This window comes from Procambarus clarkii, chromosome 44, assembly GCF_040958095.1.
Source record: "Procambarus clarkii isolate CNS0578487 chromosome 44, FALCON_Pclarkii_2.0, whole genome shotgun sequence".
NCBI classification, from domain to species: Eukaryota; Metazoa; Arthropoda; class Malacostraca; order Decapoda; family Cambaridae; genus Procambarus; species Procambarus clarkii.
This window is the reverse complement of record NC_091193.1, coordinates 23008863-23151221: the sequence shown is the minus strand read 5'-3', so window position 1 is coordinate 23151221 and position 142359 is coordinate 23008863. Positions and strand designations below refer to the sequence as shown.

Below are 142359 nucleotides of genomic sequence, written 5' to 3'. Positions count from 1 at the left end.
TAAGCAACTGACATATGTGGAGAGCTAGTGTCAAAATTTATATGTTTGTCCTGCACACCGCCCCCCACCCTGTGGGTAGCGGTGGATAGGTTACAATCACTTAGTTACTACCTACAGTTAGCAAACTGGGGATATTTGGCTAAAATTTCTGGTAGCAGATCATTTTGAATGAAATATTGACACATCGCTGGAACATTGGTTATAGAATTGTCTCTAAATTCACGTATCTTTTCGCACTCCATCACATAGTGACGGAGGGTGTGCGAATAATTTTGTTGACACAGTTTACATTTGGTCAGGTCTACATCAGCAGATAATGAGAATTCCCAGAGATACTTGTAACCGAGTCTAAGCCGAGCAGTAGTAACATCTAGAAGTCTGCTGATTTTATTGGATGATCCATAGATGTGTGGCTCCTCTTGCATGATAGTATGATGATAGATGGAATTACTGGTGTCAATTTCACTTTGCCTCAGATCTACAAGATCTTGTTGAAGTTCTCGGTGTACAGCTGCTCTCAGATTGCTCATTGACAATCCAAGGTTACACTCAACGGCTCCTTTAAAGGCAGATTCTTTGGCTAACTTATCAGCTCTATCATGCATTCGGAGGCCAACATGAGATGGAGACCACATGAAATGGACTCTGTTACCATCCTTAATAATTTTGTTGTATTTGTGTCTAGCTTCGGACACGAGCATGTTACAGTTATGTCTTAAAGAGTTGAGAGCATTTAAGGATGATAAGGAGTCACTTACAATTAATGTATCAAGTTTTGAGACTTGTACACATTTCAGTGCAAGGATCAAGGCAAATAGTTCAGTCTGAAGGGTAGAGGCCCAGTTGTTTATACGGACTCCCCACTCAAAGTATAGGCCATCGCCCATTGTCAGGACAACTGCACTTCCAGCTGCACCCGTGGTGCGGTGTAGGGAACCATCAGTGTATATAATTTGAGAGAGCTAAATGCTCCACCAGCGACCCAAGGACGCAGCAATTGTGCACATTCTTCTCTCCTGCTACACAGAGCTTGTCCACACACTGCCTACATCTTTTGGTACCAGACTACAATTTTCACAGTCAACAATGTAGTACTCGGCGTGTACAGTCCTAATCAACCCAAGACGCTACAGCTTCGACACAGAGCAGACAGCAGACTACGACCGCATCGAGCCGCCACGCTCTCGCTCCCCGAGTTTAGACACTCACAATTCTCAATCGAGCCGCCACGCTCTCCCACATAGAGCTCCACGACTCCGGCCTCACTCAGCTCTCTGCTCTGCTCCAGGCTTCGTCTCAACGTCTGCAACACTGCTAAATCCAGAGACACATCCGCCGACTACGCAGTGCACTTTTCGACCACAGTTACCAGCAGCACCGCCACCTACGACAACGGATGATCCTGTACGACCTCCCACCCTACAACCCCAGTTACCAGCCGCACCACAACCTGATCCTACGACGACGGACGATCCTGTGCGACCTCCCACCCTACGACCCCAGTTAGATGACATCAGCGAAGAGGAGGAAGTTAACTTTGATGGTTATGTAACGCGAGCAGGGCGTACAATTCACCGACCAGCTAAGTTCCTTGATCAAGTATTTTTCCTTTCATCCCCTGGGAGGGGGAGTTCTGTAGCGAGTAGATTATCCCAATAGATTGATGAAGATTAAGCCACCCAAGAGGTGGCACGGGCATGAATAGCCCGTAAGTGGTGGCCCTTTCGAGCCATTACCAGTATCAAAAGATGATACTGGAGATCTGTGGAGGCGCAACTGCACCCTGCGTGACGGGAGATGTCTCCCGGACCAAGTGGTGACCAAATGGTGTCTATCCCAATAATATACTCGCTCCAAATATAGTGTTAATATTCCTGTCAACCTTTGGAGATGAATGAGGTGAGGCGTTGCCCGGGCAACACAGTGAGGTGTTGCCCGAGCAATATAAGCAGCGGTGTAGCGAACATTAACTAGTCTACTTTCAAGTGTGGTCTAGAGCAGACACTTGCGAGATACTGTACCAACGCTCAGTGCGCTCAACTCACACCAAAGTATCACCTGTGTACTTCTGTATATTCGACCAAATATATATATAGTATCTTAGTGTCTGTGTTTATTTGTCACCATACTTTACGTACCAATAGAACCGTTACAGTTGTTTGAAGATATGATTGCACTGTACTTGCTTGATGTCCCCTATGTTCCCTAATTCGGATTCCCAGTTGATATTAGCAGCAACAGCTATAAAATTGCCTATAACAGTTTCATTGTGTAGTCTAAAGCTTATCTCCCTTGTCTCTAGAGGTGGTTTGTTAATGTTAGTTAGGAGAAATGTAGGGTAATGGTCTGTGGTGCTATTGATGATTATCCCTGATGTAAGCAGAGAGGTTATGTTGGTCCAGACGTGATCAAGAGCCGTGGCAGTACTATCAGTGATTCTAGTAGGTCTAGTGATTAAGGGTATGAGGAAGCAGGAATTCATACAGTTGAGGAAACTAGCAGCAGGAGGGTTATCAGGCTCGCAGAGGTCAATGTTAAAGTCCCCAGAAATAATTAAGTGGTTTTTGTTCAGTCTGTTCTCTAGTATAAGATTTCTAAGGTTAGAGTTAAATTCAGTCACATCAGTGTTAGGAACCCTGTAGACTGCTCCCACAGTCAGGACAGCCTCGTTACCCTTGACTCTGAAACAGGCAAATATATACTCTCCATAAGGGTCTCTAGATTTAATTACTTTTAAGGAAGTCAGTGCATGGTGGTAGTAAAGAGAAGTACCACCACCTCTTTGTATAGGACGACAGTTGGGAATAGTTGAGTAGTTAGGTATGTTGAAGAGTTGAGTAGTATCCTCTTTTAACCACGTTTCAGTAAATACAATAAAAGAGAATTTGTTGTCAACTGTTTGAATCAGGGCATTAACATCATCAAAGTGTTTGCTTAGATATCTTACATTCAAGTTAATTACAGAAACATTGTGATTACACGCTAAAACATTGTTTACATTATGTGCTGTGTAATATCTGCAATTTTGATCATTAAAGTTATTTTTTTTCTTTCAACGCAATTTATACTTGAAATTGAAATAAGTTTATTGAGGTAAAATACACACAAAGGGATGAGTTAGCTCAAGCTATTCTCACCCCGTTCAGTACAACGTGTTCATACATATATAGACACACTACTTTAAGCTCAATTATTAGTTTTAGTTTAAGTGTTTTTTTCCCCACCTCACCTTGCCCATGAATATTTCATGTGTTAGTGATCGTATCACTGAAATTAATGCTTTAATTGGTATCAAGATGCTTAGGCTAACCCACCCTAACCACTGCACTGAAGCCCTCCAAGCCTTCTTCCTTGAAGATCAGCATCCCTCCAAATGGATTACCGTAACTGCCAATGTGCTCAGAATGTATAACTTTCCTCACCCCTACCAAGAGAGACAACAACACTTTCCTGCCCCATGGGAGATCACTCCTTTCCAAATTACTGTCCCCCTTTCCCACCCAAGAAGCTGATTAAAGAACAAGCCTTGTTTCGACAAGAAGCAAAGTACATGCAATGCCTTAAGCCAAATTGATGCTTTAGTCAGAGAGCGCTCCCTTTCCCAGATTATTTACACTGATGGATCCTTGCATCAGTCCTATGGTGCAGCTGGAAGTGCAGTTGTGACAGGGAGAGATGGTTCCATCTCCCATGAGTGTGGAGCGCGTCTCAGTAATTGGGCCTCCACTCTTCAAACAGAATTGGTTGCCATAATCCTTGCACTCGAGCGCGTATATGAATCCAAAGTTGACACGCTAATTGTAAGTGACTCCTTGTCATCCTTGACTGCCCTCAGCTCCCCAAGGCATAACTGTGACGTGCTTATCTCTGAAGCTAGACACAGATATAGTGAAATAATCAATGATGGAGTCAGAGTTTGTCTCTTGTGGATTCCTTCCCATATTGGTCTCCGAATGCATGATAGAACAGATGAGTTGGCCAAGACTTTTGCTCGTAAAGAGGGAATTGATTACCAACTTGGACTGCCTTTGAGCAGCCTGAGGGCAGCAATATCCCAGGAACATCAACTAAATTTCGGAGACTTGAGGCAAAGTGAAATTCACACCAGTTACTCCTTCTATCATCATTCTATTATGCATGAAGAATCGCACGTCTATGGGTCATTCAATAATGTTAGCAGACTTCTAGATGTTACCACTGCTAGGCTTAGGCTCGACTACAAGTACCTCTGGGAGTTTGTATAACATCTGCTGATGTAGATTTGACTAAATGTAAACTCTGTCAGCAGAACTATTCGCATACTTTGCGTCATTATATAATGGAATGTGAAAAAATTGCGGAATTTAGAGATAACACCATCAATAGTGTCCAAGAAATGTGTAAGTACTTCATTCATAATGATGTGCTGCCCGAAATCTTAGCGAAGTATCCAAAATTTGCTTACTGTAGGTAATGCATGCACATGGCTGTAAAGCTGCCGCCCAGTTGCGTGGGTGTGCAGCAAGACTAGTAACTGTGTGACTCATTATAGATGTAAAGTGCCTTGTATAGTGACTGTTGTGAGCCTCTTGTAATGTCACTTGTGACACTTGTGTCACGTGTGACACAAAGATTATTGATGTGTGTATTTGTGTGGGTGATTCGATATGTATGTGTATGTATATGTGTATACATATACATACATACATATATATATATATATATATATATATATATATATATATATATATATATATATATATATATATATATATATATATATATATATATATATATATATATATATATACACATACATGTATGTATGAGAGTATGTACATGTGTATACAACATTAATAATTTTGTAACTAGCGTCAAACATTGTTATTTGGTTAGCTAAACGAACTAGAGGGTTCAGTTCCTGAACCGATTATGTGCCTCTGTAATCCTTTACACAACCGCCCACGGGATGGGTATGGGGTGCATAATAAAGAAATAAATTGAATTCACCCACGGGATGGGTATGGGGTGCATAATAAATGAACTAAACTAACTAACTAACTAAACCTTGCCCGAAACGCTATGCGTACTATGTGGCTTTAAGTACTGTATGTACTAACTCTATCTATAAATCCAACATTACGTTTGTAACTAATCTTTTATGTATAAACTTTTACTTGAATAAACATTTGATTTGATATTTTTACCGTTTATTTTCAATATAATAGGCCTCCGACTTGTACATTCCAACTTAGTTTTGTCTTCATAAACCACCAGTCCCATATGGTGACACAGATGAAAACAATGTTGTGTATGAAGCTTGATAATAAAAACCCATAACAGTTCTGTACGTGAATATAATAACAAAAAACATCAGGTATGTATATATGCCGTCTGCAAAAATTAATCTCATTAAATATCAATGCAATATAGTCATTATTAATATATGATATTATGCTAGTGTTATTAAGTTTGTACGACTACTGGAAGAGAGGCCAAAGGCCAAGATATATTGTAATAATATTAGTGAGGAGGAGGAGGAAGATGAGGAGGGTGATGGCGACACTTGGCAGCAGGCGAGGCAAGGGGGCGGCCGCTCCTTCACTACTGCGTTGTTACCTCTCTCTCTCTCTCCTTCACCCTCCGTCTGCTTCCGTCTCATCTACACCCACACACTGGTGGCACGCCCGTCCTCCTCCTCCTCCTCAACTGTGCCACCTCCTGCAGCAGGTAGACGGAGCTGGGGATCACCAGGAGAAAACTTTGTAACGGGTCTCTAAGGAGGTCGAATAATTTAACGTCTGAGTCATTTCCTAGTGACTGTTCTTGGGTATTGTGGCCAGGTGGGTATTGTGGTCGGGTGCGTATTGTGGCCAGGTGGGTATTGTGGCCAGGTGGGTATTGTGGTCGGGTTGGTGCTGGCCAGGTGGGTATTGTGGTCAGGTGGGTATTGTGGCCAGGTGGGTATTGTGGTCAGGTGCGTATTGTGGCCAGGTGGGTATTGTGGTCGGGTTGGTGCTGGCCAGGTGGGTATTGTGGTCAGGTGGGTATTGTGGTCGAGTTGGTGCTGGCCAGGTGGGTATTGTGGTGAGTGGTGGTCAGGTGGGTGCTGGCCAGGTGGGTATTGTGGTGAGTGGTGGTCAGGTGGGTGCTGGCCAGGTGGGTATTGTGGTGAGTGGTGGTCAGGTGGGTGCTGGCCAGGTGGGTATTGTGGTGAGTGGTGGTCAGGTGGGTATTGTGGTGAGTGGTGGTCAGGTGGGTGCTGGCCAGGTGGGTATTGTGGTGAGTGGTGGTCAGGTGGGTGCTGGCCAGGTGGGTATTGTGGTGAGTGGTGGTCAGGTGGGTGCTGGCCAGGTGGGTATTGTGGTGAGTGGTGGCCAGGTGGGTATTGTGGTGAGTGGTGGTCAGGTGGGTGCTGGCCAGGTGGGTATTGTGGTGAGTGGTGGTCAGGTGGGTGCTGGCCAGGTGGGTATTGTGGTGAGTGGTGGTCAGGTGGGTGCTGGCCAGGTGGGTATTGTGGTGAGTGGTGGTCAGGTGGGTGCTGGCCAGGTGGGTATTGTGGTGAGTGGTGGTCAGGTGGGTGCTGGCCAGGTGGGTATTGTGGTGAGTGGTGGTCAGGTGGGTGCTGGCCAGGTGGGTATTGTGGTGAGTGGTGGTCAGGTGGGTGCTGGCCAGGTGGGTATTGTGGTGAGTGGTGGTCAGGTGGGTGCTGGCCAGGTGGGTATTGTGGCTAGGTGAATCTTAGTCAGGTGGTGATGTTGTTGTGATGCCGGGAACCATAATGTACAAAATGAGATTTGTTAGTTGAGAGGCTGGGTTGTCAGTGGTCCAATACTGTAGTTGGTGTTTATGGTTGATTTGGCTAGTCTTACTGTTTGGTATGTATGGTTTTATGTTGTATTACTAATGCTAAATTAACGAGTTACTGGTTTAGCAAAAACTAAAGCACAAATTTGGTTTCCTTTAAGCCTAATGGCCAATATTTATTAGCTAATTTGCACACAAATGTGGCAAGTATTGAAATATTGTCTTGTCTAACTTGGGCCATAGGCTTAGTGTTAGTTCACTTCATTCTGTATTACATGTATAAATACAGATATTGTAACATTTACAAAGCCCAATTTCTGTATTCATAAATTTGGTATATTAACTTTAATATACTGTAATTCTGTAAATTTGTTGTTAATTTATAAGCTATAAGTAAAAAATTCTGTAGCAGGCACCAGTAAATAAATTTTGACTTGAGCTTCCGAGGGCCATACTTCACTGTGCTGTTCCCCAGGCTGAGGCCATTTGTTTTGTGGCACAACGAAGCGAGATGCGGAGGCAGCCAGAAATTTGCTTCCCTCCCCCCAAGATCACAAATACCATAATTATAATAAAACAGAAAATGTGCATCCAGGTCTAGAAATATCTCTGACCAGAAGGCCTGGTCAGAGACCGGGCTACGGGGACCTTGACCCCCAGAATCAACGCAAGGTAACCACTTAATCGATATGGGAAATATCGATTTTAATCATTGTGAAATGCACAATGATTTATAAAATGTGTATGAAAACATTCCTGGTGAAACAATGCCCTTGCTTTACCTAGTGTAGATGGTATACTCTACTTCTATTTTAGAATTTTAAAATCTTGTCAAGTTGTTTTATTGGCAATATCTTTTGTATGATAAGGCTTATGTAAAGGTATTGTGTACTTTGTGCGATAATTGCTTTGGTCTTTCTAGATTTTGAAGTTTAAATTTATTGTAAAATCAAAATGTTGTACTGTATATTGTTACTTATTTGTAAAATAGTCTCAAGTAATTTTGCACATTGGCAAAATCTGTTTGCTCAAATTATTTGATGTCTTGATTATTTTGTATTTTTTTAACAATTTAAAAAAATATTAATTCTTCCAGAAACCCCTTAAATCATCATGGCACGACGTAGTAGAATTGACAAATATGAGCCAATTAATTGGCATGAAATCTTCCAGAAGGTATGTTTCTTAGCAGTGTGTGTGTGTTTGAAGATTTAACAATGTTAATAAATTGAAGTAATAGCAAGTTATTGACTGGAATACTTCAAGCAAAGTTAATGTTTCTTTATATAGTGTATGTGTATGTGTGTATGTGTGTGTATGTACAGTATATATATATATATATATATACTGTATATATATAAAAATGTAAATGTTCATTTGTTCAAAGTTGCTAATCTCCAGAAGTTCTTCACCGATTGCTTTGAAATTTTCATACAAAGTTCCATTCGTATTCGAGCGGGTTTCTATATACATAGTATATAGATGGACATCTATATACTATATACATAGTATATAGATGGACATCTATATACTATATACATAGTATATAGATGATGGACATCTATATACTATATACATAGTATATAGATGTCACATCTGTGATGGGGAAAAAACATGTTTTTTTTTTTAAACTGTCTTTCATGTGTGTTTCATGTGAGGGAAATCTTTGAAACCTCATTGCCGATTGCTTTGAAATTTTGACACAACGTTACGTTCGAATAGGTGCGTGTTTTTATATTACTACTATATACATGTCTCGCCTGTGACAGAAAAAAACATGCTTTTTTGAAAAAGCGGCGCCATCTGTTGGACGTAAGAGCAACACATGCTGTAATCTCTGAAAGTTCTTCACCGATTGCTTTGAAATTTTGACACAACGTTCCATTCGATTACACGCGTGTTTTTATACTGTATATCTACTATATAAATGCCACACCTGTCACAGGTATAAACATGCTTTTCTTTAAAAAAAAAAAAAAAAATAAAAAAAAAAAAATAAATAAATAATGGCGCCATCTGTTGCACGTAATAGCAACACACGCTATACAGTGGCACCTCGTATTAAGATTGCCCCGACTTGCGATAATTTCGAGTTACGATGTAAATTTGATCGAGAAATGCGACTCAACTTACGATAGTGTCGTCAACTAACGATATTTGTTGGTACACATTTGGGTCGACAGAGTGCGTGGTTCCCAGTCACGCGGGCTGACCTGCCTCAGTTTACTAGAGCTGCCTGCTTAGTGACGATCACGCCTATAAGAAATTCCATTTTTGTTGTGATTTTTTGCTTTTTGAACATAAAACTATAATATATAATGCCATGGGTTCCAAGAAAGTCAGTGGTAAGGTTCAACCTAAGAAAATAGTTGTTTAGAGGCAGTAGAGGATCTCCCTTCCTCATTAAGAAAATGTGTGAAGTATGGGAAGAACTGCAAAGGTTTGTTGAAAAAACTCACCCAGATAAAGCTGTAGCAGGCCATTGCATTGATCTTTAAATGACAAAGTGATGTCTTGCTACAGACAAGTGTTAAAATGAAGGGAAAAACAAGTGTCTTTAGACAGATTCTTAGTAAGACAAGCAAGCAGTGAGCCACAAGCAGGTCCTAGTGGTATGCAGGCAAAACATGCAAGAGAGTGTATCCCAGAAAAGTCATCACTGCCTGATGTTATAATGGAAGGGGACTCCCCTTCCAAACAGTAACACCTCTCCTCCCCCCTCATCACCATCTTCCATATGCCATCAAGAGTCCTCCATAAAGGTAAGATAAACATGTATACTGTATTGTAATTAGAGAAAAAAATTGTATTCAGTATAAAATGTATTTGTAAGTTAATATTTTGGAGGCTGGGGAACGGATTACCATCGTAAATAGAGGCCCCACTGTACTAAATGTTATGATTCCATTTCATTGTTTCCGATTGCATTGATAAATAGAATTTTCATAGATTTTGATTTATTTTCATTTTGATTTATTTATTGTGTGACATTGTATTGGAATTGAGCAGTGTTATTTACCATACCGTTCATTTCATAAGTATAAGTATAGATTCCACACTTGTGACAGGTAAAAACACTTTTTTTTTATTTTAAACAAATCCAGCCAGCCTGTGGTCTATCCCTGTGCCCATGATGTCCATAAGTTCGCAGCTCTTGCTGCCGTCTTTGGGAATATGTCTTGGTCTGATATTTGGGCGTGGGATTTTTGGCAGTCGAACAGTGTCCTGGCTGCTCGTTACCTCGTGAATGTCCCTGGGCCCCGTCGAGCCTGTGTCGCTTTGGGTTGGCGGTTGCAGCCAGTTGTCTCGACTTTGCGTTGAATGAGCAGCGATTTCCTCCCGGGTATGTCCCTATGGTTTTTATTTGCGGGTAGGTAACTCCGGGAACCCGACGGGGCTTCCCTCAGAAAACCAGCGTTGAATGTAATGAAACGCCATTTTTGGGGCGAGTCCCGGAGGCTCCCCGGCAACCTTCCCTCCCCCTGGTCGGCGGTTTTCACGTGTTTATTGATGTCCAGCCTCAGCTGAGAGGTGGATGGCTGGCATGTAGGTCTGGGGCTCCCCCTCCCGGGGAGGGAAGAGCTGCACAGACTGTGGCGCGGCGACGTGTGCCGTCATACTCGTTTGCTCGTTTCTGTTTGGGAGTTCTATCCACTTGTTTGGCTTTTTGTAGCAATTTTTACCAGAATAGTTTTTTTTGGGACACCTACCTTTCTGGGTGCCTAACCCGGTCGATGGCAGACATAGAATGCTTCCATCCACACAGGGGTTTCAATAGGACATTGCTCCTCGTGCTTCTGTGAGGGGGCCAGGTTCTGGCTCGTGGTCCCCAGTAGACCCACAGAACTCCATACACATGACTGATGCCACGGTCTGACATTAGCATATCAGCCTGGATATGTTAATATGCTAATTTTCTGGGCGAGCCTCCAGGACTCGCCCAGAAAATGGTGTTTCATTATATTCAACGCTGGTTTTTTCTAATGTATATGCAAAAAAGTGAAAAATTGAGACATACTGCACAATTTAATGATTCACAAGAAATATTAATAACATTGTTGTCTTCTTTTTATCTTCTAGTGTGTAGTTTGGTCAACATTACTAACATTACATATCAATATGAGATCTTAATGATCCATGGTTAACATTCATGATTTAATAAGGATAATACTGGTAATAATAATAAAAGCTATAATTTAAACCTTTATTACTTATTTCTTTTTATTAGCAAGCTTAGGTATACACAGCAATGTGCTGCTACCCTATTCTATATGAAAGATTACAGTGTAGATCATAAACTAGCTACAAGCTCATCCAACATCTCCACCTCACAAGATGGCCAGTCATACATGGAATTAGGAGAGAATAAGAAATGTTAGGCTGATCTATTAGCCCCCTCTAGCAAAATCTGGGTACAGCACAAGAATATCTTCCAATATTTCTGAGTGTATGAAGTAATTACAGAGCTCAAAGTACCTCATACCATTTGGTCTGAAGTCACTGATAACAGGGCAATCACAGATATAGTGTTGGAGAATATGTTCTCTAAAGTAGGACTGAAAACCGATGTTTTTACCAGGAGGGTTATAAACCCATGGAACCGCCTACCCGCTGAAGCCGTAAATGCCAAAATCCAGCTAGAAAATATCATAGGACAATTGGTGGGCCTTAAGAAGCCCCCAGGTTTTTGTCCTCGTCGAGGCCACTAGATACCTGGTTGATGGTTGATGGGGTTCTGGGAGTTCTTCTACTCCCCAAGCCCGGCCCGAGGCCAGGCTCGACAAAGTTAGTGGCTCTTGGGTAAATTTAGGTAAATATATACATAAATTAATTCCATTGCTTCTCAAATCTTCGGAGCGACAAGGAAAGCTACACACTATCTCTTAGAATTACATAGGTAAATAAAAATTGTAACATACCAGTATTTGTTTACTACAATGTCAGTGCTGACTGTAGAAGTTGAAAAAACATTGTTTTACTTTGAAATATACTAATTTTATAAGAAAATTTGACGTAAATAAGTCTGTTTAGTTAAAATTGTTCTGCACATTTTAATTTTATATATCACTGGTAGTGATATTAGCCCATGTAATTTTTTTAATATCAAGTAATTAGCATTTTAGCTTCACCAATTTAGCTTATAAAATTTTAACAAAATTTGTTTTGTTCTGTAGATTGATAGTGATGGAGATGGATACATTCTTCGGTCTGAGCTTAAGAAATACTTGCTGAACACCCCAGTAAGTGAAGTTCCCCTCTCAGATGATATGGTGGATAGTATGCTTTATCATGTGGACTACAACAATGATGGCTACATTAATCTACAGGAATTTTATGGCCTGGTAAGTGTTTTATTACTTTTTGTTGTGCATCTGTGCCTATCTATTAGTACTGGTATTTGTGGGGAAGACATCTTTAAAAGCTTCGGTAGAAGTTGTCTTGAAAACTCGCCTGATTTATGACGAATTTGTGATTGTATGTATTTACAAACAAACTCATCAGACATATACAAAAGCTTGTACTGTATGTGTTTATCATTTCCACTCTTGTCCTTTTGTTCTCCAATGTTAGATTAAACTTTCAGATCTATTCTTAGTTCTGGGACCAACCCTGTGGCAAATATCTGAATTTATATTTATTATTCTTTATGAGGAATGTGTTCTATATGGAAGCTTCATATGCTAGGACTGTTTACATTAGATGTCCATATAGTACTGACTACCTTATCTTGGTTTTTAATGGTCATTTCTGAGGGGAGCCCCCTCGGCTCCCTGGAGCTATCGGGCTAATATGCAATACATTAGATCAGGGCATTAGTCAATATGGAGTTCAGCCTACCAGGGACCACGAGCCAGAACCTGCCCCCCCTCCCCCCCCATCAGATAGGCACAGGTAGCAATGACCCTGGAAAACACCCCTTTTGGTTGGGGTTTTTATTTATCTGCCATCGACTGGCAGTTAGGCCTGACAGCTGAGTGGACAACTCTTCGGATTCGTAGTCCTGAGGTTCCGGGTTCGATCCCTGGTGGAGGCAGAAACGAGTGGGCAGAGTTTCTTTCATCCAGATGCCCCAGTTACCTAGCAGTAAACATGTACCTGGGAGTTAGACAGCTGCTACGGGCTGCTTCCTGGGGGTGTGTAACAAAAAGGAAGCCTGGTCGAGGACCGGGAGGCGGGGACGCTAAGCACCGAAATCATCTCAAGATAACCTCAAGACAGGCACTTAGAAAGGTAGGCATACCAAAACAGACCCCACGTGGTAAGAAAATTGCAACCAAAAACTGAAGAGAAGCAGAATGCCCTGAATTCCCAAAGAAACACGCAACCCCCCCCCCCCCCCCCCCCACCCCCACCCCCCCTAGGGAGAGCCCAGACTCTCTGCACCAGCTAGCTACCCAACCCCGGTTAGCTGGCTAATGCAATCTGGGGCAGTCGTCGACTCTGGCCTCAGTTTCCTTTGTAGTGTCCTCTGCTGTTCGTGGTGTGGTAACCAGGTGTACCTGAAGTGTAGCGGGGCTGCATGTGCTTAGTGCAGCCTTCCCTAAGTGTCCTGTGAGTACTATCATTGGGTGTCAGGGTTATCTTCCCTTGTGCTTTTGGGATGCCATTTCTGTAGGGGGTTTTGCTGCTCTGCATTTACCCCACACTTGGGGCCAGCTGGGGTTTCATGGCCCTTGTTTGGTATTGTGCTGGTTGGAGCGTCAAGGTGTTCTGCAGCCTGCCTACTGACGCGGCAGCAGCTTCCCATTTCCATGGGGACATTGTACTTTTGAGGGGGTTTTCTTTTGCTTTCTGTTTTGTCTGCTTGCTGGTGGGGGTTTGTCTGGTGTGGCTATAGGACCACTTGTAAAATTTTGGTGGCCCTCTGCTAGCTCCCTATGATTGTACACATTGCAGGGGTTTCAGTGTTGATCTCCCCCTTGTTAGCTTTGGGTCTAACCAGTTAGCAACCCCTTGCCCGGGCTTCCCGTAGCAGGCAGCCTATGGGCCCTGGAAAACTCTGTCGGGGCTCTGTAGACCTATGGATACGTCTTCCGAATTCCAGCTCGCCTCTTGCGAGTTTGAAGGTTACTGTGTGTCCTTATTTCAGGGTAACAGTCACCGCTTTTGCCTCAGTCGTGCCGCCTGTTGGGTCACCAACACGTTTGACCCGGAGTCTTGTGAGACATGCTCTTTGCTTGTTCTCCAATTTACCAATTCTGATGACATTGAGATTAGGGTACAGGCGGCGTTCGTGTTGCATGCTAGGTTTGGCATGCATCAATGCTAGGTTGGTTGCCCACCTGGATGCCCAGAGGCTGCTCCGTTTTGGTTATAGGGACCCGGACTATGGGGATGTTAGTCGCTTCCTTCGACTTTGGTTCAGTTTGCACTCCCTGGTTCTTCCCCTGTTGTTGGTCACCCCTCCCTTCCCCCCCCCCCCTTTCCGGCTCTTAAAGGGCTGTCAGATTCAAATATCCCAAAAATGAAAACTGGTTCAATTTCAATCAAAGTTTTCTGTGGGGAGCCCCGTTGGCTCCCTGGAGCTATCCCAGGCTGATATGCTAATGTCAGACTTTGGCATCAGTCATGTGTATGGAGTTCTTAGGCCTACCGGGGACTACGACCAGAACTGGGCCCCCTCAGAGAGGCAAGGGGAGCAATGGCCTATAGAAACCCCCGTGTGGTTGGAAGCATTCTGTCTGCCATCGACCGGATCAGACACCCAGAAAGGTAAGCGCCCCAAAACAAACCCCTATTCTGGTTAAAATTGCTACCAAAAGCCGAACTAGTGGATAGAACTCCCCAACAGAAAACATGCAAACTAGTGTTACGTCACACGTCGCTGTGCCACAGTCTGTGCAGCTCCCCCCTCCCCAGGAGGGGGAAGGGGGAGCCCCAGACCCTTCATGCTGGCTACCCACACCACAGTTCTTAGGCTGGATGTCAAAAACACAAAAAAAAACGCTGACTGGATGGAGGGAGGGAGGGATGCCAGGGAACCTCTGGGACTCGCCCAGAAAATGGCGTTTCATTACATTCAACGCTGGTTTTCTGGGGGAGCCGTGTCGGCTCCCCGGAGCTAACTACCCACAGACGGAAAAAAGAGGGACTCGCCCGGGAGGCAGTCATCGCTCACTCCTCAAGTTGAAGTCGAGACAACTGGCTGCAACCGCCGACCCAAAGCGACACAGGCCCGACGGGGCCCAGGGACATTCACGAGGTAACGAGCAGCCAGGACCCTGTTCGACCGCCAAAAACCCTGCGCCCGAATATCAGACACACATATTTCCAAAGACGGCAGCAAGAGCCGCAAACTTACAGACGTCATGGGCACGGGGATAGACTGCAGGCTGGCTGGATTTGATAACCCTGCAGACGACCTGGGAGATCCGAACCTGCGAACAGGGAAGAAGGAAAACTGGTATAACCCAAAGCGCGTCCCCGGGCACAGAAGCTGTGGCGCGCAAATAACGGCGAAGTGCCGCAACCGGACACAAAGCATGATGCACCCCCGGCCGTACCAACCAAGCATCAACCACCCACGGACCCCTCCGGAATGCAGCAGTCTCATTCTTCGCCAGAAAAGGAGGAGATGGCTGCAAGCGAACAAAACAATCTCCAAGATCAAAAGAGCAGAAACCCCTGCGCCGGAGAAGAGCATGAAGGTCCCCGACCTGACCCCCAGAGGCTAATGCCACCAAGAAGAAAGCCTAGGAGAAACAATCTCGGACCGAAGGGGCCACAACAAAACGAGGAGGCGAAAGGTAAGCGAGCACTCTGTCCAAAGACCAGGACGGCTCAGGCGGCGCATGAGCAGGCCGGAGGTGAAACAAAGCACGAGACAGCTTGCGAAACGGTGCAGACGTAACATCGATACCGAAGGCAAGCTGAAGCGGCTCCGCCAGTGCCGCACGATAAGAGGCGACAGTGTTAGGCATATGACGGTCCTGAAACAACCAAGAGAGAAAGGACAAGACCACCCTAACAGACAACGAATTAACACGACGAAGACGCAAAAAGAAACGGAAGGACCACCAGGAAACTTCATACTGCCACCGAGAAGAAGCCCTTATGTGGGACACCAACAAGGAGGCCACCTGATAACCATAGAGATGATGATAGACTCGAGTCAAAAAACCCATACGCGAAGACTCTAGGAGAAGATCGAACCAGCCACGTGACGTACCGGCCCGATCTGCTGAAAGAGGCGGAGCCGCGGGAAAACCTTCGGGTTCGGACACCGAGTAAGCAGCGCCTAAAACCAAGGCTGGGCCAGCCACCAAGTGGTCAGAAGGACAACCCTCCCCTGGTAAGTCTCCAAGCCAGTCAGGACCTGGAGCAACAGCCGAACCGGGGGGAAAGAGGTACAGGAACCCCCACCTCGACCAGTCCAGTTGAAAGGCATCGACCCCGACGGCTTCGCGATCGGGGAAGGCGCCTCGGCCACGCCGACGCGAAGAGGTCCACCTCGGGGCGCCAGAACGTCTGGCAAAGCCAACGGAAGGAAGCGTCGTCGACCGTCCACTCAGTGGAGAGGGGAACAAAGCGAGACAGGCCATCGGCCAAGACGTTGGACACCCTGTACGTGAACCGCCAGGAGAGCTAAACCCCGAGAACTCAGCAGAAAAGTCACCCGAAGCGACCAACCCCAAAGATTCAAGGACCACATTGAACCCCCTGCTGTTCAGGCAATGAACCACCGGAGAGCAGTCCGAATGGAACCAAATCGTCGATCTGCGGGCGACCCGAATCCTCTGAAGAGAAAACAACACCGCCGCGAACTCCCGCACCGTGATGTGAGCTCGACGGAAGGACAAACCCCAACGCCCCTGGCCGGCCTGGTGAGCACTGGTCACAAGGCCCCAGCCGAGAGACGACACATCTGTGTGCACATTGAGCGAGGGCTCGGGTAGGCGCCAAGGCACTGAACCGTGAAAAACCAGAAGAGGAAGCCAGCGACACAGCAGCCGACGCAAGACCCCCAGGGGTCGAACCCAGCGTTCGCGAGAGAGGCGGTGCCAGGTTGAATGTAATGAAACGCCATTGACTGGGTGAGACCTGGAGGCTCCCAGGCATCCCTCCCTCCCTCCCTCCCTCAGGTCAGGGGTGTTTTCGTGTGTTTATGATATCCAACCTTAGAACTACTGGTTGGATCGCCAGCGTGAGGGTCTGGGGCTCTCCCCCTTCCCCCTCCCAGGGAGGGGGGAGGGGTTGCGCAGACAGTGGTGCGGCAACGTGATGACGTCATGCTAGTTTGCTAATTTTCGTTTGGGGAGTTCTGTCCACTTGTTCAGCTTTCAGTAGCAATATTTTCACCAGAATAGGGGTTTGTTTTGGAGCCCCTATCTTTCTGGGTGCCAGATCCGGTCGATGGCAGACATAGAATGCTTCCAACCACATGGGGGTTTCTATAGGCCATTGCTTCTTGTGGCTCTCTGAGGGGGGCCAGGTTCTGGCTTGTGGTCCCCAGTAGGCAAGAACTCCATGCACTTTGACTCATGCCAGAAAGCTAATAGATACATTTCAGCCTGGATAGCTCCAGGAAGCCTCCGGGTCTCGCCCAGAAAATGGCATTTTATTACATTCAATGCTGGTTTGTTGTAAATATAAATGTAAACAAATTTGATTGGTTAAAAACTTGGAAAAAATACAAAAGACTTTTAGTTTGGTCACATAATATGATGAGTGGAAAGTTAATAAGACTGCTTAGGGCATATTGGACAAAATTACAAATGAAAACAAAGTGCTAAATACAGTCAAGGTGCCTCGTGGTGAGAAGGTAATGTGAAGGATCTAAAAGTACAGTGTATAGTTTATTATGCATCATTAATTATTTTTGTTTCCATAGTTCAAGGCACTTATTTGTTTATGGATTATTATTTGGTAAAAGTAAAATAAGAATTATTGTTATTGAGAAGACATTCATCGAGGTAGATTTGATTATGCACATGAAACACATTGACATAAACATACATAAACAAATTAGCTACCGACAGATCTGGATATGAAAGAGTTTACAACATTTCAGTCTTTCCTGGATCGTGTAATGGAAAAAGCGTGGTGGAGAAAGTCAGTATAAAGTAATAGTTGATGGGGAACAAGGTTGAAGAATTGGAGTAAAGTAAAAAGTATAGGAGTAGGTTTGAAGTGTAGGAATAGAGTTGAAGTATGGGAATAAGGTAAGGTATATAGTACTTTCATTTTCAGAGTTGTGGGTTGGATGTCTTAATTTTTCAACCATGTTATTGTGACTTATTGTCACAGTAACATGGTTGAAAATAATCTTATGTTGAACAACATATGTGTATGTGAATGAGTGTTTATGACTGGCAAACAATAAGAAAGGATATAGTTAAAACCATGATCAATGATGATATTTCATATGCGACCTGAATATTTCCGTACTATGGCTAGTAATGGTAAAAAACACTAATTAGTACCGAAGTTCCAGCAAAAATCAAACAGTTCAAACAGCAAGAATGTTTGTCATCTGGGCTGCCATGAATCTGTTGATTTAAGAATTTTACACAATAGCCTCAGCAGCAGCCTGGCTTAAGGAGCCTCCCCTTCTTTTTATTTTAAATTCTAGAATTGAAATGCAGTACATATACCATACTGTATTATGACGAAGCTGACTTTACCCTTTCTGTAATTTGATTGTTTATGGCTGGTAATTTTCCATGCAAAGAATTAAAGAAAAGATTTATAGTAGTAACAGTGCACCACTTTCTATTCTTTTCCAGGTTAATGTTCCAGTGGATGCAGGGACTCGATCTATTGTGCAGAGAACCCTTGTTGCTACGGCTTTCTCCATTGCTCCGCGCTCTCAAGTATCTCACGGGGACCGTCATTACATTGCTCAATACTCCTGCTGCCCACCTCCCCTTCTTATTCCGCTGTTGTGTACTGCTGAGGTAAGAATTATAGAACTGCTAACACTTAGATTTGTAAGGAAATTCATTATAAGTTTACCTTGATATTTTTTTTCCTTTAATCTGCCTACTCCTTTTTCTTAATGTCTTGCAATAAAGAATTACATACAGTAATTGAGGTGAATGGGGGAGAGAGGAAATGATTGGCATGTGAGGTGGTTTCAAGCCAGTCATAAAGATAAGGTAATTATCGGGAAACAGCACTAAAACAGTATGACTGTATAGCACTTGGAAGGAATATGAAGATGGAGTGAAGGAATGGTGCCCAACTACTTGGACCATTGGGGATTGAATGCTGACCTGCGAGAAGTGAGGCTGTCGTTGTGCCGACCAATCTTGGTGGATGGACAGTCTGGTGGTAAGAAAAGGGAATTAGAATTCTACATGATGGTGTAGTATGTGCTGTGGAAGAATTGGTAAATGGTGAGGTGTCTGCTCTAGGTATTTGAACCTTGTATCAATAGTTTTCTAATTCTTCCAGGTTGGTAACTTCCCACCCCCATGAAAGAGGAAACTGTTATAATATATAATTCCTCTGGCTACATACTTTTCACTTAAATTCTACCAAACGTCCATATTGTCTTTCCAGTGACTGCTATATTTCTTTTGTCATTTTTAACATTTTCTTTGCAAATGGTATCAGCTTTACATACACGATTGCTGTATCTTGTATAATTCGTTGTCATTTACATTTGGTGCCCTTCAGAGTCTGCCTCAGAAATAAGATTTTATGAGGTCAACCATTACCATTGGTAAGTTCTCGGACTATAATGCGTATCCATTTAGAAAATAAATAGGTAGAGATAGTTTAATCAGTTGAATTAAACCTTTACTTATATAAAATTACTAGATTTTGAATATTAATGAAATGGGTATGTTTCATCTAAAGCATGGATTGGAATTTCATCATTACCCCATTTCAGTGAAGTGGTGTATTCTTGAAAAGCCTCCCTAAAATTAAGTTCATGGAAAATTAACTTGTGAGGAAAATTTTTTAATGCATTCCAAAAACTCCAAAATACTTTTTTTTTCTGTGGGGAGCCCGCTTCGTCTCCCTGGAGCTTTTGAGCTAAATGTGTGATATATTAGACCTGGGCATTAGTCTGTAGAGTTTGACCTACCGGGGATCACAAGCCAGAACTTTGCCCACTCAGAAGTTGCAGGAAGCAATGGTCCTGAAAAACCCTCCCTGTGGTTGGGGGTTTTCCCTTATCTGCCATCAACCAAGGTTAGGCACCCAGAAAGGTAGGCATAACAAAACAAACTCCACATGGTAAGAAAAGTACAAAGAAAACCAAACAGAGGCAGAACTCCCTCCAATCCCAAGGAAACAAGCAAACGTCACATTCTACTGCTGCGCCACTCATCCGCACAGCCCTTCCCCCTCCCCTCCCCTCTTCTTCCCTCCCCTTTCCTCTTCTTCCCTCCCCTCCCCCTCCCTCTCCCCTCACCCTCCCCGCGCCAGCTACCCAGCACTCCAGTTTGTTAGCTAATGTGGTCCAAGACGGACGTCTTCTCTGGCCTCGATTTCCAAGGTGGTGCTTTGCCTTCGTGGCAACCTCTGCAGTGTTGTTGTGTGTGATGACCAGGTGTCATCAGTGCCGGGGCTGCATGCACTTAGGAGCATCCTTCCCTAGGTACCCTGTGAGTACTGCCCTTGCGTGTTAGTCTTCCCTTCCCTTCCCTGGTGCATTCGGGAAACCATTTCCATAGGGGTTTTTGCTGCTTGGCATTTACCCCCCCCCCATCCTTGGGGCCATCTGGGATTTTGTGGCCCTTGTTTGGCCTTGGGTAGAGAGTGGTATTGTGCTGGTTGGGGCATCAAGGTGTTGTACAGCCTGCCTACCTGTGCGGCAGCCAGTTCCTGTTTCCTCGGGGACCTCTTTTTTTTTTTTTTTTTTTTCCCCCCCTTCTGGTGGAGAGTCTGCCTGGTTAGGGAATCTTCCTGGTGGGAAGTCTGCCTGGTGTGGCTTTAGTTCCACGTCTATTATTTTGGTAGCCCTCTGCTAGGCCCCCGTGATTGTACACGTTGCAGGGATTCAGTGTTTTGATCTCCCCCCTTGTTATGCAGGCGATGAGTCACAATAACGTGGCTGAAGTATGTTGACCAGACCACACACTAGAAGTACTGTTAGCTTTGTCCCCCCTTGTTAGCTTTGGATCTTAACTGGTTAGCAACACCTTGCCCGGGCTTTCTGTAGCAGTCAGCCTATGGACCCTGGAAAACCCTGTTGGGGCTCGGTGGACCTATGGATACATTTTCAGAGTTCCAGCACACCTCGTGCGACCTCAAAGAGTGCTGTGCGCCCTTGTCTCAGGGTGACTGTCACCTCTTTTACCTCCATTATGCTGCCTGTTGGGTCAATGACACCTATGACCCGGAGTCTTCAGAGTCTTGTTCTCTGCTTGTTCTCCAGTACTATTCTGATGACATTGCTGTTAGGGTACGGGCAGCATTCTTGTTGCATGCTAGGTTTAAGTTGGTTACCCACCCGTATGTCCCACTTTGGTTATAGGGACCCAGAACTGGGGGCGTTAGTCGCTTTGATTATGGTTCAGTCCACGTTCTCTATTCCTTCCCCTGTTGTTCACTCTGCTCCCCTCCCCCTGCTTCCGGCTCCCAAACGTCTTGAAGGTTTGGAAGTCGGGGCAGGGTTTAGTTGGTAATGAAGCTCGGGCAGCTTTGGAGGCTGCCCCATTCATCGTATTAGGTATGTTTGGAGATTCTGGAGTCTTCCTGGCTGGCAGACTGCCCATTCTTTTTATTGGGGACATGGCATGGGTTCCGTTGGTCCCACATACTTTGAGTGGCAAGAAATGTCATCTACTGTTCTGCAGGTTTATTTGGGGGGAAGAGATGGAGTGTCTTAATTCTTGCTTGTTCGCCCCTGTGCTTTCTCAGAATGTTTGCCTTGTGCTGCTACATGTGCAGGTTCCTACCCTTTCGGCATTTTTGGTTACTGAGGCTTTGCATGCCCGTGGGCATTTGGCTTCGGTCTTGTGCTTCTTTTTTCTAATAGAGCTGTCATTGACCTGGCTTGAGGATGTGGAGGTGTTGAGTGCCAGGCGTTAGTCTGGTGTGCTGTCCTCTGTGGCTCCGGCATCGGCCACATTGTTGAAGCTGTTTGCACCTATCCTGAATGAGGCGATGTCTGTTCTTTGCTTCTTGCCTCGCGTGTCGACAGGCTGTGTGCTCTCTGTATTTGGCGGCTGTTCCCTGGCTCTTAGGTTTTCATCTCCATTTTGTGCGTTGCCATTTGCGGAGTCTTCTTTCACGTAGTTTCTGCAAGTGGCTTTGTCTAGTTGTCGTCCTACGTCGGACTTGTTGGTTCTCCGGAGTGGCCATTCTCGGTCTTCTCGTATGGGTCATGCCAGGGCTCGAGGTTCCACTGGTTAAGGTGGGCCTTTGGTGTCAGTTTCTGAGCCGATGTTGCTTTCACTGCTGGCGTCGTCTAATTGGCGTGATAATTGCTCTGATCGTTGGCCGGCTTCTCATAAGGGGCATCGGCCCTTTCGCAGTTCGCCCCGTTGACGAGGCAATGGGGGGGGAGGGAGGCTTGCTCTGTTTGCACATGCTTGGTCCCACAATTTGTGGGGGTTTTCAGTCGTGTCATCCGGCCTGTGGTGGTGTTGGATGGCTCCTCCTGGGGGGGAGGGGGAGGGGCTGACGGGGCTAGTTTCTTCCCCTGCACTTCGTCAGGTCATTTTGGGGTGGGTGCTCTTGGGCATGGTCGAAACGACTGTCCCTCAAGTGGGTTTCTCGCCTGTTCCCAGTGCCGAAATGGGAATGTGCAACAGTTCATTCTGGACTTGTCCCGTTTGAACCCCCCTGGATTCCTTGCCCCTCCTTTCAGATGACTAGTCTATCTCGGGTCTGACTATTTTTAGAGACGGGTGCTTTTTATGGTATCCCTGGACCTCAAGGACACGTATTGGCACATCACTATTCATCTGGGGTTCAGGGACTGGCTAGATTTCATGGTGGGGTGTCAGGCTTACCACTTTCATTGCCTTCCTTTTGGCTTGAATCTGGCACCTCGCATATTCACGTGTCTTACCCGGGTCACGGTGACCCATCTGTGTCTGCTAGGGGTTCAGGTCCTGGCCTACCTCAACGACTGGCTGGTGTGGGCTTCCAGCCAGTCCCCTTATCTGCTCACCAGGAGTGTGGTTCTTTCCCAGCTTTCACGGCACGGCAAGTTTCCTGCCGTGGCTGCCGTGTTTGGCAACATGTCCTGGGCTGATATTTGGGGGTGGGAATTTTAGGTACGAACAGGGTACTGGCCACCCGTTATTTGGTTAACATTCCTGCTCCTGGGCATTCCTGTTTTGCTTTCGGTAGCAGGTTGCATCCAGTTGTCTCGACTTTGCATTGAGGAGTGTGTGGCGGCCGCCTCCCGGGTAAGTCCCTCTTTTCCTTATCTTTGGTTATCTAGCTCAAGGGGAACCAAAGGGGCTTCCCCTCAGAAAACCAGCGTTGAATGTAATGAAATTGCATTTTCTGGGTGAGCCCTAGGGGCTCCCTGGCAACCCTCCCTCCCTTCGGGCGGCGATTTTTCGAGTTGTTTGATGCTTGGCTTCCAAACTGGAGTGCTGGGTAGTCGGTGTGGGGAGGGGTGGGCTGTGCGGACGAGCGGCATAGCAGTGGAGTGTGATATTTGCTTGTTTCCTTGGGATTGAAGGGAGTTCTGCCTCTGTTTGGTTTTTGTTTGTACTTTTCTTACGATGTAGGGTTTTTGTTATTCCTACCTTTCTTGGTGCCTAACATCACAGAGTAGCGGCACTTTGACACTCCAGAAAATCATCTATAGTTGCACTCTACTGCCTCATAGGGCTAGTTGTATAGTTTCTTGTGAGTTGTAAATAAAAAAATAGATTTAATCTAATACTGTACAGTGGTATCTCGGATTACGAGCGTCCCTGCTTACGAGTTTTTCGGGTTATGAGCAAGATTTGCTCGGAAAATTTGGATCAGGATATGAACGTTGCCTCGGGATTCGAGGGTGTTGATACGCGTACTGGTCGACCTAGCGCGTGGCACGGCGATCACCCATTGGCAAATGGAATTTAATGTTAATAAATGCCATGTTATGGAATGTGGAATAGGAGAACATAGACCCCACACAACCTATATATTATGTGAGAAATCTTTAAAGAATTCTGATAAAGAAAGAGATCTAGGGGTGGTTCTAGATAGAAAACTATCACCTGAGGACCACATAAAGAATATTGCGCGAGGAGCCTATGCCACGCTTTCTAACTTCAGAATTGCTTTTAAATACATGGATGGCGATATACTCAAGAAATTGTTCACGACTTTTGTTAGGCCAAAGCTAGAATATGCAGCAGTTGTGTGGTGCCCATATCTTAAGGAGCACATCAACAAACTGGAAAAGGTGCAAAGACATGCTACTAAGTGGCTCCCAGAACTGAAGGGCAAGAGCTACGAGGAGAGGTTAGAGGCATTAAATATGCCAAAACTAGAAGACAGAAGAAAAAGAGGTGATATGATCACTACATACAAAATAGTAACAGGAATTGATAAAATCGATAGGGAAGATTTCCCGAGACCTGGAACTTTAAGAACAAGAGGTCATAGATATAAACTAGCTAAACACAGATGCCGAAGAAATATAAGAAAATTCACTTTTGCAAACAGAGTGGTAGACGGTTGGAACAAGTTAGGGGAGAAGGTGGTGGAGGCCAAGACCGTCAGTAGTTTCAAAGCATTATATGACAGAGTGCTGGGAAGACGGGACACCACAAGCGTAGCTCTCATCCTGTAACTACACTTAGGTAATTATCCCTCAGTTTACCAGAACCTCGTGCCCAGTGACTATCCCACCTGAATTCTTCACAAGGATTTACAGTTTTTTGTTGGAATTTTGGCCATTTGAGCATAAAAGTTGTTATATATCACGCCATGAGTACCAAGAAAGCCAGTGGTAAGGTTCAACCTAAGAAAATAGTTGTGAGTAGAGGCAGTAGAGGATGTCCCTTCCTCGTTAAGAAAATGTGTGAAGTATGGGAAGAACTGCAGTTTTTTTTTTTTTTAATAACTCACCCAGATAAAGCTGTAGCAGGCCGTTGCATTGACCTTTTAAATGACAATGTGATGTCTTGCTACAAACAAGTGTTGCAAAGAAGGGAAAAACAATGTTCAGTGGATCGTTTCGTTGTGAGAAAATGAAGCAGTGAGCCACAACCAAGACCTAGTGGTATGCAGGCAAAATGTGCCAGAGAGTGCACTCCAGAAAAATCTTTACTGCCTGATGTTATAATGGAAGGGGACTCCCCTTCCAAACAGTAACACTTCCCCCCCCCCCTCCTCACCATCTTCCATACACCAACAGGAGTCATCAGCAAGGGTAAGTAATAACTTGAACATACTTTTGCAGTGTAGATTTGGATGAATTGGGTATAAAATTTAGCTTGAAGTGAGGTTTTTGCATAGTTAGGAATGGATTAATTCATTTCCCATTATTTCTTATGGAGAAATTAGCTTCGGTTTACAAGTTTTCGGGTTATGAGCTGTCTCCAGGGACGGATTAAACTCTTAAACTGAGGTACCCCTGTACATTCATAATAATATTGATACAATAGATCTTTAATCAAAAAGTGAAGTATTCCTTGTGGAGATATCCCAGTTGCTTCTCTGGAATTCATCTTTTGTTTTGTTTTCCTAATAGCAGTTTTAGGCCCAATATTAGTGTGTAGATTACCAGATTAATTTGTAGATAACCATTTAAATAATTACCATTTAAAACATACAGATTTATGGAAACATAGTAATTATGTAATGTGTTAAATTAAATGTCCAATCCAACAAGATTTCAAAATGTTTAAATGATTTATGTTATTGCATACATTACATTATAATTAATCAGTTTCCAACTTTCTTGGGGTTGGGAGGCATCAACCTGGATAAATGGCATAAAACACCATTGAAAGGGGAGGATATTAAAACTGTACTCTGATTACACACAGAAATCACAATAGCGTGATGCGTGTAATGAAGTAAGGGCGGAGAGGTAGAACGGCCTATTGACATAGCTCGAGTGCATAGGGGAGTTGTGTAAAACCCTGGTTTGTGTCTCGGAGAGGCTGCAGGATCCAAGTAAGTTCAATAGAACTTCTGGTTTCAACTCTTTTGACCATGTCGTAGCTCAGTCAATTAAGGCAGCGTAATGGGATGCTCTCGGACGTAGGCTCAAATCCTCGTCACGGCCCTTGTGGATCTGTACTCCGATTCAATATACTGTATATAAAAAGTTAAAGTTTGGAGCATTCATCCATAGCAACCCTCCACAATAGTACATCATAGAACCAGGTGTACCGTGTTTTTTGCAAGTTATTTACAATATAAATAAATTCCTCCTTAAATTGCTGCCACCCATATACTATGCAGTAATTGCTCAATCCCACCTCCTTACACACTTCCTCTTCTCTTGTTATGCCATTCAGTTGAATGTTCTCTTCACCAGTCTACCATAATTCATTTGTTCAACATACCCAGACCATCTTGATATGCACTTTTCAATCTTGGGAGTTGTAGCCACTCATGTGCCTTCTGGTACATGAGTGGCACATGGTACATTTCTTCCTGTCATGTTTCTTGTAATCAGAACTATTGATGCTCCAGTCACTTTTCCTTCCCTGACTCGGCCTTCTCTCAATTTGATTAATCAAACTTCTTTTCTTAGTCTTATGGCCCAGATATTTAATGTGATCAACACAATCCTGGTGTGCACCTACACTAATATTTAATGTCACTCATTATACCACTGAAGAAGCAAGAGAATAAGCATATGATTGAATAAGCTTTTGCAGATTTAATCTACTTGGTTCCCTACATATCTGAAATAACATAAATCAAAGGTATAAGGAAGGAATTACAAATCATAATACAGAAATCTACAAGAAGAAATGAATATTATCCAATGAATAGGATATTTCTAAATATCACAACCGTTAACTGTTATACATGCACCAACTCCTACCTAAAAACAATTGTTTCATACCATTAGTAGAACATGACCAATGTGATCATTCTTTCAAGTTTTTGTCTGCTTTGTCAGTCTTTTTTTTTTTTATGTATGAAGGTGATGTGAACTTAAAATCATAATATCGTGCCTTTCAGCAAATATCTACTGCAGGACCTACCTTATTCATTACTGACCAATTTCTCAGTACTAGTAATTAACTGTACTCTTGCAATTGCTATCTTACCATATTCTCTGCCTACTACAATACATTTAGGAAGTTATTGCCTCTTTAATTTTTGTTTGCAACATCATCATTTATTTCCATATAATGGTATAATCACTGCTTGCTTCCAGATGCTTAAATGCTTGTTTAATTTGATTTTTCTGTGAAATTTGTTATTCCGAAATACCCTTTGTGTTTAGGCATTTTTTCCTAAAGCAAATACTGTACTATTACTCCAAAGCTATAAAAGCGTGTTGAATTTTCTTTGAGTGTTGCTGTTGGCTTTTTCTTGTATGTGTGCAAGGAGTTAATTGGTTATTGAAATGTAAAATTACTGTATTGTTCTGGTTTTCTAAAGTGTTTTGGGTAGTGTGGCATGTCTTAAGTAGGTGGATGGAGCAATAAAAAATAAGTTTTTCTGTTGTAGGTTGGTATATTTGTGTACTATGCAGTGACCATGGGTGATATAGGCCCTTATTCTCCCATTCCATGGTCCTCCCCACTCATTTATGATCCTTATCGCCGTCTGGAACTTTGGAGATTCATCTCCTATATGTTTCTTCATGCTGGGTATGTATGCTCATTAAGTGTTCATTTATTTGTTAAAGCTACATATGTCATTAGTGAGGATATTTGTTTTATTTGCATAAATTCATAGCAATCGCCATTACTGCATGTTATATTTAATAACGTTCTTCAAAATGAAGTACTGTATGAGCTCAATTATCCAGATTATATGGTAAGGACCCCCCACCTGGACAAGCAGGATTCATACAAGGGAAGTCTAAAAATGACCATATTCCAAAAATTTTGTACCCCAACCAACATAATTTGAACTTCAACACACACTGTAAATCAAAAATGTAATTTAAAAGAGAACCTAAGGCTTACCTTGTTACCTATAGTTCATCTTCTTGTTTGATAATGTGGATCTTGAAATGTGTAATTCTTTAAAATTTACGTAACCTAATCTCCGGTTATCTGGATCATTATCCGGATATTGCAAAGTTTTGCCAGAAAATTATCTGGATGTGATTTGGCCAGATAACCCAAATATCCAATTTAGTGGAATCCGGGTAAGCGAGCTCATACAGTAATGTTACATAAATTTTTTGTTAAATTTTGTCAGCCGATACATTTTGCCTTATTGAGAATATCTAAAATTAATATGGCATTTACAATACTGGTACAGCCTTCACTGGTATGATAGATTGGTTCATTCATACATTATTCTTATCACATGGCTCACCTGCAGTGTAAAGTGTTGAATGCCTTTCCTCAGAAGTTGCATATTTGAGTTGTATTGTACTTTTTAACACTGCCTGGCCGATAACTCATATTGCATTTTTATATGAATATACTCAGTCTGGGCGAGGACACCCTTGTGTCTTAAATTAAAATATTTGTTAAAAATACATTTCTGGGGGGGGGGGCATTGGCTTCCCGTAACTATCCAGGATGAATATATGGATATGTATATCTTTCTGGCATCAGTCAATGCATGGAGTTCTTGCCTAGTGGGGACCACAAGCCAGAACCTGACCCCCCTTTTGAGAGGCACGAGGAGCAATGGCCTATAGAGACCCCCCCCCCCCCCTCTGTGGTTGGGAGCATTTTATGTCTGCCATCGGCCAAGATAGGCACCCAGAAAGGTAGGCGCCCCAAAACAAACCCCTATTCTGGTAAAAGTATTGCAACTGGAAGCTGAACAGGTGGACAGAACTCCCCAAACGAAAATTAGCAAACTAGCATGACATCACATCGCCACGCTGCTGCCTGCGCAACCCCCCTCTCCCCGGGAGGGGGAAGGGGGAACTCCAGACCCATCCGCTGGCGACCCAATCTTCAGTTCTTAGGCTGATGGGAGTCTGGTGCGGTTGTGCCTCTGGTTCCAGTTCCAGCCAAGAACGGCTGCATTTCGGAGGGGGCCTTGGGTTGTTGATGCTTGTTTGGTCAGGCCGGGGGTGCATCATGTGGGGTGTCCGGTTGCGGCTCTCCGCCGTTATTTACGCGCCACGGTTTTGGTGACCGGGGATGCGCTTTGGGTTGACCCAGTTTCCCTTCTTCCCTGTTCCCGGGTCTCTCAGGTTGTCCGCTGGGTTATTAAGTCTAACCAGCCTGTGGTTTATCCTTGTCCGCAACGAGCATAAGTTTGCTGCTTTGACTGCCATCTTTGGCAACATGTCTTGGGTTGACATTCGGGCGTGGGGTTTTTGGAGGTTGAACAGGGTCCTGGCTGCTCACTACCTGGTGAATATTCTGGGGCCAGGTAGGGCCTGCGTTGCCTTGGGTTGGCGGTTGCAGCCAGTTGTCTCGACTTCATGTTGAGGAGTGAGGACGAAACGCCTCCTGGGTAAGTCCCTGTTTTTCCTTTTCTTTGAGTAGTTAGCTCTGGGGAGCCCACGGGGCTCCCCCCAGAAAACCAGCGTTGAATGTAATGAAATGCCATTTTCTGGGCGAGTCCCAGAGGCTCCCCGGCATCCCTCCCTCCCTCCCCGGCCGGGGGGTGTTTTTCACGTTTTTTGGACATCCAGCCTAAGAACTGTAGGTTGGGTCGCTGGCAGATGGGTCTGGGGCTCCCTCTTCCCCCTCCCGGGAAGGGGGAGTTGCACAGACAGGGGCGCGGCGACGTGATGGTGTCATGCAAGTTTGCTAATTTTTGTTTGGGGAGTTCTGTCTACCTGTTTGGCTTTTGGTTGGTCGCAATACTTTTACCAGAATTTGGGGGGCCTACCTTTCTGAGTGCCTATCCCGGTCGATGGCAGACATAGAATGCTCCCAACCACAGGGGAGTGTCTATAGGCCATTGCTCCTCGTGCCTCTCTAGAAGGGGCCAGGTTTTGGCTTGTGGTCTCCGGTAAGCAAGAACTCCATGCATTGACTGATGCCAGAAAGATATACATATCCATTCAGCTTGGATAGCTCCAGAGAGCCTCCGGAACTCACCCAGAAAATGGTGTTTCATTACATTCAACGCTGGGTTTTCTCCCCCGATCATTATGGGACTGGTTTTAAAAAATGCGCCAACGTCTTCTGATTTTCTGTGATGACCCATGTGGCATCATGGCACCACCACCCACACAGTAAGTAGGCCTGTTGTTATTGTGTTCACACCCATGACCACTGCGGCCTTCCCTCGCGCAAAAACGTGTGCCCGTTCTGGTTATTTTTTCTCGGCTATATTTGTTAGTGCCTTTATAAACAGACTACATATACTCGAAGATGGATAGTGATAAAAAACAGAGCCAGTCCATGATGAAAGCAGGGAAAGAAACTCGTCTGAGTGAAAAGCAAAAATGTAATATCTGCACAAATGCAAAAACTGTACATTCCTTAGAAAAATCTGTGGTTAGATGAAGGCACAATGTCATGGAGGGGCCATCTGTCTTTCAAGGTTTATAATCCAAATAAACCTGATATATGGAGTAAAGTTGTACATGCTAGTTGAATTGCGTACTGGTTACATCTATGATTTTGAAGTATATTCAGGAATTGGGAAGACAACAATTCAAACGGTTATGGGCTTGATTGAACCACTGAAGAACAAAGGTTACCATTTATATATACTGTATATGGATAACTACTATAACTCAGTTCAACTTAGTGAGAAGCTGCTTGAACAAGGTGTATACACCTGTGGTACTTGCAGATTGCAGCATGGTGCACCAAAAGATCTTCGGCTACAAGTAAAGGGTAAACTGCCAATAGATAAAACTGTATTCAGATGGAAGGACAGTACTTTTGTAATCCTATTGAAAGATAAGCGAGTTCTTTCACTCATCACAACTTGTCACAATGCAGATACACTAGAAGTGGAACGAAGGAAACGCGTACGCAAACCTGACGGAACATCATTGCAACAGGTCATTGTGAACGAACCAAAGGCAATCTGTGACTACAATAACCACATGAAAGGTGTTGATCACTTCGATCAAATGGTCAAATATTATCATTTCACACGAAAATGTCACAAGTGGACGAATCACATTCTACTTTCTGCAAATCGCTATCCATAATGCTTTTGTGTTATTCAAGTACTACACAACTGATACAAAGAAACTTTCATTGCTCCAGTTCCACAAAGTAATAACTTGGTCACTGTTGAACTTTGAGTACAGTATAAGAATTGGCCTCTCCAAAATGACATCATACATGCATTACCTTGTGTCCAGTTTCATTGTCCTAAATTATTTGTACACTTCTCATATTTCATCTCTTATAATATTTCATAATTTGTTTGTTTTTTAACTTTGGAATCTAATATTGGTATTAATTTGGACCAGATTGTTCAAAAGATTTGATGAATCTTTGATTGAGAGTGAATCTCACTATTTTCATTGAATTTTGCCATTTCTTTGCATTTTTTGCATCCAAATTTCATGAGTTGTTAGAGCTAATAATAAATCATCTTTGTATGTGTTTGTTTATAAAATGCAACATTTTTGTTGCATTGAAGATAATATAACTACATTTTCTGGGGGGAGCCCCTTCGATTCCCTGGAGCTTATCCAGGCTGATATACTAATGTCAGACTTTGGCATCAGTCATGTGTATGGAGTTCTATGGGCCTACCGGGAACCATGAGCCAGAACCTGGCCCCTTCAGAGAGACAAGGGGAGCAATGGCTTATAGAAACCCCCGTGTGGTTGGAAGCATTCTATGTCTGCCATCGACCGGGTCAGGCACCCAGAAAGGTAAACGTCCCGAAACAAACCATTGTTCTAGTGAAAATTGCTACCACAAACCGAACAAGTGGATAGAAGTCCTCTAAAAGAAACGAGCAAATGATCATGACGTCACATGTTGCCGCGCCGTTGTCTGCACAGCTCCCCCTTCCCCGGGAGGGGAAAGGGGGAAGCCCCAGATCTACCATGCCGGCTATCCACCATCAGTTCTTCGGCTGATGCTAGAGACTGAGGTCGTGTGCTCCGGCTCCTGTGGTTGTTTCAGCACTGTACCTAGAGTGTGGTGACTGTCTTCTAGGTGGTGCGTGAGCCAGGAGGGATTCTCCAGTACTCGGGCTGCATGTGCCTAGGGTTTCCTTCCCTAGGTGCCCTGTAAGTACTGCCCTTGGGGCCACGTTTCACAAGTTCCTTGGGTTTTTCCCCTGCTAGGCTGTTTACTGCTTGGTTTTCGGCCACCCTTTGTGTGCTCGGGTGTTCTGTCTCCCTTGTTCGCCTTAGGGTAAGGGGCAGTTTGCACTGGTGGGGCGCAGGGTACTGCGCAGCTTGTTTTCACCAATCATGGCGGCTGGCTCAGTTCCGCCTGGGTACACTGTCCTCTTGCGGGGTTTTCTTTTTTCTTTTTGTTTGTCTGCCTGGTGGGGGGGGGGGGTCTGCCTTTGTTCTTGCCTCCTGTGTCCCCTGTGTACTGAGTATTCTTCCTTCTTCCGGTGGTTCCCCCTGCTAGGTCCCCACAAGTGTCTCACCCACGTCCCGAGGGTTCATTTCTTAGAAGGTTGTTTGGTAGACTTGGGCGCCGGTTAGCAATACCCTGCCTGGGATTACCTGAGTGCGAGTCCTATTACAGTAAACGCTCAGGACTTGTTCCCCCTTCCTACCTGCATCCGGATCCTTACCGTCTGTGGGTTCGAGGTTGGAGCGGGGCTTCGTTGGTTTCGAGGACTGGCGATCTCGGGGAATTCGCGCTGCCTGAGCCGTCCTGGTCTTCGGACAGCGTGCTCTTTCTTCTCCTCCTCGGTTTGTTGTGTCCCCTTCGGTTCAGGTTTGTTTCTCAAAGGCTCTTTTCCTGTTGGCATTTGCCTCTAGGAGTCAGTTTGGTGAGCTTCTTGCTCTCCTTCGGTCGTGGCGATAGGTTTGTTCGGTTGCAGCCGTCGACCTCTTTTCTTGCACAGAATGAGACTGCTGCTTTCTGGAGGGGTCCTTGGTTGGTTGGGCCAGGGGTGCATCGTGTTTTGTGTCCGGTTGTGGCCCTTCTCTGTTATTTGCACGCCACGGCTTCTGTGTCCGGGACACGCTTTGGGTTGATCCGGTTCCCTTCTTTCCTGTTCGCAGGTGAGGGTCTCCTAGGTTGTCCGCTGTGTTATTGAGGCTAGCCGGCCTGCATTCTATTCCCGTGCCCATGATGATCGTAGATTTGCTGCTCTTGCTGCCGTCTTGGCAGCATATCCTGGCTGACATTCGGGCACGGAGCTTTTGGCAGTCATACCTGGCTGCTCGATATCTCGTGGTCGTTCCCGGGCCCATTCGAGCCTGTGTTGCTTTGGGTTGTCGGTTGCAGCCAGTTGTCTCGACTTTGAGTTGGGGAGTGTGCGGCGATCGCCTCCCTTTTATTTCCTGTGTGGGTATTTAGCTCCGGGGAGCCGAAGGGGCTCCCCACAGAAAGCCAGCGTTGAATGTAATGAAACGCTATTTTTCTGGATGAGACCCAGAGGCTCCCCGGCATCCCTCCCTCCCTCCAGTCGGCGCTTTTTCGCAGTTTTTGACATCCAGCCTCAGAACTGATGGTGGATAGCCGGTGCAGTAGGTCTGGGGCTCCCCATTCCCCATCCCGGGGAAGGGGGAGCTGCGCAGACAGGGGTGCGGCGACATGTGACGTCATGATCATTTGCTCGTTTCTTTTAGGGAAGTTCTATCCACTTGTTCGATTTGTGGTAGCAATTTTCACCAGAGTAGGGGTTTGTTTTGGGACGGTTACCTTTCTGGGTGCCTTACGCGGTTGATGGCAGACATAGAATGCTTCCAACCACATGGGGGTTTCTATAGGGCTTTGCTCCTCTTGCCTCTCTGAGGGGGCCAGGTTCTGGCTCGTGGTCCCCGGTAGGCCCATAGAATTCCATACACATGACTGATGCCAAAGTCTGACATTTGCAAATCAGCCTGGATAAGCTCCGGAGAGCCTCAGGGTCTCACCCAGAAAATGCAGTTTCATTACATTCAATGCTGAATGTAATGATTGGTGAGGGCAGGTTTTTTATATTACTGTGTACTATAAGTTGAAATGGAGTCCCAGAGTCCTGAAAGTGTAATCTTGGGTACAATAGTTTATATTTGTACATTCTACCAACAGTTTTTATAAGTACTGTGCTATCATTTTTGGAGGAAAGGGTTGGTAAAATGTGGTAAGCAGGCTATCTTGAGGTTATCTTAAGATGATTTCGGGGCTTAGCGTCCCCGCGGCCTGCTCCTCGACCAGTCCTCCTTTTTGCTACACACCCCCCAGTAAGCAGCCCGTAGCAGCTGTCTAACGCCCAGGTACCTGTTTACTGCTAGGTAACAGGGGTATCAGGGTGAAAGAAACATTTTGCCCATTTGTCTCCGCCTCCACCGGGGATCGAACCTGGGACCTCAGGACTACGAATCCGAAGTGCTGTCCACCCAGCTGTCAGGCTAAATCACTTTTCTTCTGGACACTGGTAAGTGTAAACAAAGACACACATGACGAATGAACAAATCTACATGGGCCGTGATGAGGGTTCGAACCATGTCACACCGCGCAATTGACGACGCGCCCTAGTCAATTGCACCATGACATGGTCAAAAGAATTACCAAAAGGTAACATAATCAAAAGAAGAGGTAGAACAGCTTGTTGACTGTTGGTAGAACAGCTTGATTCCCCAGGTGCATGGGGGGAATTGTGTAAACCCCAGGTTTGTGTCTCAGAGAGGCTGCGGGATCCATGTGAAGGCAGAAGCACTCCCAGTTGCAATTCTTTTGACCATGTTGTGGCACAATCGACTAAGGTGTTTTCTGGGATCATCCCGGACGTAGCTTCGAATCCTCATCATGGCCCTTGTGGATTTGTTCATTAGATGTATCACGCTAGTGTGATTTTTGTGTGTACACACATGACTAGTTACAATAATACTCAATATCATACTTTACCTTAACAGGTATGTGCATCTGCTGTCTAATGTGATGGTTGCCTTGTTCGTTGGGATTCCACTGGAGATGGTTCATCGGTGGTGGCGGCTTTTGATACTGTATGTGGCAGGTGTTCTTGCTGGTTCTCTTGCTGCTTCTATGTTTGATCCTCATGTAAGTATCCATATTGGCATGTTCATTTAGCCACTTATACACCCTCACTATTGTTGATAAATTTTCAACAAGCTTAATGCAATTAATGTATAATCTTAGATATATTCAGCAGCTTAAAAGATGTGTGTGGTGAGCTCTCAAATTTCTGCCAAGACAAATTTAACCATCAATGGGAAGGAGTGATGATAAGAAGGGAAGGTGTTGTACAGATCAGATATTTACTCTGAGAATCATTTTTGAAAAGTTTCTAGCAATGGATGCAAAAATTTAATTTAGCATTTTATTTGTTTAATATTTGCTGTTGCATGTGCTGAAAACAATTCAAAATGTGTTTAGTGTGGTGGCTCATATAAGTTTCCTCTCCCCAGTCATATCTGGTGGGTGCATCTGGGGGATGCTATGCACTCATTGCAGCTCACTTGGCAAACATAATCATCAACTGGTCAGAAATGCCATTTAACTGGGCTCGACTGTTGGTGCTTGTGACGATGATGGCTACAGATATTGGAGTCTTTACATACATGACCCTTACTAAAGCCGATTCACGAGTGAGTATTTTGTTTATCTTGTGATGACTTTGTGTTAGTTTGCATTGTGAGTGCATTGGCAAAGCTATTTGTGTAATGAACTATACAGTACTCTTGCATTAAGTGTAAACCTTATATTTTCAAGTATTGAATATACATATTTCTCGTTAATTATGATAATGTTAGAAAATCCACAGGAGCCGTGATGAGGATTCGAACTTGTGCGCTGGGTGTTCCCAGATGTACGCTCTAGTCGACTACGCCATGACATGATAAAATAATTGCAAACTGGAGTACTACTGCACCTTCAAGGATTCCTGAGGCTTCCACTGACGCCAAACTGGGGTTTCACACAATTCTCTGATGCCCTCTGGCTCTGTCGTCCAGTAATTTTACCTCTGACAGTTGCAATTCTTTTACCATGTCATGGCGTTGTTGACTAGAGCGTGCATCTGGGAACACCCAGCGCATAGATTTGAATCCTCATCACGGCTCCTGTGGATCTTCTCATTGATATATCACAATAATGTAATTTCTTTGCATATAATACTATTATTCGGTACTGTATTGTAAAGGGTTAGCTAGGGGGAATTTTGATAGTGAGTATATCAGGATAGTGCTGTTATTAGTACATACAAAGTAGCTTGTTGCACATGCCATGTAATGTAGGTTGTTCTTGTTTGTCAATACAAGACAGTAGTTTACTTATGTACTATTAAACAAGCTTAAGATTCAAAATAAATTTAAAGTTATTAGAGGGATAACAAATAATAATCCTTCTGCTGATGTGGGGTTATTGCTTAAATATTTTAGATCATGGAATGGTTAGTGTTATATTTGTGCTTATTTAGGAGGACTGAGCTATAGATACAGAAATTACAATAGTGTGATGCATCAAATGAACAATTCATTTGTTCAAATGAACAATTCAAACAAATTATTCATTTGATGCATCATGCTATTGTGATTTGTGTGTGTATTGAAGTAAAGGCGAAGAGAGAGAACAGCCTATTGACATTGCTCGAGTGCAGGGGGAAGTTGTGTAAAACCCTGGTTTGTGCCTCAGAGAGGCTGCAGGATCCAGTATTTTCAGTAGAACTTCGGTTTCAACTCTCTTACCATGTCGGAGCTCAGTCGATTAAGGCAGTGTCTGGAATGCTCCCGGACGTAGGTTCGAAACCTCGTCACGGCCCTTGTGGATTTGTTCACCGAGCTATAGATTCATTGTCAGTTCAAAAGGTTGAGTATTGTGGCAATTGTTTCGTATATTGGTGCCACAGTGCTTTAAATTAAAGAACAGTTGAAAGGTGCTCGTCTTGAAGATAAATAGAATTTTATATTATTGTACAATAGAGATGTGTACTTTTTATATAATTTTGGTAGATGTAGTTTTCATAGTATAACAAAGTTGTAAGTACAGTATTAATCAGTCTTGTATGTCATAACAGGTTAGTTATGTGGCTCATCTTGCTGGATTCTGTGCTGGGCTTTTGGTGGGCATGGTGACGCTGCGTAATCTTCGTGAACACCGCTGGGAAATAATTTTGAAGTGGACTGGCCTGGCAGTTTTCCTGTGCCTTATTACTGCAGCTATTGTTATTCAAATTGTATTTCCTGACTTGGTAGGGTTGTATCCACCCATGCCTAAGAAACTAATAGTTGAAAATATTACTGGAGTTGGAATGTAGTAATTTGTTTACTTCTTTTTTAAGTAAGTGCTGAATGATTCAAAAAGCTGCTTTAAAGTACAATTACACTTATCACTCAGGCTAATGCTTCTCTTAATTTTTTGTTCTTGCTTTTCTTTACTTAAGATTTTTATATACAATATTTATATATGAAGGAACAAATGTAGTAATGTGTGGTTACCAATGAAAATATTTTGATAAAAGAGCCAAAGCCAAAATCTCATTTAAAAAAAAAAACAAAGCTAACATTGTGTAATAATAATAATCCATTGAATATCACAAGTTACAATCCATGTATGAGGATTTTGTTTATATATTGAATTACGATAAAAAGTTTTGGCACTTGATTATATATGTATAGGCTTGTATGTTCAAATGCAACTGTATACATGATACATATGCATTTATACATACACCATTATTTACACACATAAACTCTCATACACTTGGGAATGAAATAGTAAAGGTTGTGCTTTTAAATGTAAAATGTTGATGACTTATTGAGAATCTCGAGTGTGATTTGTAGGATTATATTGATCCCGTGTTTAGTGAGTATGTACTTGTACCTTAATAAGGAAATGTTCTCCTCTTTACCTCTTTTTTAAGTATTTAAATATTGTGTAGCTGAAATACAGTGTACTGTATGTATGTAGTTACTGCCCTGGAGCTTGATGTTCTTTTATTTATATAACTAACTTTTATATTTTAAATGTACTCATCTCTATAAATATATTTATATTTTATTTGACCCTTGTGGTGGGGTTGAATAAATATTTGACCCCTTATATATATATACATATTAGACCCCCACCTTCTTTTGCCATTAGTATCCTTAAAATAAAAATAATATATGTGAACTTTGAACCATTTATATGTATTGATGTATAAGCATAGTCTTGAATTTATTGCAAGGAAGGAAGGGGGGGGGGGGCAGGGATCACCTTTATAGGGGAGTTTACTGTGTGGAAATTTACTAGGGGCTCTACTCTGCCAGGGGAGGGATTTCTACGACAGCCAAATTAGTTTTTAGCACACGTGTAATTTTAAGTTTCAAGGAAAATTACATTAAAGTAATACAACATAAAATATTTAATAATAAATGTACACAGCAGAATAGTTAGTTGCATTACAAGTGCGCATTTTTTGCTTTATTGCACCAGATTTTGAGCAAAAATTGTTTTGGCAATATCACTTTTAAAATCCAAAGTAATATCATATAGCAGATATTAGTTTTATCCAGGAGTCTGTTACTATATTTAATTTTAGCTTTAATGTGATAAAAAATGGTTATTTAATGTCTTGTAAATTTAAAAATGCCGTTTTATTAGCCAGGTTTTTGTCCAGATATTTTTATACATTTAATATTTATTATAATAAAGGATTCTATTTACTATTTATAAAATACTGTGTATGCATTTCCTTTTGCTTTATCTTGCATTGACTTTTCCCACACATTTGATGGTGCTACATAACCTTCCCGGTTTGGTGCCTTCTCTTTGATAATTACTTGCATTGACTTTTAATGTTATTTTTCTTTGTGTGAGGATGTGAAGGGTAGTTGGAAGTTAGTTTACACATCACATTTTTGTAGATGTACTTATGGAATTGAAAGAAGTTTATCAGAAAGTTTCCATCAGAAACTTAGCTCTTGAAATTAATTTGTCAGTGTTAAGACTGGTAATTAATTTCAGTAACAGATGTAATGTTTGTAAAGTAGTTCAATTGTATGAAATGTAAATAGACAATTAGAATTTTGCAGCAAGTTAATCCTACCTGACCTCTTCGTGGTGTCCCTTCATTAATGCTAACAATGGAGGCGCGCGCGTGCACACCCATTAATAATACTCCAAGAGGATTGATAAGTTATTAAGAGCTGAGCATATTATTATTCAAACTAACTAGTCAACCAAAAAAATTAAGATTTGGTTATGCAAATCTCAAAACTAAGTTTGTTGATCTGAAACACTAGCTCAAGTTGTTTTTTTTTCTTCAGAAGTAGCAGCCCATTCTCACCACAATAAACAAAACTAGTTAAGCAAGTAGCTTCTCCAATGGTTTTAATTAAAAAATTTGTATGTATGACTCAAATGATTGCATTCAGGCTTTTTAAAAATTATTCACTTACTTTCCATGTACAAATTGCATTTCTAACTGTACTGCAAATTCAAATAATTGCCAACAGACCCAAAACACCTAATCTGACCATATTAATTATGCATACAAATTAGTGTATAATATTAGTTTCATATTTGAGAAAAATAGTTATTGATTACACAGAACCGCACATCAAACTATAAATTAATCTATAGGCAGTCGTAGCTTTGATGAGCATGACTCGAAGATGGTCTGGGAATAGCTATGTTTGGTGCCAGGCACGTGCACACATGAGAAGACAGTCGGGTTGGACCCCAGCATCAGATCTGCCACCTGTTGGTACTCTTGGGTACTAAGTGCATGATTTGCAGAGATAGGGAACCTTCCATTTATTTTCTTTGCTTTGTTTCCAACTCTTTATCTTTCTGGTTTGGTGCCTTCTTTTGATAAATTTTACTTTTAGTACTTCCAACTTACTTTTTAATTAACATGTGTTTTGCTTTCTTTGTATTTTTTGGCCAATTTAGTATGGTTTTGGTAGCTATGTCTGGTACCAGAGCCAGTGTACTGCAGAGCTACTACTGGAGGTGCCCAGGAGAGGGGCACTTTTATTACATTAAATTTTGTATTGTACTGTAACAATTCACGATATATAAGCACTAAACCTGATCTTATGAAGTGGTTTAGTGCTGCAGTATTGCTCTGACTTAAAGGAAATTGCGATGCTGTTTAAATGACGAATAATATTTTGAATTTTTAACCTGTAATCTTCCATTGTATATCTTGAGCTGATATCTCCACACCCTGTGAAGCTGGGAAGCAGGTTAATAATAATGATGCTATATATTGGTACATTGGTTATCAACCCTTTCTTTTATGATGCACTTGTACACGACAAGAATGGAAATGGGAATTTGTATATTGTTATACCAAAGATAAACCGAGAGCTATTTGATTTGATTTTGTTAATTTATTATGAACAAAATACTCATCCCTTGGGCAGTAATAGAAAAAGATTACAGAAGCACATAATGGGGTCAGAAACTAAAACCCAAAGTTCATTTAGCTAAACAAGTAACAATCTTGTGAAGCTTCGTTTAGCCATTTAGCTTTGTTACAATCTAACTTAGCTAAGCAAGTAACATTCTTGTGATGCTAGTTACATATTATATACATCATCATAGCAGTAAATAAATACCTGGGAGTTAGTCAGCTGTCACGGGCTGCTTCCTGAGGGTGGAGGCCTGGTCGAGGCCCGGGCCGCAGGGACACTAAAGCCCCGAAATCATCTCAAGATAACCTAATCACTAGTCTTTTGTATCAGTGGTTCATAATAGTCTTGAAATATGCAGTTGCTGAAGATTTAGAAGTGGAAACACATTACAGGATTTGATGGACAGTACTGTATCTAACACACTGGCAGGTTCAGACCTTAGTGCCAGACACTGAGCTTAGAAGTGGGTGGAGTCCGGAAGAAATGGTTTGTCAACAAAAGTAGGACAGTTGATATTGCGAATGTCAACATTAATCTTTTGAGCATAGTGGATGATTGCAAGTACAGTACCTAGGTATACTAGGTGGGCAAGGAATTTTATACACAAAGATGAACCGAGAATTAAGCGGAGTAAATAACCCAGTGGAAGGCTAAATAGTATCTAGAGTGAAGGATGTCCTTAATAAAATATATACATGCAAACAGAAGTGATGTTTGATTCCCACATCCTTTGATGTGGCCCTATAAGTAGGTGTACTTTATAAGTTGAAATGATATATACATGTAGACAGTACAGGACTTCATAAATAGTGGTGCAAGGGGAAAGTATACTGAACGGAATGACAGCTTTAGAAGTGAAGTTCTCACTTCTCACAGTTTTAAGATATGCTAGTAAAGTGGTGGTGATGTTTTTGTAAAGATAACTGCTTAACAGCGTCTGTTAAGGTTCTGTTGTTTAGGTTTTTCATGGACCTAAGTGAAGACACAAATGTAGCTTGTTTAACAAAAGCATCTTCTGTAGAAATGCGCCAAATGGGAATATAGGAAGGTTTGAAGAATTTATAGGGAGAGGCAGGGACCCCCACAAGCCAGAGTGACCCTCCCCAGGACTGTGGCAACTCCACACTACCCTTGTGCATTCCCTGAGTGGAATAGGGCCATGCACCTACACATTCTGCCAACAGTGCCCATTCAAGTGAATTTTTGGGATTGTCTAAGAAAAAATAAAACACAAAATCCATTGATTCATTATTTTGAGGAGATCTTAGGAAGCCTGGAGCACATGGGTTCCTGGTGATGACTGAGGCTCTGGACAACCTGGACCAAATACGAACCTCATATGTCTCTCTTGTTAGGGCAGACACAGGAGGAAGCAACACAGATGATCCATTATGTAGTGGTCGCTCTAAAAAGTAGAAATGGTGCAAATCAGGCAGGGTATTTACTCCTATGCCATAGTGCCTTGAACGACTCAAAACTGGATATATACACTCGCGATCCCGACCTACTGTTATATAGAGGAAGGTGTCATACAAAATAGATTGTGAGGAGGTATTTGGCCATATTGCAACAGCTGCCCTTGCTTCTTCTCTCAACACCAAAAATCCCCAACCAGGCTGCCTAGATCCACGCATCATCATATGAGGGTCGGAATGCATATTAATATGAGCAGCACTAATACCAGACACACACCAGAGGGAATCATCCACCTCCAGAGCTGGAGCATAATGTAATAACAACTGCATCCAGTCATGGGATATCTCCACGTCTTCGTCAAGAAAGGCTAAATATCGTGCATTTGGAAAAGCTTTTACTCCTGCTTTCCAAGCTTCACGGTAAAACTGAAAGAGCCGATGGTTGATAGAAGATACATTGGGTTGAATATTAATAATCTGATAATTCAAATTAGAGAGATCCAATAGTGATTGTATGTTAGAATCAAGAATACCATTGTGGTCGGTACCAAGAGCAACTAAGACCTTATACGGTGATACTTTACGTGCCTCCAGCAGGCGAATTAGGCTATGAACTAAATATTGCAGCCGCCCCCCAGCACAAACTACCACCCCCACTGTAGCTTCATCATGCATACTGCTGATCTTTTCTGCTGTTGATGGTACAATGGGCATCACCATTGGCCTAAAAGGGTCACAGAGAGGACCCATTGCTGCATTACTATCACAAAAATGTAACTGAGAACTGTGTATTTGTTTGTTCAAAAATTGGGTCTTCCTGTAAGGAAGAGCTATAAGAGCATGTGCATGTAAAGCAGCCAGTGACTTATCAAGTGGATGTGGGTTTGGCATTACAGTCTCGAGAAGTGTCTGTCCACCGACGACAAAGGCCCACACCCAAAGTGCCAAAGGAGGTGCAAAAGGGGCGAGGAGGGAGCCAAGACGAGTAAGAGTTAGCAGGGCTGCCCCAAGTCCATAGGTCCCTGCTCGTCTCACCACCAGAACCACTACACGACCCGCCTGCACTTTTTCCATCCACCATGTGAGGTCGTGAGCAAATGCATAAGCATTCCATGTGTTGAACGTTTTACGTAGGAGAATGGATCCAGTAGTGTCGTGAAGTACCGTCATGATAACTCCGTCATGTACACCCAATGACCACCAGTTGGTTTTTCCAGGTGATGCCGTGATAGTGCTGTTCCATTCTTGGTGACATTGTTGTGTCAAGCATGAATAGCTTAATGCTGCACCCCTTGCTGATGACACAGCATCTACTGAGAGCAACCTGTGAAAACATGTATATAATGCTTATGTGACATATACTGTACACACACAAAAATAAAATTACAGTACGTTCACTAAAACCCAAAGTTAACAATACTAGTAAAATAAAAACCATTGTATAAAAAAAAATTATAGTTCCTGTGCAAGCTATTCTTTAACTTTTCAAGAGATCTCTTGAATCTTATACTGTCCCTAATAAAAAAAAATATAAAGTATGAACAAATCCACAAGGGCCGTGACGAGGGTTCAAACCTACGTCTGAGAGCATCCCAGACGCTGCCTTAATCGACTGAGCTACGACATGGTTAAAAGAATTGCAACCAGAAGTTCTACTGAACTTACTTAGATCCTGCAGCCTCTCTGCGAGACAAACCAGGATTTTAAACAATTCCCCCCATGCACTCGAGCTATGTCAATGGGCCATTCTACCTCTTCGCCCTTCATTATAAACGAAGTAATGGTCATTTCCCAATGTCATTTCCTATTATTCCCTCATGACTTGACACCCAGTTGATAAGTACCCGTCGGCCTTGCCAATCTCCCAATCTTTATGTACTTAATCCAAACAACTGTATCATTGTGTTCATTGCTGTCTTCTTTTATATGCTAGCTATATGCTGTATTGTGCCTATTAATTTTTGTTAAACTACCATTCAAGCTGTCAATGCAATCAATCTGAGCTACCTATGTGCTTTAATATACCTACAAATTTCTCTCATCTTCCATTTTTTTTCTTGCTATGTACTTGTTATCATTTTTATAAATTTTGCTAGTATTTACCTACTTAAAATTTTCTTAGATTAAGGATCTGCCTGAAACGCTGCGCGTACTAGTGGCTTTACAAGACTGTATTTACTATGCTATGTATCCTCACAATCCCAATGTGCCTTCTTGTATATAAATAAATAAATAAATAAATAAATAAATAAATAAATTTACAGTTTCCTGCTTTAACTGCAGCTCCGGTTTCTTGTCCCTGCTGGTCTACTGATCCATCTGTGAAGTAAGTGAAGCTGTTGGATGCCAAGTTTGCTTCTATATGCATCTGTGCAATATTATGTAGCAGATGAGGATTTATCTGGTTCTTTTTTCCTTCAATAACCATACCTCTCCTCTTTCTCGTCTACATTAATGACCTTCCAAATGCCTCCCAACATCTCAAACCAATTCTATTTGCTGACGACACGACCTTCATTTACTTCAGTCCTGACCCTCTTGCTCTAAATGTCACAGTGAATACTGAGCTAAATAAAGTCCATCACTGGCTAACTGCCAACAAACTCACCCTCAATATTGACAAAACTTTCTATATTTTGTTTGGCAATAAATCCTCAAATCAAATAAATCTCAGGATTAACAATACCCAAATTTGTAACAAAGCGGATGGCAAATTCCTTGGCGTTCTCATTGACCACAAGCTGAATTTCCAGGGACACATTCTAAATATATCAAATAAAAATTCAAAAACTGTTGGCATTCTTTTTATGATCAGATATTATGTACCTCGCCCGGCCCTGGTGACGATCTATTACTCCCTCATCTATCCTTATCTCAACTATTGTATTTGTGCTTGGGGTTCTACTACCCAAAATCACTTACGTCCTCTAATTACTCAACACAAGGCTACTATTAGGACAATATCCAACTCTGGCCCCAGACAACACTTGGTACCCCTACTCAAATCTCTGAATATGTTAGATATTAAGTCCCTGCACATCCTCTCATGTGCAGGGACTGAATTCATATATATATATATATATATATATATATATATATATATATATATATATATATATATATATATATATATATATATATATATATATATATATATATATATATATAAATATATATATATATATATAGATAGATAGATAAATATATATATATATATATATATATATATATATATATATATATATATATATATATATATATATATTTATATATATATATATATATATATATATATATATATATATATATATATATATATATATATATATATATATATATATATATATAAATATATATATATATATATAGATAGATAGATAAATATATATATATATATATATATATATATATATATATATATATATATATATATATATATATTTATATATATATATATATATATATATATATATATATATATATATATATATATATATATATATATATATATATATAAAACGCTGAACTGTAATGTCAATACTGACCTTCAACGCTTCCTAGAAGGTTGTAACAGATCCCATGAGCACCACACCAGAAACAAATACCCATTTGATATTTCAAGAGTACGACTTAGTCAAACTAGAAATGCTTTACAAATCAAGGGACCCAGAATGTGGAATGACCTTCCCAACCATGTTAAAGACTGTACCTCTCTCAACCAGTTTAAGATAAAAACTAAGTACCACCTAATTAACTCAATGTAACCTACCTCACCCCTAAAATGTCAACCCATGTCTACTATTTTAAACAATGTTGTTTGTCGACCAAATTATATTTTTGCTTTTTTTCTGCCATGTTCCCCCCCCCCTTTTTTTCCATTCTTTTCTTATTTTTTCTCAACACAATTTATACTTTAATCTCAATTAGTATTAAGTTTTAGTCTTAGTGTTTTTCCTGCCTGAAACGCTTTGCGTAATAGTGGCTTTAGGCATTATATGTACTAGCTCTATCTATAAATCCATCAACTTTTGTATCTTACCTTGTATGTATGTCCTTTACCTGAATAAATATTTGTTTGTTTGTTTGTATGAGTGGGCTCACCAGAATTCAGAAAAGATAGAGAAGAAGCGAGGACGAACGGTTCGAGAAGGCGACCTCGGGTGTTTGTCAGAACATCACCCCAGAGGGAATGTCGACAGTTGAAATCACTCAACAGGAGCACCGGCTCTGGCAAGGAGTCCAGGAGGTGCTTAAGATCAGGAAGGGAAAGAGGGACATTTGGGGGGAGATAAATGGAACAGACTGTATACCATTTACCCACAAAAACACGGGCAGCAGAACAATGGATAGGGGACGGAAGAAGTAGGGGAACGAAGGGAATATCAGAACGAATTAAGAGAGCAGTAGAGTTACGGGCTCCAGCAAGAGCTGCGGGGGGGGGGAGAAAGGAATAACCAGGAAAGTGACCAGGACGAGCACCAAGCATTGGTTCCTGGAGACAAACACAAAGTGGTGAAAACTGTGTAATTAGAAGTTGGAGTTCATGGAAGTTGGCATAAAATCCACGAATATTCCACTGAAGAATAGACATTATCAAAGAGAAAGGACAGTAACAGAGAACAAGAAAGAAATAAAGGTATAGAGGAACACAGTTTATTAAAGAATCTCAGGATCAGGGTCAGGATCAGGAGCAGGGTCGGCAAAATCAGGGTTAGGGGGCATGGGTAAACTTAGTAAGGATAGAGGGAAGGGAGCGAGAGGACAGACCAGAGGCGGACTGACGGGGTCTGGAGGAGGAGGCAACTGAGAGGGGCAGGCAAGGACAGCTGAAGGAGGGGGGGGGGGGGGCAGAAGTCAGGGAGTGCAGCTCAGCAAGGGCAGTAACCGAGAGGGAATCGGGGGCAAAAGGAACCTCCATATCTGGGACAGGGGGCCCGACCACTGAAATGGGAGGGGACGTAGTGACAGAGTCAGAGGGAGGTGGTGAGGACGAAAGAGATACCTTCTTACCCGCTGGGGAGGAAGAAGGAGAGGAGCCAGGCTTATGTTTCTGACTCGAAGAGACAGGCGTTCCAGTAACAACGTACTGGGTGACAGACTCAATGGTCTCAGCAGGAGAAGAGGAACGGGAGCGAACAACACGAAGATTGCTGGGAGGATGATGGATATCAGCCTGGACAGACAGGTGGCGTGGAGGGTCAAGAGACTGGGGGGAGGGTTGGGAAGAAAGAGTGGGGGGAGATGGGGAAGATGACATAGGAGACATGGTGGACTGGGCAGGAAGGGGGAAAACCTCCAAGTGGAGAACCAGGAGGGAGACTTTTCGGGACAGGACGCAAAGGAATAGGGGAGGAGGTGGAGGGCGTGTTCGGGTCTAAGGCCTGGAAACGGTTGTAAGACTGAGTAAGGTGGGAAGGACGAGGAGAGATAGAACGCAACACGCGAGCATAGGAGACACCCGCGAAAGGGATGAGACGACGAACTTGGCGTCTCGCTTCAGGAAAAGACAGACGATCACGGTGCTTCAAGTTGAGGACGGCTTCCTCGAGTTTGTAGTGCATACACGAGCGTGAGAAGGTAGGGTGGGCTTCACCGCAATTGAGGCAGCGAGCCTGGGGAGAAGTGCACTCGGACTTAGAATGATCATCGGCCCCACACATGGGGCATAGATACACAGTACTGGTGCACTAGAGGACACCGTGCACAAACTTCCAACACTTATTGCAAAGTCTAGGAGAGGGAATGTACTCCTGAACGGAGCATCTGGCACCGGCAAGAATAATAAAAGGCGGAAGGGCCTTACTATCAAAGGTCATTTTTACAACTCGAAGGGGCTGACGGCGACGACCACGAAGGGGTCGAGTAAACGTGTCCACCTGGAGGACAGAATGTCCTTGGGCTTCGAGAATATGTTTAAAATCCTCATGGCAGTCTTTGAGGTCCCGAACACCAGTTGCAACATGGTGTTGGAGGAGAACAGTGTCAACACTGGCATTTAACCGAGCATTTTTGGAGACCCGAACAAGGGTCTCCCCAATGCAGGACAAAGCGGCTAAGCGAGTAGCTGCATCCTGAGAAGGAGCAGCAACGACACGCGTACCGTAATTGGTGGGGTTAAAAGTAACAGAGGCATCTACTGAATGAACAAGATGTTTATGGAGGGAGAAATCGTCAGGAGTAGAATCCAGATGATGGCGATCAAAGTATTTAGCCCATGTAGCGGGACCAAATAAGGCGTTGTAAGTGTTAGTATGGGAAGGGATCGTGCGAGTGCGGCCTTGTAAGGGACGACGTTGAGAACCCCCAGAGTGAGAGGGAGGTAAAAGGCGCAGTAGTCACAATGAGAGACCGAGCCGTGCCAGGGGACGAGGTAGTCACCACTGGAGGCTGGGAACTCGACCCTACCGTAGAGGAGAGAGGGGAGCTGAGGGGAGTAGTCAGGAGGGTCAAAGGGGGTGCAAGGTCGGGGCCCAATGCAGCAGGGGCTACAGGGCCTGGTCTTCCAACACAGTCCGACTCGGGGGCTTGGTCGCCCACCCCACGAGCCTGAGAAGGTACAAGGGAAACATTATCTGCCGTAAAAACGAGGAAAGACTTTCATTCACGAATGTGCCCCCACACCCACCATGGAGGCAGGACACCAACAAGAAGCTATCGCCGATCATGCCGGGGTCCCCCAGGGGTGCGTCGTGAGTATACACCCCACAAACGCCACCTTAAGAACCGTCAGTCCGTCGAGATCGGGTTCAGTGACGAAAGAAGGATTGACAATAAAAGGGTCCCCCTCGTTCGAGACGTTGGGTACTACAGTTCTACGGGTGCAAGACTATGCCTCCCCAAACACCCGAACGTCAAAATAAAAGAAGGCCGAAAGAAGAATCAAAACAGGCAAAATGTCGGCGGGGAATGACAATGAGAAAGGAGAAGAGGGGGGAGAAAAACGAAACAGAAGGAAAAGGAAAAGGCGTCCAGCAAAATTTGTGAGGACAGCAGCAGGAGCACAAGGCTACATAGAGACAGGGGACCGCCTCAAGGAGCATCACACTCCGGCAGCCGCCCACCAAGCTCCCTCAGGGCAGCAACGAGCTGAACAGGGAGGGGGGATTCTCATGCAAGTGGTAGTCCGACACATGTCCTTGCACCTTTACTCTGACATACCTGTGACTTGGGTAATCTTGAATCCATGCTAGCATAGTTCTCTTTACACCTTTTTTTAACTAAGGTGTGTAAAATTGCTTGCGGGCTTGCAAGTTCGAATGCTTTTTCTAGATCAAGGAAGATCACTATAGCTGGACCTGAGTTAACTGTTCCTAGTAATGTTGCTATGCAGTTGGCAGTACCTACTCCTCTAGTGAAGCCAAATATGTGTTTATGCGGGTCTCCAGTCTTCCACAGTAGCCTATTTAAGATCATCCGTTGACACTCCAAGGTTACACTCAACGTCTCCTTGAAAGGCAGATTCTTTGGCTAACTTATCAGCTCTACCATACATTCGGAGGCCAACATGAGATGGAGACCACATGAAATGAACTCTGTTACCATCATTAATAATACTCAATATAAACGCATCCTCAACATTAACGGGTCTCCCCACATGTGCTGGTGCAGTCATCCGGAGGACAAAGCCTTCACGCAAACTGCACCTACTATCAAGAAGAAGAAGATCGGGCAACATTTTCTTTCACTTGATACACGTATTCATCTATAGCAATAAATAAGTACCTGGGAGTGAGGCAGTTGTTGTGTTGTACAGTCTGATGTGAGCATTATAATACTCCCAGGTACCTATTTACCTGGGAGTTTAATTTACCTATTTAATAATTGGTACGTATAAAGATATGATAGAGAAAATAGGTCGGGAGTTATTACATGAGACTACCGACGGTTGGAAAAGCGGGGTCCAAGAGCTAACAGCGCCCTTCTGCAGAGACAAATAGGTGAATACAACAAGAGTTATGTAAATAAGCTTACCTTGGTTGGTGTTGAGCAGCCGGGACCAGGCAGGAGCAGAGTTGCCAGGTCACGGCCACCATAATCAGGACTAGTTTCTTCCTTGTCTCCGTCACTGTTCTGGCAACACAGGTGTAAGGGGTGCCTAGTAGCCTAGTACACATCTGTATTAAAGATAAAAAAAATACAAAATGTACTACATATGTTGTGGTTTTTTTCTTGACAAAATATTTCATCAATTAAATTGAAAGCTAATGTTTGTTAATTTGTCTAAAAGGTAAAGTTTGTTTGACACTGTTGTTCTTTGATTCATTTATAAATAATTTATAAATTCATTCATAAATAAATTTAAATATATAAACTATTGATTCCTTTATAAATAACTTACGGTCTCACGAGCACTATGCCTACCCTGATGGGTCTGTACAAATGTCAACAGGTCGCACTCAGCAGCCTGTAGAATATACAAAGACAACATATGTACACAGATATTCTAAAAAAAAAGCGAGAGTAACTCCTGTCCACAAATGTGGTGATCTCATAGATGTCAACAACTTCAGACCTATATCAATCCTGCCAAACTTATCAAAAATATTTGAAAAACTAATCTACAAGCAGCTTTACTCTTATCTAGCCAAACACAATATACTTAGCTTTTGCCAATATGGCTTCAGGCCCAAAAAAGCACTAACGATGCACTTATTAGTATGATTAACTTGATACATGCAGCTCTTGATAAAAATGAGTTCCTTGTTACTCAATTGATAACAATTGATAAAAATGAGTTCCCTGTTGGGATATTTGTGGACCTACGTAAGGCTTTTGACACTCAACCACCAAAACCTTCTTCTTAAATTACATCATTATGGAGTCAGAGGTCACTCCCTGCAATACCTTCAGTCCTACCTTACTGACAGGCTCCAGTATGTTTCTGTGAATAATTCCATTTCTCCGACACTACCTATAAACATCGGTGTTCCACAGGGCAGCATACTTGGCCCTCTCCTCTTTCTCATCTACATTAATGACCTTCCAAATGCCTCTCAACACCTCAAACCAATCTTATTTGCTGATGACACAACTTTCATTTTCTCCAGTCCTGACCCTCTTGCTCTAAATGTCACTGTGAATACTGAACTAAATAAAGTCCATCTTTGGCTAACTGCTAACAAACTCACCCTTAACATTGACAAAACTTTCTATATTTTGTTTGGTAATTAAACCTCAAATGAAATTAATTTAAGAATAAACAATATACAAATCAGTAGTAAAGTTGATGGTAAATTCCTTGGTGTCCTCATCGATAACAAGCTGAATTTCCAGGGACACATTCTAAATATAGCAAAAAAGGTTCCTAAAACTGTTGGCATTCTTTCTAAGATCAGTTATTATGTTCCTCGCCCTGCCCTGGTGACGCTCTATTACTCTCTCATCTATCCATATCTCAACTATGGTATTTGTGCTTGAGTTTCTACTACCCGGTCGGTCAGGGGAGCCGGTCGGCCGAGCGGACAGCACGCTGGACTTGTGATCCTGTGGTCCCGAGTTCGATCCCGGGCGCTGGCGAGAAACAATGGGCAGAGTTTCTTTCACCCTATGCCCCTGTTACCTAGCAGTAATATAGGTACCTGGGTGTTAGTCAGCTGTCACGGGCAGCTTCCTGGGGGTGGAGGCCTGGTCGAGGACCGGGCCGCGGGGACACTAAAGCCCCGAAATCATCTCAAGATAACCCAAAATCATTTACGTCCTCTAATTACCCAACACAAAGCTGCTATCAGAACAGTATCTAACTGGCCCCAGACAGCACTTACTGCTGCTGTACCCTTACTCAAATCTCTGAATATGTTAGATATTAAATCTTTCTGCACACTGCACATCCTCTCTTGTGTACTCTACATATTTAAAACTCTGCTGAATTGTAATGTCAATCCTGACCTTCAACGCTTCCTAGAAGGTTGTAACAGAACTCATGTGCACCACACCAGAAACAAATACCTATTTGATATTTCAAGAGTTAGACTTAATCAAACTAGAAATGCTCTACAAATCAAGGGACCCAGAATGTGGAATGACCTTCCCAATTATGTCAAAGATTGTTCCTCTCTCATCCAGTTTAAGATGAAAACTAAGTACTACCTAATTAACTCCATGTGACCTACCTTACTTCTAAATGTCAACCCATGTCTTACTATTTAAAATAAAATGCTGTTTGTTGACTAACTTGTATATTGGCTATTTTCTACCATGTTCCCCCATTTTTATTTTATGTTTTTTTATTTTTTTTCATTCAACACAATTTATACTTTAAGCTCAATTACTATTAAGTTTTAGTCTAAGTGAACAAATCCACAAGGTCCATGACGAGGATTCGAACCTGCGTCCGGGAGCATCCCAGACACTGCCTTAATCGACTGAGCTACGACATCATCATCACGTTATTGTGATCTCTGTGTGTGATGATGTAAGGGCGAAGAGGGAGAACGGCCTATTGACATAGCTCGGGTGCAGGGGGGGGGGGGGGTTGTGTAAAAGCCTGGTTTGTGCCTCGGAGAGGCTACGGGATCCAGTAAGTTCAGTAGAACTTCGGTTTTAACCCTTTTACCCTGTCGTAGCTCAGTCGATTAAGGCAGTGTCTGGGATGCTCCCGGACGCAGGTTCGAATCCTCGTCACGGCCCTTGTGGATTTGTTCATTTGATGCATCACGTTATTGTGATCTCTGTGTGTGATTTAGTCTAAGTGTTTCTTCCCCACCTCTCCTTGCCCGAAACGCTATGCGTACTAGTGGCTTTAGGTATTGTATGTACTACCTCTATCTTTAAATCTAACAATGTTTGTACTGTAACTCTGCAACTATGTATGTACTTTCCGAAATAAATTATTATTATTATTATTATTATTATTATTATTATTATTATTATTATTATTATTATTATTATTATTATTATTATTATTATTATTATTATTATTATTATTAACCCACCAGTGAGCCTCGAGCTGCAGGCGAGTAAGCGGATGGGTAGCAGGGAGATGCACTATTCGTTGGAGCCGACGAAGGATGGCGAGAAAGCGTTCAAACCTCAGAGGCCAAACCCCTGACTCAGCTTGGAGAGAACCAATGAGGAGGACATAGCCCTTAATGCGGAGCGCAGGGCACCATTTTAAACAGGCTCCAGCCGTGCCAAGGAGAGTGACGCCTCCAGGAGAGTGGCACTCTCTGCCACAAAGGCTACATCATCGGCGTAGACTAAAACCTGGGCACCACGAAAGAGCGGGAGATCAGACAGAAGAATGGAGAATAAGAGCAGTCTGAATATTGCTTCCTGGGGAACACCACACGGTGTTCCCCAAGGACGTGGAGACAATTCCAACCATTGTCACTCTGAATGAGTGGCCTTGCAGATAGTTTAAACCCACCCCAATGCCGAACCTGAAAGACCTAGTCAAGCCAAACCCTAAATGACAGGCAAATGGGATGCAGAGTCAAACGCACTCTGCTGTAAGAAGCATCCTCCTCAGGAGATACATGTCCATTATTCGATGTTCCACGGAAAGAAGGCAGTCAGTCATGCTTCTCCCTGGCCGAAACCCACTGAATCCCTCAGGAAAGAGACCTAAAGTTTCCACCATCCCACTGCAGCCGGAGGTGGACTAGGCGTCCCATCAATTTCCCGAGACACTGAACAAACTGATGGGCCGATATTAACTCGGGATAGGCTCATCCCTCTTCGACTTGGGAAACGGTAGAAGAATGGTGCATTCCCACGGGTCAGGGAAGGGACCAGAAGGCATTGCAGAAGTGAAGGTGGAACTGCAAGACCCTGGGCGCCCTCTGAATGAATTCATACGGTATGCTGTTTATCCCCGCAAAGTACCCACCATAGAGAGTGACAGGGCCTCCTCGAGCTCACCAGATGTAAATGGAAGATCCAGGTCACGAGCTAAGCCTATACTCTGCTGGGTGCCCCAAACGTTTCCCGCAGGAAGGAGCGGGAAACGGGAAACCTTAAAGTGGTCAGCCAAAAGCTCAGCCGTCTGTACCTTCCCCAGGCTCGTATTCCCACTAGGATCTCTGAGTGGGATGGAAGGCCGGGAGTATCTCCCAGACATCTTACGAAAAAAGTCCCTGGCTCCCGCGGAGGAGTTGAATCGAACAATAATCTTCCCAGGAAGAGAGGAACAATAATCTTCCCAGGAAGAGAGGAACAATAATCTTACCAGGAAGAGAGGAACAATAATCTTCCCAGGAAGAGAGGAACAATAATCTTCCCAGGAAGAGAGGAACAATAATCTTCCCAGGAAGAGAGGAACAATAATCTTCCCAGGAAGAGAGGAACAATAATCTTCGCAGGCCTTGCGTTTGGCAAGGAGGACTACTCGCCTACACTTTGCGTCCGCCCTCTGGAAAATCTGCCGCTGCAACGGGGTGGGGTGCAGTCACCACGAATGCCATGTACGGTACCAGTCTAGGACTTCCTGCCGGCATTCAGGAGTCCACCATGGTGCACCATGGCAGGACCGGGTGGAGGTCTGGCCACTAGTCATCTTAATGTGACAAGAGCGTTTACTGAAGAGGGAGTCAGAGAGGGCATCCAGTGACCCATGCAAATCCGCGGTACTTGGGAAATGGTCAACCAGTCATCAGCCTCATAGTCAAGCCACCTTTCCTATGAGAAGAACCATCTGGATCTCTACACGGTCAGTGTGAAACGAACAGTGTCCCCGAAGGAAACGACCACGGACAGGTGATCAATGCCCAGGTACGGTCTGGTTCATATCTGTGCCATCGTAAAAGGGCCTCACTCAATACAGAGATCGAGCGTTGAACTATGCCCATTGAGCGGGTCTATCCAGGTTCCTAAACCTGGCGGTGTCAGTAAGGAGAGGTTTTGGGAGTCGAGGAGAACTGAAACAGGGCTCGGACGGCTGTGTTGTGGAAGTGACTTATTAATGTCGGTTGCCATGATGAGTACTGGTCGTTGGTCACTCATGACGAGGCAAATGTCCGTGATCTGGCCAAAATAATGGGCAAGCTCCCTCGCCGTTACCGTTAGACATGGGTTATAAAGAACTCCAAAAGTGCCCCACACATGGGAGTGGGCCGCCATCACCGCCATGAACTCCAGGCGCCCACCCGGAAAGGAGCAGAGCCAGAGCAAGAAACTCTGTACAGAGTCTCTAACAAAGAGGGCAAGCTCCCTTCCACCCCACACTGACCGATCCTCTCTGTAAACCGAGTACCCCGGCACCATGAGGGAAAGATTGCCAGAAAGCTAAGTCTCATAGTCCCACGACCAACAATGGTGAGCTGGCAAGAAAATTGAGAAGGAATTGTTTCTTCTTAAATGGGAACGGGCATTCCAGACGTCACCAAAGTACCACCTGAAAACGCCTTAAAACCATCATACAAGGTAAACAGAATGCGGGGTGTCAGTGATAGCCAGTCCAAATGCTGTTAAGCAGAGCTTTCCTCTGACTGCCGAGAGCGGTGGTCCGCTTGTGAACCTTCCAGCCGGGGCCTGCGAATGACTGGTGCTGTGCATTGGGCCACGTATTATACTGATGTCTCAATCCCCGGAAAAACACCCGAGGGGCCAGACGATCGTCAGGGATATCCGATGAAGCGGAACCTCCCGATCGACGGGTGTGTCGACGACATCGGCGTTGTCTCCTCTGAGAAGAGTCTGGAAGGTAGTGAGTACCAGGCTCCGGCCGGGACTGGGCGTTTAAATCTGAATTGGTGGTAAAGTTCTCATCGATGTCGATGCGACCCAGAGGAGAAAATCGATTAGCGGCCTAGGCATATGACATGCGGATGGAACAGGTAAAGACGTCTAGAGCCTACCTGAGGAAGTACCCTACTAGAGGGAGCTAGTAGTTGAGAAGAAACGTTAAGCTGATTGAGGGCACGTCGTTTCTGGAACAGCTCTTGCCGAGTGGTCCCCGCCACTTTAAGGTCGATGTTCAACTGGAAAACCTCAGGGTTACTCTTGAACGTGACCTTGTGAGGGCCATGGCATAAAAGGCACTCAGGGGCGCAGAGCACCCACCATTATCTCGATCTGTATGACCTGTGCTGTCGCAGTTTGCGAAGCGAGCAGCATTATGGCACGTGAGGCGACTATGGCCCAATAGTTTGCAAGCCAGCCCGTACTCCCATGGTTTCATAACTTCAAGAAAACGATCAAAATAAAGTGTCCTCTCCTATAAGAGGACCCAAAACAGAAAACGGGACAGTACGTCACTTTCGCGAGCTGCTTCCCTTTTCAAGTACGACAGTTTTTTACTTTATGTAACGCATACGGTTGAAATGCGACGTTCTTTGTAATAAGACAAGTTGGACAAATATAGCATCGTAACACTGGAAATTTATTTTATTTATTTTATTTTATTTTTATTTATTTATATAAACAAGAGTTGTTACATTCTTGTACAGCCAGTAGTACGCGGAGCGTTTTAGGTAAGTCCTTAATCCTATGTTCCCTGGAATATTAACCCGCAAAAAATCGTTTAACCACCAAGTACCCATTTTACTGGCGAGTTAAACAGCGGCTACAGTTAAGGATTTGCGCCCAGTAAATTCCCCCCGGCCAGGATACGAACCTAGGACAAAGCCCTCGCGAAACGCCAGGGGAGCGAAACGCCACTACACCACAAGGACTGCTATAGGAGCGGACCTGATACGAGGTCCTGTGTAATGCCATCTGTTGGATAACATGCGCTGGGAAAATGTATCCCATGTACTCACCTAGTTGTGCTTGCGGGGGTTAAACTTTAGGTCTTTGGTCCCGCCTCTCAACTGTCAAAGCATCTTGTGAACAGATTCCTGAGCCTACTGGGCTCTATCATATCTACATTTGAAGCTGTATATGGAGTCAGCCTCCACCAAATCACGTCCTATTGCATTCCATTTGTTAACTACTCTGACACTGAAAAAATTCTTTCTAACGTCCCTATAGCTCATTTCGATATTAAGTTTCCACCTGTGTCCCCTTGTTCGCGTACCACCCGTGCTGAACAGTTTATCTTTATCTACCCTGTCCTATCTACTTCCTTTGAGAATTTTATAGGCAGTGATCATGTCTTCCCTAACTCTTCTGTCTTTTAGTGTCGCGAGGTTTATTTCCAGTAATCTTTCCTCGTAGCTCATACCCCTCAGCTCGGGGGACTAGCCCGGTGGCATACACTTGAACCTTTTCTAATTTCGTTTTGTGTTTGACTAGATATGGACTCCACGCTGGAGCCGCATATTCCAGTATTGGTCTGACATATGAGATATAAAAAGTTCTGAATGATTTCTTACACAAGTTTCTGAAGGCAGTTCTTATGTTTGTCAGCCTTGCATACGCCGTTGATGTTATCCTTTTGATGTGAGCTTCAGGGGACAGGTCTGGTGTGATATCAACCCCCAGATCTTTCTCTCTTCCTGAACTGAATATATATCCTCTCCCAGGTGGTACCTTGTGTTTGGCCTCCTGCTCCCTATGCCTATCTTCATCACTTTGCACTTGCTCGAGTTAAACTCTAGTAGCCGTTCGTTGGACCATTCCTTCCGTCTGTCCAGGTCATCCTGTAGCCTCTTGCTGCCCTCCTCTGTTTTAATCCTTTCATAATTTTAGCATCACCAGCAAGCATTGGGAGGAATGTGATGAATAGCACTTGCACAAGGCGAGATTACGTGCGTGAATGTAGCAGTACTCACCGTGGGCTGCTTCAGAGACCAGCTGCGGCAGAACTCACCACCACAACACAACAGGAAAGATCAACTTTAAATTCCTTGGCAGCTGCCAGGAGAATATGAGGCTGCAAGATCGACCCAGTCGCCGATATATAAATTTGTAGTTATTCCTAAAAATATTGACTGGTTTACTGCACGTATTTTTAATGCCCAAGTAAACCGGTAATTTGCTCGTAGATGATTACAAGAATGAGGTTTCTTACGGGGTCTGGTTAGGTATATATATTCCTGAGCGACGTGTCATACCAGGAAAACCAATGAAAACAATCCAAATATTATCTTTCTAATGTTTGTGTGTTAGTGTGTTTATAATCTGATTATTCCGCTGGTTTACCAGACATGAATAATTTGTGATCAAGTTTCAAGGGTAGTAGTGCGATTACAGTACTCTATGGCAGGAGGTATTTTACCGTGGACCCCACACTCATACGGTGCTTGTGAAATTTGACTGATATTATATATATATATATATATATATATATATATATATATATATATATATATATATATATATATATATATATATGTATATATATATATATATATATATATATATATATATATATATATATATATATATATATATATATATATCAGCTGGTGTACAGATTCCTGAGCCTACTGGGCTCTATCATATCTACTTTTGAAACTGTGTATGGAGTCAGCCTCCACCACATCACTGCCTAATACATTCCATTTGTTAACTACTCTGACACTGAAAAAGTTCTTTTTAACGTCCCTGTGGCTCGTTTGGGTACTCAGTTTCCACCTGTGTTCCCTTGTTCGCGTACCACCAGTGTTAAAAAGTTTATCTTCATCTACCCTGTCGATTCCTTTTAGAATTTTGTAGGTAGTGATCATACCTCCCCGGGCACTCCTATCTTCCAGCGACGTTAGGTGCAGTTCACGCAGCCTTTCCATGTAACTCATGCCTCTTAGTTCTGGGACTAGCTTAGTGGCATACCTCTTTACTTTTTCCAGCTTAGTCCTGTGCTTGACAAGATACGGGCTCCATGCTTGAGCCGCATACTCCAGGATTGGTCTTACACATGCGGTATACAAGGTTCTGAATGATTCCTTACACAGGTTCCTGAAGGCAGTTCTGATGTTAGCCAGCCTCGCATACTCCGCCGATGTTATTATTTTTATGTGGGCTCAGGAAACAGGTTTGGCGTGATATCAACTCATAGATTTTTTCTCTGTCCGTTTTATGAAGGACATCATCTCCCATTCTGTATCCTGTGTCTGGCCTCCTGTTTCCACCGCCTAGTTTCATTATCTTACATTTACTCGAGTTAAACTTTAGTAGCCATTTGTTGGACCATTCATTCAGTTTGTCTAGGTCATCTTGTAGCCTCATACTATCTTCCCGTTTTAATTCTCCTCATAATTTTTGCATCATCAGCAAACATTGAGAGGAACGAGTCTATTCCCTCTGGGAGATCATTTACATATATCAGAAATAGTGTAGGTCCAAGGACTGAACCCTGTGGGACTCCACTGGTGACACTTCGCCAATCTGAGACCTCATCCCTCACAGTGACTCGCTGTCTTCTGTTGCTTAGGTACTCCCTTATCCAAAGGAGTATCTTCCCTTTCACTCCTGCCTGCATCTCCAGCTTGTACACTAGTCTCTTGTGTGGTACTGTGTCAAAGGCTCTCTTGCAGTTTAAAAATACACAGTCTGCCCATCCCTCTCTTTCTTGTCTGATTTTTGTTGCCTGGTCGTAGAATTCAATTAATCCTGTGAGGTACGACTTGCCATCCCTGAACTCATACTGATGCTAAGCTACAAAGTTCTTTCGCTCCAGATGTTCCACTAACTTTTTTCGCACAATCTTCTCCATTAACTTGCATGGTATGCAAGTTAGGGACACTGGCCTGGAGTTTAGTGCCTCCTGCCAAATCAGAGTCAGGATTTTGTACATCGGAACTACATTAGCAGTCTTCCAAATTTTTGGCAGCTCTCCTGTTATTAATGTGACGAGAATCTGGAATAGAGCAGTGGCTATTCTGGCAGGTCTTGTGTCAACCGCACATTAATTTAAAAAAAAAAAAAGTAAAAAAAAAAAAAAACTGCGTATGTCCTCTACTGCGTGAGAGCTGCGGGTAAAACCCCACGGGAATAAAAACTTCAAAAATTTAATATAACAAAAATGACTTTATAACATTAGAACATAAGATACTGTCACGGGGGGTGGGCCGGGGCTCTGCTAACACTCAGCTGCTAGGGGCTCAAAAGGCCGAATACTCAGCCCCTCCGACTCCCGGGATCCACCGGAGTCTCCTTGGTCACACAGGAGAGGACCAACAATGCCCACCTCCGCAGGTCTTTGCTTCCACCACAAAAGGGGGTGCCACTGATTCACCCTGGAAGCCTTTCAGTCAAACACGGGGAAACTGCTGTTAACAGTTCCGGCCTAGACCCGTGAAGGAGTGAAGGAAGACTCAGGCTTACCTTATAACCATAACCTCCCTGAGTATTGCCTGCCAGACAAAAAGGTTGCAGGAAGTTCTTTCCCGCCTGTCTTCTCTATCTTCCTCTTAACAAGGTCGCCAGCTGGGTTATTATATCTGCACCCCAGCGATGCAGTTCAGTGGGTGTATTATATATTGTTCGTTGCCAGAAGGTTGCTACTTCCATAGATCTGCTATTAGACTGTCGGCCCAGGGTACTCTCCCAGGAAGGTCTGTGTGGCTTTACCTCTCTCTAGCCACTACGTTACTAGTTGCCACCATTCAGGCACTGATACTGATCGGATTGATTGATTGATTGATAAAGATTAAGCCACCAAAAGGTGGCACGGGCATGAATAGCTCGTAAGTGGTGGCCCTTTTGAGCCATCACCAGTATCAATAGATGATACTGGAGATCTGTGGAGGTGCGACTGCACCCTGCGTGACGGGAGATGTCTCTCGGACCAAGTGGTGACCAGATGGTGACTGATCGGATGGCTAAGGGTACACTTTTATATAAGTCTGTGCTGTTTTTACCACTCTCCAGGCAATAAGAACCTCTATAGAGAACGCGTGGTGTTCCCTAGGTGGTACTATGATAACCTTTGTGTATGCTCATAGAGAAATATTATAATGGAGGCACACTTAAACACAATGATAAAATGTGTGAATTTACTTACACAAACTACATGATCACACATACAATCACAAGTAATACATGAATATGAAAATAAGGATAATAAATCTGGAGATCGTCAGCCTCTTCTTTCACGACCTCCAACACTCCTTCAACTGGGCAGAAAGACAGGAGTCCCACACTCTCTCACGGGAGGGCCTCTTCACCACGTCGGCACCTCTTCTTCACTGTCCTGCCATCCATACACACTGTCCCCTCTGACAGTCCTGGACACAAGCTGCCTTGCAGCCTATTCTACTACTAAAGTATTAATGTCCTATTGCCACATACATAAGTAAATATTGTGGCCTAACTAGCCTACTCACACAAGGGGTAATGGGAGGGAAAATGATCTACCTTACATTCCTGGCTCACGACGCCTGTCCCTCGATGGTGTGAGGTTCCCACGCTTCCTGAGTCGATCCTTGACGATCCAGGAACGTTCCACAGGTCCTCAGGTGTCGTGGAGCCTTCGCGTCGTCGCCGTTCCAATCCCTGAGATTCAGCTACCCCAATCCTGGTTCATCAACGGGCACTGAGCTAATCACTATTTTCCCACACTCGCCCCTTCCACAAGGCGTTGCTCCTTGTCCTAGGCACGGTGTCGTCCTTCCAAAACCCTCAGTGGATGTGACCCGGTCACAGCTAGGCCTGCCCGCCACACCTTCCCAGGCCCTCAACGTCCAGCGTCGTCGCCGAATATTTTCCAAGTTTGGCACTCTTTTTCTCTTGTAATGTATCTTTCATTTATCAATTCTGATTGAAATTACCTACTTAAAATTATCTGCTAGATTAAGGACCTGCCCGAAACGCTGCATGTACTAGTGGCTTTACAAGAATATAATTACTGTACTATCCAATGTATTCTCACAAACCCAATGTACCTTCTTGTATATATATAAATAAAATAAAATAAAATAAAATAAAATAAACTTGGTCCCTTTTTGCTTCCCAGAAGCGCGGGGTCTCCATTATATGAGATGGGCTGCAATGGCTAGCTCTAATCCACTGAGAAAGGCTTGTAGAGCCTCAAATCCTTGAGAGCTGACCGAGGTGCGTCCTCTCGCCTCCACGGTCAGGTCAACTCTGACGTTGGCGCCGCCCGGGGCACTCGGTGACGTCACGGCGGGCCCTGATTGATCGCCTGCGACCTAAGTCGGCCAATCCGCGATCGGCTAGTGTCCCTTCCAAAACGTCATATCTGCAGTAGGGGATACTCTTTCAATTCATATCAGGGCGCCAATTTCCCCTTACTTACAACTTATAATGTAACTTTCTCCCTTAACTGGCGGCCGACCTGGTTGCCACACATACCAACAGACTTCCCTGTACCTCAGAGAAACAGTAGGGAGAGTTGATATGACTCTTAAAGCAGGCAAACGAAAGAGATTGGAGAGGGCACCGTAACAATACTCATATATGCTCTCTTTTTTATCATACTTCCCATTACCATAGTTCATTATCCATAGTTCATAGAACCATTATCATAGTTCATTACTTCCCACCTTTTGAACCGAGAGGATTAATTCATTAGCTCCCCCACCTCTCATTAATCTAATGGCAGAGGCTACATTTATCTCTGAAATTCTATCCCCAATACTATGCAGATTCAACTCCATCCTCATTATCTCAATCATAGCATTTCTTGGGCATCCTAAGATAATTCTCAGGGCTTCATTTTGTACCTTCTCCAACTTGCCCATCCTACCTTTACCAAAACAAGAAATGACAGGTGCAGCATAATCAATAAGAGATCTTACAGTACTTAAGTATATCATTCGTAGCACAGGGACTCCCACTCCCTTTCCACAGCATGCCAAGGCCTTCAGAGGTTGTAATCTCTTCCGACATTGACCCAACAGTCTGTTCATCTCAGCTTCCAAACTCTCATGGGTATATCCAACATATATGCCTAAATATTTATATATATTAACTCTCTCTATATTTTTACCGTTTATTTTCAATATAATGGGCCTCCGACTTCTACATTCAAACTTAGTTTTGTTTTCATTAACCACCAGTCCCATATGGTGACACAGGTTTCCGAAATTATCCAACACTGTTTGAACCTTTGAAATATCCTTGCCCTGAAACAAAATATCATCGGCATATATGATCGGAGTTACCCCATTTGAGTATCTCTCAGATGCTATCTTATTCATTAGTACATTAAACAGAGTGGGATTCAACACTCCTCCCTGAGGTGTGCCGAGTTCAAAAGATCTCACACCTGACATACAACCTTGATACCACACCTGAGCCTTCCTTTCGTAAAGATAATCCCCTATCCAGCGCAATAATCTCCCTTTAACATCAAGACCAGCTAATTCATATAACATAACCTCTTTGTTGGCTTTATCAAGAGCTCCTTGTAAATCAATAAAAATTCTATAATAATTATTATCATTTGCTAGACATTTAATAATACAGTCAGAAGTACTTTTTTCTCTGAGGAACCCGAACAAATTACTAGACAGCTGATCACCTATTATATATAAAAGTCTATTTAAAATGATCCTCTCCATCATTTTACAAAAACACGAGGTTAAAGACACAGGTCTGTACTCTCTATTGGCTTTAGGGATAGGGATGATCATAGCTTTTTTCCATTTACTGGGAATACTGCCCTCTTTATAACTAATATTAGTTATAAAGAGGGCAGTATAAAGGTGTTATAAAGGCTGAGAGTTTTTTGAAGAAAGGATTGCACTGCTAGGTTAATGTCCCCTATGTTACCTAATCCGGACTCCCAGTTGACATTAGCAGCAGCAGCTATAAAATTGCCAATAGCAGTTTCATTGTGCAGCCGGGCATAACTGGCCGACCCCTCACAGTGTTCAAGAGAGAACTGGATAAGCACCTCCAAAGGATACCTGATCAACCAGGCTGTGACCTGATACGTGAGGCTGCGAGCAGCCGCGTCCAACAGCCTGGTTGATCAGTCCGGCAACAAGGAGGCCTGGTCGACGACCGGGCCGCGGGGACGCTAAGCCCCGGAAGCACCTCAAGGTAACCTCAAGGTACAGCTTATCTCTCTTGTCACTAGAGGTGATTTGTTAATGTTAGTTAGGAGAAATGTGGGGTAATGGTCTGTAGTGCTATCGGTGATTATCCCTGAAGTAAGCAGAGAGGTTATGTTGGTCCAGATGTGATCAAGAGCCGTGGCAGTACTGTCAGTGATTCTAGTAGGTCTAGTGATTAAGGGTATGAGGAAGCAGGAATTCATACAGTTGAGGAAATTAGCAGCAGGAGGGTTATGAGGCTAGCAAAGGACAATGTTAAAGTCACCAGAAATAATTAAGTGGTTTTTGTTCAGTCTGTTCTCTAGTATAAGATTTCTAAGGTTAGAGTTAAATTCGGTCACATCAGTGTTAGGAACCCTGTAGACTGCTCCCACAGTCAGGACAGCCTCGTTACCCTTGACTCTGAAACAGGCAAATATATACTCTCCACAAGGGTCTCTAGATTTAATTACTTTTAAGGAAGTCAGTTCTTGGTGGTAGTAAAGAGAAGTACCACCACCTCTTTGTATAGGACGACAGTTGGGAATAACTGAGTAGTTAGGCATGTTGAAGAGTTGAGTAGTGTCCTCTTTTAACCACGTTTTAGTAAACACAATAAAATAAAATTTGTTGTCAACTGTTTGAATCAGGGCATTAACATCATCAAAGTGTTTGCTTAGAGATCTTACATTCAAGTTAATTACAGAAACATTGTGATTACATGTTAAAACATTGTTTACATTATGTGCTGTGTAATACCTGCAATTTTGATCATTAAAGTGATGATTGTCATAGATATAGAGTAATAATAGTGTACATCCACCGCTCTAGTTTTTAATCCATTAACGTTCCAAGATAATATCCTCTATCTACTTTCATCCATAATTAATAATAAAACTACCTTTGCCCTGTCCGTCACATTCCATGAGATACGAGAGTACCTTAGAGACTTCTTCCCAACACCGTAACATTTTTGCTGTCTCCTCACTTGCACAACTACTACTAACATCGAAAGTAATATTATTCATATCTATTTTCATATTGATTTCTGTATACCGTTTAACTTCAACCTTTGTTTCAACATTTGTCACAACAGGAGGTTGAACACAGCTAACACTACTAGAAAGTGTATTTTCCTGACTATCCTCTATCATCGTTAGGTCATGCTCTGTTACCACTGCTAGGCTTAGGCTCGGCTACAAGTACCTCTGGGAGTTTGTAACATCTGCTGATGTATATTTGACTAAATGTAAACTCTGTCAGCAGAACTATTCGCATACTTTGCATCATTATATAATGGAATGTGAAAAAATCGCGGAATTTAGAGATAACACCATCAACAGTGTCCAAGAAATGTGTAAGTACTTCATTCATAATGATGTGCTGCCCGAAATCTTAGCAAAGTATCCAAAATTTGCTTACTGTAGGTAATGCATGCACATGACTGTAAAGCTGCCGCCCAGTTGGGTGGGTGTGGAGCACATGACTGTAAAGCTGCCGCCCAGTTGGGTGGGTGTGGAGCACATGACTGTAAAGCTGCCGCCCAGTTGGGTGGGTGTGGAGCAAGACTAGTAACTGTGTGACTCACTATAGATGTAAAGTGCCTTGTATAGTGACTGTTGTGAGTCTCTTGTTGATCACTTGTGATACAAAGATTATTGATGTGTGTATTTGTGTGAGTGATTAGATATGTATGTGTATGTATATATCTATACGTATATATATATATATATATATATATATATATATATATATATATATATATATATATATATATATATATATATATATACATATATATATATATATGTATATATATATATATATATATATATATATATATATATATATATATATATATATATATATATATATATATATATATATATATATATATACGTATACATATATATATATATATATATATATATATATATATATATATATATATATATATATATATATATATATATATATATATATATATATATATGTGTGTGTGTGTGTACATGTATGTATGAGAGTGTGTACAAGTGTTTACAACATTAATAATTTTGTAATTAGCGTCAAACATTGTTATTTGCTTAGCTAAACGAACTAGAGGGTTCAGTTCCTGAACCGATTATGTGCCTCTGTAATTCTTTACACCACCGCCCACGGGATGGGTATGGGGTGCATAATAAAGAAAGAAATTGAATTGTCATGCTCTTCCTTACTTTCTTCTACGCACGTTTACTTTTTTTTTATTTAAAATATCATAAAATATAAAATATTTTAAACGTCATATTTCCAGATCATGTTATTTATAATTTTCCAAGCTTGGACATGACATTATTGTGTATTCCATACGACGCCGTAGTGAGTGAGTGAGGTGAGTGAAGTGGCTACTGTGGCTCAGAAAGAGGGTCATAATAATATGGTCAAGGAAGTGTGGGCTGAACTTAAAAAAGTTGGTGAGTTCCTCCAAAATCTGGGGCAGAGAATCGAGTCCATCGAGGCTAAATTAAACGTTCAGGAGGTCAAGGAAAATCACAAAACGGTGAAGGATAGTCAGGATATAGTGGTTGAGGACAAAAATGAAATATTGAGTGATGAAATGAAGGAAAGTGAAGTGTGTGTGAATGATGATAGTCGTAGGGAAAGGAAGAACCCTATAATTACACATAAAATGAAAGAATCATTTGGGCCAATAATGGACGTCACAGGACTGAAAAAATCTCTTGAGAATCGCAATGTCGCTTTTACCGGTGAACTTGGGAGGAGGTGGGAGATCTTATACAAGGTATGGCTATCATTTAGTGAACTTATTGGGGATGACTTAGGCAGTGAATTGATTAATAATGGATCACCCTAGACTGAAAGTGTTGTCATGGAATGTTAATGGTTTGAGAAACAGGGTTACAGATGTTCATTGTTATGTGATGGGAAATGATATTGATGTTGTAGCTCTCCAAGAGACAGGGGATAGGAATGAAGGATTATTGAAATTAAATGGCTATAAAGGGTTTCACCTCTTCGCTGCAAATAACATCAGAGGCACGTCGATTTATGTTAAGAACTCCATACCAGCAGAGTTAGTAGAACCGCCATCAAAAACGCAAGGTATAGAGAGTGTCTGTGTTCAATTATCATTAAGGGAAGGGGAATTTATTGTAGTTAATTTGTATGTATCCAGGAACTGCTTCGACGCTAACTATTTACCTGACTGCATTTATACTGATCCTTCACTGGTCATTGGGGACCTTAATGCTCGGCACACAAGCCTTGGGACAGTAGGTAGTATTAATACTAATGGGGTCAAGTGGTTACAGTTTCTACAAGATCATCCAGATACCTGTCTCTTGGGAAACAATGAACCAACTCACAACAGGGGAGGACGGCTTGACTATGCCTGCGTTTTAAACTCTCAGGGGATTATGGGGGAGGCTCGGGTTGTTCGGGAACTACTTAGTGACCACTTTGCCTTGAACGTTGAATTACCACTGGGGAAAAAACAAGTCCACTTTCAAAGGAAAAGGCTAAATATTAATAAAGATATGAAAAATTACTTTATTCAAAATATGGGAGATTGGTATCAACATTACACGCCGCTCTGCGTTGATAGTTTTTACGAGGACATGGTCGAGAACATAGAGAAATTAGTACAGAGGGAAAATAACGGGGGCAGGGGAAGCAAGACGCACGGACCTAAGAAATTTAAATATTCCAATGATCAGCAAGTCAAGGGATGGGAGAGAATGCTACGGAGTGCGCATAAAGCATGGTTAAAAAATGGAATGAGGGATGAAGAGAAAAATACAATGTTGGAAGTGGCTAGGGAATGCAGTCAGGTGAGGAAGGAGGCGCGGGACAGATACTGGCAAGAATTTGCTCAGTCCATTGGTAATACTAAGAACCTTAAAGACATATGGAGAGCAGTAAATAAAGTCAGGGGTTGTAAGACCAAATTCATTGCTCACTCAGATCCAGGGAAAGTTGCTAATGAGTTAGTAGATAAATGGGCTAGTGCTGCTGGTATGGAGTCCTTACCTGCAGACACGAGAGTCACCATTGAGTCATGGGAAAATATTAGAAATGGAGTAACTTTATGTGCCTTAAATACAAGATCTATAACATGCACTGAGATAACCCACGATGAGCTACTGGATGCTATAAAAAGTGGCAGTTCCACTGCTCCGGGAAAAGATGGAGTAACGTATGACATACTTAATTATTTAGCCGGTATGAAACCTAGTCCCTTACTTGATTTGTTTAATATGAGTTATAGAGAGGGAAAGTTACCAAGAAAATGGAAAGAGGCTGTCATCATTCCTATCCCTAAGTCAAACGGAGGCTACAGACCTGTCTCCTTAATATCCTGCTTTTGTAAAATGATGGAAAGGATTTTGTTAAATAGGCTACTCTACCTTGTAGGTGATAACATGTCCAGTAATCTCTTTGGTTTTATCAAAGGCAAAAGTACTGCGGATTGTCTCTTAAAGTGCTTGTCTAATGTGGATGACAATTGTAGAGTTTTTGTTGATCTACAAGGAGCGTTTGATAAAGCCAATGGGGAAGTAATCTTATACGAATTAGCCAATCTGGGAATAACAGGGAGATTGCTACACTGGATAAGGGATTATCTACAAGGCAGAAAAGGTCAGGTGTATTACCAGGGATACATGTCTGAGGAACGGAGGTTTCAGTTAGGTACCCCACAAGGGGGAGTATTAAGTCCCACCTTATTCAATGTATTAATGAACAGATTAGCATCAGAGATGTATCCTTCAGGGGTCACGACGATCATATATGCTGATGACATTCTTATACAAGGCACTTCTGGGAACAAAATTCAAGATGCTCTTAACATACTTGGTACAACCTGTCACAAGTTAGGCTTAGTTATAAATGCAGATAAAACCAAATACGAGTATAGGAAACGAAGAAATATAACACTTACTCTAAATGGTGTGGAACTGAGCCGTGTACAGAAGTACAAGTATCTGGGCATGTATGTTGGATACACATGTGAGAGTAAAAATGCTGAAATAAATCATATCAGCACCTTATGTAAAGCCCGTCTGCATCCTCTGAAAGCACTGGCTTTTTCTGGTAAAGGTGTTGGGGTACCTATCTTGCGGATGTTATACATAAGTACTGTTCGGTCCCTGATAGACTACGCAGCACCCGTATTGTCTTACACAGGCCAAGGCAGAATTCAAAAAATAGAGCTGATACAGAACGAGGCTATGAGGATTATTCTTGGATGTCAAAGAAATGCAATGATTGAAATAATGAGAATGGAATTAAATTTACAGAGTGTGTGTGATAGAGTCCGTGACATTAACACTAGAGTATCTATTCGTTTCATGCGGAGAAAAGGAGGGGATAAGCTGTTTGAGAGCGTTCAGACCTGCTTGAGTGACGTACACACTTCCAGGAAACTGAGGGAGACACGCTATACGAGAGGATTAGCTCATGACCTCAGGGAATACGACGTACTTGACTGCTGTAAACCCTCTCGACAGTGTAATATGTCTGCTCCCTGGAAAGTACAGAAAATAGACGTCGAAATTGTACCCCTCAAGGTGAAAAAGATTCATCATGAACCGGGACAATTACGGTGTTTGTATGGAAGCATGATATCTCGGTTACCAAGAGGCAACAGTTTACATGTATATTGCGACGGGTCGGTGGCGGAAGATGGCAGGGCAGGGTGTGGTGTCCTAATAAGGGATTATACGGAGTTTGGGACTGTGGACAGGATAATTGAACTCCGGCTTAGTAATTATATATCATCCACACAAGCTGAACTGCAGGCCATTCTGGCGTGTTTGGAGGAAGTACGTCATGACGACAAAAATGTTTTTGTATTTGTCGATAGCCGAGGAGCACTGGAGTCCTTAAACAGTCGAAACCCAGTCTTCATGTTTATAGTGGAGGACTGTAAGAGAAGAATAACTGAGATACAGCTGAAAGGTTATAGTGTGAAATTCATGTGGATTCCGTCTCATGTTGGAATAGTGCTCAACGAGGTGGCGGATGACTTGGCCAAACGTGCCACATCAAAACCACAAGTTGACATTGAATGTGAATTCACAATGAGACAAATAAGAAGCAAAATCGGAAATATTCAGGCACAGGCGGGAGTGGAGAGGAGAGAGATAATGTATGAGAGAAGTCAAACCATGCAACACCACATGTATGTGAGTCAAAACACCCATTTCACTTATGGTAAAAGGAGAAATGCTTGGAGTGACTCTGTGTACATGCGGCTCAGGCTTGGGTACAAATATTACTGGGAATATGGGATCGATGTTCATGATAATGACACGAAGTGTAAACTATGTGGTATGTTAAGGTCTCACACCCTTGCCCATTATATTCTTGATTGTCCGTTGATTAATGTATATAGAAACACTGAGATAAGGAATGTTCCTGAACAAATAGCCTGGATGTGTCACAACGGAAAGGTTGATGACATTCTTGAGAGATATAAAAATTTTGCACCAAGACTGTAATCTTTTGTTGAATGTCTCTTGCAAATTGTCTATACAGTATACCTAGGTCATAAAAGTATGTGTGTACGTCTGGTACCATACTACTTGTGTAAAGGTGGAAATGTAGATGTTTATCTCTCAGAATGTTTGGTAATATGTTTATTGTTTGTGATGTGTTTATTTGTATATATTAACACGTTGTACTGAATGGGGTGAGAATAGCTTGAGCTACCTCATCCCTTTGTGTGTATTTTACCTCAATAAACTTATTTCAATTTCAATTTCAATTTCAATTATGTGCCTCTGTAATTCTTTACACCACCGCCCACGGGATGGGTATGGGGTGCATAATAAAGAAAGAAATTGAATTGTCATGCTCTTCCTTACTTTCTTCTACGCACGTTTACTTTTTTTTTATTTAAAATATCATAAAATATAAAATATTTTAAACTTCATATTTCCAGATCATGTTATTTATAATTTTCCAAGCTTGGACATGACATTATTGTGTATTCCATTTAAAATATAATAAATAATTCACAATATAATATATTCAGTAAATAAATTATTATAAAATAATTTTAATTTTTCATGAAATTATATAAGAGAAAGCAGTAGAATATAAATTGTAAACAAATTGTTTGAGTGGCACCTCTATCTCTAAGCAGCCGTAGTTCAGAGTGCAGCCCGGATACGTCCTAACGGCGACCCCATTTTTCTAATGCAAAATGTATGAGGCTGATCGACTATATTTTCGTATAATTATTGGGGCTCAATTATCGTAATTTTGTTTATCGCCTCGGCTACATGAGGATATATTTGGTAAATGTATATATTGTTTTTGACCTATGTGTATTAGCAACATGTAACAACAGCAATATTGATTATATGTTCTTAATCGATGTCGGGTACCAGGAAACTTTAATTGTGTATACATATATGTTTTTTAGGCTTGAATCGAGATGCCCCGAGGTTGCCTCCAGGTGCCCCGAGGTTGCCTCGAGGTGCCCCGAGGTTGCCTCGAGGTGCCCCGAGGTTGCCTCGAGGTGCCCCGAGGTTGCCTCCAGGTGCCCCGAGGTTACCTTACCTTGAGGTTACCTTGAGGTGCTTCCGGGGCTTAGCGTCCCCGCGGCCGGTCGTTGACCAGGCCTCCTGGTTGCTGGACTGATCAACCAGGCTGTTGGACGCGGCTGCTCGCAGCCTGACGTGTGAGTCACAGCCTGGTTGATCAGGTATCCTTTGGAGGTGCTTATCCAGTTCTCTCTTGAACACTGTGAGGGGTCGGCCAGTTATGTTCCTTATGTGTAGTTAAAGCGTGTTGAACAGTCTCGGGCCTCTGATGTTGATAGAGTTCTCTCTCAGAGTACCTGTTGCACCTCCGCTTTTCAACGGGGGTATTCTGCACATCCTGCCATGCCTCCTGGTCTCATGTGGTGTTATTTCTGTGTGCAGGTTTGGGACCAGCCCCTCTAATATTTTCCACGTGTAAATTATTATGTATCTCTCCCGCCTGCGCTCAAGGGAGTACAGATTTAGGCTCTTTAGTCGGTCCCAATAGTTTAAATGTTTTACTGAGTGGATTCTAGCAGTAAAGGATCTCTGCACACTCTCCAGGTCAGCAATTTCTCCAGCTTTGAAAGGGGCTGTCATTGTGCAGCAGTACTCCACTCTAGAGAGCACAAGCGTTTTGAAAAGTGTCATCATCGGTATAGCATCTCTAGTGTGAAAAGTTATCGTTATCCAACCTGTCATTTTTCTTGCAGTTGTGACGGCTACTTTATTGTGTTCTTTAAAGGTAAGGTCTTCCGACATGAGTACACCCAGATCCTTTACATTGCCTTTTCGTTCTATGTTATGATTTGCCTGTGTTTTGTACGTGATTTCCGTTTTTATATTTTCATATAAAGCACCTGGAGGTTGCCTCCAGGTGCCCCGAGGTTGCCTCCAGGTGCCCCGAGGTTGCCTCGAGGTGCCCCGAGGTTGTCTCCAGGTGCCCCGAGGTTGCCTCCAGGTGCCCCGAGGTTGCCTCGAGGTGCCCCGAGGTTGAACAAGTGACCTCCAGGATGCAACCCCACAACAGTTGCCAGCTCCCGGGGTACCTATTTAAATGCTGCTATTTTCTGTTATACTTATAAGGTGCAGGGAAAACTGTTGTTGGTCGTTTATCACTAAGGTAATCATGATTATGTTACTAGTAAATGGTTACCTTACTGGTACATCATGATAAGATGTACATAGAAACATTAACAATTTGTTTGTTATGCAAACCCCAGCTTGGGAATCTCCGCCAGCAGATTTTAAGATTATGGTTATTGAAGGAAAAAAGAACCAGACAAATCCTCCTCTGCTACGTAACATTACACAGATGCATATAGAAGCAAACTTGGCATCCGACAGCTTCACTTACTTCACAGATGGATCAGTAGACCAGCAGGGACAAGAAACCAGAGCTGCAGTTAAAGCAGGAAACTCTGTAAATAGTTGGAGGCTCTCAAATGGGTGTTCGACTTTACAAACAGAGATGCCAGCCATTCAAAAGGCTTTGGAACATGCTCTTGCTGAACACCGACAACATGTTATCATACATACAGATTTGAGAACCGCCATTGAAACCTTGCAACAAGAACACATGTGATAACATACATCTGATCACAAATGTCGTATCATTAATGCTAACACTCAAACGACAAGGCCGACGGGTACTTATCAACTGGGTGCCAAGTCATGTGGGAATAATAGGAAATGACATTGCACACGAAGCTGCAAAACTTGCAACTAAGAGAAGAAATGTTGACATTTACATACCACAGAGTCTATCACAGTTTAAGAAAGTAATTAGAAACAGAGCAATGCAAAAGATGTACAGTGACCACAACACAGTAGTTGCAACATCAGGATCTGCGGGTTGGTACAAGAATTCAACCAACTACGAACCACTTAGTTTGATGAAAGGGAGCAGTAGAGCAACAGAAATACATTTACATCGCATCAGGCTTGGATACCCAAGTGCATGGGAAATAGGCTTACAGGTTCCGGAAGATGAGAGGAAATGTCAGCACTGTGGAGAAATGCCCGACAGACCACTGGAACATTATCTAACACAGTGCACAGTTACAAACCCATTAAGATTTCAACTTAGATTCAACAGAGCAGAAGAAGTTGTTAAACACATATGGCAAAATCTTACTGAAGCGATCTTACGAGTCATAAATACTCATACTCCGCCCAAGTAAAACAGAAACAAGCAACACTTAGTGGGCAAGCCAGAGGCTTAGGGCCCGCGCAGGAATATCCCTGCAAAAAAAAATAACAATTATGTCAAATAAGCAATATACCTATAGTAATTATTATAAAACTGAACTACAATATGCAGACGTCTGATTAAGACCTTTAATTAATGTGCCTTTTGTTAGTCTTTTTGCACTAGACCTCACAGAATGAGTATGAGATGAAATAATTATAAAAAAGTTGTATGCAATAACAAAAGAAATGATAGAATAGTAAGTTTTTAATTAATAATACTGACAAGCTGTATAATTATGTGTTTGAGGTAGTTTTGCGTGGCAAATCTCCACCCACATTTTATCCGTCGTCCATTATGACAACACAGTTCAGCCGGCAACTTTTGAGTTAATATTAACAAATGAGTTAGTATTTTGTATAGGTTTATAGTTTAGTGTGGGAGATTGAAGGATTATGTGTCCGCCGGCAGATGAGGCGCGGCGAGGCCGAGGGTCCGCTGTTAGGGAGAGGTCGCTCTCTAGCCGTTGCCGCCTCTGGCTCATTCAAAGAGTCGCGGGAGAGACGAGGGAGTAGACGCTCTTCACACGCCACTCCAGGGTAACCCTTCTGCTGAGTTATTGTTGCACGGGATAACGTGGGGCCCTGTGCGGATTTGAGTGCCTTACCGTACGTAACAATAGCTGCAGTAGTTTACGGAGACTAAGTAACTTTGGTAAGTTTTGGTGGGTACCTTTGTTATGGCCTCCATACCCGTCCTGTGGCAAGGTTCGGGAACTGGACCTCACTGTTCCTTCAACTAGGCAGTTAGAAAGTATTACTCGAGTTGAACGTGTATATTGGCAGTGTTACTTAGGTTGTAGTTTCTTGAAAGCTCTAGATCTGCTGTGGAATATGACAAGTTAGTCACACTAAGAGTTCAGGAAGGACCCCCGAAGTTGATTTCAGCCAAGTAATTTGCTTCTTTGCCGAGCTGTGTGCACCTAACTTTGACATTAACTTGACTCATGCTCTGGACTGGTGTTAGGGCTATAGTCCCACAGTGGACTCTGGCACCAAAGCTGCGTGTTTAGCATTAGGTCCCGGTAGTGCAGTCCGGTTTGTCCTCGACTCTCAATCTAGAATTCTGGGTTCGAATTCCGGGCGGGACAGAAATGGGCGTATTTCTAATGGCACTGTTTACTTAGAAGTAAGTAGGTACTCAGGAGTTAGCTTGTTGTGGTGTTGCATCCTGGTCAGGGTCAGTAATTCGAACTGGGGGGGTGGGGGTGGACCTCGATATAAGCCTAGCTTGGATGAATACCCGAAATGCTATGCGTACTAGTGGCTTTATGTATTGTATGTACTACCTCTATCTTTAAATCTAACAGAATGTTTGTACTGTAACTCTGCAACTATGTATGTACTGTTCCTAAATAAATTATTATTATTATTATTATAATAATAATACTCTGGCTGCCTGTCCTCCGGCACAATTAATTATTGTAATTAACGTGAGTTATGCCGGTAACGGCTGAATTTCAGTACATAACTAGATGTGGCTATGAAGCAAATAATTTACCACAAAATTAGTTGAATTTCATAGTGGGATTCGTTAAATTTTATAGGAGTCCTAAATTTATCTATACATGGTGAGCCTACTGGTATGATGCTTTCTCATAAATACCTTAACTGTACAAGGTTAGGAACTTGCCTTTATTGGTTTGTGACATGACTGACCCTGTCTCTCTCGTTACTGTTAGCATCCCCAAATATGAGCTTATTTTTCAACTGCTGCCATAATCTTGATCTTGAGGTTATCTTGAGATGATTTCGGGGCTTTAGTGTCCCCGCGGCCCGGTCCTCGACCAGGCCTCCACCCCCAGGAAGCAGCCCGTGACAGCTGACTAACACCCAGGTACCTATTTTACTGCTAGGTAACAGGGGCATAGGGTGAAAGAAACTCTGCCCATTGTTTCTCGCCGGCGCCCGGGATCGACCCCGGGACCACAGGATCACGAGTCCAGCGTGCTGTCCGCTCGGCCGACCGGCTCGACCGGTAAAGCCACTCGGTAATGTACCCGAGTCTGAGGGCCACCATCCATCTAATGGGAATAATGGAAACGGGAAGCTGGTGGCTTGTTATATGCACCCCCCCCACCCCCACATTTTCTGATAATTTTTTCCAACTGAATTTTTAACTGCAATATAATGCCTTGGCAGTTAGTTTTAGCGGGTAGGCAGTTCCATGGGTGGCCTGTGGGTGAAAAATCATCTCCCATTGTCTGTCCTGCATTGTGGCTTGTTGAGCTTGAAGCTGTTTCCCCGTGTATGTGATATGTGATCTTTTAAACAAGTGGTCTGGATCTTCCATTTTATTTATTTTAAATTTGTGTAAAATCTGCCGTGTCATGTCTGGTTTGTAGTGTTAGTCCTGTAGCTCTCAATCTTTCCTGGTATGAGTTGACTTGGAATGATTTTAGCACTGCATTATACAATACTTTCTCTCAAGAAAGGTATATTGTCTTGAAGATGAGGGCTCTGCTTGGATACACTAATCCAAATAGGGGGGGCACAAGATTTGTATTGAAGAACCACATTATTTTTCTATGTCAAAGTCTCATTTAATTAATGTTAGTTTTTTATATATGCAGGTTGCAACATAATCTGTTGCCTTCACTGAAATACTCCCACTTATCAGATTACTGTATTTGAATTTTGAGCCAGTGTAGCTCAATTTTTAGCTACATTGGACAGACAGATGCCCAATTTTTTTTTCTTTATATATATAAATAATATATACAACAGTTCTTATATTTTTATACAGCCACTAGCATGCATAGTGTTTCAGGCAAGTCTTAATCCTATGTTCCCCGGAATATGACCCGCCAAATCATTTAACAATCGGGTACCCATTTTACTGAAGGGTAAACAGAGGCAACAGTTAAGGATTGGCACCCTTTAGTTAATTTGTCATTGTTGATTATAGTAAAGTTCTCTTGTGCATTATGCATCCTGCTCTTGATTTGACCCTTAGTGCCAGTAGCCCACCAACTTATTAATGAATGTCACTGGGAACAGTCATATTTTTTCCTATGGCTCGAATATGTGACCATGAGTATTTTTGTGCTGTTTTATAAAGTGCTGCAGTATATACTGTAGTGGTGTATTGGAACCATCAACTGGGCATTATTTGGATAAAGAGACAAGTTTGCTGTGCTACTTTGGTACAGGATAAATTAATTGCTTTATTTCTAATTATTCTTGAACAGTTGTATATTTAACAGAAGTAGTACTAAATGGTCTGATGAACTTGTGGCTCATGGCCACATACTTGACTCATATTTCACAATGATAAACTTTCTAGAATGATAGTGAACAATTCTTTAGAAATTGTAGAAAATTAAATGGTAGAAATAGGAAGATACAATTTTTTTCTTGGCTCATTTGGTCCTGCTAGGCTGATTTTGCCTTCTCATGTGGCAGTGCTTTTGTATGGATACTTTTAAACTTTAAATATTAATATTCCAAGGACTTGTCTATTCCTTGACAAACATTTCTTGCCAGTGATAGAAATGTTCTTTACTCTTTAATGTCATTCAAAATAGGAACAGCTTCACTGCACTAAAATCTTGCAAGTGTCTCACAGATGTTTATAAAAGACACTTTAAATAAACTATGGCATAATAAACTATTATTTCAGTAGCTGGTAAAACCCTGGAAACAATTTGAGATCAAATAATACTGTATTACACATTTAATTTAAAAAAAAAAATTGAGTAAATATTACTGTACCGATGATCATTATTTCCCGAGGCTTTTTTATTCAATATGTACAGTATTGTATTTATATTTATGTAATATATTTTGTATTTTTAATGTGTACTGAAAGTAGGTAAGACTTAATATTTAATAGACATAACGTTGTACCTTTTTAATTATTCCCCAGATTCTATATCTTGCTTTAACAGTTCAAGTTCTTTTTACATTATTACTACTACTACAAAATTTTAATATTTTCAGAGTGCGCTGTTCACACAATGGGGGTCGAGTGCGAGCAGAACCTCGACCGTTTCAGAGGTCTGTTGAAGCAAGAGACACTCACACTCTCAGATTATTGTTTGAAGTGGAAGAATATACTGAAGTCAACCACAGATATTCCTGAAGCTATTGAGGGGGATGTCATGGTTGCTGTTGGTATGTATATCTTTTTTTTTTTTTTTTGGTAAAGGCAAGTACTGTACAGTATATAGGTTGGTAAACACTGCTTGTGAAATCTTGTGCAACAATCAAATTAAAAATCAATAGTATAATGTTTTGTGGTTTACAAATACTTGGGCTTGATACGTATGTAGTTCTATGAGGGAAGCACAATACAGTAATATCTCAATTTTTGGGGGCTCAGTATGTGCTCAGTTGCTCTGTCTTTTTTGTAATGCCAAATTTTCTTTTATTCATGTAATTAAAATAATGTATACAGTATAAAGAAGCTAGTTAAAAATACAAATTAAATACTACAAAAAACAAAAGTGCCTCTTAAAATATATACTGTACTGGCAATGAATAGGAAAATGAGATGAAAGTGAAATAACAAGAGGATGTTAGACAGAAAGCTAGAAAAGAATCAAAGTGTAAAATGCAAGGGGACCTAGAAAATGACACTATTATGGTGCAAGTAAAAATGCCAGATAGGCAGAGGAGCCAGAACCACAGAAAAATATGCAACATTTGTGCATATTTTGAAACTGCATTCACAGCAGAATGGGGGGGGTGAGGATGAGCACACTACCCCTACTCTGCCTTCCCCCCCCCCCACCATTTCCTCCCCCACCATTTCCTCCATATAGCTTGGACCAAGTGTAACTTCTGCCCCAGGGATATAGTGTTACCCATTTGTGTGTAGTATGTTCATGAATACAAATTGAATTAGACAAGGAGGTAGATCTACAAAAATGGCAGAACTATAACCACGTATAACATTAATGATTATAATAGGAAACTTGTATGGATACTGATATTTAGAAAAGTGATTGAACTTTTCTAATGAGATGGATTAGGGTTAGCTATATTGCTAAAGCTACCAATGGCATTTTGAGGTACAATACAGGCCGTTCCAACTTATAATGGCTTTCATAAGTCATCTGTTTATAACTAGGAACCAGATTTCCCCTATGAACAATGTTTTTGTGTTGATTTAGGGGCGACGACAATCGTGGGATCGGATGCGCCCCGGCTGCCCGATACCGGGAAATAGCAGAGGGATGAGGTCCCTATAGTCTCTTCAGGCCATAGACCCTGCAATCTCCTCAGGCCACATATTTTACTCTTTAGGCCACGGACATGACAGTTGAAGCGGAAGGTGTGGCGAAGGATGTCATGATGGACATCTTCGTCTCTCGCACCTGCCCCGTCAAGGAGAACGGGAACTGTGAGGCGAGGAATATTCAGCCTACAAACAGCACTCTGTAGTCTGATGCGAGCACTATGAAATCGAGGGCAGTGAAGGTGTTCCACTGTATCCTCCTGGGTCGGACACCACTGGTCACAATAAACGGTGGTGCACTGGCGATAAAATCTCTGTCTGTATGGACTGTTTTGCCGCAATTTGCACAGCGTGCTGCATTACGGTAGGTGAGGCGACTGTGGCCCAATAGATAAGCTTCCCTGTGTAACATCGTAACACAGGGAAGTTGTAGGGCTGAACCTGATACGAAGTCCTGTGTAGTGCCACCCAGTCAGGGAGGGGCCCATTGAACTTTACACGGACCATGGATGTCGGCCCTGCTGCTCCGCGAATCCTTGTAACTTATAATAATCCCGCTGATGCACCCCCTAACACCTGCAGAGCAGCCTGGATGTCATCCACATCAACATCAACACTGGTCATTTGGGGCAATCTTCCCATACCGGGCCCAAGACTCCTCCTGTGACAATACCTGTCGGCACCTGACAGGCCAGTCCCCCAGCTTAATAATGTCGGATACACGGAGCCTCCTTTCTGATGTGTAGCTTCAGTGCTGCACCCCTACCCAGGGTATGTATGGTCTCAGGCAGGCAATGTGGCCACAATACCAAAGCCTCAATTGCTGCACCTAAGGTACGAGGATTTGCAAACACGCACTGACCTGATTCTGACTGGATTAGGACAACCACAAAAGAGGTATGGGGTACCACAAGACTGAGGTCTTCTGAAGGCGAAGACATTCTCTTAGCATCTCGCTCTGGGGCAGCATCAGCCGACTCAATTTCAAGCAGACGTTTTCCTCTCTGGGACTTGTCAACATCCATGGCGCCCCTGCTCGGGGAGGTGTCCATTAGGGAGGCTCCGGCCTCCCCTGGTGCCACGGGCCCCTTGGGTAGCTGCAATGAGCACACACTGGCCCAAAGAAGCCAGCTGAATTCAAAGATGAGCTCCAGGTAAGGTGTGGAAACAAAGTCCTGCCAGGAGCATTCAATCCGGGTGCCACGATGGCCGACCTTCGGTCGGGAATCAATAAACTTATTACACCATACAATACACCATGTTTTGTCATATGAACAATGGTGTACCTGTACTGGTATTATGAATGGGGTGATAAATCTCGGCCACCAAAAATCAACATATCCAAATTTTTGGGACACACACTAACCTTTATTTACCTTAAATGATGGAATTGTTGTTGTCCTTTGATTTGATGCTTTTTGAACAAAAAGTTAAAATAGGATGAGGTAGCAAACGGTGATGGTGATTGGGCACTCGGGCCCAATCACCACTCTTCCTTCCAGGTCATTAGTGAGGAACTTTTCTTCTATAACAACTAAAGTATTGCATTAGTAGCACTATTCATGGTATGTATAGAGGATATGGGGCTAGGATGGGAGCTTTGAGGCTGTAAGATTATTTGTAAGTTGCAAACCTCCATATGTAGTATGACAGCAAGTAGACTAAGAAGGTAAAGGTAATAGTCATTTACAGCCCCTATTGAACACAAGGCCTAGGAAGAAATGATAAATTCAACCGAAACCTGTCTACAGGTAATGGAATGACTAGAAAAGCAACGTTAACAATTCAAGCAGGTAGTGCATGGAAGAGAACAGAACCAGAAAGCTATGGGAAAAGTAGAGAGTCTGGGCATGGAGGCTTAACAGAAGCACTAGATCATTATTGAGTATAAATAAACAGGAGTAATTAGAGTGGCTACAGTTGTACAAAACCACTAATGGTATCCATTGGTGGCAAATGACACAGTAGAACCAGCATAAAGCAATACAGTAGTGAAGAGGAAGTAGAAGAAGCAAGATAACAGTAGAGCCAGACCAGGGATCACCAGGGCTGCTGAAGGATGCTGCTGGGGTATTTGCCTGCTAAGATTTTCAATTAGTTTATGGAGACTGAAGAGCTTTTGGAAATCTGGAAAACTACAAAAACATTCTGATATTAGAAGTTAGGGGGGACAAGATGAGGCACTAAGCTATGGACCAGGGACCCTGACAAGCATTCCGAGCCACGTACTGGCTTGAGTAATCTGGCAAAAAATAATGGAGCTCGTGTGGCACAATTTAAAAGCAAAAGATTAAAAACAGTCGGTTACAAATACTGAAATCGGGATGTATATTGCTACCCTGTAGTTGCCAACGTTAAGCGTGTACTAACTTGATCAGTAGCTGGTCCTAGGCTGAAATTCCAATATAACATAATGCTTGTAAGGTATAGATAAATAGCGCACAGCTATATTCCTTGGATCTAGCAATATAATGCCTTGTACATATGCCAACAGATTCGGCCTGTTTGTAAATTTTTACGTGGGTTGCAGAACACATTTTATTATTAATAATGATTGCTTTATGTTAAGAATGGTTGTTAAAGTTCTAAGTTTGTACAATTTTGGTAAGGAAGTATAATTTCTACAGGTCAAGCTGAACTCCTGATGAAAGAACGGTTTTCTCAGTTCAATGGTCTGATTGATGATTGTGAATTTAAACGTGGAGAAAAGGAGATCAAATACCTAGACCTTCAAGGGTTTTGGGATATTATTTACTTTGAGGTAAGTTTTGGTAATTTGTGATAAATTGTTTATTAGTTACCGTAGTAAGGATACATTATGGTTTGTTTACTTTTATTCATTAGTTCTGTCTCAAGATCATTGACTTAACCATGACTTTATGATAAAAAAGTGTTTCCTTTATAAACACTTGTGGAATATAAACTTTAAAATAAAAATATCATTGCAATAAACTATTTTTACAACTCTTTCTCTGCATGTTGTCGACACTTTGATCTTTATTTGACCAACTATGGTTCTGTTAAGATTGCCAAGTGTAGCACAGATATATCCCCCTTCCCTGGTGATTTAGTGAAGGTATTTAGATAATTGTATTGACCTGAAACTTATATTTGACCATAAAACTAGGGTTTCCACAGTATCGACATTGGATCATGTAACCCCTTTGATTGCATTTTTAGTCTTCAATTATTATACCAAAGAGCCCATCCCTCTAACAGCCTGGATAACTAGTTAGACTGAAGAGGGTAAGGGAGTACAGTACCTGACTTAGGAAATAGGGTTGCATTCTGAGAAGTCAGACTGGAGGGATATTTGCAGATAACAAAATTAATGAGGAAAGTAGACAGGAAAACTGTAGTGCTGTAGGAAGAACTTGCCAAAACTCCAGTACACAGAAAGAAATTTTGGAAATGGTGAAAGACCAAAATCTATAATACTGGAATCAGAAAGAATGATTTGGGAGTGGACATAAGCTCATAATACTGAATTTTAATTCAGTATTTAGTGTACATTTAGTGTACATTTGACCAGCATTAGAACATGCAGTACTGGCATGGGATATGACCCCAGGATGCCCGCAAAAAATACTTTAGAAATTATGGTGTTTGCTACTAAGCTTAATACCTGATTTAAGGTGGTTACATTGAGGTTAAGAGAACTCAATTTAAACCCTAAAGGATAGTAGTACTGGGGATATTATCACAACGCAAAATTAAAGCAGGTTGCGGGGTACTTGATGCCAGGGCACAAGTGTTCCCAACTGTATAAATATCATGACTACCTTAAGCATAAATAGTAAGGGATTGTATGTATTTTAGTTTACAAATACTAAAATGAACATTGATTTGGTGCTCACTTGATCTATTTCATCTTGATATTTCTAATTAAAAAAAATTGACTTCATGTTTACATCAATAATAAACCTTACGTGAAAAAAAAATTGCAGAAGGCCTATTGGCCCATATGAAGCTGCTCCTATTTATAACCACCCAATGATACTCGTGCTCATGTCCAACCCACGCTTGAAGCAATCAAGGGATCCCACCTCCACGTTATGCAGTAATTGGTTCCACAAATCAACAACCCTGTTACTGAACCAGTATTTACCAAGGTCTTTCCTAAATCTAAACTTATCCAATTTATACCCATTGTTTTGTGTTTTCTTGTGTTGATACTTTTAACACTATCGCGCGCTGTAGAAATGACATCGTGAGCCATTCGGTGCAGGCAAGCGTGCAGCGACACCGAAAAGTGTATACTCATTTCAGTTTTCTCACCTTAATTCTCGTGCTATATCGTTCGTTTTGGTATCATTGTGTTCACAATAGAATTCCCTACAGGGGTACAGTATATGCATATAAGGTCTAAAAGCCCGGCGTGACTCCCCACAAAGCCTAAAGTCGGCCAAGTTACCCGTGAACCAGCACCAATTGGCACACCAGCAGACTAATGTATATACTCGTTCAGTTTGATAACAAATTTTTGTGTTACGTGTTTCATATTGGTATCAAATTGTTCGCAAAATGAAGGTGTGTTTTAAAACTAGTACCATAATAATAGAACAATAAATGGAATTTTAACAAATATTTTAAAATTTGGACGCTCGTCACCACATAATTATTTATATATTTCCAGTGTTCTGACACCAATTTTCATGTTATGTCTTTCATTTTGGTATCAAATTGTTCGAAAGGCGCTAGTCCCATAGTAATAGAACAATAAATGGAATTTTAGCAAATATATTTTTGCTAAAGTGCATACTCATTTCAGTTTTCTCGCCCTAATGCTCGTGCTACATCGTTTGTTTTGGTATCATTGTGTTTGCAATAGAATTCCCTACAGGTGTATATGTATATAATGTCCAAAAGCCCGGTGTGACTCCCCACAGCAAAACCTAAAGTTACCTGTGAACGAGCACCAATTTGCACACACCTGCCTGATGTGTATACTCGTTCAGTTTGATAACATCAATTTTCGTTTTGTGTCTTTAATTTTGGCATCAAATTGTTCACAATATAAAGGCACATATTTTAAAACTAGTCCCATAATAATAGAGCAATAACTGGAATTTTAACAAATAATTCAAGTTTGGATGCTCATCATCACAAAATTATTTATATCTTTCCAGTGTTCTAACATGAATTTTCATGTTACATCTTTCATTTTGGTATCAAATTGTTCGCAATCAAAATGTGCACATTTTAAAACTAGTCCCATAATAATAGCACAATAAATAGAATTCTAATTTTTTTTTAAATTTTGCCAAAAATGTATTTATAATCGTTAAAGTGTTCTGACATCGTTTCATGTTACATCTTTCATTTTGATATCAAATTGTGCACAATTTATAGGTGCTCATTTTGAAACTATCCCAAAGTCGATCGGATAAAAAAGGAATTTTATGTAAATATTTTATTGTTGGACTCAAATAGTGTCAAGAGATAGGACTCTGGAGAAAAATTTAACAAATTTTAACTTTTGGACTCTCTTGGGTGCTCATCACCACAAAATTATTTATATCTTTCCAGTGTTCTGACATCAATTTTTGCATCACGTCTTTCATTTTGGTATCAAATTGTTCACAATATAAAGGCGCGTATTTTAAAACAAGTACATAATAATAGAACAATAAATGGAATTTTAATATTTTAACTTTTGGACACTTTTGGATGCTCATCACCACAAAATTATTTATATCTTTGGGAAACTTTGGGAAGAGACCTTTATTGCTTAGTACAGTCTTTATGAAATGAGGGGTATCCAACATTGGATTCATTAGGGGTAAAAATGTCTTAGGTTTTTAGCAGATCACATCTCTTTAGAATGTAAGAAAATTGGATACTATTTGATCTAAGCCATCATTAGATACACGCAGAAATGAATGAAAAATTTGTGTATGAGTACATCGTACTTCCTAATGTGATATATTTTTAATTATACTATATATAGAAAATTTATGCATAACAAGTGTGTGCAGTGTACAGCTCGTTTACATTGTTCATTTTAATAACTTTTAGGACAGTATGTGAATGACGTAGCTGTAAACTATATTAAACATTTCGCCTTTCTATTTTTTTTTTTTTTTTTTTTAATGCAGGTAGAAGATGTCGTTAAGAAGTTTGGTGGGCTTGAGAAGACCAAAAGTAATGGTTGGAAAGAAATAAGATGTTCACCACAAACAAATTTAGCCCCTAAGGTAAGTTTAACAATTTGAAAGTATTAAATTTTTTCTTTGGCTATTATAATGTTAACCCCTGGGCTGCTCTGGGCCTTTCTGCCCTCAACACCGCCACATGCAAAGGGGAAAAAATTCTACATTTTTTTATGGTTTTATAAGTTAATTTGTGTTCCCTGAGTACAAGGAAAAAAAATTTGTTTACCAATGATGTAAATGAGTCGACAAGTTCGCCGATGACGACACGTAACATGATCGTTCGTGTAAGGTGGTTGCACCCCGAGGCGTCGCACTTGGCACTCAAACTGCCAAAGTTGCTACAAATTTATTTTCACAGCATTATTTACAGTATCTATGGCATCTTTACAACCATTTTTTCACTTATAATCTTAACTATATTGTTACTTGATGTTGTATTGTAATACAACTCATAAATTCAATACACACTCGCATATTAGTGTCACAAGTATGTGCACAAAAATATTGTATTTTTCAAGAAATATAAAATGTATTATTTGTTTTCAATATATACTCACACAATATGTACTGTACATGGTTTTTGCACCATTATTGGACATTTAGTTGTCCTGGAGAGTGTGGTGCTTGTTGAAACAGAGGGACTTCACAAGCTTCGCTCCATGTTAACATCATTTTACGTTTGTGTGGTTTTGCACAATACACTCACTTTCCATTTGGTGGTAAATTCCTGATTTTGTGTGTCAGAAAGGCCTCCCTGAGAGTGAGCCTGGGTGTGGGAGCATGGTACAATACTTTTCACAATGAGCCTTTGTATGCCAGGAACTACTTTGCCAAACTTTTCCAGTAATTGTCACTACAATAAAATTGAATGCATGGAAGAAAAACATCTTGGTCCACCTCACTGTTTTCTGTACACACTTAACTGTCCCTACCATCATGTCACACTTATCCACCTAACGCATGTTTGTTGTAGTCCAAAACACAATCTGGCTTGTATATTATTTGTCTGGTAGTTCAGTTCACCTTGCTGCTGTCCACCATTGTACCACTATATGTGGGTATGTGGCCCTGCGGGCTGCTCCAAGCAACAGCCTGGTGGACCAAACTCTCATAAGTCGAGCCTGGCCTCGGGCCGGGCTTGGGGGTAGAACAACTCCCAGAACCCCAATAAAGCAGGTATCAAGCACTGTGAATGGTGGTCAACAAGTTCACTTCACACCTGTCTTTCCACTGCACTGAAAGCATTCCACCAGTTTTTCTTAGCTCACAATCACCTAGCTGCATAGTAGTGTCAAATACTGGCATTTCCCTTCGTTTTGGCTTTACTATGCCCCACACTCCAGTTCTATTGTCAAGCAAGAACCTAGTTATCAAGGGACTGGTATAATAGTTGTGTGTATAATATGTGGCCCTTGTTGAGCCATGGTGCAAGCAGTGTCTTCACCACACTACCTGAAAAACCATGTTGGTTATTAGCAGGAATGTCTACATTGGTAACAGAATACGGAATCATATGTAACCCAATTCTTGTTTGTCACAAAGAATTTCAATCCAAATCTGTGTCGTTTGGAGGGAATATACTGCTTGAAGGTAACACGTCCTTTGAAAAGCACAAGGGATTCATCAATCTCCAGCTTCTGAGCTGGTACGTAGAAATCTCTGAACTTCCCAACAAGTTAATTCAGAACGTGCCTCATCCTCCAAAGCCTATCATCTAGTCTTCATCACTTGTAAAATGAAGACACCTGAGGAGTATCACTAATCTGTCTAGACATTTATTTGTTGAACAATGGTATTGGAACAGTCTGGTCTGGTATTTGCTTCAATAAGCTATGAGGACGTGTTTGACACAATGTTTCGTCAACAAACACAGTGCAAAAAATACATACATTTCACCTACAGTTGTATCTTTCCAATGCTGCATTCGTCAAAAATCTGATAATTCCTCAGCAATGATATGAGCCGCATATTTGTTTCCTGAACAATATGTTTCATGAGCGGCTCGTCAAAATATAAGACGAAATGTGCGAAATGGACTTCTTTGTAACCATTATCAGGGAAAAGGCTTGTAATTCCAACATCTTTAACATCAAAGGCGGGAATTTCTGGAATAAAATCTTCCCCGTCACTCCACAAAAATACACCTGCTGTCTTCCGACCAGCAACAGCAGCAACACAGCGACGAATCTGTGGACCAGGAGCTGAAGCCCATCTATGCACAGGGGTGGGAAGGAAAGATGAGGAGGGGCTTTGTTCATCATTAGCTCCATGCGGTGCCATACAGCGGCGCTTGGGTAGTTGAGATGCTGCCGGCGCAACAAAAGTTTGCTTGGCATCACAACTGGCACTAATGACAGTAGTAAAACTCTTCTCAGATTCTAAATCTATGATTCTAAAATCACTAAAATCAGAAAATGATTCACCTTCCTCAGACTCGTCGAGCAAATCCTCATAATCTGGCAAAGTAACACATGAACTATGTGGTTGGGCACGAAATGGTGTTGTATTGGCGAGGAGGCAAGGGTGAGGGGATAGGCAGCCTGACCCTCATGGCACCCACATGTTAATTCTCACTGTTGGTCATTTCATGATCTGGCTGTGTGTAGTCCTGATCTATGTCTACATCGTCAATATCAGGTTCATCACCCTCCTGGAACAATTCTGATTAATTTCATTGTCAGTCAACGATTGTGTTGCATGCTGCGTTAGGCGCAGTCGGCCACTGGTACACGGTGCGCTCGGCACGGTTGCTGCCAGGTAACTAAGGCCTCCCTACAATGGTGGCCTAGGCTGGGTTTTTTCCAACATGGCATGTGTTTACTATCGGCTGTGACTGTACTATAGTTGCCCCTATCCCTAGCGTAGCATTTAAAATGGGGTGTGAGACCCTCAAATATACTTGTATGTAATGCGCTGTTTTGTGACAGTTCCTCCCACACATGTTTGTTTTGCGCCCTTTAAGGGTTAAACTTGAATACAATATATTTGAAAAATCACTTGACAAGATGAACAAAGAAAAGGATCTTGTAGTTGTATTAAATACAAAGTAATGTCTAGCTACAAGTAGTAAGGTCAACAGAAGGCAGGATTTCTTGGCAGGAAAAGCTTTAGAATAAAAAACTTGGACACCATCTAATTATGGTTTGATCAGATATAACATTTTAATACTGTACAATTTTAATTTCATAATAGCAAGAGAAGCATAAACTTGGGTTAATGTAAATTGGTGACCAAACTAAAGCCATCATTAAAAAAAATTGAGGTAGTTTAAAAAAATTTATGAACCTTTAAGAAATGGCTGCATAGTTACTAATTTGTTTTAATTTGTAACAACTTTCAAGTACTGTATTGCAAAATGTGGCGGTAGTAATGGGTTGGCTATTGCGTTAATTTTGATATTTCTATACCACCCACCTACCAATAGCAACAAGACCCCATCATATACCAATATCCTACAAACACCCACAACACATCTTGCATAACCAACCTAATCTGCTGATCAAAGGCTGGGCTGTGACGGAAGAAAACTCTTGAAATAGAACATTGTAAAAACTCACCCATCCCAAACACTTGCCCACAGCTCACCCTGCCAATCAACCCCCACTACCTATTCTCTTCCATATGCCTATGCCCCTTTTATTCTCTCTACCATTTCTCCTATTCTTCCTCTCCACAATATGGTTTACTTTTTATTATTTATTTATTTTTTAATTTCAGAAAAAAATTGCACCTTGTAAGGCATTACCTGTAAAGCCTAAAACAGGTGGGGCATCCACCACCACCACCACCAACAGCAGCAGCAGCAGCAGTATTAGGGCTCACATTTTGGCGGCACGAAAAAGAATGCTTGCCCTGAAAATTGAGAATGAAGAGGAATCCATTCAAGAATCAGAGGTAATGTAATAGATTAATGATCTTGGAAGTTGGTGGATAATTCTTATCATTGCTATTAGATTGTTTAGCCAATATTATCTGTACAAAGAACACCACATTACGTGGAGTGCAAAATGATTTTAGCGAGTAAAGTTGTAAGTATTTGTAATTACATCATTTAATGCACTAGCTGCCATAAGGTATTATAAACACACAATTGGTTTAGATTAGGAATTTATTAGATCTTTCTTTTAATGGGGTTGAAATACTTTATTTAGATTACATTACCAGTGTTTACATAGTTTTATTTCTGCATGGTAGCTTGAACTGGGAACAAGCAGCTGTGCTGAAAGTAAAATGTGAATGAACAGCTTCATTTCAAAATTGTTTTAAATCAGTTTGAAGCCTTTTTTTTTTTATACATTTTAAATGAATACAGGTATGTGTAACTTTGTAGATAACTTATGGTATTGTAATATTTCCTTTTTCTTTAAACAGGTTTTTTAGTATTGCATGTGCCTCATTATATTTAATTTATGCAAACACATTTTTACTGTTATTAAAATTTTGAAATGTTGCCCCATTGCAGATTTTTTCTTGCAGTATCTTGAGCTTTATTATATTGAATTAAAATAATGTATGTATGATAAAAAAAACATTAAGGTTAATTTTACTAGGTAATGTAGTTCACTTGGTTAAAAAGCCCTGTTTGATAAAACGAATGGTTCACCACAAGCATAGGTTTGCATTTGGCAAGGGACTCTCACTAATCCTGACAGGTTTCCTGTTTGTTACAAGTGTACAAAGGATAACTGTGCTCAAATGAATCTCAATACTTTGGACTACAGCGGTACATCCATTTACGAATTTAATCCGTTCTCGAAGACAGGTCGTAACCGAAACAAATTTTTCAATGAGTAATAATGTAAATTGAATTAATCCATTTCATACTCCCAAAAATATTAGCTTCAAAATACATTTCATACATAATACACATTTTTTGTACTATAGTATGTACAAGTTATAGCTTACCTTTATTGATGTTATGGAAGACGGTGAGGAAACTTGGGGGGGGGGGGGGGGGAGAGGTGTTACTGTTTGGAAGGGGAGTCCCCTTCCATTATAACATGGGTAGTGATGACCTCCCTCTCCTACATTTTGCCTGCATACCACTAGGATCTGGTTGTGGCTCACTGCTTGTTTGGCTTACTAAGAATCTGTCTTGAGACTTGTTTTTCCTAACGTTTTAACACTTCAGTGAGTGAGCCATCATTTATTCCCTAGGAATAATCTCTTGTTTTTCCTTTATGGTCATCCTCACGTGTTTTCTTAGGTTGAACCTTACCACTAACTTTCTTGAGGACCCATGGCATGATATATAATAATTACTTAAATGTTAAAAAAAAGGGGGGGGGCACAAAAACAATGAAATTCTTTACAAAGAAATCATGCGCAATTGTCACGAAGGACGGACAGTCCGGTAAACTAAAGCGGGGTTGACTGTGCCATCAGGAACCACGCTCTCCGTCAACTCATACATGTGTCAACAAAGTCACAATTCGAGGCAAAGGTCATGAGTCGAGTCAAATTTTCTGATGAAATTGGGGTCGTAACTCAAAAAAATTCTAAGTAGGGGAATTCGTAAGTCTAAGTTCCACTGTAAATAGATTAAAGTATTGGTGGACCAAAATATGTCTGCTCCATTGTCATGGTATAGTTTCAACTTTTTTTTTCTACTTCTAGCATTAAATGTTAAAAAAAAAATTGCATTTGTCCTGCAATGTTTAATTGACTTGAAATATATATTATAAATTGTGTAATAGTTTTGTCCGTGAGCCATTCATAACAGTGAATCTCGGTCATGTGCTTTTCCTTCTACCGTATCTTGTTGGTGTGACCTATTGTTACTCAAGTTTTTTTTTTTTTATCTATAATGTTTCATAGTAAGAAAAATGTTGACCAGCAGGAGTAATCAGGTTAAACAAGGCAAGAAGAGAGGGTAGATACTGTACATGCAAGCCATAAGGATGAGTGTGCCCCATTAACTTAGGAAATGTACAAAAAAAAAAAAAAACTAGAGAAAGTAGAAGCCAACTTCATCTACAGTTTAAAAAACAGATAAGATAGACATGTACTGTAGATCCAGGAGTCGTTATGCGGGCAGTTCCCCAATTATGAAATTTACTTTACAAGACTATTTGTAAAGCATTTGTTCGGAATGCGGATCAAGATTTTCCATAAGTGCAGTGCTATAAGTGGGGAATGCATTCCCAAGCCACCAAAAATCCACACCATACCAATATTTTTGGGAGATGTAAGAAAACCACTGCATTATTTACTTTAACCATTACACTACACAATGTGCCTTGAGGCGCTCGATCAGTGGTGCACAAGGTGCCTCGGAGCACTCGTAGCATTTAAAACTCTTGCAGCTTCACAGGGTTCACATCAGCTTCCTCAGGACTCTCATAAACAGACACTTTTTTTTTTTTTTTTTTTTTTATTGGGGGGCAACATTCCTGGGTGTGAGAGCCTCAGTACCGAGTAAGCAACTAAGGATGGCGCATGCAGCATGAACCAACAGCACTGCTGTTTAGCTTAACAGCATTGCCTAAAAACGTGAAAATACATGTTACTGGTATTATTTAGCCATGATAGTATTACAGAAGAGCCTGACTGTGATAAGGAGTGTACAATGTTCAGATATCAGTGAATCAATGCTGTTCAAGAAGTGTGCTAGCCACAGCACACTGCCATTATTTCGTCCAGCTTGGAATCTTGAAACAATTTCTCATGTTCCTTTACAAAAAAAATTGTGGAAAATTATTCATTTACAGGATTTAGGGACCAGGGTTCTGATATAGGAATGTGGTGAGAACTAGCAGTGTGCATAGTATGGTAGGTGGAGTAATCTTTGTGAGGGAGGGAGGTAGTGTCGTCTGGTAGCTGCTGTGTGACTTGTCATGCAGTTTTTTTTTTTTTTTTTCATAATGTTGTTTGACACTATACCAGCTTAGTTGTTCAGTTATGGTGAATAAAACATGTAGATACTTATATATAATGTGTGTGTGTGTGTATTGGTTAATAAAACCACGTACAGTATTGTGGGAGTAATGTTGGCGAGTTAGGTGTTGAAGGAGTGAGGGATTGTGGCAGCCCACTCTTGTTTTTGGGCTCATCATACCAACTTAGTGCTTTATGGTGAACACACATGTAGATAGGTATATACAATATGTGTATATAGTGTAATAACAGCAAAAACACTGTAGAATATAATACAGTATGTCACATGAGTCCCGTAATTTTGAGTATAGCGATGTTCCACACATTGAACTATATAAATCCCGCAAATTACACACTTTTGGATAATATTACAGCAAGAACCAGAGAAGAAATGAATGGAATGTCAAATTGTGAAACTTTATATTCCCGGCATCTACCACCCCCACTTGGTCGAGTGACCTTGAGCACTCCATCGCTCGGTGCCCATTATTTGCTCAACTTCCCAGCTCCATCATTGCTAAAGTATCACATGAAATTTTTTTTTTTTAGTTTCCCGTGATCAGACTGCATTTTACAATATAAGAGAAAGCAAATTTTTGGAAAGAATTTATTTTTGGCACACCATGGGTTTTGTCATATTTTAATGCAGAGCAGTGCAGTGGTTAAATGGAGTTATGCTGCTTGTCAAAGTTAGCGGTTTAGAGTGAAGTGGTATAATTGCATGAATAAATGAAAATACATGTACACTGCAGGTTATCCACCATTTTGTAATTTGCCTCATGAGTAAACGATTCCCTACCTTCCTGTTTCCAGCCCCACCCCACCAACAGAGTAAACATGATCAAATCATATGAGTGTGGGTCATTGAGGACCTGAAGCCACTGGGTATTGGGAGTGCATCTCGCACTCTCAGCCACCCACTCATGCAAACCAACACTTCCACATCACCACCACCCGTACAATACTGTGCCACCATGTGGCTGCCGCACATGTGTGCACTTTGTGCATTGTACCAATAAGGGTTTTGTCTGATAAGTACCTACTTGCTAACCAATATACTACTGTGATAATTCAAAGAGGCGCTCCAGTGAGTTAGAATGGTTTTATGGATGAAAGGGGGACCTGGGAGTGTTTGTATGGACAAATGTTCGTAAAGTTGGGAACTCGCTGTATTCAAAAGCTAGAAAGGCTGGGTTCAGTTTGCTATTGGTGCTTGCAGGATTAATGTACGGACAAGTGCTGTACCCTTGCTAGCCCCAATCCCACCACCACACACAGGGAATGGTACCAGTAAGAAACCCCAGAGCATAGGTTTGAATGCGCCTCATGGTTTCTATTGATTTTCTCATTGATAAGTCATGTTAATGTAATTTCTTTGTGCATTGTACAGATACATATGTTTTGTCTAATATGTACCTACTTGCTAACCAATATACCACTGTGATACCAATACTTATTAATATTTGTTAGATGTTAGAACTTGACAAAAATGCTTCTTATGATCTTAAAAAGATATGTATAAATGTTATACACTTGATAAATTTTACTTGCAGTACATTTAAAGTGCATTGTTTGTGGTACATTATATTTTATATATTCGTAAGCAACAGTGTGTCCTATCATTTGAAGTAAGGAGCTGCCCCCAAAAATTGATGAATAGCATAAATAGGGGTTCATCCCAATTAAATTCAGGTTTTGTATAACAACATTGTGGAAGGTTAAAAAAAATTATACAGTAAGGGTTAGGTTACTGTAGCATAGTATATGCTGGTGTTGATTTATAGTAAAAAAAATGTAGCATATACCATGTAGTGAAATATTTTCCTGGTACCATATTAAATCTAATTTTTCCCAGGGCTCTGATCTCAACAAGGGTTCCTCTGCCATTGAAAATGGAAACAAATTTACAAATGGATGTAATACATCAGATGGTAAGTTATGTTCTTTTTGCCAGTTTGCTGTGTGGTGCCGTTACCCCCGTTTACATGCTCTTCTGGCATCAGTGCTGGTATTACATCTATTTGAGTCATTCTTATTCTGATGCCTGTATTGCCTTGTGTAGTAGCTTCTTCCTGATCTCCTCTCCCCACTTTTCATCATTACCTTACATTTGTTGCCATTGAAATCTACCAGCCATTTATCTACCTTTTTCTGTAATCTGCCAAGGACTTCCTACAGTGCACTAGTCTTCTGTAGTCTGCTCTTGCATTTATTTTGCATTCTTTGCGAATGTTAACATGTACTAGCTAACCCTCTTCTAAATGTAAGTACAGTAGTGTACATTGTACTTGTGCATAAAAATAATACAGTAATTATCATAAATGTGTATATATATTTGTATTACAGCATACAGTGCAACTCTACTCGAAAGATTTTAATTTTATGAATTCCCTGGTGGATCTAAATGGATTTCATTTTATTGAGAACTGTACATGGTATTAAATAAAAGCTACATCAGGAATGTAGAATAAAAATCAAATTAATCTTTTCCATATAATTTTGGTATCAATGTGCAGAGATGTTTCTATCTTAATTAAATCTAAATATCAGTAGCCAAATTTGCATAACAAAGTTGTTACTGTGTGTAATCAGTCAAAAATTAGTTGTAATTTTTCCTACTACATCAATGGGGTCCAGTGCAAATTAATCAATTGAAGTAGAGTTGCATTGTGCAACTTTGTTTTAATTCTGTTCTGGACAAATGGGAAAAGACAAGTCAAACAAAAGTAGTTCAATTATTAATTACATTAAAGATTAACAGGAAAATTGTATTAATTTGGATTACATTGTCATCTACCTTTATTTGGGCACCAGGGATATTTTGTTTTATTTTTGTATCAATACCAAAAGGTTAAATAATAGCTAGTTGGTAGTTGAAATAATAATAGTCACTTTGTTTATAAATTACTTGCTCGTTACTTACAAACATGGTATGGTGGTTTATATATACAGTAGTTCATTTTGGGAATGAAAAATGCCAAATTTGTGATTCCATTCACTTTCCCTCTCCCACCTCCTCCTTCCTCTCCCACTTCCTCCTTCCTCTCCCACCTCCTCTCCCACTTCCTCCTTCCTCTCCCACCTCCTCTCCCACTTCCTCCTTCCTCTCCCACCTCCTCTCCCACTTCCTCCTTCCTCTCCCACCTCCTCTCCCACTTCCTCCTTCCTCTCCCACCTCCTCTCCCACTTCCTCCTTCCTCTCCCACCTCCTCTCCCACTTCCTCCTTCCTCTCCCACCTCCTCTCCCACTTCCTCCTTCCTCTCCCACCTCCTCTCCCACTTCCTCCTTCCTCTCCCACCTCCTCTCCCACTTCCTCCTTCCTCTCCCACCTCCTCTCCCACTTCCTCCTTCCTCTCCCACCTCCTCTCCCACTTCCTCCTTCCTCTCCCACCTCCTCTCCCACTTCCTCCTTCCTCTCCCACCTCCTCTCCCACTTCCTCCTTCCTCTCCCACCTCCTCTCCCACTTCCTCCTTCCTCTCCCACCTCCTCTCCCACTTCCTCCTTCCTCTCCCACCTCCTCTCCCACTTCCTCCTTCCTCTCCCACCTCCTCTCCCACTTCCTCCTTCCTCTCCCACCTCCTCTCCCACTTCCTCCTTCCTCTCCCACCTCCTCTCCCACTTCCTCCTTCCTCTCCCACCTCCTCTCCCACTTCCTCCTTCCTCTCCCACCTCCTCTCCCACTTCCTCCTTCCTCTCCCACCTCCTCTCCCACTTCCTCCTTCCTCTCCCACCTCCTCTCCCATTTCCTCCTTCCTCTCCCACCTCCTCTCCCACTTCCTCCTTCCTCTCCCACCACCTCTCCCACTTCCTCCTTCCTCTCCCACCACCTCTCCCACTTCCTCCTTCCTCTCCCACCACCTCTCCCACTTCCTCCTTCCTCTCCCACCACCTCTCCCACTTCCTCCTTCCTCTCCCACCACCTCTCCCACTTCCTCCTTCCTCTCCCACCACCTCTCCCACTTCCTCCTTCCTCTCCCACCACCTCTCCCACTTCCTCCTTCCTCTCCCACCACCTCTCCCACTTCCTCCTTCCTCTCCCACCTCCTCCTTCCTTCCTCCTCCTTCCTCTCCCACCTCCTCCTTCCTTCCTCCTCCTTCCTCTCCTCCTCCCACCACCACCTCCTTCCTCCTCCTCCTCCCACCACCACCACCTCCTTCCTCCTCCTCCTTCCTCTCCTCCTCCCACCACCTCCTTCCTCCTCCTCCTTCCTCTCCTCCCACCACCACCACCACCTCCTTCCTCCTCCTCCTTCCTCTCCTCCTCCCACCACCTCCTCCTTCCTCCTCCTCCTTCCTCTCCTCCCACCACCACCTCCTCCTCCTCCTTCCTCTCCTCCCACCACCACCTCCTCCTCCCTCCTCCTCCTTCCTCTCCTCCCACCACCACCTCCTCCTTCCTCCTCCTCCTTCCTCTCCTCCCACCACCACCTCCTCCTTCCTCCTCCTCCCACCACCACCTCCTCCTTCCTCCTCCTATATCCTCTCCTCCCACCACCACCACCACCTCCTCCTTCCTCCTCCTCCTTCCTCTCCTCCCACCACCACCACCTCCTCCTCCTTCCTCTCCTCCCACCACCACCACCACCACCACCTCCTCCTTCCTCTCCTCCCACCACCACCACCACCACCTCCTCCTTCCTCTCCTCCCACCACCACCACCACCTCCTCCTTCCTCCTCCTCCTTCCTCCTCCTTCCTCTCCTCCCACCACCACCACCCCCTCCTCCTTCCTCCTCCTCCTTCCTCCTCCTTCCTCTCCTCCCACCACCACCACCACCTCCTCCTTCCTCCTCCTCCTTCCTCCTCCTTCCTCTCCTCCCACCACCACCACCACCTCCTCCTTCCTCCTCCTCCTTCCTCCTCCTTCCTCTCCTCCCACCACCACCACCACCTCCTCCTTCCTCCTCCTCCTTCCTCCTCCTTCCTCTCCTCCCACCACCACCACCACCTCCTCCTTCCTCCTCCTCCTTCCTCCTCCTTCCTCTCCTCCCACCACCACCACCACCTCCTCCTTCCTCCTCCTCCTTCCTCCTCCTTCCTCTCCTCCCACCACCACCACCACCTCCTCCTTCCTCCTCCTCCTTCCTCCTCCTTCCTCTCCTCCCACCACCACCACCACCTCCTCCTTCCTCCTCCTCCTTCCTCCTCCTTCCTCTCCTCCCACCACCACCACCACCTCCTCCTTCCTCCTCCTCCTTCCTCCTCCTTCCTCTCCTCCCACCACCACCACCACCTCCTCCTTCCTCCTCCTCCTTCCTCTCCTCCCACCACCACCACCTCCTTCCTCTCCTCCCACCACCACCACCTCCTTCCTCTCCTCCCACCACCACCACCTCCTTCCTCTCCTCCCACCACCACCACCACCTCCTCCTTCCTCCTCCTCCTTCCTCTCCTCCCACCACCACCACCACCTCCTCCTTCCTCCTCCTCCTTCCTCTCCTCCCACCACCACCACCACCTCCTCCTTCCTCCTCCTCCTTCCTCTCCTCCCACCACCACCACCTCCTTCCTCTCCTCCCACCACCTCCTCCTTCCTCCTCCTCCTTCCTCTCCTCCCACCACCACCACCTCCTTCCTCTCCTCCCACCACCTCCTCCTTCCTCCTCCTCCTTCCTCTCCTCCCACCACCACCACCTCCTTCCTCTCCTCCCACCACCTCCTCCTTCCTCCTCCTCCTTCCTCTCCTCCCACCACCACCACCACCTCCTCCTTCCTCCTCCTCCTTCCTCTCCTCCCACCACCACCACCTCCTTCCTCTCCTCCCACCACCTCCTCCTTCCTCCTCCTCCTTCCTCTCCTCCCACCACCACCACCACCTCCTTCCTCCTCCTCCTTCCTCTCCTCCCACCACCACCACCTCCTCCTTCCTCCTCCTCCTTCCTCTCCTCCCACCACCACCACCACCTCCTCCTTCCTCTCCTCCCACCACCACCACCTCCTTCCTCTCCTCCCACCACCACCACCACCACCTCCTCCTTCCTCTCCTCCCACCACCACCACCTCCTTCCTCTCCTCCCACCACCTCCTCCTTCCTCCTCCTCCTTCCTCTCCTCCCACCACCACCACCTCCTTCCTCTCCTCCCACCACCTCCTCCTTCCTCCTCCTCCTCCTTCCTCTCCTCCCACCACCACCACCACCTCCTTCCTCCTCCTCCTTCCTCTCCTACCACCACCACCTCCTCCTCCTTCCTCTCCTCCCACCACCACCACCACCACCTCCTCCTTCCTCCTCCTCCTTCCTCTCCTCCCACCACCACCACCACCACCTCCTCCTTCCTCCTCCTCCTTCCTCTCCTCCCACCACCACCACCACCACCTCCTCCTTCCTCCTCCTCCTTCCTCTCCTCCCACCACCACCACCACCACCTCCTCCTTCCTCCTCCTCCTTCCTCTCCTCCCACCACCACCACCACCACCTCCTCCTTCCTCCTCCTCCTTCCTCTCCTCCCACCACCACCACCACCACCTCCTCCTTCCTCCTCCTCCTTCCTCTCCTCCCACCACCACCACCACCACCTCCTCCTTCCTCCTCCTCCTTCCTCTCCTCCCACCACCACCACCACCTCCTCCTTCCTCCTCCTCCTTCCTCTCCTCCCACCACCACCACCACCTCCTCCTTCCTCCTCCTCCTTCCTCTCCTCCCACCACCACCACCACCTCCTCCTTCCTCCTCCTCCTTCCTCTCACACCTCGTGCCCCACTTCATCTAATGCCTATCTTCCTTAGATTCCTTACACCTCTCTATCTCTTGCTTTCCCTGAAGAATGGCTGTTGGTACCTATGTGGAGTTAAACTTAGACAAAGGGTCACAATAATTTGCTATAGTAGAAATCTTAAATTTGGTGTATAATCTTTGGAATTTTTACAGTTCAACCATTTTCTATTAGAAATAGTTTTAGAAAGAAAACTGTAGATGGGTTTGTGTACTATTATTTCTACAGATGAGACAAAAAATAAGAACCAGCCACAAAATCCAGAAACAGCAGTGTTTGATGCTGGTTTCTTCAAGGTCGAGACTCCAACCAAGACAAATACTGTTGAGAAAAGGTTTACTCCAGGTAGTGTAATATTGTAAATCTTTTCTGTAAATTCTTTATAGCTCCACATGACATAATAAATATTTGTGACGAGGTCAAACTTGCTGAACGTTTTCTGTCTACTAAAATTGCTACCCATCTCTGCAGGATTTAAATTATCATTATGTTGGGATAACTGTGCCATTAGAGGTTAAATACTTTATTGTAGCATAAAATATGGATTGTAAAGTGTAATGAAATGATTTGTATACATGCTGTCCCAGAAATAAGTGACAAATGTTGATTCCTGTAGGTCTTTCATGAAACTTTGATGTAGGATTCTTGTGAGCTCTGGGTCTGCCCGTGTGCTTCTTGAGATATGGGCACCATACATCTGCTGCATATTACAATTTTAGTTTCACGAAACTCGACAATTTCTTGAATATTTCAACATCCATGTATCAGTCGACTTTGAAGTTAGAAAGCTCATTTTCGCTTTCCATTGGAGTTGGAAAGCGCATGCTCCTGGGATTTTCATTGACAGAGCAGCCATTTATCCCACTTTGCTCTTACACTGGGAGATGTTATCAGGAGGGTCATTACCATGGTATTGCCGCCTCTGGTTCTATCCAGCCTCTCGTGGTAGAGAGAAGCGCCTCCACTTTGAGGAGCATCCTTCATCTATCGGGAGTCAGTACCCATGAATGGTATAAAGTCAGTCTAGATTCATGCCCTTGGACTGCCTGTATGAAAGTTAGCATACTAATGTTCCTGTCTGTTCAATGTTTAGAGATTGGTTGGAGTTCTGGATTGGTCACACCACTTACAGTATGACAATTGACTTATTTTGGCTATCATCATTACATGCTTGACATTGTGAAATGTTTTGGCTTTGTCAATAAGCCAAAAAAAAAACTCAAGGCTTTTCTTGGTTTTGGGAGATAGAAAGCATCCTGGGCCAGTTCTAAACCACTTTGCACGGTGCATCATCTGGGCTGAATGTACCGAACAGTTTCTCTACTCATCACTGGCTCTGGTTACTGTTTACAAGGCTTCTGACACTGATGGATTTCTTGCATTTGAAACTTCCTCTAAAGGCTTTTCAAGCACTGGTTTCCTTTAAAGCCGGCGATGGGAAACGGCTCTGGCGAGGTTGCGTATTGCCCATACTCGCTTAATTCATGGTCACTTGGATCGCCGCCCTGCTCCTTATTGTCCTAATTGCATTGTCCCTCTTTCGGTCATGCATGTCCTTGTGAATGTCCTGACTTCCGGGAGGAGCATGTGTCTTGCTTTCCGACCGTCCCTCGTGGTCGCTTGTCCTTCGATAGTATTCTTGGTGACTTGGATACTTTTGATATTGTTCGCCTTATGCGTTTCTGTTCTCATATTGGCAACCTAGGTGATATTTAGTGCCCCTCTGATTATCCCGCACATTTGATGGTGCTACATAGCCTTCCCGGTTTGGTGCCTTCCTTTGATAATTACTTACATTTTAATTCAAACTGAATAAGAGTTAATAAAATTAGTTCAATATTGTATGTTAACCATGAATCAGAATCTCTTAAAAAGCAAAGTGAAGTTTCCCATGAAGAATGGCTTGAAAATGATCCTTTAATTATTAAATTTTAAAAAATAATGAATTTATATTTTCATTACAGTAGTGTAGAGCACTGATGATACTAGAAACACTGAACTTTGGGTAGGTAAAATCTTTTAATTCCTCTTTTTTTTTTTTTTAATAGGGAAACCAGATCAAAAAGTGCTGGCTTCAACTGTCCTGAGGGAGCGAATGCATGACTCTCCTCTCGTCCATAAAGACTACTCTCCCTGCATTCGTGTTACAAGATCAATGAAGGCAAAGTCTGTACGTTCCAGGAAGCTAAATCTCTAATTTGTTTCCCCTTCTTGATTACTTGTATGATTAGCAATATTTTCAATGTTCAGAACTTTCATGAAAATGTGTATATATATATAATACACCGTTATATACAATAATGAGAACCTTGTATTACTTGTATACTTAATGCTCATAGTTGAAAGTGTTACAATTATTTTTCCTGGCTACCAGGATGAAATTAAAGCAAATACACCACTGTGAATATGTTTTGACCAGATATATTTTCATGGTGAGAACTTAAGTTTTGAGTTTAATGTTGCAGTGTTGCATATTAGTAGCATACAGATGGCAGGTTCGGTGGGAGTGTTGTTTCTCATGTGCAATGTCAGGTGTCATTACCTCAAGAAAATCTTTAAAATATGCTGTTGTAAGGAAAAAAAAAAGGGAATTAATTTTCTTTTAAATTAAGAAAATGGGATTCTCATATCTTCATTACTAGATGATACTTTATATAATAATTATACCAAGCATCAAAGCTAAGCTTGTGTAAAAATAATTTTATTATGTCATTTATCAATTTAAGTTTTCAACAGTATTTTCAAGTAGAATTTTTATTATTGTTGATGCCTTTTATTTCACTGTTTTCATTTCCAGACAAAAATTTTCCTTTTATAAATAAATAGTTTTGTTTGGAAATAAAATGCATACACTGAGGTTGATAACTACTTACTTGATGTCTTATCAGTGCAAAATTGTATTATTTTCTTTCATAGATATTATAACTTCCAGAAAACTTTGCTTATTAATCAGTGAAAGTGTGTGTGATCTACATATAGAGCATTCTTAATTTGTAGAGTAATGCATTGGAAAATGTGATCTTTTAAATGCATAAATGTTGTACTTCTACCTCTACACTTGTAATATAGTTCTCCCCTTCGTCTAGGAAAGTAATGTCTACTATATTCTAAACATTTTACAAATTTGTACACACTGCCACATATTCTACCCTTTAAAATAGTTTTAAGATTTTTACAAGTATTTAGATTACTGTGATTTTTTATATACTTTACCAAAGGATTTGTTTTTAATTTGATTAGTACAATGAGAATTTTACACTTGTGAAGAATTTTAATTTTCTGCCAAGAGGTTCCTAGCTGTCACCACAATGTTGTACAGTATTGGCATACCAAATAGCAAGCAGAATGAGCTATCAGTAAACTAGACTAGAAGTCAATCTAGTACATACTGTACATTTATACTCTTAAAATATTCAACTGAGTACTAAAGAGTATTGATGTTGAGAGAGAGATCTGCCTCTTACATTACATGATGTACACTGCACAATTGTTAATCACACAGTTTTAAGGCAACATATGTATGTTGAATAACTAACGTAAATTTTTCAATATAGATGTTGTAAAGGGCTTATATTTTGTTTATGCTGGTTTTAACTAATCTATGTATAGCATCTAAAGAATTTTCAGTATTAGATACCAGTGTTTATAACTAAATGTGTTTAAGAATTCATTCAAACAGCTAATGCATATTTTTCTTTAATGAACACTGGTAAATACGTGTAAATATTTTGTTGCATATCAATCCTAGTCTCAATATACTCAGTTTTTATATAAAATAATAAAGGGCAGTTTTGGTAAGAAGGATCTTTTAATGTGCTTCCTTTCACACATGGGACAAATTATATATTAAAGATAAATTAGTGGTGTATTTATGATAACAAGGAGTGATGTTGCAGGTAAAGATTTGTAAGGGTAAAATTGTCTTGCTGTTGCAATCTACTTTTAAGGAACCTTTTAGAATGCAATCTGAGACTTCATGCAACTGGTAGAAAAAAAGTTTAAATGGTTATATATAGAACAAAATATTAAAGTAAAACACTGAGGTATAGTTTTAATTTCTTCCTATTCATTGTAGTGTATAAATTTAAAAAATCAATGAAATAACCAATTTATTAAGTAATTTCTTGGAGCACAATTTTCTTAATTTTAAGACCCTAAATTCAGCTATTGCTAGATATTTTTTGGGGTATCCTTTTCAATTGAAGTACTTTTCAAATGGGCTTTTAAGAGATGCATAGCCGCACTGTTCATAAGTTCTGTTGATCATGTCAGGTATGCATTGGATATTGCTGTTTTTGTGCTTGCAAATATTACTTGTGTTGCAGAAGGCTGAGTTTGTCAGTGTGTAATAGCATTTGGGATGGTCTCAAACATAGATGTCTTGGTTTTGCTTCTTTATAATATGCACATGTGCATTCATTCTCTGGCTTACATACACCCCTCCCCGACAGATTCAAGCTAAGGAAACAAAGGTGCCAAAAAAATATTATAAGGTTTTGTTTTGCAGAGTGGTAGATGGTTGGAACAAGTTAGGTGGTGGAGGCCAAAACCATTAGTAGTTTCAAAGCGTTGTACAACAGAGTACTGAGAAGATGGGACACCACGAGCGTAGCTCTCGTCCTGTAACTACTTGGGTAATTTAACACTCGATCAACCCCCCACCCCCCTCCTCCTTTCTCGCTCTCTCTCATACATACACATGAAACGAGTAGAGAGAGATCTAGGAGTTGATATCACACCAAACCTGTTTCCTGAAGCCCACATAGTTACATCTGCCGAGCCCATACCTTGTCAAGCACAAGACGGAGCTGGAAAAAGTTGAGAGGTATGCCACTAGACTAGTCCCAGAACTAAGAGGTATGAGTTACGAGGAAAGACTGCAGGTAATGCACCTTACGACACGAAGACAGAAGAGTAAGGAGAAGCATGATCACTACCTACAAAATCCTCAAGGGAATTGACGGAGTAGACGAAGATAAACTATTCAACACTAGTGGTACCCTAACAAGGGGACATAGGTGGAAATTGAGTAACCAAATGAGCCACAAGGATGTTAGAAAGAACTTTTTCAGTGTCAAGAGCAGTTAACAGGTGGAATGCATTAGGCAGTGATGTGGTGGAGACTGACTCCATACACAGTTTCAAATGTAGATATGATAGAGCCCAGTAGGCTCAGGAATATGTACATCAGTTGACAGTTGAGAGGAGGGACAAAAGAGCCAAAGCTTAACCCCCCACTAGCAGAAATAGGTGAGTACACACACACACTAGATAGTGTGTGTGTTTTCTAGGTAGAAAATTGTCACCTGAGGACCACATAAAGAACGTTGTGTGAAGAGACTATGCCACGCTTTCTAACTTACAGTTAGAAAGCGTGGCAAAGGCGAAATACTAAAGAAATTGTTCAAGACTTTTGTTAGGCCAAAGCTAGAAATATGCAGTGGTTGTATGGTGCCCATATCTTAAGAAGCACATCAACAAATTTGAGAAGGTGCAAAGACACCTTAGTAGCATACTAAGTGGCTCCCAGAACTGAAGGGCAAGAGCTACAAGGAGAGGTTAGAGGCATTAAATATGCAAAAACTAGAAGATAGAAGAAAAAGGAGATATGATCACTATGTACAAAATAGTAAGAGGAATTGATAAGGAAGATTTCCTGAGACCTGGAACTAAAAGTGATGTGGTGATAATGGGTTCTATTACATCTGTCCAGGGAGACTTTCAGAGCAGGATTTGCGTTTAAGAACAGGGTTTTGTAAATGTAATTGACACAAGAGAATTTATGGAGTGAGATTGTTTAGCATGTTTAGGGAGTTAAACAAGGGGGCTGAGTGTTGTCTGAAAGCAGAATTTGTTATTATTCTGATAGCAGATTTTTGCTGGGTGATGATGGACTTGAAGTGGTTTGCAGTGGTTGAACCCCATGCACATATACCATAATTAAGATAGGGATAGATTAGTGCATAATATAGAGAGATGAGAGCAGAGTTAGGTACATGATATCTGATTTTGGAGAGTATACCAACTGTTTTAGAGATTTTCTTAGTTATGTTGTAATAACTCGCATTGTAATTTTCTGAGGTTGGAAGAAAACGTGCTCAGATTGGGGACTTGTTTATTTTATAATGGTAAATAATAAATTAATATATAATAAATTAATATATAATAAATTAATTTATTATATAAATTAATAAATAATAAAATTATTATTATATAATAAATAATAATAATAACAAATAGTATAATGATAAGCAATTATTTTTAATGAATCAAATAGCTAATTAGGATGAATGATAAATAATTATTGACTAGTGCATAACAATAAAGTATTAAGGAATAATTATAATGAATAATCCTTAATGATAAAGGAGAGATCAATTACAATTAATAACTACATCCATAGGTAGTAAATGAAAGTTGCATTAATTAGACTAATTACAATTCATGGGAATATTTCTTAGCTATCTGCAGGCTTATCACTTTGGGGGTTCCGGCGGAGCACCCCCAATCCCGCGAGGGCCAGCGGGAGGAGGATTAAGGAGAAGGGGTTCCTTACTCTTACTAGCATGTAGACTGGGCAAAGGATTAGCTGCGGACAGCCGGACACTTGGGGAATGGCGCTGCACCCCCACCGCAGGCCAGCTGGCCGGACCCCCCCCCCCCCCCGAAGGGCGAGGCCCGCTGGTCGCAAGGAGGCCTCAGAGTGGCAGTGCAACAACGTCCCGGACGTAGTCAGCTGGGTGTTCCAGCTGGTTGCTGGACCCGCCGTTAACTCCGATGGCTAGCCCGTCAAGAGAGCCGAGTGGCCCCTGTCAATTCTAAAGGTAAGAGGGCGTGGTCGGCTGAAGGCGAGCCTAGCTCTGCGAGGGCGCCGCGAATTAATCGCCCTGAAGAAGTGTTGCCTGTTCACTGGGCACGGGCCGGGTAGAACTTGCCGGGGGGCGCTCGTTGGGCTAGGGTACGCGTGCGTCCTGCACTGCGCTTGCAGGATCCGAAGAGTGTTGATTCCTGACCATGTAAGCGATACCTGGTCCAGTCGGAGCGTGCGTCGATTTTTTGTCGCGTAGATCACCTCCCCCGGGCCTTGGTCTCCATCCCTAATAATCCCTAATATAATTTTGGAGAGTATACCAACTGTTTTAGAGATTTTCTTAGTTACGTTCTAATAACTCGCATTGTAATATCTCGACCGCGCACCCCGCTACTGCCACTGAACTAACCGTGCAATCTACGCTCTTCTTATGGTAATAATGGATGCTCTACCGATCATGTAAGATGTTAACACTCGGGCCGTCATACGAAGACGTAAACCAGTAAACACAGAGAGAGAGAGAGAGGGGGGGGGGGGAGGGAGGGAGGCAGGCAGGCAGGCAGGCAGGCAGGCAGGCAGGCAGGCAGGCAGGCAGGCAGGCAGGGAGGGAGGGAGGGAGGGAGGGAGGCAGGCAGGCAGGCAGGCAGGCAGGCAGGGAGGGAGGCAGGCAGGCAGGGAGGGAGGCAGGCAGGCAGGGAGGCAGGCAGGCAGGCAGAGCGAGGTAAGGGAGGGAGAGCGTGAGCGAGTGGGGGCGAGGGAGAGTGAGACACTAGTGAGGGAGTGAGAGACAGAAAGATAGAGATAATCATAGTCACAGCCTATCTATACAATACAATACAATACAATTTTATTTAGGTAAGGTACATACATACAATAAATATTTACAAGGATTGTTTGACTTATAGGTAGAGCTAGTACATACAATGCCTAAAGCCACTATTACGCAAAGCGTTTCGGGCATCATCTATCGTATGAGTTACCGAGTAACGCTGCCACCACCCTGAATTACCGGACAGGGGACCGGAGTGAGGTTCGTAGGTCTTGCAGATGGAATAAACCTACCAAGACAGGTGTAGGGGACAATTGAACGGTACAAGGATCCTGGCCTGACACTCGAATAATCCTGACCACTTGGGAACTATAGTCTACACAAGAATAAGGCGGGACACACCCAATACTAACACCTCAACACAGGACGGACGGGGGAGGAGTACTGGATAAGTAAGGACACTAGGTCACTAGGGCAAAGGGGACGGTAGGCCCAATATCACTAAAACAAGGAACCATTAATACACATTTACTAACACTTGACAATATATGACTTTATTTGAAATAATTAAATAAGACACTCCCTAACTATATTCCCTACTAGAGGCCATGAGTATTGAATGAGGTGCTTTAATACAAGAGAGCCGTACTTACTCCTATGTTGTTCCACAGTTTTCCTGGAGAAGATGTTCCTTCCCCGGGTCCACACACACCGTCCTCCTGGGCTGTGCCCACTCTACTGTCTCTTCCATGATCTCCTGCTCCTCAGCTGAACATGAGGGTTTTGCATTTGATATTTAGGGGTTAATCCCTGAAGATTATCATGATGGCATCAACTCTGACCTCTTCGTGATTCGATGACCGTTGACCTGACTCTATGGCTAACTTGTACAGAGGTGTAACTTTTACATTGTCTGCCGCCGCCTGACTGGCGCCTGTGGTTTGTTCATCCGCCACGTGGCTTGTTCATGCTGTTATGATGTTCATGTTGTACTATGTACTATGTTGTACTCTTGTTACAATGTGTTGTATGTGGGTGCTGAAGTTGAGTCTCTTGTAAATAAATAGGCCAAAAAACTTTCCATCATTATTATTGCTAATGTTTACATTGTCTATCTGAAGCTGAATTACATTTGTAGATTTGCTTCTAAATAGGATGTAGTAGGTCTTTTCCATGTTAAGTGTTAGTTTGTTGGTTGACTTTTTTTAGTTCATTAATAACAACATTATTTAGTGTATGTGGGTTGGGATTAGAGTAGATGAGGGTAGTATCATCAGCAAACAAAATAGGTTTCAGAATGTTAGAGACATTAGGCAGATCATTGATGTATATAAGAAATAGGAGAGGTCCCAGGATGCTGCCCTGTGGCAGCATCTCTGAAATTATAATGTCAATCTCTAAAACTCTGAATTGTAATGTCAATACTGACTTTCAACGCTTCCTAGAAGGTTGTAACAGAACTCATGGGCACCACACCAGAAACAAATACCTATTTGATATTTCAAGAGTTAGACTTAATCAAAGTAGGAATGCTCTACAAATCAAGGGGCCCAGAATGTGGAATGACCTTCCCAATTATGTCAAAGATTGTTCCTCTCTCAACCAGTTTAAGATGAAAACTAAACCAACGGTTATTGGTAGGGTGGGTGTAAAGTGGGTGAGTCATGTGTAAATACTGATTTGGAATTAGGATTGTTGATTTATTAAATTATCGACATAATATCGTGTAATAGACAGCCCATCCTCCTGTTTCGATAGTACTTATAGTAAGGATGAGGACCATAGCATATACCGATATACAACGAAATTAGAAAGTAGAAATCTAAACTATTGAGTTGAACAAACCGGAAAACTATTTTTTACTTGTGATGCTTTGAAAAACTAAACTAACCTAACCTCCTTAGGCCTAATACACGATATTTAAGGCCTAATATAGTACATATGTGCACTATAAGGAATATTTAATTTTGTTTTTAGGTTCATTCATTTTAAAAAGATTCCTTGCTAGTCAGTATACTACTATCTAAAAGATAAGTAGTACGAATTGTGACTATTTTTGTGAATTTGCGTTTATGAGAATGAATGTCTAACCAGGTTCAGACAAAATCTCTTACATAAACTGCGTGGATTCCGCAAAAATTTTCCTGCAATTAAACATTGTTTAGTGCGAGATGGTAAAATTATAGCTAGGAAGTCTGACGCTAGAAAAACCTATGTAATAACCACAGAAGCTCACCTCGGTTCTTTCCTGAATGACTGTGGGATAACAGCTGAGTAACCAGAATACAAATTATAGTCTCATCTAACGACCAATGTGTACTATAGCTCTGCCTTTCCATTCAAAAACATTTAATTTAATTTTTTTAAATTGTCGTCTTGTTATTCTCTTTTTTCTTGTTTTCTGCTATATTTTTTATATATTCCATACTCCCTTATTCCATCTGAACACTGGCTTTGCCTGTGTCCTCTAGTATAAACTTTATCATTCAGTGTACCTAAGTGTACCTCTAGCTAATCTACCTCATTTTGTTTTAGTGTAACTTAAGTAATTAATTATATTGTAATTATAATATCATAGTAAGTAAGTTTTTATTTTATAGAATTATTAATTGTTAGTTGATTTGTATTGGCCATCTATTGAAAGTACCTTTAAGCAACCTACCTCATTCTGTGTATAGTTTTATATATTCTTTTTTTTATCTAGATCTTTTTATAATTGTCTTTTTTGCTTTTTTTCTGTCAAACAGTCCTCTTATGCAAACTAGTATTGACCCAGACCTAAACCTCTTATCTAGTATCTATGACAATCATCACTTTAATGATCAAAATTGCAGATATTACACAGCACATAATGTAAACAATGTTTTAGCGTGTAATCACAATGTTTCTGTAATTAACTTGAATGTAAGATCTCTAAGCAAACACTTTGATGATGTTAATGCCCTGATTCAAACAGTTGACAACAAATTCTCTTTTATTGTGTTTACTGAAACGTGGTTAAAAGAGGACACTACTCAACTCTTCAACATGCCTAACTACTCAGTTATTCACAACTGTCGTCCTATACAAAGAGGTGGTGGTACTTCTCTTTACTACCACCATGCACTGACTTCCTTAAAAGTAATTAAAACTAGAGACCCTTGTGGAGAGCATATATTTGCCCGTTTCAGAGTCAAGGGTAACGAGGCTGTCCTGACTGTGGGAGCAGTCTACAGGGTTCCTAACACTGATGTGACAGAATTTAACTCTAACCTTAGAAATCTAATACTAGAGCTAGAGACTGAACAAAAACCACTTAATTATATCTGGTGACTTTAACATTGACCTCTGCGAGCCTGATAACCCTCCTGCTGCTAGTTTCCTCAACTGTATGAATTCCTGCTTCCTCATACCCTTAATCACTAGACCTACTAGAATCACTGATAGTACTGCCACAGCTCTTGATCACATCTGGACCAACATAACCTCTCCGCTTACTTCAGGGATAATCACTGATAGCACTACAGACCATTACCCCACATTTCTCCTAACCAACATTCACAAACTACCTCTAGAGACAAGGGAGATAAGCTTTAGGCTGTACAATGAAACTTCTATAGGCAATTTTATAGCTGCTGCCGCTAATATCAACTGGGAATCGGAATTAGGTAACATAGGGGACATCAACCAAGCAGTGCAATCATTTCTTTAAAAACTCTCAGCCTTCATAACACCCACTGTCCTATACTTACGAAAGAAGCCACAGCCAAAAGGCTAAACAATCCTTGGCTTACAAAGGGGATACTTAAATCTATTAATAAAAAACATGAATTTGAGAAGAAGTATAGGTTAGGTATCGTCTCCAAAGAACTTTCAAAGAATTACTCATCATTACTATCTAAAATAATTAGAAGAGCCAAAATTAAATACTACGAAGATAAATTTACTCAAACAAAGGGCAACATCAAGAAAACATGGAGCACAATTTCACAAATATTGGGATCAAAAAAGATTTTAAATAACAAACCAATACTCCTGTCCAATAACGATGGTCAGCTTACAGCCTCTGATACTGCTATTGAGTTCAATAGGTTCTTCTCTTCCATTGGGTCATCCCTTGCAAATGATATTCCATCATCCAATACTGATGTTCAGGACTATATTACAGGTAACTATCCACAGTCTCTGTACCTAAAGCATACAAATTCCATTGATATAAATGAGGTAATCCTTTCCCTTAAGACCAAGTCTAGTGCCCTTGCGGAGATACCAACTCTAATCTACAAAAAAGCCTCCAGATCTTTAGCCCCTGCCATTGCATTGCTCTACAACAAGTCACTTGTACTCCAAACTTTTCCAGATATTCTAAAAAAAAAAGCAAGAGTAACCCCAGTTCATAATTGTGGTGATCTCACTGATGTCAACAACTTCAGACATATATCAATTCTGCCAAACTTGTCAAAAATATTTTAAAAACTAATCTACAAGCAGCTTTGCTCATATCTAGCCAAACACAATATACTAAGCTCTTGCCAATATGGCTTCAGACCCAAAAAAGCACTAACGATGCACTTATTAATATGATTAACTTGATACATGCAGCTCTTGATAAAAATGAGTTCCCTGTTACTCAATTGATAACAATTGATAAAAATTAGTTTCCTGTTGGGATATTTGTGGACCTACGTAAGGCTTTTGACACTCAACCATCAAAACCTTCTTCTTAAATTACATCATTATGGAGTCAGAGGTCACTCCCTGCAATACCTTCAGTCTTACCTTACTGACAGGCTCCAGTATGTTTCTGTGAATAATTCCATTTCTCCGACACTACCTATAAACATCGGTGTTCCACAGGGCAGCATACTTGGCCCTCTCCTCTTTCTCATCTACATTAATGACCTTCCAAATGCCTCACAACACCTCAAACCAATCTTATTTGCTGATGACACAACTTTCATTTTCTCCAGTCCTGACCCTCTTGCTCTAAATGTCACTGTGAATACTGAACTAAATAAAGTCCATCTTTGGCTAACTGCTAACAAACTCACCCTTAACATTGACAAAACTTTCTATATTTTGTTTGGTAATAAATCCTCAAATGAAATTAATTTAAGAATAAACAATATACAAATCAGTAGTAAAGTTGATGGTAAATTCCTTGGTGTCCTCATCGATATCAAGTTGAATTTCCAGGGACACATTCTAAATATAGCAAAAAAAGTTTCTAAAACTGTTGGCGTTCTTTCTAAGATCAAATATTATGTACCTCGCCCTGCCCTGGTGACGCTCTATTATTCTCACATCTATCCTTATCTCAACTATGGTATTTGTGCTTGGGGTTCTACTACACAAAATCATTTACGTCCTCTAATTACCCAACACAAAGCTGCTATTAGAACAATATCTAACTCTCGCCCCAGACAGCACTCGGGACCCTTACTCAAATCTCTGAATATGTTAGATATTAAGTCACTGTACATCCTCTCTTGTGTACTCTACATATTTAAAACTCTGAATTGTAATGTCAATACTGACCTTCAACGCTTCCTAGAAGGTTGTAACAGAACTCATGGGCACCACACCAGAAACAAATACCTATTTGATATTCCAAGAGTTAGACTTAATCAAAGTAGGAATGCTCTACAAATCAAGGGACCCAGAATGTGGAATGACCTTCTCAATTATGTCAAAGATTGTTCCTCTTTCAACCAGTTTAAGATGAAAACTAAGTACTACCTAATTAACTCCATGTAACCTACCTTACTTCTAAATGTCAACCCATGTCTTACTATCTAAAAAAAAAAAAAAAAAGGTTTGTTGACCAACTTGTATATTGGCTATTTTCGACCATGTTCCCCCCTTTTTTTATCTTTTATTTTTTTTTCATTCAACACAATTTATACTTTAAGCTCAATTTCTATTAAGTTTTAGTCTAAGTGTTTTTTCCCCACCTCTCCTTGCCCGAAACGCTATGCGTACTAATGGCTTTAGTTATTGTATGTACTACCTCTATCTTTAAATCTAACAGAATGTTTGTACTGTAACTCTGCAACTATGTACGTACTGTTCCTAAATATATTATTATTATTATTATTATTATTATTATTATTATTATTATTATTATTATTATTATTATTATTATTATTATTATTATTATTATTATTATTGACGCTCGTCACAATAGCTTCTATCTAAACCAGGGGATGGGTTGGGGATCGATTGCCTCAGGTATGAGCCAATAGGCTATCTGTAGTTTCATTCAATCTCATGTGTCTACTGGCTATCGTTCTTTACATATCTATCAATAATCAGTGTGAACATGTATCAGACCTAAAGTGTATTTGCGACAGCTGGTCTTATTCCCAAAACTTCAAGGTTGTTCCCATTTAGCAATGCATTTATTGTGGGAACCAGAGATGTGTTCTTCGAAAATATCTAATAATAAACAAAACAAGTGTATGTATGTATGAATGTATGTATGTATGTATGTATGTATGTATGTATGTATGTATGTATGTATGTATGTATGTATGTATGTATGTATGAATGTATGTATGTATGAATGTATGTATGTATGTATGAATGTATGTATGTATGTATGTATGTATGTATGTATGTATGTATGTATGTATATATGTATGTATGTATGTATGTATGTATGTATGAATGTATGTATGTATGAATGTATGTATGTATGAATGTATGTATGTATGTATGTATGTATGTATGTATGTATGTATGTATGTATGTATGTATGAATGTATGTATGTATGTATGTATGTATGTATGTATGTATGTATGTATGTGTATGTATGTATATGCAACCTATTCTCCTGTTCGTAAAGATAGTAGTTCTTGTAACTGAGCACCATAGTACAAAGATTGCCGTTCTAAGCAATTAAATAGCAGAACTTTGTACTATTCACTTTATAAAATCGGAAGAAATTAAGCTAAAAACATACCTAAATATTCCTAGGCCAAGTATAGCACACACACATATGTACTATATTAGGCTTCAGATATCGTGTATTAGGCCTAGGAAGGTTAGGCTAGTATAGTTTGTCTTTGCGACATAAGTAGAAAATAGATTTCCGGATTGTCCATCCCAATAGTCCCGATTTTTACTTTCTAATTTTGTTATACTTCAGTATATATACTATGGTCCTCGTCGTTATTAAAAGCATTACGAAAAGAGGAGGATGGGCTGGTAGATATAATTCTATACATCTATATCGTGTGGCCTCCAAAGTTGGAGGCCACACGGCTGCGGTTAGCCTCACCTAAATTGGCAAAGTGTACGGTATGATGAGCTTGGGCTGGCCGCGGGCGTCAGAATTCAAAAGGGAACAACAGTGCCATTAGTGGCTTCATTAGTTTATGTAACTACTGTCCCCACAATTGTACACTTACTCTTATGTTCTTTGTACACACATTCTTTTGAATAAGAAATTGAATTTGAATGCAAGTGCCACATTCAGACCCCCCACAACGATTTTTTGGCACTGCCCGCCAGCTACATACTAAATATTTTCAAAACAAACTTAAAAAAAATTGTAGTAATATGCACCACTATACATCTTGGGAAAATTAACATAAATTTCCTGCTGGCAATAATTTTCCAGTACTTACATATAACAGACGGTTCTACAGCTTCATAGGTTTCTCAGGCCAGAGCTCTTGATCAGAGTAAGAGTTAAGTTTTGTTTTTGTAGTATTTCACACCACGGAACGGACAGTCAGATGGACAGATGTATGTCATATGAACATAGATGGATAGATTTTTTTTTTTTTTTGCAGGGATATTCCTGCGCGGGCCCTAAGCCTCTGGCTGGCCCTCTAAGTGTTGCTTGTTTCTGTTTTACTTGGGCGGAGTATGAGTATTTATGACTCGTATGGTCGCTTCAGTAAGATTTTGTCCCATGTGTTTAACAACTTCTTCTGCTCTGTTGAATCTAAGTTGAAATCTTAATGGATTTGTAACTGTGCACTGTGTTAGATAATGTTCCAATGGTCTGTTGTGGCTGTAACTGTGCACTATGTTAGAATATGTTCCTATGGTCTGTCGGGCATTTCTCCACAGTGCTGACATTTCCTCTCATCTTCCGGAACCTGTAAGCCTATTTCCCATGCACATGGGTATCCAAGCCTGATGCGATGTAAATGTATTTCTGTTGCTCTACTGCTCTCTTTCATCAAACTAAGTGGTTCGTAGTTGGTTGAATTCTTGTACCAACCCGCAGATCCTGATGTTGCAACTGCTGTGTTGTGGTCACTGTACATCTTTTGCATTGCTCTGTTTCTAATTACTTTCTTAATCTGTGATAGACTCTGTGGTATGTAAATGTCAACATTTCTTCTCTTAGTTGCAAGTTTTGCAGCTTCGTGTGCAATGTCATTTCCTATTATTCCCACATGACTTGGCACCCAGTTGATAAGTACCCGTCGGCCTTGTCGTTTGAGTGTTTGCATTAATGATATGACATTTGTGATCAGATGTATGTTATCACATATGTGTTCTTGTTGCAAGGTTTCAATGGCGGTTCTCGAATCTGTATGTATGATAACATGTTGTTGGTGTTGAGCAAGAACATGTTCTAAAGCCTTTTGAATGGCTAGCATCTCTGTTTGTAAAGTCGAACTCCCATTTTTGAGATATATACAAGAGTTGTTACATTCTTGTACAGCCACTAGTACGCGTAGCGTTTCGGGCAGGTCCCTGGAATACGATCCCCCGCCGCGAAGAATCGTTTTTTCATCCAAGTACACATTTTACTGTTGCGTTAAACAGAGGCTACAGTTAAGGAATTGCGCCCAGTAAATCCTCCCCGGCCAGGATACGAACCCATGACATAGCGCTCGCGGAACGCCAGGCGAGTGTCTTACCACTACACCACGGAGACTGTAAACTATTTACAGAGTTTCCTGCTTTAACTGCAGCTCTGGTTTCTTGTCCCTGCTGGTCTACTGATCCATCTGTGAAGTAAGTGAAGCTGTCGGATGCCAAGTTTGCTTCTATATGCATCTGTGCAATGTTACGTAGCAGATGAGGATTTGTCTGGTTCTTTTTTTCCTTCAATAACCATAATCTTAAAGTCTGCTGGCGGAGATTCCCAAGGGGCTTGCATAACAAAGTCTGCATGTATTTCGTCGACACTCTTCTTAGTGACTGTGTTTGTTATATCGAATGTATTGATGGTGTTTATCGCACACTGGGTCCACCTGTTGCTATTGGAGGCTCTTGTGTCCAGAGTTAGTGCTCCAGTGATTATATCTTTAAGTGAACTGATTCTAGGTCTAGTCAACATCTTGGTCAGCATGCAAGATGGATAGATAGATCAGTATATATATATATATATATATATATATATATATATATATATATATATATATATATATATATATATATATATATATATATATATATATTTTAAATGGAAGGGAGTACCACCTCTATCTGGAAGAAGGGGGACCCATAGCCTCGGAGGAAACCACGCATAACGCATTAGAGGGAATGTTTAGATCCCCTCCAATACAGTTTCTGTGTGCTTTTCTCCTACCACCCCCTTCCTTTTTTATTTTTTGTGCTTTATTATGCATTTGATGGTTACAAGATATACATGGGTTGATACAAAAATAATAATGCAAAAAGGTGATTAAAGGTTATGGATCTCTTGAAAAACACAACAATGGGAAACATTGATGAATGTCACAGACGGGTTCGATCATTGTTGCAAGTCAAACACTTCTTCGAATTCCTCTGAAGTTGGACTAGTGCCCAAGACGCAACAGGCATTTCCCCTCTGAATCGCAACACTGAGGCGCTGGAACAAGAAACTTTTTGCTCTCTGGTCTTTTGTAGCGCTGATCAATTTGTCCCCCAATTCCTTCAGGAACTTCAATGCACACACACATATATATATATATATATATATATATATATATATATATATATATATATATATATATATATATATATATATATATATACATACAGGCTCCCTATCGCCGACAATGGGAATTGCCGCAGCTGTTTGGTATATTGTTGCGCACATACAACCTGCGGGCGGCAGACAGCCTCACAACTACTGCGTCTCCCCTGATGTGTGGTGGTTCCTGGACCCACTTGTTCAATTATATTTACTGTGAGTTATTGTCAATGTTGCCCAGAACGCTTATGTGTCTTACTGGCTTTGTGTGCCAGTTATTATTATTATTATTATTATTGTTATTTGCAGGGCCCTAAGCCTCTGGCTGGCCCACTAAGTGTTACTTGTTTCTGTTTTACTTGGGCGGAGTATGAGTATTTATGATTCGTATGGTCGCTTCAGTAAGATTTTGTCCCATGTGTTTAACAACTTCTTCTGCTCTGTTGAATCTAAGTTGATATCTTAATGGGTTTGTAACTGTGCACTGTGAGAGGTGACACTTCACCACCGACTTAAGAACATTCACAGCCCATGTGCCGTCTATATATATATATATATATATATATATATATATATATATATATATATATATATATATATATATATATATATATATATATATATATATATATATATATATATATATATATATATATATATATATATATATATATGTCGTACCTAGTAGCCAGAACGCACTTCTCAGCCTATTATGCAAGGCCCGATTTGCCTAATAAGCCAAGTTTTCCTGAATTAATATATTTTCTCTAGTTTTTTTCTCATGAAATAATAAAGATACCCATTTCATAATGTATGAGGTCAATTTTTTTATATTGGAGTTAAAATTAACGTAGATATATGACCGAACCTAACCAACCTTACCTAATCTAACCTAACCTATCTTTATAGGTTAGATTAGGTTAGGTAGCCGAAAAAGTTAGGTTAGGTTAGGTTAGGTAGGTTAGGTAGTCGAAAAAACATTAATTCATGAAAACTTGGCTTATTCGGCAAATCGGGCCTTGCATAGTAGGCTGAGAAGTGCGTTCTGGCTACTAGGTACGACATATATATATATATATATATATATATATATATATATATATATATATATATATATATATATATATATATATATATATATATATATATAACCTAGAAGGGGTACCACCTCTGGTGCAAATGTAGGGACCCATAGCCTCAGAGAAGAAAATAAAGAGTACTCAGAGAAGACCTTTTGGATCCTCACTGAACACTTTGATATTTTCTTCTCCTACCACCCCTATTCTTTTGTTAAGTGTGTATATTTATCTAACTTTATTTGAAAATGTCATTACACAAAAAAAGTTACAATATTGATTACATACAGGGTACAAGGCTGCTTGTCATAAGTTGAATAGCTCCTCCAGCTCCTCAGATGGCGGGCACGAACCATGGATGCAGTGAGCATTTCCTCTCTGGATTGCCACACTAAGGCGCTGAAAAAGAAAACTGGCAGCTCTGGGGTCTCTAGTTGTTTCGATTAGCTTAGACCCCAACTCCTTTCACATATCTATACAAGAGAAATTGTCTGTCTCTTCGTGTCTGTGTAAAGCTGGAGGCCAGACACTTGGTGCCAGCCTTACACAAATGTGTAGGGGGAGTGGTCTGGGGTGCGAGACGGACACAGGCTGGTTGGGGTAAACCTAAGTTAAATGATTTAAGAAATATTAGTAATTATTGACACCAATTAATTATCCATCCATTTCTCACAGATTCAGTTTTGGTGAAGTGTGAAATATTGGTTGAGCCCTGAGAGTTTCTCGCCATACAAAATTATTTCGATCCATACAGTAGTTTCATTGCTCCCTTATATTATATATAATAAGAAAGGGGGAATAAGAGACCCATATTGTTTGATGATTGATTGATGAAGATTAAGCCACCCAAAAGGTGGCACGGGCATGAATAGCCCGTAAGTGGTGGCCCTTGTGAGCCATTACCAGTATCAATAGATGATACTGGAGATTTGTGGAGGTGCGGCTGCACCCTGCGTGACGGGAGATGTCTCCCATGGCCATATTGTTTCGGTGGTTCTTAATAATAAATGTGAGAGACGGGAAAGGTGGACCAGGGGAATGAGGGGGGACAAGGGGTGCCATGGGGATGGAGGGGTCAAAGGGGAGATGGGAGAATGGGGGTCGGGGAAGACACCGACTATCTCGGGCACCGCCAGGTACCTCTCCTAGTGTGTGTATATATGTATATATACACATTATATATTTATATAATATATAAATATATAATATATATAATATATATATATATATATATTTATATATTTATATATATATATATATATATATATATATATATATATATATATATATATATATATATATATATATATATTAAATTTAATAAAGTGTTTTATGTACCTGGACCGTTTATTTGTAATAAAGTATGTTCACTTCCCATTATTTTGAGTTAATTATCTTTATACTTTGTTTACTTTGACTAGTGCATTAAAATAAACTACGGCAGATTTTTTAGGCTCGAGATATGAAGCTGTATTCTCCCGACACAATGAATTATATTATTATAATTATTATTCTTTCTATTATTATTGTTATTGTCATTATTATTATTATTATTATTATTATTATTATTATTATTATTATTATTATTATTATTATTATTATTATTATTATTATTATTATATGTGTGCTAAAAATAACTCGATTGTCAACCAGCCTGCTCTCGCGAGCGTTCCCAACGTCAAGAAACTGTCGCACTAAAATAGGCTTATCCTAACCTAACCAAGGACCCCAAACAGAAAACGGGACATTATGTCAATTTCGCAACCCGCTACCATTTTCTAGTACGACAGTTTTTGGCCTTAGGGTAGAGTATACGTCAAAATGCGACGTGCTATTACGAGGCCGGGTTGATCAACATAGCTAAAACTATTTGCGTTTGTATTGTCTGCGTTCACTATGTGTGTTCTCCATGCCTTGGCGTTCACCTGGTTTGTTTAATGTAGAATGCTGTCTGAATCCTTGCTAGGCTTTGGAACACTGTCAAAGTACTTGCTAGGCTTGGAACACTGCCAAAGTACTTGCTAGGCTTTGGAACACTGTCAAAGCACTTGCTAGTCATTGGAACACTGCCAAAGCACTTGCTAGTCTGGATATTGCCGTATTCTTGCCTAGCACAAGTTAGTAGGCCTACAGGAATGTTTCTTAGTTGGAATATTATTTGTTTTCAGTCGAGAATTTCGCGAGTAAATCAGTGTGTTGTGTGTTACAGAGACGCTGAACAAGGTGAGGAGGAAGATCCTGTAATGTGTCACAGTTGGTTGATGTGTCTCACAGCAGCGTCGTGCCTGGCCCTGGCTGCTGCTGCTGCTGCTGCTGCTCCCAATATTGTCTTCATCTTCGCTGATGACCTGGGTGAGTCCATTACTTTTGGTATTGGAGAGTCCATTACTGACGACCTGGATGAGTTCATTGCTAATGCCATGGTGGAGTCCCCTACTGATGATCTAGGGAAATTCCTCAGTGGACTAGTATCAGTAAAGCAACTTTTTCATGGTATTGGCAGTTATTCAAGATATTTTATAGGGGGAGGATGTTGAGGGTAACATCATCCGCAGCTTTAAACATCGCCGTAACAAGAGGAGGGCCGCGTCTCACGGCCTCATAAGTGGGACTCCCAGGAGCAGAAACTTGACCTCTGGAAATACATCTAGGTAACAAGTAGACAAGAACAAACACACACACACACGTGTGTGTATGTGTAAGTGTGCGCTGATCCTGTAAGAATACAGGATCGGCGTTTGATTACCGATGATTCAAGTGTTAGGGCACCGTTCCCTCAGTCCGTCCGTAGTCCCTGGTGTCTTGGTGGTAACTCACCACCCTGAACTTCGGGAGCGATTTGGTCCAGGTTCGTATCCTGGGCGGGGAAGTGACTAGGCGCCAATCCTTAACTGTACGCCTCTGTTCACTGAGCAGTAATTAGGCACCTGGTTATTAAACTATTAGCGGGTCGTATTCTAGAGAAATTAGTGGGTAAGATCTATCATGAGGTATGGCACGGGAGAGCTCCCGCCAGCTTGCTAATAGGAGTTAGAGGTCGTCTGTCTCCGTGTAAACAAATGCATCTTCCAAGTGCTACATAGTCATATTGGATTAGAGCTTCTTCCTGCAATCCGTCCTCAAGCCAAGTCCATTCCATCCAGCGGTCGACCCCAAAGACGGATTCATCAGTTTTATCATTCTGTTCCTTCCAAATAAGAGTTTTCTCAAATATAAATTAATATTGTTGTATTTAATAATTCATTGTGTCGGGGGACAGGAAGTCAGGTAATACATATAGTACATGCAAGCGATGAATCACAGTAACGTGGCTGACGTATGTTGACCAGACCACACACTAGAAGGTGAAGGGACGTCCTGGACCATTCTCAATCGACTTGAGAATGGTCCAGGACGGACCGAAACGTCGTCGTCCCTTCACCTTCTAGTGTGTGGTCTGGTCAACACGTATAGTACATGTTAGGCTAATACTGAGGTCCCCCCCCCCCCGGGTCGAACTAATTCCTAGGTACCTACTTACAGCTAGGTGGACAGGGGCATGAGGTGAAAGGAAAAGCCCCAACTATTTCCAACCCGTCCTCGACTCAAGTCCATTCCATCCAGCGGTCGACCCCATAGACGCATTCATAAATTGTAACATGCTGTTCATTCAAAACGGGAATTTCCTCTAATATAAATTAATATTATAATATATTAGCATATTGTGCATATATATAAGCACAGGTTAGGTTAGGTTAGGTGTTTAGGTTCTGTTGTCGATTATTTGTATTTGTATTACGTTGGTGAAGCATTTACAGCGATGTGGTTCAAACAAAAGTCGCTAGCAAAGTACTTGATCGAACGTCATCAGTTGTGAGTTGATTGTAAACTGTTTATCATTTATAAACAAGGTGTTTGATGGGTGCTTGGAATGGGCTTTGGTCTTTGTGTACGAGGACGGGCTGCCTCCTGAGAGTCAGCTTACCGTGTTGCAGGGTGGCATGATGTCTCGTGGCATAACGAGGAGGTAGTGACCCCCAACATGCAGGAGCTGGTGGAGAGCGGGGTGATGCTGGAGCAGAGCTACGTCCAGCCGCTCTGTACACCCTCCCGCTCCGCCTTCATGACTGGCTTCTACCCATTCCGCATGGGCAGACAGGCAAGTCACTAACTGATCATTATAACCATTTCTCTCATAAATATAATAATTAAAATTTTATTTATACAGATGTTACATAGAGTACGAATACTTGGCCTACTTTGTATATATTGGTATTTTGTATAACGGCACTAATCACACGCGGTGTTTTGGGGTCAGCAAAACACCTTGGATTATAACAATTATAATATAAGATAATATAAAATAATAAATAATCTAAGATTATTTTAAAAACAACTGAAAAAATATCATCAGAGCAAATGGAAGGACCTTTGACAAGCCGCCGGCTTCCTGTCCTCGTCGAGGCCACTAGTATTAGTGGCCCCTCAGGTAAATTCAAGTAAATAACAGTACGGCATTTTGGTACCTTGAGTCTGATAGCACAGTACTTTGAGCCTATCAGTACGGTGGTGCTTTGAGTCTGACTGTATATATACGGTACTTAATAATTAAGCTAGACAACGTGTGTTTAAGTCTGTCCTCCAAGAATGGTAGTATCTAAATATAGTTATTATGGACGGACGTACAAAATATGGACTGTTATACCCAAGAAAAATTCACGTTTTGCACTATTCATTTTGCAGAGTGCTCAGGCAAGAAGGCCACATCCAGACTTAACTTTTCTTGTGACTAGCATAGCATATATATGCTATACTAATCTATATATATGTCACATACCATATATATGCTATACTAGTCTATATATATGTCACATACCATATATATGCTATACTAATCTTAGGCTAGTTAAGCCTAATATTGCACGTGTTAGAACTAAGATTGCTTACTAAAGGTCTAGAACAGGTCATGTTAGGTTTATAGTTAGTCTGTTTCAGTGTTTCTTGCCTCCTTTAAAATTAATTAGAACACAGCTTAAACATTCGTGGTATAAGAGTGCATATCAAGTTCAAGTATGTTTATTAAGACAAGAAAAAATACATCTCAAAGGGATAGCGTAGCTTAGGCTATTTCTACACCCTTTGTCAATCCTTCCGGTGTCTGGGTCTGGTAAGGTTCCCCGTCTTCGAGAGTACATATTTTGTACATTGCAACCCTAGGTATAAGTGCCATAATTTTTGGATGACAGGTTGCTAAAATACACGTTGTGTCAGGACCCACACTGCTAATATTCTATGAGGATGAGTTGACACATAATCTGTCCGTATACAATGCTATTATCCGCCATCTTCCTACAGTGGACGACACAATGCTTGACAAATGCACAAAGTTTTGTTCATTTCTATTTCCTGCTCTAAGGCAATTAATACAAATATTATTTAAGTACTGTCAAGTAACCGATAGATTCTAAAATGCATCAGTTCTTTATTACTCCACTAATCTATATGCTGCTCTAGCAGTTTTGGTTTAAAGTATAACCAAGTACATACGAGAATGATTTAGACCACGTAATTACACACTTAATATTACAGTTTTCATTATACAAATGTTAACATTGTCTGACCTTCACTGACACAGGGAAGACCTCTAGCACACTCTGACCCGACAGGCCTCACCTTGGAGAAGACAATCTTCCCAGAGACGCTGGCTCAACTAGGTTATGCGACGCATGCGGTTGGAAAGTAAGTTTCATAAATTGTATTATATATATATATATATATATATATATATATATATATATATATATATATATATATATATAATATATATTATTAAATATGACCGAAAAAGTAAGATTAATTATTCTAACACGAATTTCCTCAATATTTCTTATATTTCTTTTCACTGTTGATGGTAACTGAAAAATCAATTCTCCAAAATTCATTTTTATTTCTAGTCTGATGCGACACTTGAACGTGTTTCGTAATAACTTATTACATTTTCAAAGACTTTAGTTTACACACACACAACTATAACTAGAGTTCAAACAGCTTCGATTTTATACCTGCATTTGGGTGAGGTGATATGTTACAACAGTTTTGGATGAGGTGAAAACAAACTTTCAACACAAGACAGAACACGAAACAATGGGTATAATATTTTGTAAGTTAAAGGGAAGAATGGAAGTAACTGCAAAGGGCCTATTGGCCCATATTTCTTGATGCTTCTATATTGGTGCAGAGTCTTGAAGTGGGTAGAATATAGTTCTGCATTAATTGGCTGTTGATTGCTGGTGTCGACTTCTTAATGTGTAGTGCCTCGCAGATATCAAGTCGCCTGCTATTGCTGTATCTATCGATGATTTCCGTGTTTTTTGTTAAGACTTCTCTGGTGATGGTCTGGTTGTGGGAAGAGATTATATGTTCCTTAATGGAGCCCTGTTGCTTATGCATCGTTAATCGCCTGGAAAGAGATGTTGTTGTTTTGCCTATATACTCAATTCTTTGAGGCTTACAGTCCCCAAGAGGGCATTTGAAGGCATAGACGACATTGGTCTCTTTTAAAGCGTTCTGCTTTGTGTCTGGAGAGTTTCTCATGAGTAGGTTGGCCGTTTTCTTGGTTTTATAGTAGATCGTCAATTGTATCTTCTGATTTTTGTCTGTAGGGATAACGTTTCTATTAACAATATCTTTCAGGACCCTTTCCTCCATTTTATGAGCTGTGGAAAAGAAGTTCCTGTAAAATAGTCTAATAGGGGGTACAGGTGTTGTGTTAGTTGTCTCTTCAGAGGTTGCATGGCGTTTCACCTTCCTTCTTATGATGTCTTCAACGAAATCATTGGAGAAGCCGTTGTTGACTAGGACCTGCCTTACCCTACAGAGTTCTTCATCGACTTGCTTCCATCCTGAGCTGTGGCTGAGAGCACGGTCGACATAAGCGTTAAGACACTCCTCTTGTACCTGTCTGGGCAGTTACTGTTGGCATTGAGGCACATTCCTATGTTTGTTTCCTTAGTGTAGACTGCAGTGTGGAAACCTCCGCTCCTTTCCATGACTGTTACATCTAGAAAGGGCAGCTTCCCATCCTTCTCCATCTCGTAAGTGAAACGCAACACAGAATTCCGCTCAAATGCCTCCTTCAGCTCCTGCAGATGTCTGACATCAGGTACCTGTGTAAAAATGTCGTCAACGTACCTGCAGTATATGGCCGGTTTCAAGTTCATGTCGACTAAGACCTTTTGTTCGATGGTACCCATGTAGAAGTTCGCAAACAGGACACCTAGGGGAGAACCCATGGCGACCCGATCTACTTGCTTATACATGTGCCCATCCGGGCTCAAGAAGGGTGCCTCTTTAGTACAAGCTTGGAGTAGTTTCCTTAGAATGTTTTCTGGTATGTCAAGAGGAGGACAGGCCGGATCACGATACACTCTGTCCGCTATCATCCCGATTGTTTCATCCACAGGTACGTTGGTAAACAGTGATTCTACGTCCAACGAGGCTCTTATCCCTGTGGCCCTGTTCCCCGCAGTAAGTCAACAAATTCCTTTGGAGACTTCAGACTGAAGGTGCAAGGGACATAAGGAGTCAGCAAGCCATTGAGTCGCTTCGCCAGTCTGTACGTGGGTGAGGGTATCTGGCTGATGATTGGCCGAAGTGGGTTTCCAGGCTTATGTGTCTTGACATTTCCATACGCGTATCCAGGCTTATATTCCCCAATAATCTTTGGCAGGTGGAGTCCGGATTTCTTGGCGTTCACAGTTTCAATCAATTTGTTGACCTTTGCTTTCAATTCGGCTGTAGTGTCCTTCGTTACCCTTTGGAATTTAGTTTGGTCAGAGAGAATGAGGTTCATTTTGTCCAGATATTCATCTTTTTTAAGAATGACGTATATTGGCGACTTGTCACCTCTCCTGACGATTATCTCCTTGTTCTCACGAAGGCTCTTAGCTGCCGCTTTGAGCAGGGGGACAGTATGGTGCTTCTGTAATTGCCTCGATTCTTTCCTCCTTCCGCAATAAGTTCTGCTTGTGAGGTGTCTTTGGTGGTGACCTTCTTTTGTGTCTCGAGGTCGAATATGTCGTCCAACAGGATCTCCAACTCCACTTTCCGAGCCATCTCACTTGGTCTGGACACAACGTGACAGTTTATACCCAGATTTAGGAGTTGTGCTTGACACGTGTTGTGCATGTACCCCGCCCTGCCCTGGTGACTCTCTATTACTCTCTCATCTATCCATATCTCAACTATGGTATTTGTGCTTGGGGTTCTACTACCCAAAATCATTTACGTCCTCTAATTACTCAACACAAAGCTGTTATTAGGACAATATCCAACTCTGGCCCCAGACATCACTCGGTACCCCTACTCAAATCTCTGAATATGTTAGACATTAAGTCACTGCACATTCTCTCATGTGTATTATACATATATAAAACGCTAAACTGTAGTGCCAATCCTAACCTCAAAAGCTTCATAGAAGGTTGTAACAGAACCCATGAGCACCACACCAGAAATAAATACAGTTTTGATATTCCTAGAGTACGACTTAATCAAACTAGAAATGCTCTACAAATCAAGGACCCAGATTGTGGAATGACCTTCCCAACCATGTTAAAGACTGTACCTCTCTCAACCAGTTTAAGATAAAAACGAAGCTATACCTAATAAATTCCCTGTAACCTACCTTACCCCTCTATTGTCAACCAATGTCTGTTTTTTTTAAAGAGCGCTGTTTGTCGACAGAATTGTATTTGTGCTGCTTTTTCAGCTATGTTTTCATTCCATGTTTTCATTTTATTCTTTATGCTCAATTAGTATTAAGCTTTAGTCATTTAAGTTTTTCATGCCCGAAACGCTTTGCGTAATAGTGGCTTTAGGCATTGTATGTACTAGCCCTATCTATAAATCCATCACTCTTTGTAAAATCTCTTGTATGTATGTACCTTACCTAAATAAACATTTGATTTGATTTGATTTGATTTGATTTGATTTGATTTGATGTGTCAAGGCCACAATTTGTAATCATGTAACCCTTGTACAATAATATATATATATATATATATATATATATATATATATATATATATATATATATATATATATATATATATATATATATATATATATATATATATATGACTGAAAACTCCTGGGGACCATTCAGGCTTGTTTGCATATATATATATATATATATATATATATATATATATATATATATATATATATATATATATATATATATATATATATAAAATAAAATGTTTATTTAGGTAAGGTACATACATACAAGAAATTTTTACAAAGATTGGTTGACTTATAGGTAGAGCTAGTACATACAATGCCTAAAGCCACTATTACGCAAAGCGTTTCGGGCATGGATATGAAAGGGCATATGCATGAAAGTATATATATATACTTTATTGTACAAGGGTTACATGATTACAAATTGTGGCCTTGACACATGGACAACACAACCAATAAAAGTAAAATGAAAAACCCACCAAGGGGGATACCTTAATAAATGTCATGGACATTCGATCACTGTTGCAAGTTAAACACTTCTTCGAATTCCTCTGAAGTTGGACTCGTGCCCAAGATGCAACAGGCATTTCCCCTCTGCATCGCGACACTGAGGCGCTGGAACAAGAAGCTTTTCGCTCTCTGGTCTTTTTTGTAACGCCGATCAATTTGTCACCTTTTTTATATTATACAATGGAGGAAAGAGTCCTGAAAGATATTATTGATATATATCACTTATATATAATCAGTGTATATGTAATCACCAAGGCATTGAAAGCAGCCTTTATCTATCTTTACAGGTGGCATCTGGGCTTCTGTGATTGGTCCTACACACCGACCCACCGAGGCTTCGACACCTTCTACGGGTTTTATGGTGGCGTCGAGACCTACTTCTCGCATACTGAAAAGAGTTAGGTTTAATTTCTCCATTTTCATGTATGCCCGGATTCCTTTATTCCACACATATTTATTATTAATTTAATATTAATTTATTATTTGATTAACGTCACCCACAAAGTATGGTAGAGTATGTGAGTCAGGTCATCCACATAGTGTGGTAGAGTATGCGAGTCAGGTCACCCACATAGTGTGGTAGAGTATGTGAGTCAGGTCACCCACATAGTGTGGTAGAGTATGTGAGTCAGGTCACCCACATAGTGTGGTAGAGTATGTGAGTCAGGTCACCCACATAGTGTGGTAGAGTATGTGAGTCAGGTCACCCACATAGTGTGGTAGAGTATGTGAGTCAGGTCACCCACATAGTGTGGTAGAGTATGTGAGTCAGGTCACCCACATAGTGTGGTAGAGTATGTGAGTCAGGTCACCCACATAGTGTGGTAGAGTATGTGAGTCAGGTCACCCACATAGTGTGGTAGAGTATGTGAGTCAGGTCACCCACATAGTGGGTTTAGAGTATGCGAGTCAGGTCACGCACATAGTGTGGTAGAGTATGCGAGTCAGGTCACGCACATAGTGTGGTAGAGTATGCGAGTCAGGTCATCCACATAGTGTGGTAGAGTATGTGAGTCAGGTCACCCACATAGTGTGGTAGAGTATGTGAGTCAGGTCACCCACATAGTGTGGTAGAGTATGTGAGTCAGGTCACCCACATAGTGTGGTAGAGTATGTGAGTCAGGTCACCCACATAGTGTGGTAGAGTATGCGAGTCAGGTCACCCACATAGTGTGGTAGAGTATGCGAGTCAGGTCACCCACATAGTGTGGTAGAGTATGCGAGTCAGGTCACCCACATAGTGGGTTTAGAGTATGCGAGTCAGGTCACGCACATAGTGTGGTAGATTATGCGAGTCAGGTCACGCACATAGTGTGGTAGAGTATGCGAGTCAGGTCATCCACATAGTGTGGTAGAGTATGTGAGTCAGGTCACCCACATAGTGTGGTAGAGTATGTGAGTCAGGTCACCCACATAGTGTGGTAGAGTATGTGAGTCAGGTCACCCACATAGTGTGGTAGAGTATGTGAGTCAGGTCACCCACATAGTGTGGTAGAGTATGTGAGTCAGGTCACCCACATAGTGTGGTAGAGTATGTGAGTCAGGTCACCCACATAGTGTGGTAGAGTATGTGAGTCAGGTCACCCACATAGTGTGGTAGAGTATGTGAGTCAGGTCACCCACATAGTGTGGTAGAGTATGTGAGTCAGGTCACCCACATAGTGTGGTAGAGTATGTGAGTCAGGTCACCCACATAGTGTGGTAGAGTATGTGAGTCAGGTCACCCACATAGTGCTACAAATAAAACCCCACATAGACTAAATAAAACAACATGAACATAAGCATAATATAACACAAGTCTACGGTGATCTACAAGTACTGAAGAGCACGATATCACCCGACTAAACAAAACATTTCCTCTGAGTGATGTGTGATGACTAACATGTACAGACACTGTGGCTACTACTGTCAAAGTATATTACTTCCTTCACAATAGTTCCCGCCACATCACATTCACTGAGCGATATCTCTGTACACTGTGTTGTTCCTGCAAACCTCGCAGATACTTGACAGTGACTTCTCAGTGTTGCAGGCTACCATGCTTTCAAATTCAAATTTGAATTTGAATACCTGACAGTGACCTCTCAGTGTTGCATGCTTTGAACCAGGAATATGTTTATTACCAGCTCTATAATCCATTATGTGCCTCTAACCCCTCCCACCACCGCCCCAGGGATGGGTATGGGGTGCATAATAAAGAAATTGAAATTGATTTGTTGGTCGGTTGTTGTGTCTCCCGTGTGCAGACGGATATGACTTCCGGGACCAGGAGGCTGTGGCGTACGAGGCTAATGGGACCTATTCTGCCGTGAGTGTCTTCCCTCTCTCACTTATTGCCGTCTGTCTCCTTCACCTCGTCTGTAACTGTAGCCATCATGGGAGTCCATCATGCTTGTAACTGTAGCCATCATGGGAGTCCATCATGCTTGTAACTGTAGCCATCATGGGAGTCCATCATGCTTGTAACTGTAGCCATCATGGGAGTCCATCATGCTTGTAACTGTAGCCATCATGGGAGTCCATCATGCTTGTAACTGTAGCCATCATGGGAGTCCATCATGCTTGTAACTGTATCAACCATGTGAGTCCATCATGCTTGCATGTGTGTGTGTGAGTGTGTGTGTGTGTGTGTGTGTGTGTGTGTGTGTGTGTGTGTGTGTGTGTGTGTGTGTGTGTATGTGTGTGTGTGTGTGTGTGTGTGTGTGTGTGTGTGTGTGTGTGTGTGTGTGTGTGTGTGTGTGTATGTGTGTGTGTGTGTGTGTGTGTGTGTGTGTGTGTGTGTGTGTGTGTGTGTGTGTGTGTGTGTGTGTGTATGCATGTGTGTGTGTGTGTGTATTTGTAAAATCACAAGAGCAAATTATTCACTAAACTTTGCTAAATTATTCTCACAAGTTTATACTATTATTCTCACAACTACAACTTTGTTCTATTATTCTCACAACTTTGCTAAATTATTCCAAAGTAGTTTGCAAGAGTTTTGCAACAGAGTTTCACACTGCCATAATAGAAGCATTTGTCGACACTTCCAGGATGAGCATCCGTTGTTCATATCCCTCACTAGATGTCACTGCCTGTGTCATATACAGCACCGCTCTGTAGTGCTAATACTTAGATGGAGGTAGACTCTGTGACCCGAGTTTCTTATGATTTATCTTCACCAATTCTCTCCCCAGTTCCTGTTTGGTGACCGGGCCGTGGAGATCATTGAGAATCACCATGACCCAACCAGCCCCTTCTTTCTCTACCTTGCCATGCAGAACGTCCACACACCGTTGGTGGTAGGTGAAAAGTATATAATAGTATTTATTTATCAATTTCTATGTTTCCTATGTATAAAAATACTCTCACGTTCCATAATTCAATTCCATATTGAAATTTTTCATGTTTATAGGCTCTTCGATATTAGTTTAACATAATGTCATACCTCAGTTTGATTTTTTGGGGACTTGTTAATAATCAATGACTTAATAACTAAATAATATTTATATATTAACTAATGCTCATACATCGATGTTTGTTAGTACGAACGTATACAGCGTGGACACTTATCATTCAAGAAAAAGCAGGGCCCAAGAGCCGAAGCTTGATTTTGCAGGAGCAAATAGATGAATATATACCATAAACACATACACTCACATTTGATCTACAAGGAAAGACTGAGGACAATGAACCTTGCCCTCATGGAGAAGAAGAATAGAGGAGACATGATTACGACACGTCAGATTCTAAAGACAAATGAGATATTAGACAAAGCAGAGTTCAAAGTTCAAAGAGAGTTCAAAGCTAAGAACAATAGAGCGAGGGGCACAGATGGGACTAGATACAAATTTATTTATTAATTAATTTATTTATTTATGTATTTATTTATATACATGAAGGTACATTGGGTTATGAGAGTACATAACATTGGTGTTCTTAATTCTTGTAAAGTCACTAACACGCGTAGCGATTCGGGCCTTAGTCTAACATAGAAAAATAAGAGTAATTAATAGGTGCATTCTAGCAGAATTTCCTTTCAATATAATAACTACAATACTGTAACAATTTATGGTATTGATTATACTGGTAAAGTTGCATATCTTCAGTTTTAAAAGTAGGTGAAAGGGTTGCGAACACACTGTGAGTTTGAGGCACAAGGTAGAAGATACTTTTTGGTTTTACTTCTGAATAAACCATAGGTTGGACAAGTTTTTAATTCATTAGGAAGTAAGTTCTGGGTTTTTTTATTTGCATGGAGTGTTTGCACAGATTTAGTCTGACTCTGGGGATATCAAAGATATATTTATTTCTGATGTGGTGCTCATGGGTCCTATTACATCTGGCAAGTAAGAGTTTCAGATCAGCAGGATACCAAATGAGTCACAGATGTCAAAAAGAAGTTTTTCAACGTTAGAGCCGTCAATAAGTGTAATAGCTTAGGCGTAGAAGTCGTTTAAGCTAACTTGCAACAACATTTTCAATTAAATATGATACAAACGTGAATACATTTCATTAATCTACAAACGTTCTGAAGGTGGGACTCGGAGCCTAGCTCGACTCTACAATTTATACACATTAATTTTAAATTTGTCCGTTATAAACACAAAATAACATTCAAATTGTACATCTGTTTTCCACTGTTAAGTGGCAAATTAATTAAATTATATTAAATCTTTAAGTGTAAATTTAGGAAAACCTGTTCCTGTAAAAATTACTACTATTAGGCTTCTTGTACTTCAGGAATTCTAGTTTCTTTAGTAAATATTTTAGGACGATAGTATTCCAGGAGGTGGTAGCTCCTGGGCCACACTATCTCAGGTTTACACGGCTACAAGCAAACACAATTTTGCCTTCAGGTTCCGGAGGAGTACCTGGCCTACTACCCTGACGAGGCTGACCCTAATCGCCAGACTGTGCTGGCCATGGTGACGGTGCTGGACGAGCAGGTGGGGCGTGTCGTGGAGGCCCTCAAGGCCTCCGGCCACTATCAGAACACTCTCATTGTCTTCAGCACCGACAACGGCGGAACGAAAATTGGAGGTAAGAATACACCACCGTACGGTACCTTTAGAACACCAGTATACGGTACCTTTAGAACACCAGTGTACGGTAACTTTAGAATGCCAGTGTACGGTACCTTTAGAACACCAGTATACGGTAACTTTAGAACACCAGTATACGGTACCTTTAGAACACCAGTATACGGTACCTTTAGAACACCAGTATACGGTAACTTTAGAACACCAGTGTACGGTAACTTTAGAACACCAGTGTACGGTAACTTTAGAACACCAGTATACGGTAACTTTAGAACACCAGTGTACGGTAACTTTAGAATGCCAGTGTACGGTACCTTTAGAACACCAGTATACGGTAACTTTAGAACACCAGTGTACGGTAACTTTAGAACACCAGTGTACGGTAACTTTAGAACACCAGTATACGGTAACTTTAGAACACCAGTGTACGGTAACTTTAGAATGCCAGTGTACGGTATCTTTAGAACACCAGTGTACGGTAACTTTAGAACACCATTGTACGGTAACTTTAGAACACCAGTGTACGGTAACTTTAGAACACCAGTGTACGGTAATATTAGAACACCAGTGTACGGTAACTTAAGAACACCAGTGTACGGTAGCTTTAGGACACCAGTGTACGGTAACTTTAGAACACCATTGTACGGTAACTTTAGAACACCAGTGTACGGTAGCTTTAGGACACCTGTGTACGGTAACTTTAGAACACCACTGTACGGTAACTTTAGAACACCAGTGTACGGTAGCTTTAGGACACCAGTGTACGGTAACTTTAGAACACCAGTGTACGGTAACTTTAGAACACCAGTGTACGGTAACTTTAGAACACCAGTGTACGGTAACTTTAGAACACCAGTGTACGGTAACTTTAGAACACCAGTGTACGGTAACTTAAGAACACCACTGTACGGTAACTTTAGGACACCAGTGTACGGTAACTTTAGAACACCAGTGTACGGTAACTTTAGAACACCAGTGTACGGTAACTTAAGAAACTTTGTAATGTATAATAATCACGTCTGCAATAGCCTACTGGACAGAGGATGTTCCAAATTTTGACCCACTACCAATTATTTAAACGTATCCTTAGTCATAAATAATACATTTATACATCTAGTTATGAGTTATAATACAGAAACTTCGTTACCTATTTTGGGGGAGTATTTTATATGGTTCGCAAGTTTATAATTTGTTCAACCAGTTCTCCTGATTAGATAGTAGTTTTTGTAACCATGTGCACATAGTACAGATTGCCGTTCTAAGCAATTAGCTAGTAGAATTTTGTACTTTAGAGTCGGAATTTTTTTTGGCTAAAAAACAAATATTCCTAGGCCTAGTATAGCACACATATGTACTATATTAGACCTCAAATATATATATATATATACTTAGGTCTATAATAGTGTTATATTATAATATAATAATAGCTCAAATAATAGTGTTAGGCCTATTAGGATTAGGTTAGTTTTGTTTGTGATTGCAACATAAGTAGAAAAGTTTTCCGGTTGAAGCGCTACGCGTACTAGTGGCTCTACAAGAATGTAACAACTCTTGTATATATAAATAAATAATAAAGTTTGTCCAACTCAAAAGTGCCGATTTCTTCCTTCTCATGTCGTTGTACGGCGGTATATATACCATGGTCCTCCTCGAACAAATCCACAAGGGCCGTGACGAGGATTCGAACCTGCGTCCGGGAGCATCCCAGACACTGCCTTAATCGACTGAGCTACGACAGGGTAAAAGGGTTGAAACCCTTCATTAGTAGCTCAGTCGATTAAGGCAGTGTCTGGGATGCTCCCGGACGCAGGTTCGAATCCTCGTCACGGCCCTTGTGGATTTATTTATTTGATGCATCACGTTATTGTGATCTCTGTGTGTGATGGTCCTCCTCGTTACTATAAGTACTGTCATAACAGGAGGATGGGCTGATTTGTTATATTACATCAGTTTTAAACATTCATTTTGCTTTAATATTGTCGGGTTAGCAACACACTGGAGCCATCTGCTATTACTGGTTGGAGAACTAGCAGTTCACCTCCGCTTGATCTGCCCTGACAGCGAGCAACTACCCGTTGAAGGGGAGCAAGATGACGCTGTGGGAGGGCGGCACCCGGGGAGCTGCCTTCATACATGGTCCACTTCTGGAGAACACTCCCAGGGTGCACGAAGGCCTCCTGCACGTCACTGACTGGTTCAACACCTTCCTGGCCATCGCAGGAGCCACGGAGCTGCCCAGTAACGATGGTTACAACCAGTGGGACGCACTGAGAACCGGAACTGTGCCCTCGCCCAGGAGCAAGTTCATCTATAACCTTAACGTTAACAGTGACAACAGTATCGAAGGAGCCATCAGGTGAGTTGATTCATGAACACCGCATCAGTTTCGAGATGGAATTAGTGACATATGGTGTGTTAAATGTTTCGGTGGGTAGTCAGTGTGCAACTAACACAAGTGTTGCACACATCTCTCCTTCCTCCGTCAGAGTCGGAGACCTCAAGTACCTGAAGGGAGTCAGCGACGACACTAACGACACATCTTCTTTCTTATACAATATCTGGGGTAAGAACCACCACAACAATTATACTTATTATGTTATATACATTAACCTTGCAGGACGCCATTTGTAATATATTTCGTATTGTGTCCTGCAGCGTATAGGTCCACACACGTCTTGATCACCCTACCAACACTTGTATTAATTAAAATACTCAACTCACAATTTTATGAAAAGTTATGCAGATTTAATACAGATTTTGTTTTAATAATAATAATAATAATAATAATAATAATAATAATAATAATAATAATAATAATAATAATAAGGAAAAAATCATTTTGGAGCAATTATGGTACTAGAAGCAGCGTTGTGGCGACTCCCAGACATTTGCTGTAATCAACGTGTCAGAGATGATTAAAGCAAGTGTCTGGAAGTCATCAGAACGCTGCTTCAAGTCACCTAATTGCTCCAAAATGATTTTCTCAGTCTTTGTGTTGTTAATTATAGTAATAATAATAATAAATAATAACTCATTCATGCAATAAACAATACAGTGGATAAGTTAAAGTGGTTACATAATGGATACGCGGTAACTGTTTATTATATATTGCTACTATAATGTAGTTATAGGCACGGGGTTAAAGTGGAGAGTAACTTAAGCATGTCACCATGACCAACAGCTGACCCTAACGAGGAACACAACCTGTTGGAGGTGGAGTGGCAGGTGGCCCTGGAGCTAGAGGCTCTCCTCCTGGCGGAGCTGCCGAGTCTACTACCCGTAGATGTACCGGACGCCGACCCGGACTCCGACCCCGTCAACTACGGCGGCGTTTGGACTCCAGGCTGGTGTGACCCCCTTTCACCTGAAGCACTACTCGCTTGAATGTTGATGAAATATATACTTGTGAGGAGTCTGTCTCTTGTAGGAAGCATAAATGGTGCCTCCTGGAGCAGCACTGTGCTGCCCCTTCTCTCCACTACGAGCGTCTGCCTCATGTCTCTACCATTTTGAGAAGAGAATTATATTGGATTAATGCCTGGGATATTAGGTAAAAAATGTGAATTTATATTTTGTTTATCTTTTGCCTTTACCAAGATTTTTTGTATATCAGCGTATTTATTTGATTGTAAAAATAATTGTTGCATATTTATAATTATTTTATTTTTGATATGATAAATGTCCCAAACCGTCGTCTCTAGTCAGATAAAATGCCTTAAAACTTAATAAGTAATATGTTCACTTAGACATGAACACACAGTTCCAGCACTGACGGGACATGGGAGGGACTCATCAAGCTTCATCATGTACATCTTCCCCAAACATGGCCGCCTAGATGACAGTTATTCAACAAAGTAAGCGTCCCGAAGTACTACGAACTCTTCTATAGCAATAATAACCTTGGGTTATTACCTTGAGATCGACCTCGCTGCGTTTCCCAGCTCGTAAATTGTTTGATAAATAGAAATTAAGTCGTCATGATTGAGGAAAGATGTATAGGTTTTGTAATTTAAGTGCTTGATAAATCATGGCCAGTAACGGGGCCGGATTCAGGAAGGTACTTACGAAGGTTTTTCTTCTTAGCTACGAATGTTTTCCTTCTTAGCGCCTTCGTGGCGGCTACGGCGGTATTCAGGTAGCTACACTAAGTGGAAAAACCTTCGTAAGTTCATTCCGGGATCGAAGTGTGGTTTCGACCACTCGTAGCTTTACGTAAACTGGATATAACTCAATTTTTCTCTACTACATAACACTGGGATCGATTTTAAGATTTTGGAACATAAACAAAAGATTAAAAAAATTGAATCTAGTGAAGAGGAGTCCTTCATGTTAGTTATATATGTATTCTCTGCTTGAAACTTAAAGTAAATATGTCTTTTATGATAGTAGAATTAGTTTTATAATAGCAAGATATTATACCCATAGTTATTAAGTAAATAAACACTGGTGAACATGAAATAAGAGAGAAGGTGATGAGCCCTGCCTGATGGGATCATTTACTACTACCAAATGCCCCTGTTCACCTAGTAGTAAGAGTGTACCTTAGCTACTCATACCCATTTCTAATTTATTTAGTTTGGTTTTATTTTGAAATTAAATCTGGGTGAGACATAAAATAAAAATATGCTGCACAAATGATGTTAGGTAAATGTTAGGTAAGGAGAAGGGAAAAATGTCAAAAACTTTATTCATTGAATACTTAAAGCTATAATTATGACTATATAGACTATTAAAAAAGAGAGAGGGAAGTAGGGGTCCAAGACCTCTTCCCGAATATATATATATATATATATATATATATATATATATATATATATATATATATATATATATATATATATATATATATATATATATATATATTGTGACGATAATCTCTTTCAAGAGAGATTGAGCCTGCTCTTCCCTACTTCAAGTTGCATCAATTCTACAAGTACAAGATGCTACATTCAAGATACGTCACCAGTAGCACAAAACGTTTTGACCAGGAGGCAAAACGTACCCAAGATCCCCCCTACTCCACACACCTTCCATGCCAGCTCGTCGTCATCCAGCAAACTACCCATCCCAGCCTGCCTGCTCCTGATTGGTGACTCGCCAACCGCGCACCTGCACCTCAGCGCCATCTACATGAGTCGACGTCTGAGCCTGACCAGCCATCAACTTCAGAATATTCTTTGTGCTCTTAGAGTTGACATCTCTCTCTGGCATACTAAGCTCTCTGGCTTTCGTATACTAAGGGAGGTCTCAGCTAAAGCCGATATTTTCAGCACCATTTCACCATTATAATATTTAATCTATTGTGTTTTTGCATTTATCTTTGTCATTTTATTGCACTAGTCATTTACCCGAGATTTGTCTTTATTTTCATTTATGTTTAAAGTAAATATATTAAAGTTTCATTGTTCATACTTTGTGTTTTACGTGTTCCTCCCTCTAACTTACCACAGACAACAGGCAAGCAGTCTATCTTTTTTTTGTAAGTGTGACCAGGCATTGACACCTGCCATTGGAGGACTGCCGAACACCAACACTCCAACACTTTCCCGTCACAATATATATATATATATATATATATATATATATATATATATATATATATATATATATATATATATTTATATATATATATATATATATATATATATATATATATATATATATATATGTATGTATATATATTAGTATTTATTGTAAGGTTGTGATCTAAGACATGGTTTTGCGTTCATATGATTTTTGTATGTAGGCGTTTGTATATATATATATATATATATATATATATATATATATATATATATATATATATGTCGTACCTAGTAGCCAGAACGCACTTCTATGCCTACTATGCAAGGCCCAATTTGCCTAATAAGCCAAGTTTTCATGAATTAGTTGTTTTTCGGCTACCTAACCTACCTAACCTAACCTAACCTAACTTTTTCGGCTACCTAACCTAACCTAACCTATAAAGATAGGTTAGGTTAGGTTAGGTAGGGTTGGTTAGGTTCGGTCATATATCTACGTTAATTTTAACTCCAATAAAAAAAAATTGACCTCATACGTAATGAAATGGGTAGCTTTATCATTTGATAAGAAAAAAATTAGAGAAAATATATTAATTCAGGAAAACTTGGCTTATTAGGCAAATCGGGCCTTGAATAGTAGGCTGAGAAGTGCGTTCTGGCTACTAGGTACGACATATATATATATATATATATATATATATATATATATATATTTTTTTTTTTTTTTTTTGGGTACCACCTCTGGTGCCAATGTGGGGACCCATAGCCTCGGAGAAGAAAATAAAAAGTATTCAGAGGAGACCTTGTGGTTTCTCACTGAACACTAATATTATCTTCTCCTACCACCCCCATACCACCTCCTACCACCTCTCCTATATATATATGTATATATATATATATATATATATATATATATATATATATATATATATATATATATATATATATATATATATATATATATATGTATATATATATATATATGCAATTGACGATCACGAAACACTGATCATTTGAATGCTGAAAATCTACAAAGAAATTGGAAAGGAAGGTGAACGTTTCGGCCGCTTTACAGCCGTTGTCAACACCAGACTGACTAGGAGAAACAAAGGTAGGGTAGAGGTCAACACCTGAATATGACCACATATCCCCAGGTAAAGAATTACCCAGAAGCAGGTATAGATTTAGCTTTGAATAATAGGATTAAGTGGTCAGAGAATAAGGATGAAAGATTAAAGCCTCAATGAACACAATATATGAATATAATATTGAAATAAGACAGTAATCCTTTCAGAGTTATTTCTTAAACTGTTGTGCAATATTGTAACTTAAAAATGGATCAAGTTTGTACATACCAGTACTAACATTGATAAGATTTATACACTGATTAATGCAGTCTCGATCAAATTCCGTTCCACGAAACCACCGCAATTAGTAAAGCTTTTTTACCTGGGACGCGGTCGGGTCAAGATACCTGCTCCGCACCTTCCCCCCCCCCTCCCCCCATGCTGGGTACTGAGATGGAGACTCAGTCACCAGAAGACATGGCTACTTCTCACGGCGTTATTAACATGGACTCTGAAAGCAGCCAGTCAGACGAGGAGGGCGAGTATCTAGAAGTTCTGACAAGGAATAAGAAGAAACGAAGAAGACAGGATGCAAGGCGTAGTGTGGACAGTAATACACTTAACGGAAACGATAAGAGAATGAAGAACGACGCCGAGACTGATGCAGACAAACGGACGGAACGATGTCAGGAAGGTGAGGGTCAGCGAAGATGGAGGCTTCTCTTCCCTGCCTCATGCACGCTGGCCTATCATCAGAAGCTGCTGTGGACCGTCAAACTCGGAAGAGAACACCGCAAGTTCGAGCCCCTGCTGAAGGAAGGTGTAAACAGACCTTACTTAACGGTAGGTTCTATGGAGGCAGTGACGTTTCTTAGCCAGCAAGGATATGATGGAATTCTTATGGAAATACCGGAGGGGAACGAGAAGCTGACGAAGGTAATTATCTATAAATACCCTCAGATTCTGGACCCCGAGTTTATACTCGACGACCAACGATTTGTGTGGGCCAAGCGTCACCTTATTAAAGGTGAAGCTAGGAGTCAGGTGGTGGCTCTAGTGAGAGGTGACGTACCCGAGAAAGTGTTCATCACCGGGGCTGGCTACAGGCATGTAGCAAAGTATGTGGAAGAGCCCATAATATGCCTGAAATGCTGCAGATGGGGGCATAAATCCTGGAGCTGTCAAAATGATCCACGATGTCGTTTCTGCGGAAAGTCTCACCTCTCTACTGTGTGTAGAAACAGACTGAATCTGGGTGAGAAAATAGTTCCCAGATGCTGCAACTGTGGAGGTGTTCACAATGCGAGCTCGGCTGTGTGTAGCAAGAGGCCGAGTATGGCTGTTCTCCGGCCGGTGAATGTTACAGAGCAAGCAAGAGCTCTTACCCAGACACCGGGAGCACAGCAAAACAGTCTGCCCCAAACAGCACCAGTGAACCGGACGAATGCGTGGGTAAAGGAGTCACCTTTACTTAGGCAGGCTCCAGCAACAAGCAGCCACGCCACCACTCAGGACTCCGGCAGTGACAGTGTAACGGTGAGTGAAGTGGCTACTGTGGCTCAGAAAGAGGGTCATAATAATATGGTCAAGGAGGTGTGGGCTGAACTTAAAAAAGTTGGTGAGTTCCTCCAAAATCTGGGGCAGAGAATCGAGTCCATCGAGGCTAAATTAACGTTCAGGAGGTCAAGGAAAATCACAAAACGGTGAAGGATAGTCAGGATATAGTGGTTGAGGACAAAAATGAAATATTGAGTGATGAAATGAAGGAAAGTGAAGTGTGTGTGAATGATGGTAGTCGTAGTGAAAGGAAGAACCCTATAATTACACATAAAATGAAGGAATCATTTGGGCCAATAATGGACGTCTCAGGGCTGAAAAAATCTCTTGAGAATCGCAATGTCGCTTTTACTGGTGAACTTGGGAGGAGGTGGGAGATGTTATACAAGGTATGGCTATCATTTAGTGAACTTATTGGGGATGACTTAGGCAATGAATTGATTAATAATGGATCACCCTAGACTGAAAGTGTTGTCATGGAATGTTAATGGTTTAAGAAACAGGGTTACAGATGTTCATTGTTATGTGATGGGAAATGATATTGATGTTGTAGCTCTCCAGGAGACAGGGGATAGGAATGAAGGATTATTGAAATTAAATGGCTATAAAGGGTTTCACCTCTTCGCTGCAAATAACATCAGAGGCACGTCGATTTATGTTAAGAACTCCATACCAGCAGAGTTAGTAGAACCGCCATCAAAAACGCAAGGTATAGAGAGTGTCTGTGTTAAATTATCATTAAGGGAAGGGGAATTTATTGTAGTTAATTTGTATGTATCCAGGAACTGCTTCGACGCTAACTGTTTACCTGACTGCATTTATACTAATCCTTCACTGGTCATTGGGGACCTTAATGCTCGGCACACAAGCCTTGGGACAGTAGGTAGTATTAATACTAATGGGGTCAAGTGGTTACAGTTTCTACAAGATCATCCAGATACCTGTCTCTTGGGAAACAATGAACCAACTCACATCAGGGGAGGACGGCTTGACTATGCCTGCGTTTTAAACTCTCAGGGGATTATGGGGGAGGCTCGGGTTGTTCGGGAACTACTTAGTGACCACTTTGCCTTGAACGTTGAATTACCACTGGGGAAAAAACAAGTCCACTTTCAAAGGAAAAGGCTAAATATTAAGAAAGATATGAAAAATTATTTTATTCAAAATATGGGAGATTGGTATCAACATTACACGCCGCTCTGCGTTGATAGTTTTTACGAGGACATGGTCGAGAACATAGATAAATTAGTACAGAGGGAAAATAACGGGGGCAGGGGAAGCAAGACGCACGGACCTAAGAAATTTAAATATTCCAATGATCAGCAAGTCAAGGGATGGGAGAGAATGCTACGGAGTGCGCATAAAGCATGGTTAAAAAATGGAATGAGGGATGAAGAGAAAAATACACTGTTGGAAGTGGCTAGGGAATGCAGTCAGGTGAGGAAGGAGGCGCGGGACAGATACTGGCAAGAATTTGCTCAGTCCACTGGTAATACTAAGAACCTTAAAGACATATGGAGAGCAGTAAATAAAGTCAGGGGTTGTAAGACCAAATTCATTGCTCACTCAGATCCAGGGAAGGTTGCTAATGAGTTAGTAGATAAATGGGCTAGTGCTGCTGGTATGGAGTCCTTACCTGCAGACACGAGAGTCACCATTGAGTCATGGGAAAATATTAGAAATGGAGTAACTTTATGTGCCTTAAATACAAGATCTATAACATGCACTGAGATAACCCACGATGAGCTACTGGATGCTGTAAAAAGTGGCAGCTCCACTGCTCCGGGAAAAGATGGAGTAACGTATGACATACTTAATTATTTAGCCGGTATGAAACCTAATCCCTTACTTGATTTGTTTAATATGAGTTATAGAGAGGGAAAGTTACCAAGAAAATGGAAAGAGGCTGTCATCATTCCTATCCCTAAGTCAAACGGAGGCTACAGACCTGTCTCCTTAATATCCTGCTTTTGTAAAATGATGGAAAGGATTTTGTTAAACTAGGCTACTCTACCTTGTAGGTGATAACATGTCCAGTAATCTCTTTGGTTTTATCAAAGGCAAAAGTACTGCGGATTGTCTCTTAAAGTGTTTGTCTAATGTGGATGACAATTGTAGAGTTTTTGTTGATCTACAAGGAGCATTTGATAAAGCCAATGGGGAAGTAATCTTATACGAATTAGCCAATCTGGGAATAACAGGGAGATTGCTACACTGGATAAGGGATTATCTACAAGGCAGAAAAGGTCAGGTGTATTACCAGGGATACATGTCTGAGGAACGGAGGTTTCAGTTAGGTACCCCACAAGGGGGAGTATTAAGTCCCACCTTATTCAATGTATTAATGAATAGATTAGCATCAGAGATGTATCCTCCAGGGGTCACGACGATCATATATGCTGATGACATTCTTATACAAGGCACTTCTGGGAACAAAATTCAAGATGCTCTTAACATACTTGGTACAACCTGTCACAAGTTAGGCTTAGTTATAAATGCAGATAAAACCAAATACGAGTATAGGAAACGAAGAAATATAACACTTACTCTAAATGGTGTGGAACTGAGCCGTGTACAGAAGTACAAGTATCTGGGCATGTATGTTGGATACACATGTGAGAGTAAAAATGCTGAAATAAATCATATCAGCACCTTATGTAAAGCCCGTCTGCATCCTCTAAAAGCACTGGCTTTTTCTGGTAAAGGTGTTGGGGTACCTATCTTGCGGATGTTATACATAAGCACTGTTCGATCCCTGATAGACTACGCAGCACCCGTATTGTCTTACACAGGCCAAGGCAGAATTCAAAAAATAGAGCTGATACAGAACGAGGCTATGAGGATTATTCTTGGATGTCAAAGAAATGCAATGATTGAAATAATGAGAATGGAATTAAATTTACAGAGTGTGTGTGATAGAGTCCGTGACATTAACACTAGAGTATCTATTCGTTTCATGCGGAGAAAAG

At 41.5% G+C, this 142359-nt stretch overlaps 4 protein-coding genes across 11 annotated transcripts; 3 read left to right on the top strand and 1 right to left on the bottom strand.

Annotated features, from left to right (window-relative positions):
• The first annotated feature begins 5333 nt into the window (after positions 1-5333).
• Positions 5334-38524, top strand: LOC123745397 (rhomboid-related protein 2). 4 transcript variants are annotated; one of them, XM_069300833.1, is made up of 8 exons: positions 5334-5356; positions 7883-7962; positions 11961-12128; positions 18513-18683; positions 27337-27479; positions 34763-34907; positions 35276-35455; positions 36883-38524. In XM_069300833.1, the coding sequence occupies exons 2-8, from the start codon at positions 7900-7902 to the stop codon at positions 37120-37122; spliced, it is 1110 nt and encodes a 369-aa protein (XP_069156934.1). In that variant the 5' UTR covers positions 5334-5356; positions 7883-7899; the 3' UTR covers positions 37123-38524. The 4 variants fall into 4 exon arrangements, with proteins under 4 accessions (XP_069156934.1, XP_045581868.1, XP_045581870.1 ...); XM_045725912.2 differs by lacking the exon at positions 5334-5356 and adding an exon at positions 5526-5709; XM_045725914.2 differs by lacking the exon at positions 5334-5356 and adding an exon at positions 5526-5795.
• A 1072-nt stretch (positions 38525-39596) lies between these two features.
• On the bottom strand, positions 39597-53683 carry LOC123745172 (protein O-linked-mannose beta-1,2-N-acetylglucosaminyltransferase 1). Its single transcript, XM_069300511.1, has 4 exons — positions 53453-53683; positions 49964-50029; positions 49597-49739; positions 39597-42949 (listed from the first exon to the last, which is right to left on the bottom strand). The coding sequence occupies exons 1-4, from the start codon at positions 53681-53683 to the stop codon at positions 41089-41091; spliced, it is 2301 nt and encodes a 766-aa protein (XP_069156612.1). The 3' UTR covers positions 39597-41088.
• Positions 53684-73641: 19958 nt separating this feature from the next.
• LOC123745396 (disks large-associated protein 5) lies at positions 73642-102194 on the top strand. 4 transcript variants are annotated; one of them, XM_045725909.2, is made up of 8 exons: positions 73642-73765; positions 77168-77341; positions 81035-81168; positions 84506-84604; positions 88280-88456; positions 93294-93369; positions 98381-98497; positions 100201-102194. In XM_045725909.2, the coding sequence occupies exons 2-8, from the start codon at positions 77185-77187 to the stop codon at positions 100347-100349; spliced, it is 909 nt and encodes a 302-aa protein (XP_045581865.2). In that variant the 5' UTR covers positions 73642-73765; positions 77168-77184; the 3' UTR covers positions 100350-102194. The 4 variants fall into 4 exon arrangements, with proteins under 4 accessions (XP_045581865.2, XP_045581864.2, XP_045581863.2 ...); XM_045725908.2 differs by having other exon boundaries at positions 73695-73834; XM_045725907.2 differs by having other exon boundaries at positions 73712-73880.
• A 13560-nt stretch (positions 102195-115754) lies between these two features.
• Positions 115755-136655, top strand: LOC123745394 (arylsulfatase I). Of its 2 annotated transcripts, XR_006771326.2 has the most exons (12): positions 115755-115856; positions 118926-119068; positions 120691-120854; positions 122331-122434; positions 126514-126623; positions 128473-128534; positions 129400-129504; positions 131062-131245; positions 133306-133600; positions 133731-133807; positions 134426-134794; positions 135005-136655. XR_006771326.2 is itself a non-coding variant. In XM_045725906.2 (11 exons), the coding sequence occupies exons 2-11, from the start codon at positions 118960-118962 to the stop codon at positions 134626-134628; spliced, it is 1413 nt and encodes a 470-aa protein (XP_045581862.2). In that variant the 5' UTR covers positions 115755-115856; positions 118926-118959; the 3' UTR covers positions 134629-136655. The 2 variants fall into 2 exon arrangements, 1 of the variants encoding a protein (XP_045581862.2); XM_045725906.2 differs by having other exon boundaries at positions 134426-136655.
• Positions 136656-142359: the final 5704 nt, after the last annotated feature.

What these genes read in the sequence shown, in the direction of transcription:
- LOC123745172 (XM_069300511.1), bottom strand. Translation starts at nt 53,683, where the DNA reads ATGTCTGGGAGATACTCCCGGCCTTCCATCCCACTCAGAGATCCTAGT. An exon ending in AGGCCCTGTCACTCTCTATG is followed by an intron (nt 50,030 to 53,452) that starts GTGGGTACTTTG and finishes TATATTCTACAG; the next exon opens with GCTGCTGAGTGCGACCTGTT. An exon ending in GCTGCTCAACACCAACCAAG is followed by an intron (nt 42,950 to 49,596) that starts GTAAGCTTATTT and finishes ATGTTTTCACAG; the next exon opens with GTTGCTCTCAGTAGATGCTG.
- LOC123745397 (XM_069300833.1), top strand. Translation starts at nt 7,900, where the DNA reads ATGGCACGACGTAGTAGAATTGACAAATATGAGCCAATTAATTGGCAT. An exon ending in CGCTGTTGTGTACTGCTGAG is followed by an intron (nt 18,684 to 27,336) that starts GTAAGAATTATA and finishes TTTCTGTTGTAG; the next exon opens with GTTGGTATATTTGTGTACTA. An exon ending in TTACTAAAGCCGATTCACGA is followed by an intron (nt 35,456 to 36,882) that starts GTGAGTATTTTG and finishes ATGTCATAACAG; the next exon opens with GTTAGTTATGTGGCTCATCT.
- LOC123745396 (XM_045725909.2), top strand. Translation starts at nt 77,185, where the DNA reads ATGGGGGTCGAGTGCGAGCAGAACCTCGACCGTTTCAGAGGTCTGTTG. An exon ending in GGATGTCATGGTTGCTGTTG is followed by an intron (nt 77,342 to 81,034) that starts GTATGTATATCT and finishes TAATTTCTACAG; the next exon opens with GTCAAGCTGAACTCCTGATG. An exon ending in TGGATGTAATACATCAGATG is followed by an intron (nt 93,370 to 98,380) that starts GTAAGTTATGTT and finishes TTATTTCTACAG; the next exon opens with ATGAGACAAAAAATAAGAAC.
- LOC123745394 (XM_045725906.2), top strand. Translation starts at nt 118,960, where the DNA reads ATGTGTCACAGTTGGTTGATGTGTCTCACAGCAGCGTCGTGCCTGGCC. An exon ending in GCGACGCATGCGGTTGGAAA is followed by an intron (nt 122,435 to 126,513) that starts GTAAGTTTCATA and finishes CTATCTTTACAG; the next exon opens with GTGGCATCTGGGCTTCTGTG. An exon ending in CTTCTCGCATACTGAAAAGA is followed by an intron (nt 126,624 to 128,472) that starts GTTAGGTTTAAT and finishes TCCCGTGTGCAG; the next exon opens with ACGGATATGACTTCCGGGAC.